Genomic DNA, 144,179 nt, shown 5'->3' on the forward strand with positions numbered 1-144,179 from the left:
TTTGTTTCGGTTTTCAGTTTGAGTCTGTGGTGTTGAAGAGCCAGGTTTTTAGTGATTTTCTGAATTTTAGGTGATCTTCTGCGTTTCTTATTTCTTTTGGGATGTTGTTCCAGGTTTTTGCGGCTAAGTGGTAGAAGGAGGTGCCTCCAAGTTTTTTATTAAGATATGGTTTAAGTTCCAGGCAGATTTTGTTGCTTTATCTGAGGGTTCTCGTTGGTTTGTAGATTGTTATTTTCTTTTGTAGGAATTCTGCTCCTTGTCCGCTGACTGCTCTTTGCGTTATGCACATTGTTTTGAAGGTGATGCAATGTTTTACTGGGAGCCAGTGTAGTGTTTTTAGGGCAGGAGTGATGTGGTCTCTTCTAGATAGTTTGAGGAGTAGTCTTGCTGCTGCATTTTGGATCCGTTGTAGTTTCTTCTGGAGGTATTCTGGTATTCCGAGGTAGAGGATGTTTGCATAGTCGATTCTTGACATGATGAGGGTGAGGATAGTGAGTGTTTTGTGCGTGAAGGAGAGGAAAGGTAGTATTGTTCTTGCCGTGTGGAGGAGGAAAAAACATTTCTTCACTGTTGCATTTATTTTTGGTTCTATGTTGAAGGTGTTGTCCATTAGGACTCCTAGACTTTTTACTACCTTAGATGGTGTCGTGCATTTCCCATTTCCGTAGGCCACGGGTTGGTGGTTTCATTCTCTTGGTCTTTGGATATGATCATGATTTCTGTCTTTCCTGGGTTGATTTTCAGGTTGTTGGCATTCATCCAGTTGAAGAATTCTTTTAGACAGTCAATTAGGTTTGAATGATCGGCATCAGCGTCTTTGATTTTGTAGATGATTTGAGTATCATCTGCATAGTTGTAGCATGTAATGTTGTATTTTTTGAAGATTCTGATGACCGGAGTCTGGCAGATGTTGAAATATAGTGGAGATAGTGAGGATCCTTGTGGCACTCCACAGTCGTTAACTCGTGGAGTGGATTTGAATGGTTTAATCCATACGGTTTCTGTTCTGTCTGCTAGGAATGATTTGGTCTAGAGTAGTGCTTTGTCTGTTATGCCTATGTCTTCTAGTTTTTGGTCAGGGTGTCGTGGCTAACTGTGTCAAAGGCTGCGGAGAGGTCGAGCAGAATAAGGGCTGAGGTAGTGTTTGAGTCTGCGTTAGTTTTGAGGTCGTCCCAGATGGATAGTAGTGCTGTTTCTGTTCCTCTTGCTGGTCTGAAACTGACTTGGGCTTGGCCTAGAGTATGGTGTTTTTCTATGTGTTCCTGGGTTAGTTTATATACGTAGGTTTCTAGGAGTTTTGCCGGGTAGGGGATGTTAGAGATCGGCCTGTAGTTGGAGAGGTCTTCTATGTCTCCACTTGTGTTTTTCAGGAGTGCCTTTATATATGCTGATTTGAAGATCTTCGGTACAGTCCCTGTTGTTAGTTATAGGTTTAGAAGGTTTCTGTAGTGTTATGCTGGTGTTCCTTGCACAAGGATTGATTTGAAGATGTCTGGGGGACAGGGGACCATGGATGACCCGCTTTCTTGCTTTGTTTTACCAGCATTGTGAATGCATCTGCTGAAATTTCCGGAAAGTTTCGGAGTTTGTGCTGTGGTTCCGTGTTAGGTTTGTTAGGTTGTATGTTGTGGTTGGTTGGTCTCTTTTGTATGGTTTGTCGGATGTCGTTGATTTTTTTCTTGAAGTGGTCTGCCAGGTCGTTGCATAGTTTCTCTGAGGGGGTTGGGGTGTTATCGCAGCCTGCTGGGTTTCTCATTTATTTAATGATGCTGTACATTTCTTTTTGAGTGTTGGTGGCATTGGTGATTCTGTCATCGTAATGTCTTCTCTTTGCCTTTTGAATTTCCTTCTTGTATGCGCAGATTTATTTCTGGAACAGTGTTTTTTTGTTTGGGTTGTATTATTTCTTCCATTCCAGTTTCATCTTTTTGTTTTCCTTTCTCATGGCGTTCAACAAAGGGGTGAACCATTTTGCCATTGCTCTTTTTTTTGATGGGGTGAATGGTTTTTCTGGGGCAATTCTGTCTATTGTGTAGTATCTCCGCTTTTCCATCTAGGTCAGCTAGCTCTAGTTCTGTAGTTGAGGGTTTGGTTAATTCCAGTTGTTTCGAATAGGTTGCTTTCTTTGACGTGTTTCCAGTTTCTTTTTGTGGTGGTTGTGAGTTTCGGGGGTCGGATGCAGACTTGAGTAGGCAGAGTGATCACGAATGGGATGATGAGGTGGTCGCTCCACAGTATTTGTGTTGGTGGTGCTGTGGTGATGAGTTTTTCTTTGCCGAAAATTGCGTCAAGGGTGTGTCCTGCTGAGTGTGTTGCCCCTTTGACTAGTTGTCGTAGTTTCATGGTGGTGAGTTGTTCAATCAGTGAGTTTTGGGAATTGGCGTGACTGTCTTCAAACCAGATGTTGAAGTCCCCCAGGATGATTAGGTGTTTGTGGTAAATGGCTAAATTGGTGATGGCTTCTATTGAGTTGTCAACTAAGGTTGCATCTTATGTCGGCGGTCTGTACACCAGGATGAATGTGATGTTGGTCTTTGGGCTCACTGTTAGGTATATTACCGTGGTTTTGCAGTTGAGGATGTTGAGGGGTTTGTCTGTTTTTATTTTGAGGTGTTGTTTGAATGCTATTGCGATTCCTTCTCCTTTTTTGTTTTTCCTGTTTGTTTGCAGGCATTTGAAGTTGGTTGGAAGGCAGCTTTGGAGTGTGATTTTGTAGTTGTCGTCCAGCCATGTTTCTGTGATGCATATAATGTCAATGACTTTGTCATCAATAACAGTGATGTACAAAGTCCAATAAATATTTCAAGAAAGAATATCGACATGCCTTTTACATTGCCCATAGGAAAAATACCTTTTTTTGGGGGTGGGACACTCCGATCCCCCTTACCTCTCCTACTCCTAAACTGTCCTTTTTCCCTCCCCTTATCCCAATTTTAACCTAACCCTTTTTTTCTTTTACACCTAAAACTCACCCCTATCATTACACTTTCTTGCTTTTATTTCAATCTTTTTTCTGCTGGTTGGTATTTTTACCCTCTCTATTAATTCTAGTATGTTATTTTACATCTTTGTGAATTCAGTCGTTATTATTTCCTGCAATATTATCACTGGATACGTGTAACATCAGCTAGAGTGAAGAATGTCTTCTGTGCATCAAGCAGTGGATGCTCAGTTTGAAGATAAACCTTAGCAAGACTGAGGTATCATCTGGCAATGCCTTCATGATCCCTGGAACTCTTCATTGTGGCTTGACTTTTTCCCCTGTCCTTACCCCAACACTGAAGGTAAAAAACCTGAGTCTTGTTCTCAAGTGAAACCTTACAATAAGAAAACAGGTAGGTATGGTTTCCAAATCCTCCTTCTTCCACTTGAGTAAATTAAAAAACGTAATTCCACTGCTAACCTTTCCTCGACATGAGATGTCTGTTAATGCCTTTGTTGCTTCCTGTTGGAGTTAACCAATAGTATCAAATGTGGACTATTAATACTAGCTGTTTTTCTTATACAAAGAGATCAGAATAATGATGGCATGGGCACTGCTCAAACTGAACACGTATGATGACATGTCATCTGGACTTCATCTGCCCCCAGTAAAACACAATGTAATCTTTACAGCAATGCAACCGTACATAAACTCTGAACGTTCCGACTCTTCCTTTCTTGGAGATAAGATGCAACTTCATTGTCCATCAAGACTATTATGGCCCCAGGCCAACACTATAATGGCAGCAAAAAAGTGGAACTCTGTGTGTCTATTTTTCCAGAAAGGAATTTTTCACTTTCATGAAATGGCTTATGACATATCTTTTTAACTCAATTTGGTTCATTCTACACCTGTCTTTGTGTGACCAATGTACTCTATCTCTACAGAGATATGATGTGTGTGAGTGAACATAAACACTTTATAAAACCATCACTACCAATCCCAATAACTTATGTTTGAGTGGAAAAAACATTACAAATCTTGATTTTTCAGAAAAACAAGTTCTTGTACAGTATGTCTAGTCACTCTTAAAATTTGCCACACATCAAATGTATTTTTTAATTAAACAATCTCGGGATTAAAGCAGCTATGGCTTAGTGTTTGGTTCTAATTATGCTCCCATGTGTCTGTTAAGTAGACTTTATTCAAGGGGAACGTTTTAACATGGCATGATACTGCCATGCCTTGCTCTCTTTGGGGTACCTACACAGTTCTCTCCAAAGGCGTAGAAACCGTAATGCATTTGGCAACCCGATTTGAATTGCAACTTACATGTCAATGAAAGTGTCAAATCAGTGTATGGTCATCTCAGGTTGTTGAAGCCTCTACTACCTTTTATTGCAGAAAATGACAGCCAAATAGATGCGGGAGCACTTGCCAAGGCTAGATCATTGCAATGCCCTACAATCCAAAATACCAACTACAGCAACTTCAGGCCGCTCACAAATCTGCTGTTAGGTTGTTTTTTCACTGCCCAGGAAATCAGCTGTCTCGTAGTTTTGTAGGGTTTTTCACTGGCTCCCAGTGCAGCGTAGGGGTCTTGTTCAAGACCCTTTGATTGGTTTTCAAGTGTATCCATGGCCTAGCACCAGCTTACTTATCCTAAAAATGCACGACCTACTGACCTAAACAGTCACTTCGATTCACTGGGAAATGTCTGTTGGTGGTTCCTCCACCCAGGTCAGCCACCTGGTGCAACAGACGTTTCTCCAATTTCGGAATCTACTGCCACTTGACCTGCACAGTACTGACTCCCTATCCATCTTTAGGAAAAAACTGAAGACATATCGTTTTGCATAAATTCACTTTAACGAACGCTATCAACATTTGTCTACTGCCTGTGTCCAGATGCAGAGTCAGCTTGGATCCATGTGATATGCACTATATATAAATTCAAAAATCTAAATCATTGCTGATATACTCATTGATGGCCCAATAGCTGACTCAGGACTAAGACAAAAATACTAGCTGTACCCAGAATCTGATATAGCTAGCACTCACTCCCTCTCTGTACTTCACTATATGTCTCTGCCACTCTCTGTGTGGGAGGCAGTTGTGTTGTCAGATATGTGTTTGCTGGAGACGCCCAAGCCATTGCTGGCAGCAAAGCGACCAGTGCAAATCATAGATATCTTAAAGGGGTTGCAATGTTTTTATGGTTAAAATGGGAATGATGGCAGCAGTGTCAGAGGCAATCCTGGAGTTGGGGACTAGTCACATATTTGTATAGATAGATTGTCATTGCATGTGTCCTGTAGGGATTTTACCATCACACAGAGGGCACATTGATGGGGAGGGGGAAGATAATGTGGATGTGCTCTGTTGTGGGCAATCAAGTACATCAAGACACTTTTAGGGACCAGACGACGAGGCTGCAGGGTGTACAACTGTGTTTGTAATTTTCTATTGTTTGTTAATTGTAACAAATACATAGTTGCAGTAGCACTAACAAACCATCGTTGGCCAGCACACAAGATTAAACATTGCCTTCACTCTCAAAGAAGAGAAAAATGTTTTGTTCAGGTTCTTTTAAAGAAGGAAGGACATACTAGTAGACAGAATGGTGTGTATTCTCTGACAAATTATCAATGTATAAATGACATTTTTTAATTGAACTGACATTGCGAACTAGCACCTTTAATAATGTATATTACCTTACTGAGTAAAGCATATTGTCAAAACCTAGAATAACCAGATACATTATTTTTTGACAGAGGATTATACGTCCAAGGTAGACAAGCCTGGTAACACTCTTATTGCAATGTTTTGGAATGCCACTTTAAGAAAAGAGGAGGGAAAAGCAGCACCAATTAGGGTTATTGGTTGTGTTTCATAATATCAAAGAGCATTTTGGAACATAAGAATGACAACAGAACTTTTTAATTGAGAAATATATCAGGGAGCAAAGTGCTGGATGCAGAATCGCTATGTGAGTAATGCACACATGGTTCAGAGCTATTCCATTTCACGCAAGATCACTCTAAAATTAAAACAATTGAACAATGAATGATAATATTCACTAGTACAAGCTCGCAATTTGGATGAGAGAATAAGATGGCTATGACATCTGCCATGCCACTGGGTTTGAGAGCATCTCCAAATTGTAGAATAGGAGGGGTCTGAGCGGGGAAGCTGGTGACTGATATCATTAGATAATGATATAATACTTATAAATATAGGTGGTCACATGGTAAATACCAATAGAGAATGCTCTTGTGCTGAGTCATCCTTTTTGCTAGAGTCAAACTTTGTTATGTGATCTTCTCTAGTGTGTGTTGTGGTGTCATATAGAATTAGCTCACCCAAGCGCACAAGTGGTATGTGCAGAAACAAATGTTTTGTGAAAGTCTTCATTAAACAAGTCCATAGAGGTCTTTTCAGCTTAAGCAAGATAATTTCTTAATTTCAATTTCTCTGCACTTAATGCTGCGAATGATATTTCTATGTGTGACAATTTGTATTTTAAGTGTGTTCATTTTCTGGGTATTTTCCAGGCTCATGAACGCTGAAATGGTCAATATGACAGCAACATGCTTAAACCTATTTCAATTATTTCTGGATATTTTGAAGTCTCTTAAGATTGAGGTCCTTTTTGTCATACTAAATGCTCTACTTGCCAGATCAGAATGTAGCTTCTGTGGAATCTGACAAAAGCTTACATATTGATAATTGAGCAGATCTTTGTATACATATATTTCTGTAATTTTTGACTTTTTGAGCAGAGTGAACTAAAGTGCCATACCTCAAGTGTTCTTCTGAAATAGTATGTCTACCAACAAGAACTATTTATTTTACCAAGAAGAGTCATTAAAATATGTTTTTTACCATTGGCATATGCAGCATTACTGTGAGGAACCGTACAATACAAATCTCCCAATTCATTCACGAACCACCTCATCCATAATGAAACTAATCTTCAAGACCAGTTGCTTCCCTGATGGATGGCTCACATTGGCAATCTCATTCAATATTTGTCTGCTGCAATGCACCTTTTGATAGAACATGATGGTGAAAAAAGACATTGAAGTGGGAGTTGATGTGAGTTGCATTGGAAGGCACCATTTAAGGAATGCTTATGGTTGACACTCACATTTTTGTAGCTTTGAGAAAAACAACATGTTATTTTGAAATCCATAAATGCGAGGATGGAGTATGTATTTCGATCATCAATTATAATGAGCTACAATAGTCCTCTTTTTAGGGGCTGTGTGGGTGAGGACAATGAAATGTTGGCACAGCCTTTTGCCCGTAGAAAGCAGGGAGGGCATCAGTAACAGTGGTGGTCAAAATATAAAAATACCCCATAGTTAGGCATAGGAAAGGTTTTTGAAGTGTCAGCTTCTATGCCATTTGTAGAAGTTGTGGAATATGCATACACAGAGATACGTGGTTCAGAATGTGTTCGGATCACTCTGTTGTGTTGTTTTTAAGAAAAATGTATTGTGAATGTGATGTGTTTTTGATAAACATTAAAATATGTATATTTTTGATAATTACATGGTTATTCGCCCGTTTTTTGGTTAAGGGGCATACATGAGCAAGTTTATATGCATCTAGGGTAACTCACTCTGAACAGCAAGGGAAGGAAACTGGTTTGTGGGATTCTTTAGATTTTGTATGTATTTCGATTACAGACAGATTCCCTAAAAGGCATGGATGGTTTGATGAGGACCTCAGTATCATAGTTATCTACTACCGCACAGAAAGTCTTTAACACAAACACCCAAACTTAAGAGGAAAACTGACTAGCATGGGAAGATGGGCGTGAGACATGGACGGACAAATTACTCATTTATTGAAGATGAATAATTTGCCACCATAACTTGTTGCACAGCATCTCACTAATACAAGTGAAAATAAACGTGATAGTTGCAAATAGATCACACTCATCCTCCATGTACTTCACTATTATATTTAGCAATGCCCAAATTAGTAAGGCCTTTAAATTAAGACATGAATAATGTGTCAATATTAATGGGATGCACACAGCGAAGAACATCAGAAACCAGTTCACTGGGCATAGGCCAGATTTCCTAGCTTCTAATCCCGATGCTAAAATAACATTTTGCATTGAAATGTCTAAGCAAATATCGAACAAATATAATTCTTGTAAAAATAAATGTTTAGCAATTTCCACTGTATCCAGAATATATGGGCCAATTTCTCATTGGCATTGAGGATAATGGCTCAATTGAATATGCATCAGTATTTTCCAATAACAAATTAAGCTGTGCTACCAAGGGTACACAGCATTAAAGGTAGCAGGCACACTACTGGTAGTGGCAGGCGATCAAGTCCCTTTCAACCCAAGGCAATGACGCATTGTGGGCGCAAGTAGAAGAAAAGGTTCTGAACATTCTTTAATGCACCACATCCTTCATGCACTGAATAAGCCTACAATCTACCTAGAAGATCTGGCAAACTAGCGACAATTTCATATGAAAGATCATCTAGAGTGATACATTTGATTATGAACTACATGGATTACAAGAAGGTCTCCATCAAGATTAGCAACAATGCCATGAGCATCAAGGATAAAAATGACCCCGGACTACTTGTGCTGCTCGACCTGTCTGCTGCATTTGATACTATTGACCACACAGCACTTCACAAAATACTTGCCACCCAAATGGGGTTCAAAGATTCGTTACAACAAGGGTTCACCTACAATCTCCTGGAAAGATGCCAGCTCATCCAGAGGTATAGGACGATTTTACCGTTCAAAAATGGTCGCAATGACCAAACGTCCTAAAAATGCTACCACCAAAGGTTTGAACACCAAAAGTTCAAACCTTTGGTGGTAGCATTGAAAAATAGAAACAGGGCTGCAGGGGTGTCCTCCGCATCACCCCGCTCACTACACTTCATGGTATAGTGAGCGGTGGTTGTGGGGGACACCCCTGCAGCCTTCCGTTTAAAAAAAACCAAAACAAAAAACTGGGGTTGTGGGGGTGTCCCTGCATCGCCCCGCTCACTATACTTTATTGTGCCCCTGCAGCCTTCTGTTAAAAAAAATTAAATGAAAAGAAAAGGACCCTGTAGCACTGGTTCCCGATCACGGAAGTGAAAGGGAACTGGCGCTGCAGGAACCCAGCGTGAAGATGAAGGTAAGTGGGGTTTATGTTGGGGGTGTTGGTGGGGGTGTGCTGAGGGTGTGGGTTGGGGGGTGTTGTGGGTGTGTTGTGTGTGTGGGTGTGAGTGTTCATATGAGAAAGGTGCAAACCTTTGGTAGTTCGCACCTTTCTCATGAAAACGTTTTTCCTGTGGTAGTTTCAGCCGCAGGCAAATCACTTGGATTCCATCCAGAGGGGCACAAACAGATCTCAATGATAACGAATAACCTACAGAGTCCCACAAGGGTAATTCTATACCCTGACTGTATCATCATCTACATATAGCAACTCTGGAAACCCCTCAGTAACCTTGATATTTAAATCCAACAATATGCTAACAACTAGCTTTAGTTAAAGGTCAACCCCTTCCAACATATATTTCAGACTTTGCCCTAATCTCGGGGCCTACCAAACACATAGTTTGAGAACTGAATGTTTCAAGGAAAATCTCATTCATCCCCAGATATACTTCTCATTCTTCTCTCCCCATCCTTTTTATTTCCATGCATTGATCTCCCCATCCTTTCTATTTCCATGCACTGGTCCCCCATTTTTGCACAGTAGTCAGTTCTTTTTGATTAAGGATCACTCTATACAAACACCATACACAAATCCAAGATGTACTTGTGTGCAAATGACAATTTGTTCTAATGTATTCAACAGAGCCTTGTTAAATCCCACAGACGAATGCACAGATAGGCCCACTCAGCATTGCAGTTGGATGGCAATGAAATGTATGTATCACTCCATATGTGGCACTCTGTGTAATACCTGTAATGTTTGCAAAGTAACGTCTTGTAAATACCGTTCGGGATTGCTAAGAAAGTCATAGTGAGAAGTGTTCGAATTAATAATGACATATCTTCCTTGGCAACCTCAGCACTGCTTCTGTTTCCAATGTTTGTAGTGCATCAACGGGACAAGCGAGCTTTGTATCCCAATAATACTGAGAGGCCACACAAACTTAATCCACATATTCTGGTTGACACTTCAAAGACATGTTGTTACCAAAATAGGAATCTATAGCAAGTTCTGTTCTGCAAATCCAAGGCTGATGTGAAGTTTAAAATTAAATTGCTAAGTGGAGTTGGCATATATCCAGTGATCTGTAGCACCAAATGAACATTTGATTATCATGGAGGCAACAGGCTTTAAAAGGGAGTGGCCTCGAACTTTGACTGGACAAGCTGCTCAAAGATCTCTAAGTAATGCTAAACAACTGGATCGCTAGGTAACACTAAACAACTGGCAACACAGAGGACACCAACGTATTCCTTTGCACATGTTGGTATTCAATCTTCAGAATTTGCAATGACGTTAGTATACAAAGAAAACAGCATTTCTATTGGATGGGGCTCCTATAACCTTTCAGAGAAAGACACATTGGGAAGACTTGCACAGAAGACATTGGCAAACACACTTTCAATTATGGAAAAATAAATTAAAAGTCACCAGCTTTAATATTTTTCCAGTGAGACTCAAAATTCTGTTGACATGAATGTAAAGGTAAACTTTACTTTGTCTATATGAATAACTTGCTTCTAATAATAGAACAGTTACTGTAATTACATTTTAAACCATGAAAAAATATTATCATAGACACAGATAATATTGAAGTGTTTAATAATGTGCCATGTTGCTAAGCTGAAACTTCCTCTGTGTAAAAAAAAAATGGATTGGAAAACATTATACCTTATGATCTCTCCACTATCAAAAACATTTCTAGCCAGGATTAGAAGATATATTTATATATTTAAGTTTCCACAAAACTATGCTAACGAAAGGTACGGTTAAGTTATATGTTCTGGGGATTTTTCTTAAAATAGTCATCTTCAGTTATATATTTTACATTGCAAACTGTACAGATACCCAGTGTTGTTCTGAACAACATAAACAGGTGAGTTCATAGATCCTTTTATAAAAACGTGGATGCCACCGTAAACTAAAAGCTGCAGAAAAAGTCGAAATAATGGAAAATGAAAAATAACTTGACAGTTAATAGTGCTAAATCTGGTAGTATTGAGAGCTGCATCTTTGGCATTGATAATTCTGTACAACTTTTACACAAATTGGTGTAGTTCATACAGCTTTGACTTCCTGTTTTCTTCTAATACAAGGACAAATACAAATCTGACCCAATGTGGAAAACGGGCATACTGTAAATGGCGTTCTTTTTTTGCCAAGGACATCCAGGGAACTCCGGTTTATTTTGTTACTCGGCTGTGTAGTGTGTGATTTTGTACGCATCAATATATAAAATCAACTAAGTTGTACAACGTTTCGGAAAATTATATATAATATATAATATATATATATTTATATTTATTTAGAAGCTTTGAAATAGTACAGTAAACACTTTGCAACACGGTGTATAAACTACAGAATGTCTTTGATATTTTGTGGGTCTGTCGAGTAACAACATGGTTATGACCCACAGGTGAACAGAAAATGACCACAATCTCTTGTAAAGTTTGAATAGTCTGGGAAACACTTGATCACACAAAAAATCATATAAAAACAGTCAAGTTTAAAACAGTGATATTGCATTCAGAATGCACATAGTTCTTCCATCTGAACGGTTGGCTTCTTGTGGTGAGTATAAACATCGAAAGGGCTCAGTGACATTTTGGAGAACGATATATAGTGCTGTAAACAGGCACACACTGATCAGAGAGGCACCCTGAGTGGCCTCTGTAGTTTCCATAGTCCCACACATTTCAACTCATTTCTCAGGCCTGCTGAGAGCAACGAGGTCCAATCATTGGCCATGATGTCTCCAACAGAACACTAATCCTCCAGGTTAGAGAAAACTGGATGGCCAAGATAATGAAGTTGAAAAGTTGATGCTTTTGTTGGTCGCCTTTTGTGCAAATCATGCTGCTTTCTTTAAGTCCTGTTCATTTGACTAGCATATCCTTTTCCGCGCTGTAGAAAGAAAACAATAGAAAGTATTCAGAACAATGAAAACACCATACAAGGAGAGATTACAGTTTAAATACAATAGTACATTTAGAGATATACACACTTTGCGAGTAGTTTTAATGAATGTGCACAACTTACTTAAAATATGTGCTACCCACGGTATTCTTCCAAGTTCATAAATATCAGAACTATGTATTAGTATTATTGTTCTGTAGAATCCCAAAAAATAATTCTAGGCTTTGAGTCAAAAAGATTTTGTTCTACTGCTAAGTAGACTAACTCCAGAAAAATACGTTATAGAAATGTAAATTACTCATCGTGATTAATATTCTTGATAAAAGGTGTTGTTGACGTGAACATACAGTGTACTAACAATTAATACAATACATACATGTAAACCACAAATGGGTTTGAAATAGTGGTTTAACCAGGTGTGTTTAAGGGAAGTGGACACGGTCAAAATGAAAACAGGGGATTACACTCAGAGACGCAAATACAACACACTGATCCAGAGACCAGAAGCTTATACATTCATCCTGTGTTCCCTGATGATAGAATACGTTTGGCTAAACCAAGAGTAAATCTGATGTTTTCCTTGGCAAGTGGAGGTCAACTGATGTGGATTCTTGTAATAGTTTGTAATGAGAAGGGACCCTTACTCCATTGATAAAGGAACCTTTTGTAATTGAATGGCAAGACATTAAAGATTAAGGGCCCGTTCATGGACATTTTTGCATGGTTTAAAGTGACTTTGTACTGCTGAAAAGTGACTTTTCACTGACTTTGCACTACAAAAATATACTTTGCACAGTTCCATGAATCAGGGTTTGTGTCGGCAGTGCAAAGTCACTTTTCAGCAGTGCAAAGGCACTTTGAACCGTGCAAATAAATTCCAGGAATCCGGCCCTAAATTTATCCAGCAAAATAAGCCTTATTGGCGGATTCTCACACGATGTTGGATTATACTCTGGAATTGATTTTACTCACGCGTATTAACCTTTTGAGTGCCCATCCCTCCATGCCCCTGGGGTCCAGAGTGCCAAAAAAAGCTTTCTGGGACTTTGGTGGCACAGGGCTTAGTTTCCCAACCCCCAAACTAGGAGTTATATGTACATACAAACAAAATAGGTACAAGTGTTGGGTTTACATATACATCTTCACGACACTCAAAGTGTTAAAGGACCCCTCGAGACTTTCTGACTTGCAGCAGTGCCCATCTCTATCGGCTAAGCCCTTAATAAAAACCTTTCATAAAAGCAGTACGAATAATTTCTCACTTAAACCAACATATACTCAATACCTTGTGCCAACTTCCCCACCATATCCAAGGACTTAAACACCATTCTGGTTGCCTAATCACAAACACTCCTCGAGACACTTAGGGCCCGATTCATGGAACCCTTAGCATGGTGCAAAGTCATTTTGAACTGCCAAAAAACACTGTGATAGAAAGAGCGGTGTAAAGTATTTTTTGCAGTGCAAAGTGAGTTTGCACCACTTTTGCACCAGTGCAAAGTCACTTGTCACCGCGCTAAAGAGCAACTACAGCCATGTTCCCCACATTCACAGAAACACTATGCTGAAAATGCCAGACACCCTCAAAACAGCTGATGAGGGAAACACTTTCCTTTTGACACTTCAGTATCTAAGCCCAGCCCCTGAAAAGTACATTCTGGCGTGTTTACATGCAAGTCATTTCGTCTATATATAGTGTGGACATAGAGTGTCGACATAGTGAAAACCTGACTGTATTTTCAGAAAAGTTGCTCAGCGAGTCAACCACTCACAGACAGGTGGGCAAACCACAGACCCATGTTGGAAACCTGGAAGAGCCGATTCAGACTTTCATCATCCTCAGGTTGATACATTGTGTTCCATTGAATTGGGTAATAATGACACCTATTATTACATAAGCCATAAGCATTACTCGCGAAGCGCTATGTAAACAAAGGTGTAATAATAATAATCTATGCAATATGTCAAGCATAGCCATCCTGTGCACTGCCTTGGAAACAATAGATGATTGGTATATTAATGATTATTTCACCAATAATAAAGCACAAAGTTCCCAATTTCAACATCATGCAGGTTGAAATATTGCGTGGCATTAAGTTGCGTAACAGTAAACACTGTTTTTTTATTGTGGACTACCACAACAACCCAGAAGTTGTACGTGCTACATTACAATTACTTTGTTTTCCTTCTCAAGAACGAGAAGCATGCTTGCTCCTCAAGATTCTGAATGAACCATGCCAGGCAAGCTATTGCAGTCTCAATCACACAAGCCACTCTTTCTCAGATCTCAAAACGCAGAACCAAGCATCTCAGAAATGATAGTTAAGATTTTAATTAAGCCACATAGGATCATTGGCGTGTGTGCCAGACACACGAATAACAATGTTTACCTCTGTTACTAGGTGGTTAACATGTGTATCTTTGTATAATGCACATGCTTTTTTAATAATTATAACCTGACATCCGTAATGAACCCCCCTCAATTTAACTTGCAGGGTGTGCCAGATGTGTAGACGTACGAGAGACTCCCTCGGCCCATGCCATAACCCATCCCAGATGGCGCATGGGTCATTGCGTTTATGGTAATGGGGTACACATCTTTGAAACATAAGAAAACGATAACCGTCAATGTGCCAATCACATGAAGAAAGACCAAGGCAGCATTAGTGACAATCCAGAAGACAGGAAAGGCCTTGTAGATGAGTACTAGTGAAAAAAAGAATGTACACAAGAACAGAGGAGTGAGGAGTGAGAGGATGGCCCTCAGGGCACTTCAGGAGGTGTCTACCCGAATATACTAGGACCCTGCCCTTCCCACCCAAACGAGTACTTTCTTCTGACTTTTTTGGGGTTTGCTATCAGGTTCTGTGAAGTTATATCACCACTACCGTAGTGACATTTTGGAAATATTGCACCTTGTCCATTATGTCTTCCCAAGTGATGTAATTGCTGAACTTTTCACTTTCATCAGCCATTGGTCAACTGCACTCCCTTATACTTTTTAACTTGCTGGGCCATCGTCTCCCGACATCCTTTCTTTACCTTAGGCGAAGTGAAACTCATTTGTATTCGTTAGCTTTACAGAACACAAATACACATAAAAAACAAATATTTACTGTGACAGATTAGAACCTGGATATGCAGCATGTGAGGCCTGAAGGGGAAGTAAGGCACTAAAATCACTATGGCATTTCTTGCAATGCAACCAGGGCATGGAATCATGTGACTGTCTTTCATTAAGCTCTTGGCTTCTGTGGGGAGTGAATCAGATTTATTCACTTGGCTAAGGTTAACCTCGCAGAGGTCTCCTTCGGACCAAAAAAACAACAACAAAAACACCCTTCTGTCCCTACCTATGTTCATCCGGGAAGTGAACATGTTGTACATGCCACAATCTTCCTGGTAAAGGTAGAAAATACACTTCTCAAAGAAATCTTGTTGGCCGGATTCCCTTTCACACAGGGAACGCATACCCTAAGCATTAAGTGTTTTGCACTGTTATACTGAAAATACCCCAAACTTCTAGATTACCTTTTAACATGACACACAGCCTGAATGTGTAATTTATAAGGTTTAAGCTCTCTTTGTACCGCATCTAATTTAAAGAAGCACAGTCCAACATCCTCTTTCCTACAGAAAATCTTGTTTTGCCCCCAGAGGAAGAACATAGACTGGCAATATGTAACAACAAGACTTGGTAATGCCAACGTTTGTGTAGCTATGGGAAAGGCACTTGCCAGGCATTGGCATAGTGGTATTAACTGGCCATCAATGGTAGCAAGCGCAAAAATGATGTGATTACCTGGGCATCTAATAGTAGTGTCTGGAAAATGCTTAATAATTATACCCAAGCAAATAAATATGTTGGCTTTGCCAATGCCCGTTTTTGACAGGACTTCAGTGAAGGTCATGCATAGTGCTTATAAATCGAATGGTTAAAGGCAGACCTGGTTGATACATGGTTCTTACATGAGTAGTGTGCGTATAACTCAAATTAAGTCATTCAATTTCAGAAGACTGCTTTGAAAAAAACACTGGCAAGCACTTCAGGCACAAAGTCTGATGGTAAAAGCTTGATTAGAAGGAGATCAAAGAGTTCCCAGGAGACGGTGTTTTGAACGGGGAGTGGTAGGAACTGGGTGGCAAAAGGCCATAGGGATTAGAATGGCCATGGGCAGTCAATGGGTGGGCAAAAACCAAACAACACCTTTAAGCTTTGTGTCCCACCTCATATGCCATCTCTAACTATCTGTACACCAATGCAGTAGTTTTACGCAACAGCATTACACAGATCCCCAGTTTCAGCGCTCGCCAATAGTGGAAGTCAACAAGACTCGTTCTTAAAGTGTAATGGACGTTAGTTGCCCGAGAGAGTGCAGACATGCAATTGTCCCCAGGCCTTATGAATGAGGGCCAAGAGGGGTGGGGGGGGTCATTGACACTGTATGTTACATTGCAAGGAGGTTGAGTGACTGCAGCGTTTAGGTTATGCCATTTATTGCAATCAGATTCAAGGGGTTAATTCGGGCACGTTATAATATGCCATGAAGCTCTACCAGCATTATTTTTTATTTCTTAAGGAAAAAAAGTGTTGGGAAAGGGCCTATCATTGAGGACAGTGTCTGGAAATGCAGCATACCAACATGTATGGCACAGGGTCAGGTACAGAGGAGGTTGTTAGGAAGACTGCCTGTGAATGAGGTGGAAGTAAAATGGTCTGCAGAGAGTAGAGGGGGACGAAATTAGGACTATATTACATGAACACTTTTCATGATAGTTGGTAATGGCTCAGGTCACTTTGGCTATGCTAAAATAACTCAATAGTGATATTGAGTCCTAAATAAGGCCCCTTGTTTTCTGTTTATACTGAGCTTTACACTTAGAGCTGGAAATCAATGTTTTCCATCTGTACTTATTTGTAAAAACAAAAGGAAAAAAAAATAACGAAAATGGGCCTGCCTGCTTGGATCACCATGCTGCCATGCATGTTTTGCAGACCAATATATTTGCAGTCTGCAAGCACAGCAAGTGCACAAAAGCAGGTGTTATTTCATTTGAAGCTGTTTAAATTGCTACCAAGATGCATGTCGGGTCAGCAACAGTCACATGAGTATACATTTGTTTTAAAGGTATGAATGGAGCTGGATTTGATGTGCGAGAACCCAGCTTAATTTGCATACCACAAGTGTGTGTGCGCGTGTGTGTTTTAAATAGGTTTGGATTTTGAACACGTCTTAAAAAAATGTGATTACATTTTTTTCTAAAAAATGAATAAAACATAAATGTAGAGAAATACATATAAAATGACCCCCAAATATTACGGACATGGCACTAAAATAAATACCATAAAATCTGGAGCCTTCGACATGTGGTCCACGAGGGCGTTCCAACTACAAGCGCATTGAGACTATAGTGATGGTAAAAGGCGCTATATAAATGAAAATTACAATTGCAATAAATAGATGGACAGGCAACAACTGCTCTAAATATTACATTGCCACACTACAAAGTGAGTGGTGGTGGATGAAAACACATGCAGCTATGAACCCTCAACCCACAATATTAACACATTGAACAGTGAAATCAGGAGATGGTTTGTGGAGTAAAGTTCGAGTTGCATTGTATTTGCTGGGTGAAAAGGTTTCCCGTCAGGCAAATGCCACTTGGAGAGGGTTTTACCGAGCCCTGGTGTATCAATAGGTTAGGAGACAGTTTTGTAAGGAAAGGTTAATTAAAGCATAGGCTATGTCACTAATGATCCAGGCTGGGCAGAGTGTCTGGTTACCTGAAGGATAGAGGAGAATAGAGAATGCAAGGATGCAGAAATTACAGAAAGCTCGGAAGTCAGATATAGGCGCTAAGGTTTGGAAAAGCGGACCCGGAGAACCACGAGGAAAGGTATTGCCAGTAGGTCTGAATGATTAAAGGTGGACAGGATGCCTGGTTTTTGAGGGGTCATAGGCAGTGTGAACTGTGTGGTTATTTAATATGTTTTACTTTGTGAAGGGTGGAACAATTGGTAGGAATTAGCATGAATGCTTTCACCATTTAGGAACAATATAGTTGGTAGAGTTATTCCCCCAAGGGTATGACTTTATGAGTTATGAACGGAAAATATTTTTTTTTTTTTTACAAAACATCCTTTCATGAACCTAAGCACAGATTCAGTGGTTCTTTTGACCACCCTCCCAAATTGTGCTAGACGAAATATACCTATGTGGCAGATGTGCATAAAGAAATATTCGGGCACATACAGATGCCACTTAATGTAGTATGGATAAAACACTAGTTTGAAATTCATACAGAATCTAGATTTGTGGCAAAGTATGAGCTGGCTCCTCATTCCCTAGCGGTAGCACCTGCTTTCTATGTGATGCCTTATAGCCAGGAGCTAATATTAGCTGCAGCTCATCCTGCATAGCGATATAAGGCTGGGGAAATTATTGCCCCACACCAATATGTAAAGATGTTTTGTTAGTTAGCCTCACACGCAAATGGCTGCTTGCTTCAAGTAAGCATGTGTATTGTTGGGTTTTCCAGTATTACTGCCAGGCTTAGAGGTAAGGCAGCCAGCCTCTAAATAAAATGGCTGGTGCCCTTATAGTTGCTAGGCAATGCAGTGCAGCAGTTTGATAGTCACCCTGTGTGACTAACCCATCGGTACGACCGCGTGTGTGTGTGTGCGCGCACACACGTAATCATGTGTGCATCTAGAATAATACGGTCGAAGACGTGTGAGCCTGGGAAAAGCCTGCATGGTCTTGGAACTGTCACCTCTGTTGTGAGGCTTCTCCTCATATCAGACTGAAGGATGAGATGTCCTCTGTCTCCTTGAGTGACAGGGACAAGAGTGTCACGCTACTGAACTTTGTCAACTAGAGTCAGAATGTACCATTACCCAGGGGCATATGGTTTATAGGGGTTGCAGCTGCCGCCTCGGTTATTAAAACAGTGAACGGACTTGACTGCTTCTGTTCCACCCACAGGGTTCTAATATCACGACCAAAGTGAACGTTAGTTTCTGCTACTAAAACTTCTTTGAAGCATTTGTGTGTATTGTTTCTTTTTTCTTCTTACACTTAACACTATGCTTGATGTTATGCACTTTATATTATAAAATAGATTCACAGACTCGCTATTTGCATAATAAAAGCCAGTTGACATGGTTGTTGCAGCTTCACTGGAGAGTTGTTACCAGTTTACAATATCCAAATTTCAGCTGCATAGTGACACAAGCGTATTTGCTCTTATTAAAATAATTTCCTATATTGGTATCAGATCCCCAAAAAAGGTAAGAGAGATTGAAGCAACATCAGGGCAGATAGGCTCATACAGTCCTTCACTCTCTACATTGACTACTACCTGATCCAGATTAATCGTCTGCTCTGATGTGCTCTTTACAGTGACTTTGTTGGGTCTGACCCAATATTTGAGATTTGTTTCTGATGTTGCCCGAGCAACAATGTTGAACTGCAGAACCATGCAGAACCTCCTTTTACCAACGTGTTCATTGTTTCATTTGTATTAGATTATTCTGCCATCTGTACATTGGAAAATATGTCACAACGAGTCTGTATTGTAACCCAGTGCTGTGTTTACAGCGCTCACATTACTGTTTGCTCTTATGTGCTACTACTCCCTTATTCCGCAAGGTCACCTTAAAGAATGTGCAGTGCCTAGTCATGAAGACAAAATAAGTGCTTACGTACCACTATTATCTTGCTATACAAATAAAAACAAATCACAAATATTTTACAAACCTTCTTTCGACATTTAAACCAGAAAAAAACACATTTGTGAAAAGATACACTGTGACGATGCTCTGCATCAAGTTGTTCAATTCATATGATCACGTGTAGTGTACAATGTGATCTCCATGCATGTAGTACGTCACATAAGACATTGTCAAAGCCTCAGTAGAGCGCATTAATATGGGGTTGCAATAATATGATGAGAGAATAGGTAAAGGGCCACTAAGGATCTCGATGTGGGAAGGACAGGAAGGGAGAGGCAGAACTGGGAAGGGTGTGAGAAGAAACTACAGCCAACTACCGTCATGTGTTTTACTTATATATAAGGGCATGACTAAAACGAGAACGTTATGATTAAAGAGATGTACATTGTGTAAATTACATGATATTTTACAGTATTGTGAATTGTGTCTTTTATTCTTCCATGATCAATAGCCAGTGGATAGGGGCGTATGTATATCATGATACATGGGTTCTGAGCTGTTGAAGTGCAATATGATATGATATGGCATTTATAATGCGCCTATACACACATGTTTCAGTAAATACAGTAAATTAGGATTGAATAGAATTGACTATAGATTGATACAGTCAATGTAAGCACAAACATCGTTTCCACTCATTGCTAAGTGAAGACAGTATGAGTAATCTGGGTAGCAATTAGAAACCATTCACATTATTAAAAAGGAAGTCGTGGATTAGGCAAATGGAATGGGATATGTGCTGGCCTGGGTGATTCAGGCTGTTAAAGCTGATATGTTGGATGGGGAATGCATTGTGATATTAAACAACTGCATATTTACTAAAAGAGATGGTGTTGGTAGTGAGTAAAGGGGGCTATTCAATAAGGGAAGCCACTCATTTCAGAGGAAGGGGGGATTGTTTATGAGAGACATGTTGGGGCATTAGAAGAGACAGCTGTGGCTAGTTGGTGTTAAAGAGGGACACTAAACGGGGCGATCAATTCAAGTTTTGAGGCAAAGTAAGGGACTAGATAAGGGAGCCCGGTAAGAAGTTATGGGTATTCATTGCAGAATAAGTGACATATGGAATATGCAGTGGCGAACTACACCTAATAAAAACAAGAAGGTGGTTAAATGTGTCAAACAATGATGCTGTGTATTTTGTGATGATGAGGCTGATCCAGGTAAATGTGTTTTCCTTTCTTTATGAGTGAATAAAAGGCAAATGTTTCGCCTTCGCACCTTGTGCGGGCTGCTGCGCCAATCGGGCTACTCTGAACATTGTCTGCATTCACTGGGACAAGCCTGTGTTCGGAGCAGTCTGAAAACTACACATCCCGTGGCTGCCACTGACGGCCACCGCTATAAGCATCTGTGAGTTCAAAACGGGGGTGCTTCATTAAAATGATATCAGTTTGATTCGACCCAAGGTCACGATATATTCAGTTCATACCTCCATTCACTATTGGTCAATCCATTGACCCTTGCTCTTTACATTAGAAAGGGTGTTGACGGAGCCGTTGCACACCTCAAGAATGCAGCTGCTTCAGACAATGACGGTTTGATTTACAAAAATGAGGCTTCATTTTCTGTATTGTGTTTATAAAATATACATTTTAGTATGAATGGTTACATGCATCAGCCCACCTTTGGTTAGGTGCCTCTCTTTGCTTAGAAGTCCGTGACATGGCAACCCTGGAATAGTTTTTCACTTTTATCCTCCAGTCAATGTCTATATAATACAGTAAAAAAGAAAATGTTTTGGGATTATAGCATCCTAGTGAAATATGTGGGTTTATATTAAGTATTCGCAAGTTAATCTATGCTATTATGAACTAAGTACATCCTAGGTATCGGCCAATTATTTGCTGGAAATGCACATTTCTTCCATTTAAACAATTCTATCACCCCTCTCTCCCACCGACTCACACTTTGCAAAACATGCATCCATACATTCCTCCTTTTCAACACTTTTCTTTCCCTGATTAATGTTCCTTTGTTAGTTTACAGAGACATAACACATGGAATGAGGAGGAGGATGAATAATTGAAGGCATCCTCATTTTATTTTTTAAAAGACAGAGGATTGCGAGAATGTCTGGAAACCATTTCCTATTGTGTAGTACTGTTATGGTAATCACCATTACATAAACATCTCACTGATGCAGAAAGTAGCATTCATAGAACAATCAGCTATTACCGTCCTCCTAATGTAAGTTCTGTAATCATATCAACTTGGCATGGGAACAATGACCCTCTGCATAGAGGAGAGCAAAATATTGGAAAGGGACATCTGCTCATAATGTCCTAAAAGAAAATCTTACATAGACCATGTCAATCCTGAAAACATTTTTGTATAATGTTAGCAGCTGTCAAAATGCTTGCCTCTGATCCACAGACTGCCTGGTCAACTCAAGGCACAACTTGAAAATGAGGGGGTTGGATGGTTGCTTGATGTTTGGGAGATTAACAAACAAAATAGCTGACACCAGCTTCCTCCAGGTTAACCGCACGATTTTGAAAACACACTCAAAACAAAGATTACAATTGTAATGCTAAAAATTCACTCATTTTTGATATCAAGGTTTTGGGGGAACTACATAAAACAATGAAAACATTAATTTCAATGAAAACGTATTGTATGAACACTGAATTGAGGCATTTCCAATTAATGTCTGGGAGGTGGATGAGCCATCAGAAACCTATACAAAATGGCATCACAAATTTACAACCAAAACGATTTCGGGAAATCTGTCTATTTTCGTATGAACTTGAATGGATGTTTAAGCAGCGAATGACTGTGGTGTTACATACTGGATATAGGGTTTTCAAAAGCACTATCGGCCTGCATCCGAGTTATGGCCCACATGCGAAGTGGAGGGTTCAAAACAAGTATTCTGAATGAGCATTCAGAAGGTACAATGTTGGCTAAGGGAAAAATTGATCCTTCACGTGAGAGGGTGGGATAGTAAGCACAGCAGTCCTGCCCATGTGGTTCCCAGAAAGCCAGATTAAATGGTCCAGAGCAAAATATGAGCCGTTAAGGAAAGCTAAGGCACACGTACTGTTCCCCACAGGAGCTAAGGCGTTTACTTGTGTGCGGGTCACCAGCCTGTGTTGTGTGTGCAGCCACAATTGAAATAAAAAAAGTATTGGCAATGGCAACTGTTTGGGCTTTGTGTAGCTATGGGAAAGGCACTAGCCAGGGACTGCCGTTGTGGTATTAACTGGTTATTGATAGTAGCAGGTGCAAAATGGTGCAAGTATCTGGGCATGTAATAGCAGTGCTTGGAAAATGCCAAATACGTATTCACAAGCCACAACTGTTGGCTATGTCAATGCTTGTTTTAGCAGTACTTCGGTGAAGGACACGCATTGTGCTTATTAACTTGTGTGGCTGAAGGCAGACCTGGTTAAGGCCTTTTTATTACACCAGTAGTGCTATTACAATTCCAATTAAGTCATTAACTACCAACAGACAGCTTTGAGAAAACAGTGGCAGGCACTTGCGAGTGTACATTTTGATGGTAAGGCTTGAGTAATGTGAGCTGAAACAGTTTCCACGAGGAGGAATTTTGGGTACGGAGGGCCAGGAACTGGGTGGGAATAGCCATAGTGATTAGCATGGCAATGAGCAGTGAATGGGTGCACAATTAACCAAACAACAACTACAAGCTCTGTGTCCCTCCTATGCCATTTCTCAGTTTCTGTACTCTAATGCAATAGTTTGTTTACAGGTGGCACTAGTAGCCCAAACTAAAAAGAGAAAAGAGAACATTTGTCATCTGGCTTCCAATGAGTACTGATTGCTATGACAACTGGAGCACAGCGTGTGAAGCCACACTAGAAAGAAGAGACATACCATGACAGACAGAGCATGTGGTGGGCCAGCTTGGGCGAGTTGAAGCTGGTCGAGCCATGTGACAGCATGCACTGGATACATACATGCCATGGGATGTGGGAACTGAGCGGGAGAGGCAAAGATTTGGTAGAGGGAGGTGGCACACAGGGAGACTGAGATGAGCCAGCGGGTGTGAGGAGAAATCGAATTTTGCTGGACTGTAATTCCTGCCTCCAGGCTTCCTGGAGGCAGGAATTACAGACACTACCAGAGATTATTAGTGCCAGGAATTCCTGCAGCCTGATTGGCTGGTACCACAGAAACATTCTAAAAGAGTGCTAACGTCAGCTGGATCCCACTTCTGATTCATTGTTCACAGTGGCCCACAAGTTATAATTTGTTGATGAACAAATTATGCAGTTGGGCGGTACTGCATGCATCAGTCACCTGTAATGACTCTCAGATGGTAACGATCCACGATCCAAACATTCATTTTGGCTGAACCAGGCTGGGTTCATATAATGGTTCCTTCAAAACTATTTACATCTATGGAGTGTTCATGAGGTAGTATGTATCTGCAGTGCTAAGGTTACCTTTTCATTGTAAAGCCTTAACTTCAATATGCGTGCAGAAATAAGAAGCACTGATAGACAAATAGCTCTGATGTTGCTAAAGGGAATGTTACAGCTTAGGTCTCCTCCCACACCCCAAGTAGAGAGACCTTGGCAGTTGACCTGGAAGTCTGAAGAAATGCTGCCATGGTGAATTAGAGCACCAACACTTCTTAGTCACACTTTCCTCCCCAGTGCCTTACAGCGTGCACAGTTTGTTGCCTGCAACAACCCATCTATACGATAATATTCCTGGCTATCTCTGTTTTTGGTGCTAACGCGCCCCTTGGAATGCAAAAGCTGATTGTGGCATACAAGCAGACAGTGTACTGGACGAAAGAAAATGAACGAAGGGGTGTTAAGAGATTGAAAAGTTGAAAATAAATGCTAGAAATTGAGGGGAGGGCGTAGCGGAGGAAGAATGTTTAGTAACGACAACATGGGTGCATGTCAGTCCACTTAGAACACCCACGCTTCTGCAAAAGAGAGGAGGAGGATGTGCCCTTTGGTGTTGTGATAATTGAGTTTGCGATAATTGTAGGTTAGCTCACAATGGATGCATGATGGAATCTGCAGTGTGCTCGTGAAGTCCTGGATGTTTGTTGGCATAAGTACCCGGGCAACTCTATATTCTGTACCCCATGTCAAACTCCAGAAAGTAAATTCTATGAGTGCCACGGCTAATTCAAGTGTCGCTAGTTAAGAAGAGACTGTGTGTTTTAGTGACTGGATGAAAGGGAATGGAGTGGTCAAAAAACCACCTGGCACTTTGATGTCAAAAAGGTTATTATTAAGAGCTTGCTCCAGGTCAAGGCATGCTAGACTTAATTTTAGCTCATGGAGAGACTTAGTGGTGCAAGCTATAAAGGTATAATGAAGAATACCATCTATAGTGAGAAAATATACCCTATGTTCCCTATGTAGGCTGTGTTCATTAGACTCTGAGAACGTTGGAGGTGGCTGTATGAAGAGCAGGAAAGTTAGTGGGAAGTCCATTTGTCTGGGCAGTGCTAGTCTGCACCCTTTTATGTGAAATTATAAAAGGAGTATGTCTCAGGGGTGGTCAGGCTTTTAAATCTTCCACAATGCTAGTGTGTGTCTTTGTGAGCAGGGGTGTGTTGAAACCATGCAAAAGAGAACACGAGAGCACATAGCGGACACAACCAGACATTTTACTCCTTTGCAGTACCATTTCTCTAACTACAAACTCTAAAGCAATATTTGGGCTGAGAGCCAAACACAAAAACATGGCTCCTCCATTGTTAAGCTCCCTTAAGCTAACATTTGAGATTCAGGTTGGCAGAGGGGAATTGACTGTACTATATAGATTCACAAAGACCCAGGCCTAGAAATGCACGTGTAGCGCTTTTATATCATCCTAGTCTTCCCTTATACGTGGCTTACATTGCCACCTAGAAAATCATTTAGCTGAAGAAAAACATGAGATTTGGAGCTTTAAATGCTGAGTAATTGTAATTGGTTATTTATAACATGCTTAATACTCAGATGTTTCTAACCACGGTTCCGGGGATCAAACCTGTGTTGCTCTGCATTGTCTTGCTTCCAAGGCGAGCCCGTTGCCCCTGAGCTATCCTCCCACGCCCAGTGTTTATCATGCTATGAAGGGGACTATGGGGAACCTGGAAAGAAGGCCCTACTGTTGTCATATTTAACATAGTTTATACCATTATCCATGATAGATAATGTTATATCTATTTACTCTTTGCCTCTGATACCTCCAAGGTTGCTCCACGGGATCAGGCCCATCTCTTTCCAGCAGCTGTTTAACCCGCAATGTTTGCATCATTTGTTTTATGGGGGATTCCCCCTATACTCCACTTCACGCCTCCCTTGATCCCCTGCTACCTATACAATCATTTTCTATATTATTCCTGAACCGTTCTGCCCCAATAAAAATGGCAAAAAATCTAAGGGAAATTCCAGTTTTGTCAAATGCAGTGAAACGACCAGAGCAAGGTGAGTAGGTCTGGTTCCATGAGAGCTGTTCAAAACTTCTATTTGCATTTATTTGAAGAACAGGGGTGTCAATTTCGACTGGAAATTACTTACGACACATTCATAGGCAGTGAAGTCATTCCCATGAATAGCACAAAGGTGAGAACACGTGGTGAGCCAGTATAAAATATAAATAAAAAAACAGGTGACTTACTGAGGTAACATTAATCAAAAGGGGCAAGTGCTTCAAACTGAAGAGAAGTATAATTCCAATATACAAAATTACATTATTAGGCATCAATGTAGACAGTGGTGGGTTCAGGTAGGGAGGATGGGGAAGAGAAAAGGAGGAGCTCCGTCTTTAGCAAGTAAGTGAGGTTCAAGTGAAGCTTTGAAGAGAGAGATCCATAGCTGTGATGGCTTTGATTGTTATGTGCAGTATGTTACAGTGGAGTGGGTGGGGTTGCGGTGAGTAGGGAAAAAGAGTAGAAGCAAGAGAAGGCAAAGGGAGAGTACGGGACAGTGAGGCTGAGTGCAGAGGAAGATTGGAGGGAACAAGATGTTGAGTAAACTGCGATACAATCATACAGGTACTTAGAAGCAACACTATTGATATCTTTGTAGGCTAGCATACACTTTAATAGATAGCAGTTGTGCATGAAGAGCCAATGAGAATTTTGTTGGTAGGTACAGCAGGGAAGAGTCTGGAAAGGATGTAGAGAGTGTAGGTAGCAATGTTGAGGACAGTGTCTAGAGTGCAGACTGAGTAGAGAGGAAGTCTAATGAGTAGGCTTGAGCAGTAGTCAAGCTTTCTGAGCACTAAATTGAAGATTACAGTTTTTGTAGAGTGGTTAGTAAGAAAGGGACACATTTAAAAATGTGAGGAGGTTAATACAAGCAATAGAGTTGATGGGAGTGATGAATTGTTGCAGTCGTAGGTCACTAGCAGAAAAGACCCACATAATGTGAGCCTTGCATGAGGGAGAAAGAAGGTCAGGTGGGAAGGAAAAAGGAGAGGGGAGGGGATGGTATTAGAAGCCTGGAGAAAGAGGACTTCCATTTTTGAAGAGTTCAGCATGAGGTAGCAGAGAGCCTTCCAGTGATAAATTTCAGTGAGAAAGTTTGGAATCTGTTCTGAAAAGGTGGAAGGAAAAGAAAAAAAATGTGATTAAGCAGTTTCAAGAATATGTTGAGAAAAACTTGCTGTAGGACACTCATCAATCATGTTTCCGTTCTGGGCATGGGATGGAGAATGCATTGGTGGTGGTCTGGGATGACTTATTAAAACTGTCAGACAATGGCGAACTATCCTTCTTGGTGATGTTGGATCTCTCTGCTGCATTTGATACGGGGCACATAGTATATTGCTATCACATCTGAGGGCAGTAGGGGGAGTTTCAGAGAATGCTCTTCAATGGTTCAACTCTTTCATATTCAACCATCTTCAACGTGTGCAATTTGGTGGACACTTCTCAGATATTCTACCTCAGACCTGTGGTGTCCCTCAGGGCCCTTCGCTTTCACTCTTATGTTTAATCTCTACATTCAAAAGCTTTTGAGCATCTTCAGGAAGCACAACCTTAGCTTTCACTCGTATGTGGCCAACACTCAGATTTACTTGAGAGTTGGTAACTCCAAGGAGTCTTTCCTTAAAGTAGGTCAATGCTTGTAGGAAGTTGGACTATGGATGTCCCAGAATCGGCTTCAGATCAATTCTAACAAAACAGAGGTGATACGCTTGGACCTAAACATCTTCTAGCAGAGGAAATTAAGCGCCATCCACATCCCTGCTTCATGGGATCGTGACTCACTTATGCCTTTAAAATCAAGAATTTGGGATGTATTTGTCATTTGTACCTTACAAGTGAAAAATCAGCTGACAAGGTGCAATCTGTGTTTTATTCTTTGCGCTTTCCTCTTTCTATCGTCCCACAGAAAGAACATGCTAATTTAGTGGGGCACTAATTAATTCCATACTTGATAACATCAACTGCATGTTAGCATTCCAAAAGGTCAACTGACCAGGTTTCAGAGAGCTCCGAATACTGCAGTTAGACAAGTTTATAGAGTCTCGAAATCAACTGCCACTTCACCATTGTGCAGATCTCTCCCTTGGCTCTCTGTTAAAGAGAGGATTTACCTCACGATTTTGGGCCTGGTTTTTAGTTGCCTACACAATCTTGCACCCATATACCTCACTGAGACCCTGGGGTGGTATAAACCAAGCTGATTGCTGCAGTCCTCAGACAAGCTGTTGTTGGTTATTCCACCTTTCCACTGTTTCTCCAGGGGGGGCAGGCGCTTTGTGGTCTATGGCTCCAGATTATGGAACACCCTGTCTTGGGAACTATGGAGCATGATGGAGCTAACACAATTCTGTAAATCCCTAGAAAATACATGTTTAATTAAATTATTAGGCAGTGGCAGTCATCCAGATCATAGTCAGGTAGCTCTGGTCATTAGATACATTTTTTCTTAACGTCACCTGCGCCCAAATGCAGTTTATTCTGTCATGCTGCGCAATATAAATACTTTAAAAAAATCCTCATTCAAATAGCGGGTAAAAGAGTCATGTGACAATTTCCTCTTAGCCACTAAAGAAGGCAGTTGAGAATTTAAAGGTAGAGGGACCAAAATGTTTAATTAAACCATGGCATCATCACAGGGAGAAGGATCAATGCAGGGTTCCATCCCCGCAAAAATATTGCAATACAAAAATATCACCATATTTTTGCGGTGATATTAAGCCATGGAACCTGCGGGGGACAACCCTGCAAACCCCATATTTTTTTAATGGAGAGGGGGACACCCCTGCATCCCCCTGGTCCCAATAACTTCATGAATGATCCCCACTAATAATATCGCCTACGGCCTTACCCCACAACCATATATTTAACAAAACTATTGGTGGGGATAAGATTAACTGAAACCCAATGCAGACGTCATAGGAGGAGAGTCCCCACCATAGGGGGCAGGCGGCTTGTGGAGGGAGTAAACAGAGTGGTCAGACAGGAGGGAGTTAAGTTCAAAATAGTTAATTGCAGACAGCTTGGGGAGGTTAAATCCCCAGCATCACAATGGGGATGTGGGTAGGATGTTATTCAGGAAAAAGGGTCAGACATTGGAAGAAGGAATTGAGAGGAACGGGGTTGATAGAGAGCCAGAACAGCAAGAGGAATAGGAGGGAGTAGTTCAATATTGGCCTATTCAGCAGAGGAAGAGTTGATGTTAGACAGGGGTATAGGGGGAATTGTTGAGGGCCTTAATGATAAATAACCACACACTGTTGCCCTTCCCAACTGGTCAAGGAGAGTGGGAGACGGTAGCAGAGTCAGTGTGAGAGGTGCTAGTCTAGCAGAGTCATGAGGGAGATCCAGGTTTCTGTGATAGCAAGACGTGAATGTTGAGGGTGATAAGATTCAAAGTGGTCAGTGATGTAGGAAGAGGGAGGGTGCATTCCATAGGCTAAGTCAAAGAGGGATAGGAGGAGGGGGAGCAGGTATTGTGTGTTAGGCAGGGGGTAAAGATCAGGTTGGAGATCATGGGAGCATCTTATTTGTGGGGCGCAGGTGGAAGATGGGGATGCCAAACTATGATGCCGAAGTTGAGGCTTTAGGCTATGATAGAAGGGAAGGAGAAGACTGAGTAGAAGGAGGAATGGAGTCAAGATGCAGGATGAAGGGTACAAGAAATAGGAAGACAATGAATAAAAATTGTGCAGCCAAAGAGAGAGAGATGGAAGGTGAGCGAGCAGAAAGGGAAGGGGAGAATGATTGGTTGAGAAGAGGCAGGTGTATGTTGGGCTAAAATGGGACTATAGGTAACTAAAAGACAGTTAACATGCCCAAAACAGCAACTTTCCTTGGTCCTGTGGGGGTAACATAATCTAACAGAACTTAGAAACTAATTAAAATGCAGCAGTACAGACCAGCAGCAACCATTTTCAAAATCTAAAAAACATGGACCTGTATATTTGAGAATTTGAGATTTGCGAAGTCTCTCTTATGCACTGTCCATACCTATGGGTCTTTTAATATCACCAAGTACACCCCAACCAGAGAGGTCAGATCTTCAGATTCGGGTATCGGTAATTCCCAAAACATTTTTCATTACTTTGGTTATGTGTTTGGAGCACCAGACATTAGAACTCTATCCTGCTTAATCTCAGATTTGAACAAAGCCATATTAGAATTCGATCTCTGCTTTAAACATTACCCTTCAATAGGCAAATGGAATTGTTTCTCTTACTCCCCCCTTGGAAGTGAGGCTCAGTACCAAGATGTGATTATATTGCAATGATAACACTCATGCTCTCAATTCACAAAAGAACACAATTACTTGGACAAATTCTTCATGGGAACTATCTGCCTGATCTTATTGTCAAAGAAGATGATTAAGTAAAATGTGCACCTGGGGACGGGTGCTCAGCCTATCAGGTGGCTGGAAATGTGGGCGAGAACACAGTGTACTGTCCGCATTTCTACAGCCACCCGAGGCCCTTCCCCGGGAGCCACTATCTTGATAGTAGGGATCCAACAAGTAGCACCTCTCTGTTGCCTCCCTACCCCATAATGCTCCAAGAAATCCTGCACCCTTCCCCTCCCCCTGCTCCCATTCCAGCTGATGGAACGTGGTCCTGGTACTCCCTCTGTCCTCGGCATCCACCACAGGAATAGAAAAGGGACTGAGTGAGTCCCTTTTCTATTTACTATGGTGGGCCACCTTTTTTTGTTTTCATGGGAGATTTGGCTTGTGCAATACATGCAGAGCCCAATTCAATACTTTTTCAACTATTTGCATGGTGGATGTAGCCCCGGAGTGTGAATAGCAATCACGCCCCCTTGTTGGGGGCATACATTGCCAGTAAAAGTCTGCAGACCTCACCTAGGCTAAGGCTGGTGTGCCTTTCATGGACATGTATGCCTTACGACATGTGGTGATTGCTATCTGCACTCCGGGCTACGTCTGGGGTGCATATCGTTTTATTTATTCTTTAAATAGTATAACAGTTTTGCTTTCTATGATGACTGGGATTCTGGGAGGCAATTTTTAGGAGCTAGAAGCCCTGCCAACTTTATAGAACATCCTTTCTAGAGTTGGTTTTCGTCTCCCATCCCAATATCATGCAAGGTTTCAAGACAGTGAAAGTCAAGTGATTCGTTGTGAAAGAACAAGAACTTTCTGTTCAATTTATATCTGGCTTCAAAAGAAAGCATTTTTTAGCACACAATTTCAATGTTTACAGTATTCAATACTAATTAAAATATGCCTTTAAATGTGTCAGTTTCTGTAATCTATTGCTCTACATTATCTTTGTTACATTTTGAATAGCTCTTTTAAACAATGCTGGATAATACTTTGCCAGTATGCTTTCCCTCATTATTGTAAAGAATATGTGAGCTGAAAAATATGCCGCCTGATTATCTGTAGTATTTAATAGTTGTTGTACTGATATTACCATTTCTGTGTCCATCTGGTTGCTCTTTTTCGGTGCCTGTTCAATATCTTTTTCATTTTTTTATTTGTGTTTTATGAAACTGAAGGTCGTCCCTTATGACGCTTTTTTTTAATGTTCCCTTTTTACTTCTCTAACCTCCTTTTCCAATCTGTTAATTCTTTGTATTTGTTATTATTGCACTGAGAAAAATGTGAGCGGAAATAAATTCTCAGAAAAAAATAATGTCACTATATTACTGTGACTACGCGATTCATGAGGAGAGGTGCTCTTTTCGCCAGAGCAAGTGTATGTGTTTGTGTTCCGCTGCCATAAAATTGGAGAATAAAAAAAGACAAATGGAAAAAAAAGCCTATTTCTGAATTCGTTTCTAGCTCTCAGAGATCAAGGTAATGCAGGTATTACTGACGCAAGAGCTAATATTACCAATGTGTCATCGGCAAATGCAGTTCTGCTTCGCTCCTTTAGACACTGCCTGCACTAAAAGGATCATTAAAATGTAAACCTTTAAAAATAGGTTCTTGCACACTGTGTCGATCCCGCGGTGCGCATGCACCGTGCTGCTTTTGTTTATTTCCGCCATTATTGACTCTATTGTCAAAAACAAAGTGACCAGAGTCTCATGAATGATTAACGAATGAAGACATCACCTGATTAGCTACAAAGGCGGTTGAATGTTCTCGGGGCTCTACAGCTGTACTTCAGGGCGCAGTGACCCCATTGCTCGCAAGAGGAAGAGGGGCTGCATGTACCCAGGAGGCTTCGGATAAGAGTTTTAAGATGCTGCTTATTTAGGTGTAGCTGTGTGGGGTTATTCAAGGGCTACGTTTGCCTCCACACCACAAATGCTGACATTATCAGCCATGCCACTCGGTTTTCATTACAGGATGTTTTCCACATTAGCATTTAACAAGAGAAACGTTCTGCCTCTTTAGCCATGCGACTCCTTAAAGTAACAAAAGAAACCCTACATGTTCTCCAAGCTCACCTATGTTTATAGAGCACTATATTAACCCGTACCTGTCACATGACCCACTTTCTTCTAGTCAAGTTGTTGTTCACCTGATTCATGGAATTATTTGCGTGTAAAACGGGGATTTACGTGCCATTCTGCCGCAAATCCCTGTTTGACGATGGGGGATTTGCGGGCAGAATGGCAGGCAAATCCCCATTCTACACGCAAATGATTCCATGCATCATCCTGCACCCTGTGCCGTTTTTCCACTTTGGGGGTTTGAAGCTCTACAGATAATTGGCCCCATGCCATGCCTGGAATAGCATGTTTCACTTTTTTAGCCTCTTCTCACAGAAATCGTAGAACTTGTGGCATAATCCATGCACCATTATGACAGACAGCTATGTCTGAGACCTGCTCTTAAACTCCTGGCAATTTATTCATCAGTCCCCAAACAACCTCATAATTGAAGCATAATTATTGGTCAGTCAAATGTTCACCAGCATACACTAACCAGCAGCTACAAAATGAGAATTGTATGTGATCTAGAACATTATTAAAACGCGGCTCTTGGGAAAAGACATCACCGTCAGCCCTCTGAGTTTAGGAGCGGCAGCGCATGCAGCAGGTCTGCATGGATGTTCCTGGCCTGTGATTGGTCGTTCAGGGGTCATATGATCAGACCCTATATAGCTGCATCTACAGGTAAGCAGTGAGTGGATTGGGCGCAAGGATTTAATAGTTAATTTGCGTGTGCACCTGATGGCTGCAATAGAAGAAGCAACTAAGTCAGCTATTGCTCTGATAAGAGTAGCTGTCAGGACTACCTGATGGCAGGTGAAGGGAATGGAGAAGATGTGAGAAGGTCTAGGAAATGGCAGCATGTGAGGGGATTGTGGGGGTGATAAGATGGGAGTAGCACAGACACCGGAAGATGATTTAAGCAATTGAACCCAAGGATGGGGCTTTACTAGTAGTGTAATGCCCCTGGGCGATTTTTAGAAGCTTGGGCAAATTGAGGGCTTTAATGTAGCCCTGGGGTCATTACCCAACCTGTAATTACCCCCCTTTGAGGGTTCCATTGCTATTAGTATCCCGGCACGTCATACCGGGGTACTAATAGCAATTTTTCCCGACTCGCCAAACAGCTGTGCAAACATTTCTCAACTTGAGAAAAAAGCAAAAAAAATGCCTGTCTGGGATCAGGGAGAAGGGACTGCATGCAGAGTTCCAGATGGTGGGGGCATTGACGGAGAAAGTTTAGCCTCCAATTCTGGTTCATTTGAAAGGAAGTATCACCAGTAGGAGAGCAGTGTCTTTTCGCAGATTTTTATTTGGGTGGTAGTGGGTGGTTTTCTTTTGCAGGTATTTAAGGCCTGTCTTGTGTAGGGTTCACTGAGCAATCCACATTTCTTTGCAAGTGACCAGTTGTACGATAGTGAGCCAGTGGCGGGTACAGAGAGCAGGGGTGATGTGCTTTTTGCGGCCAAGGGCGAGGAGTAGCCTGCCTGCAGAGTTCTGGATTCTTTGGAGCTTTTTGAGTTGGTTGGCAGTGGCACCCAGGTAGAGAGCGTTAGCATAGTCTAGTCTGGAGAGGGAAATGGACATGATAGACGTCACTCTCTGGGGGTAGCAAAGGTAAAGGCGGATGCATGGAATGCTGGGTTTTGTGCCTTATACTGCATCATGCAGTGACTAATAACAATCAAAAGGGACACCCCTGAGGGATTTTCTGTCTGATGTAAATGTATCATGTGGAAAGCCAGATAACAGCAGTCACTGACTACAGGACCATCTCTTTCTGAATGTGACTGTTTTTATGTGGCATTGTGGATCCTGATCATGAATGTATTACATTTATGTATTTATTGTTTAATGTTCCCTTTTTCTGCCATCTTGTTAGCCTATATGTATAGTGCTTATTACAAGGTAGTGGGCTTCCATTTAGCAATTCATATTTATAAGCATAAACTGTATTTTACTATGTCTCACGTTTACCACACGATATTTGAGGTGTTATTTTAGTAAATGGTATAGTATATCTCCAATAGAGATTTTGGTATTTCCTTTTGGCTGGAAGCCCGGTGCAACCTTTCAGTTGGATGGTTAAACATCCCTCATCAAAAACTCTCTGACATATACCTAGACCTTCATCCTTTTAACTAGCATGGTTTTTATTTATTTTATTTTACCAAACATGTGCAAATGCATGCATGCCACTTATCTCTTGTGCCATACTCTGGACATCACTTTTAGATCACCAATGATGATTTCAGATAATTTCGACATTAGCAACAGTAGCTAAATAGGGGATTACGCAGAATATTTGATTATAGTGGAAAGCCAAATGTTTTTGAGTCAATATAGACACATTTTGTATTATTGTTATTGAAATCTGGAGATCTTTTATAACAAACAATTAAGAAGGGAATATACCAGAGATGGAAACACCAGAGACACAAGTCAGGATCAAAGATACCAGGACAGCTTGCCCAAGCTGTGCATTAGACATGCATTACTTATCAAAAGAGTAATTCTCCAAAAAGACATCTACAATTGTGGCCCTCCAAACAATTTCTAATTAGGAACGTCATTGATGCAGTCTTCACTGAGGAGCAATGCCATGATTGCCTTCCAAAACAGAAGATCATTTCATTTGTGCAGGACAAGCTGGTGAAATGTTCTGTCAAGATAAAATGCGAAGGGCCCATTTCACATCCGGTTAGTGGAGTGGCCTTTTGTCTCTGCTGGAGGGGGGATTTGGAAAGTAGACAAAAATAACCATGACTTGATTGAGGTGGAAATCAGCGGTTATTTTCAGTATGAACAGTTTTAGCAGACTGCCAATCGTATTTCAGTAAAAGATGTAATGGATGCAATGTCAACTTCACAGTTAACCATGTTGCCATTTATGTGATATATACCATAGAAAAATCAAGGTTCATATGCCTCAGTGAAAGAGGCTCTCGAGAGGAGGAAACATGCGTCGGTCTGTTGGTATGACATGCATAGCCTTCTTAGAGATGGAAAATGTATCATCTGGTTGGACCTTGAAAGAGTTTAATCCATATTGCTTACCAACTTAACACTCATTCCTGTATCAGCCATTTAATGAACCTATGGTATGACATGTATAACAGATCACATCAAAGGGGTGATTTTAGTATCACAAATCTCAGTAAAAAACAAATGTTTAATTGCATAGTTTGTCCTGGTGAGATTCTTCCTAGATGAACACGTTATCTAGTTTCTGCTGGAAAACAATAATAACAAACAAAGCTAAGCACTTGGTGCCAAGCTCCAGTGCCAATCAATTAGAAACATTCTGTATGATATGGTATTCTCATTTAGCAAGATATTTTGCGCCAGTGTATGATCTTTGCCAGAAATTGGCAATTTGGGGAAAGAGTACTGAGGCAGCAATGCAGGGCTTGTCAGAAGAATGGAGCTGATCTATTGTGTCTACAAATACTTGTGTAATCTTTGGATGCCAGAAGCAAAAACACATCAAGGACATTCCCTAAACCTGATCATCGCTAACTAATGCCCAGACCAAAAAATGTATGGATGGTCCAGACAAGGGTTCAAAGTATCCTCTTTTTATTTTGTTTTAATAAGATTTTGTTGATCATAAATGTATTTATTAAGTTTTAGGAAGTGCAGACCAGGCCCAAAAGGGCATCAGTGGGCTGTCCATTGGGCAATAAATCACATTGCATAACAGAAAGTAGAGAAGTTGAATACACCCTTTTAAAAAATATAGCGAGGCAACAAAAGTGCTAATTGACAGAAACAAAAAGGAAAGTCACAGGAAATTGTGTTTTAAATATCATTGGAAACTGTCTGGCAAAGAAAGGAAGCATGTCTAGACAGGTAGGAGAGTAGCAAGTGAGAACAGGAATAATATGATTTCAGGACCGATTGAAGGAGGAAGAAGAAGGCTTGAGGAGGAGCAAACCTTGTTCCCAATAAAGTGGAAAAGGGAAGGAGAAGGCAGAAGTCAGGATTAAGAAGGTGGCCATTAAAGGGAATTCAAGCAAATAGGCTGACTGCAACCACTAGACCTCTAAGACCAGATGAGGTTAGGGAACATGATTGGACACTTCACAAAATCTGTGGATATGGAACAGGAGCAGCTGGGGGAGGGAGAAAGTAGTACTGAGGCCATTCTTGGTCGAGGATGATGGATGGAGGCTGATAATGCATTCAGTTGAGGACAAGAGAGGTAGTCAACAGCATTCAGTTGCAATGGGGAAGTCAACTGAATGCAATCACTAGCAACACTGCATCTGCAAAACGTCTAGTGAGGAGCCAAGTCCCAGTCTTCAGACTGAGGGGTTACAGTGATGAAAGAATCCATGCTAACTCATTCAAGGGGAAACACAGCAGGTTATGGCTGAAAGCAGATGCTGTAAAGTAAAGGAATTAATCATTTAATTTCATTCCCATTACACTTTATTTTTCGATCCATTTCACCACCGAGTCTTGGACATGTGGCTGAATAGGTGGTTTAAAAATAGTAATGCAATCAAAATAATATCCTAGGACAAAGCGTACATAAACTTGGATTTAAACTGGAGATGGAAAAGGATGAAGGAGGACAAGGTTAAGAAGGGGGTGAAATAAAGCAAGAGAGAATGTTGCACAGAGAGTGAGGAATATTTCACATTCTAGAGGCTAAGCAAAAGGTACGTTAAGTGGACTGTGCACTTAGGAACCACAGAACAGCAAGAAGACATTTTGAAGACTAACTGGAGAGTGAGCAGGACAGTAGTGGGGAAAAGGAGAGCACAGACAGGCAGGGCAAGACCACTGACCCATTTAAGGAATATAAAAAGGAATCCCAACGGGAGATGGGTGGGCACGGGGAGCCAATGAAGTGAGGTCAGTGCAGTGGGAATATGAGAATGTGTAAGTATCTTAAACAGGAAAAGAAACTGGTGAATTGACTATATATGGAAAAGAAATATCACAAGATGGGAAGACCAAACAAGAGTGATGAACAATAGTCAAGACAAAAGAGGACAAGTGTGAGAATGAGAGACTTGGAAGCTTGAAATGTAAGCTAAAGGATGAGAAAGGTTTAGGGTTGTGTGTAGAAGTTGAGAGTCAGTAATGTGGAAAATGTCAGCTTTTGTAGATTGTGCAGTGAAAGAGCCATATTAAGGAGAAGGCAATGCAGAATCAGAATCAAGATAGTGAAATAGCTGTGAGGAAACCACTTATTCAAGCAATTTAGAATGGAAAGCGAGAAGAAAAACAGGACAGAAATTGGATGAATGTGGTCTTTTTTAATTGAATATACCAGTGTCACTGCCAATAACATTTGATGGTGAAAAATGAGACGAAATAAGGAAGGAAGAATAATAATAAAAACATCCATGTGTGCATTACACACCAACCTAAACACTGAAGACCAAGAATAATCTTCAAGATCTTCTCTGTGTAATATTTTCGATGTTGATTGAAAACAGTTGTGACCGTTTATTTTACGCACCTGAGTTTACACTAAAATGTGGCTACAGACATACGCACTTATCATTAACAAGTGTACATAATTGTTAAAACACTCATTTTTATAAATGCTTTCACAAAGTTTCTGAGATATTTACAGGTTTGTAGATAAGATTATTTCTAGCTATAAAATTGAAGAAAGTTGCGCCAAATTACGAGAAGTTTCATGACATCATATACAATAAGTATGCAGGTGGTGCCCTGAGTGATGTCATTGATGTTTCGAGTTAAATAATGAAACCAGATATAGTCCGAATGCAAGCAGTTTATAATATATAATACAAAAACTCCAAAAATACGCATACACTCACAGTATTGTCTATTGTTGCAAAAAATGTGTTTTTCATACAACAGTGCATGTGATTTAACATGAGGTGTGTGAGTGTGGGATTTTAGTTAGAGATCCGAGTCATATCATAGCTTGGTTCCGTATATTAGCATCCCCTCACATCAGAAGCCCCTGGAGAGTTGTGTGACTTCAGATGGCTGTGATGTCACAGTATTTTGCAACCACTGCACTGTAATGTTGGGCTGAGATTAAAATATCAGAGCCTACTGTGAATCCACCACTAAAGTGGCGTTGGAGGTTGAAAGCGGCACAAATGCCAAATACCAGTCACTCTGTATTTTATATTGTTTTAGAAAATAGGTGAAAGGTAGGGATGGTGATAAGATACAACTTTCATGATTCCAATGTATTGTGGTTTTACTTCAACGGAGCTAACCTTAGGATAGCATTATAGTGATGTGTTTGATTATTTCAATACCTATAAAATGAAAAAAGGATACATGCATGCGATTATGAGGGTGCCTGTGTAATATTGTATGATAGCCATGTATGTATTGCACTAAAAATACAACACAACGGATAGTTTATCTTCCTAAATGTTCACTGAATGTAAAAGGTGTATGTTATAGTGAAGTACTTGTATGTATATCACATGGGGGCTCAACCAGTGAAGTGCTAGTTCATTACATTATACTGCTTTCCTCTCTATGGGCAATTGTAACAATATAACACTACTAGAGATGCAGCTGCTTAGTATTGGTCCTTGATGAAGGTGTTACATTTACAGACACCAATTGTACAGGAAAGCTTAAACATTTTTTAAAAAATCCCGGTTTTGGATTTAGCAAATTGAAAAATAATATTCCCTTGAAATATACATTGGTTTTTTGGGATCAAAGGAATCAAACTTGATTTAACTGAAGCCTAATATTACAATATTTTTCACATAACTGATCTTTAAATTATCGCACAATGAACTTTGGTATCTAAATGTAATTGTTCACATGGTATGATTAAGCTTGAAAGTGTGCTTACATTTGTGAGAAAAAGTCCCTATTGGTTTAATTATGCATAAAAAGGAATATAGCATACAAAATGGTGACAACAATATATATGTTTAGTTGTAGCTCATGGGTGGTACTCTAGCACACTAAACCAAGGAAGCCATGGATATGTTTATACATAGAGTGGCATGCTATAGACAATACAGGGTCATGGGGAAACAGCTCAAAACTGTCCCAGGCGTGCACTGATTTATCAAAGAATAATCTAATATTCAACTCATAGTACAAAATGTTTTTTAAAAAACTAATTTGATAGCAGTGTTATAGAATTATTCTACCAACCAATACAAAGATGAAAAAACATTCTTCATGCAAATTGATTATGTTAATTAATCCATGGTTCACCATACAAGTCCCATTCCCTGAATCTGTTGTTTGAGCGATACAAACATAAAACAATAAACAGTATACTGTAAAACATATTCATAAATCCCTAGACTACACAAAACTGTAACAACTCCTACCAACTTGGATTCTGCCATATTGATCCAATGAATGCTGGAAAAACACTACATTCACTATGGGGTTCCAAACAAGGAAGCATCATAACAAACGCCATAAAAAGACTGTACATTTGCATTGTCTATGTATTTCAACAAGATAAGCCAAGAAAAAGCCATACTCAAATAAAACATCAGCAACAGGTCGATTCATTTAAACAGCCACAGAGAGTGACACTATCTGATCGGGTGCACATACAAATTGACATCTGAGTTAACATCTGATTTTCTAGGTATGTATAAAAGCACCACTCCGGTGGACACTGGCTGAAGGCATAACTACCCACACACATTAAAATACAGCAATGACTGATAATTTCTATCTTGCTCGTCACATAATTGTTCCGCCTACTTACAGCAGACTACGCCTCAACACCTCTGGCATCAGTATGCAGCAAAGACCTATGACAAATTCAGGCCAGCTGGACACATAGCTAATCTCTAGCACACCATCTCCTGGCCCCTATTTGCACCCATCCACATGTCTGACCTTGTGGGTTGCTTTCTACTGGAGCCTGGCCATTCCTGCTAAACCTCATCATGGCCATATGCACAAACACATTCTAATCCTACTCTGTGGTCTCCAACACTCCGCAATTTGGTCCCCGAGGGGATTCCCACCACTAGGGCATTGAGACTATAACAACGGTAAAGGTGCTACATAAATGACTTCTACAATACAAAACAATACAATATGAAGATGATTAAAATTAACCTAGTAACATTCATTTTGCACAGGAGATCTCTACCTTGTATTAAAACGTATTGAAATGTCTATCAACTGATGACTTTGAAACATTTCTCCAGATGTATGGTCAATCACTCTTTTGCTTTGCATTCACACACACTTGCCACAAGGGCACTTTAGCATGTACATCACATAGGTAATTCAAGTAATGGTTCAAGGTTATAACAAGATTGTGGCCGAACACATTGCAGCCGAAAATAACAAAGTATGAAAAACGAAAAATGAAAGAAATGTAGTGAACACCATATGAGATAACCCTTAACAAATATAAATGATTCTTGTAAAATATGTATGATTAAAATACATTATTTTACTGAGTACCAGCAAGTTCGGTGTCAGGAGCAGATTTCGTCGAGATTTCCTATCTGAGAAATTTTGTTCTAAATCTCACGAGAAAATGAAAGCAGGAAGTACCACCCTAAATTTTAAACAATACTGTTGACTCATTCTCAATCTTCTTTTAAAAGAAACGGGGGGACACCCTTTTCCTACTACTACTACAACCCTAACACAAACTGTCCATTCCACTTTCTTCATGTTATTGTTAAAAAATATTATATTGTTCACTCCAAAAAGTTGGAATACCAGCATATGATGAAAGGTTTCTATATAGTTTAAATTTACCACAATGTTACAACAACAATTAGTACCCGTTGCCGGTTATTTTGAAGGAAACAAACACATCGATTGTCGCATTTGCAAGCCTCACCTCACAGTAAGCCTGCTCACGTCTGTGCTTGTCCCTCGCGCCGGTCTTGTTATTCTTTTTTTTTCTTTTAGGCCACCATGGAAAGAGCGAAGGGAACACACGCAGTAGTCCCTTCTCCCTGTTCCATGGTGGCCATTTTTGCTGTTTACTTTTTTTTAATGTAGGAGAATGGCCATCATGGGAGGGGAGAAGGGACTAGGGGAGAATGTAGTCCCTTCACCCCTTCCATGGTGGCCCTTTTCTTTGTTTACTATGGCCGCTGCAGAAAGAGAAAACAATGTTTTTCTGTCCGCTGCAGCCATTATTTATACTTTCTTCCAGCTGTGAAACGCAACGCGTCTCACAGCCAGCAAAAAAAAAAAAAAAACATTAGTACCCTGGTCTTACAGGCTGGGGTATTAATGGCAATATGCCCTTCGACTGCGGGGCATATTACCAAAATAATAATAAATATTCTTGTTTCTACTGTACATTTATATTCAACTCTGTGGTTTTTGTTGTGGACCATCCACTTTCGTTTCTAGGATTTACCATTAATAGCCGCTTACAGCAACACGTGAAACAGACAAATGCCGAAATGTAGTCTCTTACAGCACAGGCGGAAGCAAAGAGAGATGCGACACAGATGAAATAAAAGGGGGATAGGACACACACGAAGTTAAGTAGCAGGGAAATGCAGTCTATGGTAAATAGGAATGGGAAAAAGCATGCGCTAATTCGACATTTTAGAAACTGCTAAATTTGCAGCATAATACCATTCGAAAATAAAAAATAGATGTTTCCAACCTATTCCAAAAGAATCAAATAGTGCATCAAAATATTTCATTACTTCATTAGAGGATGGATGACAGTGGTACCAGTAATAATATTAGTGGTCAGAGAACAGGAAAAGCACAGGAAATTGCCCATATTTGAAGTCCCCAACTTTAACTATGTTTCAGCATTTTTCTGTGTTTTGTTGCTGCAAACAATACACACTGAAAGGCACAGGACCAGAAAGGAAAGAGGGACTGGAACATGATTGAGGTCAAGGATGAGCAACAATGTTGGCACTGCAGCCCCAATCTCTGGTCACTTCGCCCCAGACCTTGGAGGTGGCTTCTTCAGCCAGTTTTGTTGGCTTTAGATGACCTCACTCGTGTTCCTTCACCCAGCAGACTACGGTCTGGGTGTCCCTGGCAAGAGCACACTACTCCACTCCACAAGTTAGTTAAGCGACTGTGCATTTAGAAAATATTTTCAAGCATTCACCCCAAATTTGTGTTCTATGGATGTATATAGAGATACAAGATCCATTGTGGCCTCGATGTATTCAGGTTCCCATGGCAAATCATCTATCTTATATAGGAAGTCCTTTGTAAGATAAAACAGTAGAGAAGCGACAAATGGAAATAGCATCTCGTCAATGTATTTGGACATGTTCTCAAGTAACAAACCCAACACGGTAACGATGGATCTGAATAGTTTGGGGAGAAAGTATATTGTGGGAATAGTCGAATGGCGTTTGAATAGAGATTTCATCTTCCACGAGTATACCCTTAATTTGCCAATCTGATAGGACTATATGAACCTTACTTTCCAATTCTCTCATTGGGTTGTAGCCAAGTTTCTCATAACATATCTTGTCATTTAGTTGTCTTCCTGCCTCTCGTATGTAATCGCACATCTTCATGATTACAATGTTTTGTCCTTTTGGGGAAGGTTTGATGATACATTGTGAGAGTTGGCTGAGTTCTTTCAAAGCATTTTCTGTATTTTCGAGAAAGATTATCTGCATAGTTCTTAACTTAATTTCTCCTAATAGCTTTGAGATCCTCTATAACCACATTTTGGAAGGCTTCAATGATATTGCCAGACTTTACAGAGGGATTGAATTTAGATTTGGATTTCAGTTTACTCTTTTTGTGAGATTCGACTTTGATGCCTATCTCCTCAAAATAAATTGCTGCATCTTGTGTGGTCACATCACAGACCTTCTCTAGATGAACTAGGGAAGTTAGTGTGCCCAAATCTCTGACGGTCACATCAGTGAGGCCTTCTTGTGTAGGAGTAGGGACTTTAGAATAGGTATTTGTTGCAAAAATCTTTTTTAGCCATATCTTGCGTATATAATGATCGAAATCAATACGTGTTTGGACGTAATCAAACTTGGCCGTGGGGCAGAAATTGAGTCCCAAACTGAGTAGTTGGTGTTGATCATCGGTTAGTATATGATCTGAAAGATTTATAACTCTCACTGTCATGCTTTCTTGTATCGATTCAATGCCTATTTCCCAGAGTGCAGAGACCTCCATGAGGTATTGTTGGTTACATTGAGGTCCCTATATATATATATATGTGTGTGTGTGTGTGTGTGTGTGTGTGTGTGTGTGTTATGTAGTCGAATTAGCATTTCAATTGCTGTTTTTTTGTACCATGAAAGCATTTTTGTATCTATTACTGCACTACAGCACTTTCAATTCTTGACCACATTGAACTTGAATGTCCAGTTAGTCTGTTTGCACTTCATCTTCTTTGTGAAGAACTACTATATTGTTATTAGAATTGTGGATAATTTAGTATATACTGTTAGCACAAGAACATTAAATGGGAGTCCTTCCCTGATGTTCTTGAACCATGACTGAGCTACAGGAGCCAGCAAACCGTTGGTTGTTCTATTAATCGTTTCATTACATGAATTCATCATGAAGGTCTTGCAGTGTCCTGTTTCAATGGTTAATCTTTGCACACCCTGATTTCTTTGACTGTGAGGAGGAGCTGTAAGTGTGCACCCTTTGCACCATACGTTGTCGAGTTGATTGTGATTCCTTGGTAAGGTAATTTATAAAACATTTTATTTGTTATTTAGAAGTTCCAAAGCCAGCCCAGAAATAAAAAACCTGGGTCTCATTTACAATCAGGTTTCTCCTACTGAAAATAAGTGGAAAGGTACATTTAAAGGTTCATTACAAGGCAGCAATATAGCACACAAAATAAATAATCTGCACAGGCTTCCACTAACAAACCAGTCTACGAGCTATATAGGGTGCAAACGTTGGCAACCAGAATGTGCATTAACACAAACATGCAAAACCAGTTCTTGTGTTGTGAAGCATAGGCTAAGATTCCGAATAATGTGCATTATGCATAAGGAATTATAAGGCAATGTCTCGGTTTGCCTGCAGATCCAGGCTTTCTGTTATATCACCACAAAATACCTCTAATGTGTGCACTTACTTTCACAATCTTCTCATCAAAGTTCAAATTAATCAATAGCCGATCCTGATCGATAAAGGAGCAGGCTCCTCAAATCCGAAACACAAACCTGACCACCCAAGCCCGTCAGCTATTGATGGGTCCAAGGATGCTTTTGATGAGTACAATTATCGAGAGCATAGCTCAGGGGTAACGTGCTTGTCTTAGAAGCAAGACGATACAGAACAACACAGGTTCGGTCCCCTGTTCCTTGCTTAGAAAGAAACCTCTGGGTATTAGGCGCCTTATAAATAACCAATTACAATTGATAAATGGTAAACGTCAATGGGCTAGCACTCCGAGGTTCACTCACGCCTTCCCATCATTCTAATATCTGTTACAACGGCTTTCTGTATTCGAAACCCAATAACAGTACCACTGCCCGCTACTAAACGAACATTTGGACATGTTTTATTTGTCACAGAATGCGCATTAGAGGTCCTTTGGCAGCTGTGTTGGGAGTACATGAAAACATGTACTACAATTTACAAATCTGTGTATATCATTCTTTCTTGACACTGTGAAGCCGTCTCACATATGCATTGCACGCATGGTTTATACTAAACTACAAGACGTTGTGACAGAGTAAAATGCTATTGCAATATCAGTAAATCCGTGTTCTCCATGATGGTTACACCATTTAACTGCAGTTCAGTTTCAAAAGTGTCTTGTATTATTGAAAATATGTTGTGCTATAAGTCATTTGAAACATGTTGCTGGTTGATCCAATTAAACTTGTTTTAGCACCTCTTTCTCTCAACACGCTCACCCATGTAGTTGTGTGGTGTTGCATTAGGAGAGCAGAGGAAGACAGGAAAGCTTTCTCACACCTTAGGCTCGCACTCCACATCTAGTTTTATATGGTCACTGGTATAACGCCATTGCCTTGGGCCCAAGTGGTTGGAGGTGTCAGAGTGTATGCGCAATTTCTTTTCAAGGGGGAATGTAAAATGTAACTATGTTTAAAATACCCGTGGGTAACCGAGATCAGCCCCTTCGTGCAGCAAATTCTGGGGTATCTGGTTACAATCTATGGTCTGCTGCCCAGCGCCACAGAACCTGTTCGAACAGTATGGCTCCTGCTCAGCAGCATCTCCATCTTCTCACTTGCAAAGATCCAATAACAAACAGAACAGTGCTGCAGCGGTCTGGGACTGTGGACAGCATCCACATAGTGCTGGCAGTCGGCCCGGCCTTAGCTGCAGCAACGCCCTGGGTGAATTGATGCCCCCCCCCACTCCCACGTGCGCCCCTGGTCAACAGGGGGTGGGGGTTTACAGGATGCGCCACATTTTCTTCCTACCTCCTCACTCTGGCACCTTGCAGGTAGATAATCACTGGAATAGGGCGCTCATGCTAGTGCATGAGCGCCCTATTCCAATGCAAACTGCTTCGGTCCCACGTCGGAGTGGGGAGGTAATCATCTGAATAGGGTGCTGATGCAAAGCAAAAACACCCTATTGTTATTAAATGCGTCCCGCCGTCGCGGCTGCATTTGATAGCAAAAGGGTGCCTGTCGCGCCTTCTCCCTCTATGCCAGCTCGGGGAGCCCTTGAAAGACTCTCCCGAGCTCTTATGGTAGGGGGCTAATTGCGCCCTGGGGGGCATGGTGCCCCGGGCGGTTGCCGGTCTAGCCCTGCCCTAAGGCTGGCCCTGCTGGCAATAGTCCAGCTGGAATGCTGTGCCAAGTTTAGAATACTGGTGCAGGCATCCACCATAGGTGTAGCAGCATGCATTTGTTCTCCTGCGGGCACCATAGAGGGCTACTTATTTGTGCTTCATGATCATCAGAGGTGTGGCGGAGAAGAGAGGTTTTACTCCACAGGTTTCTTAAGTGACCAGCCCACAAACAGTTATGTGTGCGTGGAGTTCTGGTGTAAGGGGGCAGGAAACATAAGGACATTATGCTTTTCATTAAGGGAAGAAGTGGGGGCAGATTAAAGAATGGATATCCTCCAATTTTGGATTATATGTTCACTGTGTGTTATTTCTAATGAAAATGATCGACTGAATAGAATACAGATTGAATTCGTACGTTTTGAACGGATTATTCTGTCAGGCTAAACGAGAATGTTCGTCAGTGTTTAATGCCTTTTTAATTTTCTAGGAAATGTTAATATGTGTGACTCCCACTTCTCTTGCTTTTTCTGATAAAGTAATATTACGATGTACACATTTATTAATGCATTCTCTCACTTTGTGATGCTTTGTAATTACACATTGATTGTTTAATGCCTTGTGTGGGCAGGTGAATTATGTGTCCCAGTTATTCCTACTGCAGGGTTAAGTGGTATAAGTATTGCCCATTTTCCAAGTTCATTATTCTGCGTATTATTCATTAATTGCTTAGTTCGCCTTTGAAGTTAAGCGGCTGGTGGATAGACCCACCATGTTACTCTTTTTCAGATATGCCTAGAAACAGTGAAAAGACAGCAGGTGCCCCATCAGAGGACAGCCATACTGAACAAGGTAATGAAGCAGCAACTTCCTTTTACGGACATTAAGAGCAGGAAGACTAAAGCCAGAGAGCTAATAGTGGGCCTCCCTTAGAACCTTGAAGACGGGAGAGTGTGCAACCAAAGGTAGCATTTTCACATTTTCCCAAGATCCAGAGATTGCCCTAACGCTTGCAATCGTGTCCTTATGCAAGATGTACAAGCAACTCAGCAGCAACCTCCACTTGCTTGTCAGCAATTGGCTAAGGTAGAGTCCTCCACGTGGATGTATAAAGAAACCTCGTGCACATTATGGGGAGCACATTGGAGGAGAAATGGGGCATGAAGTTTGCAATGATATTCTGCAATGACCAATCACTATTTCTGAGAGTTCTGGGAATTTAGCTCCGAATTTTTATGCCATCTGACATTTTTTATGAATATAGATCTTCTCACAAATTATAAAAACATACTTTTGTTAATGACAGGCTCTGGCAGAATTACAACCGGAGGTGAAAATGATGACTGTATTAGCTGACAATGCAAAGAGACTTGTTGCTGTGGTTGGCCAAATTGCAGAGGAGGGCGTATACAGAACTACATTAGAGCACTAACTAAGAATTCACTAGTCACTCTGTTAGGATAGTAAAAAAATTATCTTTAATTCTAAGACATTACAATTACACAACATAGGTGTGGTAAAACATTCTAAGACAATATATAATACAAAATGAGGAGCAATATCAATAAAGCTCAAAGTGACCCAACATGTTTCTTTCCCTTATGTACATCATTGTTTAATATTGGTGGCCAATTCTTCAGGGATTTGGTTCTAAGTAGCAGAGTCTCTGCCATCATTCTGAGTGATACATATTAGTCTGTTCAAGTACGTGATGCTCTGCAATAGTGACAAAAAATAAAATGCGAGCAACAGGTTAGTGGTTGCTCGTAGGCTAATGGTGACTCATTGCCAATAGAGAAAAACAGAGAAAGTGTATTAATCGCTCACATTATTTCTTCACCAACTTACCAATGGTAACTATTAACACTGGTATTGGGAGCATAGGAGTGTCAATCCGCGAGACCTGCTTCACCCTACAAGGGTATAAATAAAGGGAGCAGTAATTAGCGACAAAAAGTCACTGTTCATTGCTTTTTAAAACAATGTTCCAACAGGTGATCAAATTACCCTGCAAGGCATTGGATTACTGAGACACCCGCAGAACAAAAAATCGAGTACTAAGTCAACTAACATAGAATTAGTAATTTCTCTTTATGTGGATGGGATGATCAGCCGGAATGTCAAGTGTTGTACAAAGGAAAATGTCTGCTGTCATTCCAGTCCCAACTGTGGACCTGGGTCCCGTGGGAGATCTATGGAATAACAGGAATACTTATCAACTTTTAGAGGTAGTCAAAAATGTCTCTAGCTATGTATCATTCACTGTCAATATACTCGATCTATGGACTTGAAAATTAATTGTCCTGCATCAAACTATACTATACTATACTAATCAGCATCAAAAGAGTTATCTGATAGCTACTCTCATTGGGTAAAGGTCTGATGTACTCAACATGGATATGTAGCATTACACATGATCTCAATACATCTGTTACATCCAGGTGAAATTGTGGTTCGCTACAAGTAACTGATAGGCATATATTAGTCCTCACGACCGCGTGTAAGCGATTTCATGGTCACCTGCACTTCTGTAAGAAGAACAGGGAAAAGCTGCGGTGAGTCTGTGTCATGTCCGAATAATAAAACTTTAATCAAGTGGTTTTAAACCTGATTAATAAGTACGTGCTACCACACGGGGCAGCCCGCTGGTACAGAGTACTTACTAAATCTGCATGCAGCCATGAGTGGTCAATGGTTCCGTGGGAGCCTTTGCGAAAATGCGTCCTGTTCATCAGCGTCCCTGCTAAACATGTAGTCTCGTGTTCGGGTGTAGTGTGGAGTAGGCATCTTGTGTTGGAAAATAGAACCTTGTCGTACATCTATGTATCGTGGTGTGTATACCAAGAGGTCTGTTTAGTAATAATATGCGTCTTAGAGGATATCCGATTTTAACCTTGTTTTTAATGAGGATTCTTTAGGATCAATTGAAAATCTAGAATATAGATCTGGGCTAAGTGGATACCATGATACAAATGTTAGGTAAAAACAAGGGGGCGTAGTGTGTTGCGACCCACCATTATCACTGCTAGGGCCACTAAGCCCTATAAAAATTGGATGGTAAAAAGAGAACAATAGAGAGTAAAAGCGGCTACTTAGCTAATTAAGTGTCAATCAATTTCTCATTTAGCCCCAGCAAATGGCTGTTGGTCAGGAAAATCATTTGTGCTTTCTCTCTTGTAAGACTTTGTTTGTCTAGTTATGTATTCCCACTCTGATGAAGTTTGATTAATATTGACCACCTCATTCTGTTGCATGAATGTCCTGCCATCTAGAAATGGCCAACCATCGGGGCTGTTAATACTTTGTTTCTTATGCTACTTTTGTGTCTGCCAATGCGTACTTTCACTGGTCTCTTTGTTTTACCAATATACATTTTATCACATGGACACCAAATTGCATAGATCACCCATGGAGTGTTGCAGTTGGTGAATTGTTTTTGTCACCATGGTTTATTTAAACCTGTCTAGGAGTGTTGTTTTCTTAGTCGAACTGCAGCATCTGCAATTCCCACATACACTGTGGCCTGTCAGTTTATTTAGACCCCATATCTCAGTTACGGTGGTCTGTTTGATCGTTGGTTTATACATATAATTTTTTATGATCATTTCTTTCAGGTTCCTGCTCCTTTTAAATGCGCATTTCGGGGGTGCAATTGGATTGGTTCCCTTTGACAACAAATGCCAGTTCTTACTCACTATTTGTTTGATTTGATTGGACATTGCATTGAATGTACTTGCAAAAACAATGCGGTCACCAACATCATTTCCCAGTCTATTTTCCTACACACCTTCTCTATATTGTGGGATGCTCTTTTGAAGGCCTTTTTAACAATTTTGCATGGGTAACCTCTATTTGGAAATTGGTACTAAGTAAATTAACTTTTTTAATAAACTCCTCTGCGTTTGTACTATTATGTTTCAGCTTTCAAGAATTGTCTGACTGGAAGATTACCTCGAACATGCCTTGGATGAAAACTATTGTAAAAGAACAGAGAGTTTTTGTCTGTAGGTTTATGGAAAGTTTGACCATAAGACTCCTTCAATATTGTCGGCATAGATGGTTGTGTCCAGAAAGTTAAGATGGACATTACTGTTGGTCATCATAAATTGTAAGTATGGGTTTTGTGTGTTCAGCCATTCAAAAGAATTTAACATACTTGTCCCGTCACCATGCCAAATCACAAACACATAATCGATATATATTTTCCACTCGATGATGTGGGCATAGTAGGGGTTAGTGTCATTCACACTGTTGTTGCTTTCTAACAATTCAACATAGAGGTTGGCCAAAGCATGACTGCTGACTTCATGGCTGTGCCATGTATTTGTTTATATTTGTTTATAAACAATTGTTATTGAATTGAAAGTCGTTTTTTTTCTCGGTCCAAGCCATCTCGGTGCACCTGAAGATAAACAGGTTGGAGGTGGTACCATCTTGTCTTTTAGAAAAATAAGAGTTCTTCAATCATGCCAAGTGTTGCCACTTGTGGAATTCTAGTTTATAAAGGTACAATTTCAAAGGTCAGCAAGATATCTGTCTGGCTATTGAATTAATTACCCTCAAAAATATTTGATGATGCTGGTAGTGTCTTGTACATATGATGGCATCTCTGTGACATAGCCTTTCAGAATAAAATCAGCGAACATGGCTAATGGTTCCAGTAACGAGCCTGTGCCTGACACTATGGGTCTGCCTGGAGGGTTGATAAGTGTCTTATGAATTTTAGGTAGAATATAAAACTTTGGTATGCTTGGATGTTTTACCATAAGAGAGTCTGCTTCTTTCTTTGTTATCCAATTCCATTCTTTGGCTTTTTCTACCTTTGCGGAGATCAAAGAAAGTAGATGTGAGGTCAGGTCTAGCATAATTTCCTTATAGAAGGAGACATCACTCAACTGGCTGTTACATTCATTGATGTAGTCAGATCTATTAAGGAGTAGTATCGTGCCCCGCCCACCTTGTCTGCTTTTCTGATCATTAGTTTCTGGTTTGATCTTAAAGAATTGATTGCTTGTTGTTCCCTTTGGCTCAAGTTGTGAAACACCTTTTTATGGGTTATGTTGGATTCTAAACTTGCCAATTCTTTTAATACACGTTGTTCAAAAACAATGGATTCTGGACTATGACTGGTAGTGGGAGGGCTAAAAGTTGAGGCATTATGCAGACCACTATAAGATCAGAGTCACTTGTAGGTTTCTCTTGGATGTATTGATGTAGATGTATCTTCCTGAATAGTTTTTGGAACTCTAATCGAGTTGTACATTTGTCATAGCTGTTCGTAGTGACAAATCTGAACCCTTTGTTTAGCCCTCGAATTTCATCACGTGAAGGGTGATAGGAAGACACATTTATTAATAGGCCGTCCTGCTCCTCGTCTGGTGAGGTAGGTCGTTCTAGGGCATCTAATCCTTTTCCAAAAAAGGAACTGATGTGTCCCTGGTCCATAAATTACAACCCCTTTGTGGTATGCGTTGGTTGGTAAATCTACCTTCTCCTCTCGCTCTACCAGGGGTGATTTTGCTATTCCCTCTTTCGCTCATGCTGCCCTCATATTCTGAACTCCCTGAACTATAGGACGTATTGCTGAAACGTACATGTTTGGTGTTACCTTGATTCAGATCATGTGCGTAAGTTGGAACATAGTAATCTTTAGTATATATGTAGGCCTTCACATGTGTAAAATCTGTGAGGCCTTTTTTGAGGTGTCTGATGCGATCTTGCATCGTTTGTTCTTTGAAGTCAACCATTTCTTTCAATATCTCATACTCCTTTTTTTGAAAGCCTCTAAATTAACTAATTTCTTAATTTCTTCTTCAAGGGTAGTGAGATAAATTGCACATTTTTTTGTCATTTACTTGGCTGTATCGATTATTAGAATCAGCCAATCACATCTGCACTTGTTTGCTATATAACTCAATTGTATCCAGAATTGTTTGTTCTCCAAGAAATGCTGTATTAGTTGAACATCAATTGTACTGACTCCACAATTCAAACATTCCATCAAGAAACTGGAGCAAGAGCCACATAGGCTTCTCTGCCCACAGTCAGCCTCATAAAACCTGTGCTGTAGCCAAGAATCATTTATATCTGCTCCACTGTCCAAATGTGGTGATTGTACAACTGAAGCCAGTGAGAGAATTCTCAACCTGAGCTTGTGAGTTTCAGTGAGCCATCTCCCAAACCTGCCAGTGAGGAATCCCCATCAATTCTGTGGATGAGTAATCTCACCAAACGTGTGATTGGGGAATTACTCTAGCCAATGAGTGAGAAATGAGCCCAACCAGTGAGTGGGGAATCTTCCCACGTTTAACCCGTGATTGAGGACTTCTGCCAAACCTATGAGGAATCCCCCAAGAGGTTAAGTAAGGAATCTCCCAAGCCCGTGAGTATTTCCCCAGCCTGTGGGGGAGGAATCCATCTAGCCTAGTCATTAAGTGAGGAATTCCCCCAAGTCTGTGAGTGAGGAAGCCAGGAATCTCTATGGCCTCTAATGCGGAATCCCCTATCATGTAAGTGGCCAAAACCACTCAAGCCAGTCAACAAGGAATCTTCCACCCAAACCCACACAATCGTGTGCTTTGTTGTTTTGCTATGCTAGCTTACATGAATGTGTGCTATTCTATTCCAGAAGTGTGATTTGAGACTGTATTAAAGTGCATGCAGGTTGTCTTTCAGTTGGTACATAAGTTGGTATGTATTGGAAATGCCTTTTGGGTATCTGACCCCCTGCCAGGGCCACACATGAGGAGCTCACAAAACTGACACCTCAGAGTCATGTAGGTACAACCCCCCCCCCCCATAACCTCCTCCACTTGTGCCAACTGCCCAACCCCCAATATCATCTCTTAAGGCTGTGGAAACTACAAAGCTGTTTCCTCAAGAAGCCGCCCAAGGCCAATCCAATTCAAAGAACTGTCTCACCTACAGATACCACTGGCAGTGACAAGATACCATTTACATTATGAGCTCTGCATTATAGAAACATGGCTAAACTCATGGACTGCACCCTACCAGCTGGCAGTCTAGCCACTGCTGTGCTATAGCCAAGAATAATTTAAATGTGTTTTACTGTCTGCATATTTGCAAGCAAAGATATAGAAAAAGGAAATCACTGAAGGGCATCTTGGTCTGTTCTCAGCAAGTGGCATAGTATGTCAAATGAAGCATAGCTGGTTATTGCCCCACCCTCTGAGGTCTACTGGCATAGTACTGTCACCTTCTAGCCACCCATCAACAAAGACAGTAATCTTGTCTCAGCTTCCTGCAAAGTTCATTCTCATCACATAAGGAGTAAATGAAGACCCCTACTCACACTCCAGCACTGGGCTCTGTAACGTATGATTCGCCAGATGTTTTGGACTACAAGTACTATCAGCCCTAGCCACCTGAATCAATGGTAAGGGATCATGGAGTCATTGTCCAAAATAGCTGGCGAACTGCAGGTTGCAGACCCCAGCTCTAGCACCAGACAGGCAGCATGTAGTGGCCATTGCAATTTGTGAGGTTGAAGATGTGGTATGTATTCTTGGGCATTAAACACCAGATTATTCTTTTGAAGACATTCTCAAAAAAGGTCACAGAATCACTAGGTTCAAACACACCTGTAGTTTTAGAAGTAGGTCAGGGCTTATCCCATTTTACCTTTCGGCTCAAAGGTGTAGGTGCAACTGTAATATTAGGAAGAAAATCGGGGTGATCTTTGGTCAGCTGTAGCATGGCCAAAGTTGCCAGTGACCATTTCAGAAGTGGCACAAAATGGGAGACTTTGCTAGCTCAATTTAGAACAGTCTCGATATTTTGTGTGTACTCATGGCATAGAAATGCTCCCGGTTCTTCTACTGACCAGCAACGTTCAGCACACAATGTAAAGGTGTGAAAATGCAGTATACAAGCAATAGCACGAGAAACTTCAAAAGTGTTGCTGAAGGTTGGTGGGGTTTTGAGAGAAATTCCAAGGGGTTTGGGGGGAAGCTGCATATGCCCTAAGGTTGCAGGCCCTCGGGCAATTGAGAAATGGCATTCTGTTCACTGTTAGTCTGGGATTTGTCTGCCTCCAATAGTGAATACGTCCCCAACGCTTCTAATTCACAATTTGTATATCTGTATTGTCTAATGCAATGTTGAGCTGCTTGGGGCAACCATATAAAACCAATTCCGGTTTCAGTACACTGAGCTGTTACAAATGGTATGTCCTAGGTGAAATTCGTCGAGCGTCAGTTACACTGTTAAAGATGTAAGGTCAGATTATTGCAATACTACTGGAGGTGCTGCTGAGGCCTACAGTGAACAACTGACTGACGGCAGCTGTCGGCTATGGCTCAGAACAAGAATGCATTGTTGGACTGGAATTAGTTCCACTTCTAGGCTTCACAGGAAAAGAAAACATTGACCCTTCTCAAAGTTCACAAACCTTCTGTTGGTTATTGCGCTACACATCTGTAGGAATGATTAACACGCAAACTAACAGCCTGGCACATTGAACATAGGTCTGCTTGATGTGCTAAGCAGGGCTCAAGTCGAGGGTACATGCCGGTGTATGGAGTCCCTGTGCTTTTTTCAGAAGTCCCTGTGCTTTTTTCATAGGGCACCTTGAGTCCCGGGAGGATAGCTCAGTGGCAATGTGCTCGCCTTGGAAACAAGATGACACAAAGCAACACATGTTCGATCCCCGGGTCCGCGATTAGAAACCTCTGGATATTTAAGCATGTTATAAATATGCAACTAAGACAACAACAACAAATTCTCTAACAACGCCTCGAAGCCCCCGGGCTGTGTGAGCGCTTTAAAAATGCAAATAAAAAATAAATATGATGATGTTTGGTGACACCACATTCAATTGGTATGTTAATGAGTCCCCCCATTTGTTTGTTTAGGACTTGACCCCTGGTTCTAAGGTTTGTTTTTGCAGATGTGCGGAGTGGGAACCAGACCACAGAGAACATCAGAGGTCTGAGCATACGAGGTGGACACGAGCAGCACATTTGTTCACAAGTATAGTTATCTGAGGGGAGTTCATAATCTATGGGCTCTGGCCATTCCCTTTGACCACCACTATCCCAATTGTACCTTCACTCTTACTCAACAACACTGTTCGTGTTGGATCTCTCCACTTATCTGGCAGCTGCAAACAACACTGAGTTCAAATCCCACTGTCCTGAACTGCTTATCTTCTAATAAGGACTGCATGTACGACCGCACCACAGCCATTGCTTCTGATAAATCTAACTATAACACACATCTGATCTCGTCACTATGTCCCCACGCCTACAAGTGTTCTTCTACCCTCCAAGACATACTGGTCGCTCCTTACTCATGCTCAATCCCCCTCTACACTTTCTTTTCACTGTTTTACTCTACAGATTAGAATCCTTCACTTCCCTCCTAAATCTTGCTTCTCTGCACCCTCTCCCGCCGTTCTCCAATCCCTCTCCCTGATCTTACCTACTGAACTGGCTCCCATCGTCAAGGATTTAAAGCAGCATGCAATTTTGGTTCATTTTTGACATGTGGAAGGGACAAGGATTGGAAAACTGTTTCTGTGACTCCCCCATCTGCTCCGTGTTCCGAATGCGAAAGCACCTCTGCCTGCTCCTGGTTTTGATGCAGGAGTATATGCTTGGGATTCCTATGGACTCTGCATGTCTTTTGCAGCAGCAAAAGGCAGGAGGTTTCCTTTCCATGTAAATGCCCACAAGCCCCCAGTCCTGCTGGGAGGCAATTACAATTGTTTTTAAGTTGATGTGCAAACATACATTGACACCCAGGACTGCCTGTATTTCCATGCGTTATTAACATGTCAACTTCAAACAATCAGTATTCCATGGAGGCTGTTTAAATGAAAGTCTACACATCAGCAGTTCTCTCCATGAAGTACATGGGATCTACTAGTGGGCATCTATGAACCCCTTTAAAACATACAACCAAACACCTTTCACCCATAACCTTCTTTTAACTCGCCCCTATCTTCAACATCTCTCATGCAAGTGGGATATTTCTCTTCTTCAACAAAGTAGCAACTAACTTTACTAATCTCAGAAAGCTTTTTGCAGATCCCAACAACCAGTCAACTAGCTGCCTGACTCATTCTCCGGAACTTTTCCTATTCAAGGGAATCACTGACTACCTGGAGATGAACTACAATCTGCATTTTGACGCAGACACTTTTAAGAGATACTCCTGATGCACTTACCAAGCTTGTTAATTTCCGTTCAAGCATTCACTCTGTTCTGATACTGCTTGATCTATCTGAAGCCTTTGATACTCTCAACCACGGCTCCCTCTTCCTTGTCCACTTGATCATAGGCATCCAAGTCCTAGGGGTTAATTGGACTGCTTCCAATCTGTCAAACCAATAGATCTTTTTGTAGAACACTGACACCCCAACTCCCTGATGATGGGAGTTCTCAAAGACCCTATCTTTTGAGTATTCCTTCTCAGCCTACAGACCGCCTCACTAAGCAAACGTATTTGCTATTTCTCTGATCATCTATGTGTAGGGGAAACCCAAATCATCTTCTGTTTTCAACTGTTCACCCCTGAACTACTGTCACGCTATATCCAAATGTCTCTCTGCCATCCACCACAGGATGGCCTTTTGGTACCACATGTCCATTAACCTCCCTACCTAAACAGCACTGCCCTTTCTCCCATCCCCCATTTCTTTTCCCGGTGTTATCGTTATTCTACTCCGAAAGATATCCAACCACAGGGTCGTCTTTGACATCTATCTTACACTCAAACACTTCATCACCTCGAATGCATTGGATGCAAGGATAAAACTCCTAAATATATGTCTGTACCTTGCCTGCTCTCAGTCGATTAGGCTACTGCTCTAAACTCTTCCTTTGTCTACACCCTTACTCCTTCACTGTTCTAAAATAAAGTACTGAACTTTGTTACCCGTACCCTCTATAACATCTCAGAACGTCTGCTGCATTTTCTTATTCTCTTCTGGATGCTTGTCCATACACTTTCAATTCCTACTCCTGATCTTCAACAGAATTCACAGACTTTCCTTTCTATTCACAGACTTTCCTTTCTATTCACAGACTTTACTTTCTATTCACAGACTTTCATTTCTATTCACAGACTTTCATTTCTATTCACAGACCTTCATTTCTATTCACAGACTGTCCTTTCTATTCACAGACTGTCCTCCCCACCCCTTCTAATACTAGCAAACAGTTGACCTCTTCGCTCCCAAGCACTGCTCAATCTACCTGTCCTCTGCCCACATTCTGCTGTTTCCCATTTCCATTTCTTTTCACTCCTGATGCACTTCCTGCAACACCCTTACCCCATAGATATTTATTCATTGGATATTTGTAAGGCGCCTATACAGAAAATGGTGTTCAGGGTGCCACAGAAACATGGCTACTGTTCAGAGGTAGAAATGAATTCTTAACACCACTCTGACCAGAAAGCTATACCATCAGTCAGCATCAATATCCAGCCTGATCCTCCCTGATTGCATTGTATATTCATATTTGTTTCATCACCGCTTAATACCAGAGACCAGTCTCTAAGTGCAGGACTGAGATACGAACCTGTGTTGCTGTCTTGTTTTGTTTCTGTGACAAATGTGTTGCCACTGAGCTCCCCTACCGTATATTGGTTATTCTGTATCGTCCCAAGTCTATGTATCAATGTATCTTCCCCCTCAACAGTTTTTTTACCATATCAATATTTACTACAATCAATTTAAAGGACCCCATTATGGGAATTGTATTTTCTCTATGCTGAAATGCTGCACTTACTTCTGATACAAGTACCATACATAATAAGTACAAATAATACAATTAATCTATAAAACATGTGAACACAATTCAGAAATGTATCCATAGGGGGGGTTAAAGATATGCAAGCACAAGTATCAACTAGACTGAAAATTCTCATACAAGTATAATAATTATGAGCCCAATTCCGTACCGCTGCTCACTAAGCAGTCACTCTGGTAGGGGTCAAAGGGTGGAATGATGTAATTGTCTGTCATCCCTGTCTGGCAGTCTTGACTGTTCATAACGTGCGCTATGGGGACAGTCATTTCATGGGGAGGGGTGTGCTAACACGTGAATGGTCAAAGTTGGTCGAAAGCCAGAAATGATATACACATTTTATTTAGTTTGACTTTGTGTATAGACGTTTCTTATAAGCCAAACTATAGAAAAGAAAAATAACAAACATAAAAAAGAGTCCCAGTTATGGTGGACAGAGCTGTTTAAAGCAATCCATCTAAAGGTGTAGGTTATAAAACAAGAGGGGATCGGGAGTACCAAGGAAGGTATAGGCGGTGTGTGATTTGACAATGCACAAAGACAGTGTTCACATATCATCAAGCAATGGCATATGCCGTCACACAGGACCCTGGTCTGGTGGGGAAAAATATCATCAAAGACCTCAAGAAATTTCGATTTGGCCGCAACAGAAGTCTTATCTATGAATGGCAACTGCTTCAATTACAACAGGTGATGGAACAACCCTTTACTTGACTCATGCGGTTTTGAATAACAGAAAAAACTGCTGAGAAATCGAGTGTCACCATAATGGAAAGACTGCAAGAACCGGAAAAGAATAATTAAGCACAATTTACTGTAGAAATTAGTTCAGTCCTGCTACCAATATGACAAGTCATTCAACAAATCAGCCATTCTCATTTTCATAAGTACAATTTTGATTACCAACATCATTTTTGATGTTCAAACTATAAAAAGGCAGGATGGCAATAGACCTTTGACAAAACATTTATAGACATAAACAGCACTCAGGCATAAAAAAGGAAAAGACATTTTGCGAGAGAAAAATGCTGTAGTACATTAATGTGAGGATGGTGAATTTATTTACTGAAAACATTGATAGGGGTATAGCCAATGTCACTTGATTGTTATATGACATCTGAGAACATTTTCAGGGGACGATGACATAGAATATATATAATTTCCATTGAATTTATATACACCATAGAATATATGTGAATAGATATGTTGCAAGATTCAGTTTAAAGAAAATAAAAACAAATATACACTGGCAAATTTGGATGATGGCTCTAATAGAGGTGAACGGAAGAAGCTTTGCTGCCTGCAAGCAGGAATACTTGCTACGCAACTGACCTGACCATTCCATGGTGTTGGGGAGATGGCTGAGTGGCCCAGAATAAAAGGTCCATCCATCCTTTTGGCTAAATGTTTATGTTTAAGCACCACAGTTGTTGGGGAACTTAGATGTCAACCAGGGATTAGTACATTTCACACAAAACGCCTCACTCCACCAATGAAATTCCCACTGGAACCACCTCACCCCCTAAACCCCAGACTCCCACTACACAGCCACATACAACTGAGCACTCACTTTCTCTATGGGTTGAAATTTGAATAAGTCGATGTTAGCAAACAAAAAAGGTGCTACTGATTCTAAAAGTGGACCCCAAATCAGGCCATTGAAATATCCCTTGTGATGTTAGCTTGAAATTAAAGGGTGTATCCTCTTTGCCCATACCCATTAGTGATGAAATAATACGGGTGAGATTTTATCGAGTCATGAGCACTCCACTGCCACCATCCTGTCACAGAGTTCTGAATTCAGATTGGCATTTGAATCAGTGTGAGTAGTACTGTAAGTACCTGTCCTATGTCTGATTTTCCCCTGAAGAAATGTGTCCATAATTCACTTGCAAACCTTCTCCTCATTCTGCTTGCCCTGAAGAATGTCTAACTCGATTGCTGTCACAGTTACAGATGCGGGCAAGCAGCCCCATTCGCCCACATTTAAGAGTAACTCGCACCCTAAAGAAATGAAAACATCTTGCACATCATACGGCTTTGAATATTCTCCCTTCCGGTTTTTCCACAGAGTGATTTTTTTGTGTATCAACCTTTAATCCACTACGTTGCCTTACCATCCATGCTTGCATACTCAACAAAGACACTTCCAGGACAGACTCTCACTTCATTATACATAAAGTACCAGGTACTAACTCTAACTCTCCAATATCTCACAAATCAATTCTCCCCCAGAACAAACAGTTCGTAGTGAGTTGGTTCATGTGACAAATCCAAGAGATGCTCATCCTGTTCTTTGGTGATCAATTAATTTAGTGTGCAGTCGTACAGTTTAGGAAAACTAAATTATACGAGAATTGTACAACATAAAAGGTGTTTCCTGGTATCTACGAATTTTAATATTTCTCGATCAAACGCTGGATGTGGTGGCCAATAAGCAAGCACGCAAAAGCTATGCACATGCTGCTCCTTGCAGCATAGTGTTGAGTGAAAGCGGAAATGCAAATGGTGCAAAAGGTCTTGCTTTGTGTCCTGGCAATCATGACATTTTGTGACATTTGAAAAATACTCAAAAAGCATGTGAAGGCAAAAACATGTGTTGAAAATAAAGAAATGTTGAAAAGGAAGACATTAGGCGAAACATCTACTGTTAAAAAAAAGTATCCCTGCTAAATTAGTCATTCAAAACATCCATCTTTGGTGATTTATTTTATTACAATTAGAGTGAGAACAAGGCTCTCAAAGGGAAGCATCAAAATTCCCAAAGGAAGGAGGACCTTGAGGTTGCTACTGCATCCTTTGAGGATAAACATAACAGTAATAATGAGGAGTGCTGGAAAGGAATGTCCCCCAAATCGGCAGTGTCAGCAAGATTTTAGAATGTGCTTCTCACATCAGGTCAGCCTGGTTCAATCTAGTATTGCCCCTTGGAGAGACAAGATCATGAAGGAGGCAGTTTCCCTGAGCAGCACTATCTGGGCTCAAAAGGCTTCACCTCAAGCCAGACAGAAATATCTGTTCTGACTCCTCGTTCCATCGACTATATATATATATACCAGCTACACAACTGGTTCAGGATTTCGAGAGTTCCCCTACTAGTTGCTCAAGCTTTGGAGCTCGCTGTGGACCACACACGCTGCATGGACAACCACTTCCAGGCATGAGGCAAACTATGCAGTTTAAAAATACAATCAATGTAAATAGTAATCGATTACGAGATAGTAAAAGCTAACAGTGTTTCCGTCCATTTGACAAGCATTCAAGGTTAGTCACTTGAGAATTAGTTAGGGGACAGCATGGAGGGTTAATACACAGATGGATTGACTGCATTGAATCTTTAGTAATAATCATTTGCATTTATAGAGCGCTACGAACCAGGCACCTGAGCGCTGCTTATAAACACGGTGTGTGGTGCTCATTTATCAACCTCGGATGGATAAAAGGTTGAGTTTGGCCCTTCCGGGATTCAAACCTGTGTCAGCAGGCACTGCACAGATGTCAAAGCAAGCACTCTACTCGCTGTGCTATCCATTGGCTGTAAAGAACTGAGACTCTGCTCTGCCTCATTGTATGCCCAGTATAATCTGCTTTTCAAAGGGAAATGAGAAGTTGATAAGACAAGGCAAATGGAATTATGATGTAAACACATTTTGGTTAAAAATAAAAAAACACAGGAGGATATTTAGAAAGATAAATGATCTGAAAGATATCACATGCGTGATAAATGCACAGACACTGCAAGGTAGAAGTGATCCATTTGGGAGGGATTGCCACATTCATAGGGTGACCATGCATCTGCATGTGACCTGCTTGGCTTCACAGTGCTCATAATTATCGAGCATTCTGGGGCAAAGGTCCACTTCCTCTTCTCCCTTGGATTTAGGAAACTAAGAGGCTGATAACAGTGTTCTACATTTGATGGGGATGAGGTTTGTAATGTATGTTGGCACTGTGGCCATCACATTCTATAAAGTGGTAATTGCATGAAGGGTTCCGTCGACATTAGTGTGCATGTACACTTGGGTGCCCTCCATGAAATGTTCCACATTTGCAAGACGTAGTGTAAAATAAAAGTTTTAAAACAAGCTAAATTGACATTTAGCCATGGCAGGCGAGGTCCACAAAGGATTCCTATGTAGAGATCCTTTGGTTTTATGCTCGCAGAAAGTTACATCCCGTTCTGTGCCCAATTCCAGATGCAAAAACAATGAAAATCCACTGGAGTGCAAAACAAGGTGCTAAGACGTAGAAGGACATTTGTGTCTTCCTGTTATGCTCGAGACTTGGAAAAAGAGACCCGATTCTTATGCAATCAATACCATATTTCTTTGAAAAGGCATGCAGCAGTAACCCTTGTCCTTATTCTTTGTAATACTTGCAGTAAATCCTCGATCAACCCTCTCGAAGAGTATTGAGGGGGTGTACATTCCCAAAATGTTCTTCTAAAATTGGCAAAAAGATTGCCATTTTCCTAATTAGAAGGATTGGAAAATGGATGGCAAATGAGGCAGTACTCTAGTACTGCCACTTTTTAAGATCTGCTAGTTTATATCATGTGGCAGACTGAGTTATAGACCGGGATGTATGCAACATGTCTGCCGTTTTGCTTTGTCTGCCACATCTGCCTTCATTACAGCCAGCATGTAGTTCTCACTATAACCAAAAAGTGATGGGTAGAAGGTTTTGAATTAATCTGAGCCATTGACACTGCTCTGGACAACCTTCCACACCACAATTTTTTTGCATGTCGGCGCCAATGCAAAATGGGTCCAGCCATATGAAAATCAGTCAGGTAGTGCCACCAATGAGAGCAGCCCAGCCCGAACTGCTAGGCCAGGTCCCCTCTGCACGGAAACGATTCATAACCTTCCAGCCACCACTCTTTTGTTTTACTTAAGCCTCTGTGGGACTGGTATGCCCAGCCGTTGGTCCTGAGCCTGCTGGGCCTAGTGACCCAAGCTACTCCTCACTGATTAGGCCTAACGAGGCTGTACCATCTCTGGAAATGCGTGTGGTCTTGTGCAGAGGGGATGTGATCTAGCAGTTCAGGCAGAACTGTCCCTTTTAGGGTGGGACCAAGCCTCAAGCCTGATTTGCATATGATCTGTCCCCATCTGCATTGGCTTGGCAGGCTGAAAAACAAATGCATGGAGTGGTGCCTAGAGCTGTGCCCAGGGGTATGATTAATTCAAAACCTTCCAGCAATCACCGTTTTGTTTAGCATGTCATTTTCATGCTGGTGGCAATTTAAATGGATTCCCCTTGAATCCACCTGCGTTTAGGACTAACTAAAAGGCAGTCTGATTTCATAAAATATAATTTAATTGCCTCCCACAATCATTAATTGCTGAAGGTATTTATTTACACTGTCAAACACATAGTGGAAAAGCAAGGTGTAAATGGAATTTTGCCTGTGTTTTACTATTTTCTTTATCACTATGGAGGTAATTTTGGAAATCCCTGTAAATCTCATTGAAGGGACCACCTATTTTTGCACTTAAACATGCAATGCTTGTAATTTGCCCTGTGCATAATCGCCTGTACACGTATGTTTATGCACTTCAGAGTGCAAACAGAGTAAATGACACCTGCCATTTATTCAAGGCAGGCAGCGTTTAGAATGAGTTATATGAGGCATATTCCATAGTAACCCACAGCATACATGCCAGCCTGAACATGTTCTACTGACGTAAATGCTGTCACATTTGTATGGTGGAGGGTGGGGAAGCAGGAATGGCTAATTTGTTGAGTGCCCCCTCTCCGCCATACAAATGAATGCAAATATGGCGTGGTACAAATTCCAGGCATAAGATGTTTACACACACATTTTACACATTAATTTTTGCTCTTACGCCATTACGAACATGACCCTTATGCCTTTTGAAAGGATTAAACTGCATGGAGGGGGTATTTTGTATGAAAGAGCAAATGCAATTAACAAATAAATACAAATTACTACTTATGAAATAAATGATAGAATTATACCATAGACCAAAAGGAGGACACATTTTGGTCTCAGCCACCGTAGAGGTTCTAAAGGAACACACCTTGTCCATGCAGAGGCAACTTGTGACCCGCCCAGTGTTTTCACCAGACCGTGGTTTGTAGGTGGAAAGGAAATTGAGACAAGGAGAACAGGGATGGGGAAGAGTGTGAAAAGTCAGGGAGACAAAAACGTACAGTCTTAACGTGTTTCTTATTTTTGATAACACTGAAGGCACATAGTGGGCTCTCACATTCTGGGAAGACTATTTGATGCTGAATCCGTAAGAAGAGTGCTTCTGTGGGGAATCTGAGGATTTATCGTAAAGGAATAAGGACTAACAAAGTGATACTCAAGGGTGCCCATTTACAATGAGCCAGAAATGCTTTGTAAATCGGGCCCCAACTCTACGGGCTACTGCTATTCAAGCAGATACCTAACGTCCAGGCACAAAGCTAACTCCCACCACAAAACAATGCACATAAACGGTCTAATGATGTTGGAAAAGTCCTCTGCTGCAAGGAGTCTTGCCAAAGACAAAATCAACTACGACATGCCTTACCATGAGGTTCACGAAATGGCTCAAAATTATTTGAGCTAAAATGCTCTAAATATAGGTATACATGAGGTGCAAATGTGTGTTTTGCATTTATGATCGTGAATTGCGTTAATATAATGCATGCGTGTATATGGCAGCCAAAATGTCTCGCTGCTGCCCAACACGATGTCATCAATTTTATCTAAACTAGATGAAAGGCTGATGAGGCTAGCACTAAAGGAGTTGATTTTACACTGATCCCTGCAGAAAGTGCATTGCCCCAATGAGCTACATCATCCACCGCTCAACGTTTATTTACTGATTAAGAGGAGCAGATGCTGCGACATTAAACAGCAAAAGAGATGTCTACGATCAGATGGAATACCACGATAAGTACAATTACTGAACGATGTCATGAGTGGTTCAGTTACGAACCTCACTCTGGAGGCTCAAATTGCCAAACATGATCATGTTTACAAAGGGACACATTCCGGTGTTCGCATTTCAAGGGTGCGGTGTACACCAGAAGGCTGGTTCAATGCATGCGTGAACTGTGCACACGTAAGGTTAGTAAAAGATGCGACTCGCTGCTTGCTTTAAAACGTGATGTTCCTGTCGTCCATGTTTACATGGAAGGGTTCACGCAGAGACGCAGCCGGAGTCTGAAGCGCCATTTTACCAAAATGCCTCTGCATCAGAACATAGCTGCAAGCAATGCCGGAGCTTGTTTTTGAGATGGAAGGACACTACACAAAGGTATATCCTAAGCAATGCAGATAAGCAGCCACCCTTAGCTATGAAGTGACACCAGGCCCTACAATTACTTTTCATCTTTTGTTCTGTCCATCGAATGCCCTTCCAGGACCTCATGGGGAAAGCAAGACCTTCACACCCCTAGAACTTTAAATATAATCTTCTGTGCTATTTAGACAGGTCTTTTGGTTGAACTAAATGGGCTTGTTAAGTGTTTTAAAGTGCTGCCAGAGTGCTTGGAACCTGAGCAGGAAAATGTGAAACAAAAACAAAATAAACACTAGTATCGGGTTGCTATATTGCACATCATACTGAATTCCTTCTGCTTGGCAAGTGGTGTAATTTTAGCCGTTCTCATCACCAAATTCCCTGCACTCACTTTTTCACCTTGGAAGGAAGAACTGAGGCGTCCCTGACTTGCACTTGCATAATGTGAGCCATAGTTGAGCGCACGTGAAGTATACATGCAGACTAAGGGCCCGATTCCTGAAATATTTGCCCTGTTCAAAGTGAATTTGCACTGCTGAAAATTGACTTTGCACTGCCAACACAAACCCTGGTTTATGGAACTGTGCAAAGTCCGGGCAAAGTAATTTTTACTGCAAAAATGACTATGCGCTGACTGCAATGCAAAAATACACTTTCGGCGGTGCAAAGTGACTTTTCAGCCGTGCAAATTCACTTTGAACTGGGCACACATTCCATGAATCGGATAAATGATTTAACTGTGATGTATGCGGAAAGGGTATGATCAACCCAGAAAATAGTGTGTGATGCCTGGCTACAATGAACAATGAATTTCAGTAAACCTCGTGAGCAAGTAAGCAGCCTTATTGAATGCACACATTTATTTTGTTAAAAATGACACGCGATTCTTGTATTATGTAATTGCAGATTGGATGCACGTGCAAAGTACGCACAATTTATTCAATCTCAAGAGTGTTTTGACAAATCTCTCAAACCCAAGGAAGAGCATCAGCTGACTGCCAGCAGACAATACTGGCAGAAATGGGTTAAAGGAACTGATGATGGATGTTATGTTACTTGTTCAAGACATTAAAAAAGCAAATGTTTTCTATCAAAATGGAGCACTCAAGAGCACAGAGAAGAGAGGGGAACTCGATGACATGCTGCTTCGAGGCATCATGAAAAAACAAACTTCATGGAGCTGTCCAATACTGGCCTGTGTTTACTAGGTGACAATATAGTGTTAAAAAAACTGCAGCAAGGCTCCTCCTCGCACTCTACCCAAGAGTACACATCACCCTTGCACTCAGGACACTCCACTGGCTGCCCATCAGGTGATGGGCATTTTCAAATTCATGTACATTACCCACCGCGCAAACCACAAGAAAGTCTTGGATCTCCTCCAAAACAATCTTACTTGCTGCCGCTATACCAGAATCCTCAGATCAGGCTCTGCACACTAACTGGTAGTCCCTCTTTTCAAGTTCTTCAGATTAAGAGGTGCCCGTTTCTCTGTCCGCGCACCCACTTTGTGGAACTCCATCCCCGTGGCGTTCCGCCTCATTCAGGAAAGCCCTCAAAACCTGGCTGTCCCCCTCATCCCCCGACTTCCCTGCTCCGCTCTGCACTAACCCTCCAGTCAGCTACTAGTCTTTGCTTTCAACCGCTTTGCTCTGCTACCCAACCTTCCTTGTGGGACGCCAAGCACACATGGAAGAATCAAGTAGTCACTCCATCAACTTGCACCTGGAACGAATACTGAATGTGGGCCAGGTATTGCACTCATATGACCTTGGAGGGTGGGAAATGCATTGCACTTAAAATGCACCTCTGGAAACTCACGCTGATCATCCCGTAGAAAGACAATCAGGCACCTTGGACCCCTCCCTCGTGATTGGCACTGCATGTAACTCTAAATCACAGGAGGGTGGGCCCTGCCACCATATGTAATCATGAAATGGGGACATTGCTTTCGCACTAGAAGGAACTAGGGATGGCAATCTCTCACTCATAGGGTATTATGTATTTATCTAGCACTTAGATCGTCTGTGAAACATAGCACTGCTCCTTGTACATAGAAGGAACCCAGGAAGAAGACATTGTTGTTTGTACAGCTAACATATTTCTCCTCTCGCACACCACACGTTAGTGGAAGGCACAGTCTCACGCCACACGCCATGCACTCACATATTACACATCACCTCTGACATAAAAATGAAGCTACTTTTAATAACAAAAATTTAAACTGTAGCTTCCCACATAACTACCTCCTTAACCACAATCCCCCCTTTAAGTCCATAGTATACCTTAGCTATGACCATTCTCAATCCATTTAGACATGGGTGACTAGCATGGTCGTTGCCATCCTTTCATAATTATAATGGATGAAATACACACATGCATATTAGCACCTCCTGAATTCTCCCAAATGTTTAGACTCTGGTCCCTCCAAGAGCGTTCAACTAAAAGCAAGTTGGGACCATAAATTATGGTGAAAGGCGCAATAACAGCATACATACTCAATTAATTAATTAATTAATGCAACTAGGGTGGAGGAAGCACTGTAGCATCTGATGTTTATTGCAAACAGGTACAACTACATTCACGCTGATTGAGGCAGCCATACACAGTAGGCATTGCCAAAACTAGTTGGTTCTTTGTGTCACAGCCTTAGAAAAGCCTGGAGGCCAGGATGCATGGCCTTGTATATTTCTACAGTTATTTAAAAACCTGAATGTTTGCAGCCATTTTATATCTATTGGTTCAAAATGTGTACACATTGGTGATGAAAGATGTACTGAATATAGCATTTAAGCCATGTAGCTCATCATGAAGTGTGAATGTTTTCAAATAATTATGTACATCAAATTTAGCCAGATACTTATAGACACTTCCATGTCTGAGCGATGATATGAGGTATGGTGACCTATGGAGAGGCACTGTGATACATTTGTGTTTGTCTGTATTACTATTTTCCCGAGAGTATTATTTATTGAGCAGGCCGAACAGAACTGATCATGGAGCATGGCTCCAAGAGGGGTGTATACTGCGTCATCGTAAGGAGGGGGTGTGCTCTGCTAACTCCATAAGTAATAAGCGGACACAAAGGAGCTGTAAAACATATCTCTTTTTGAAGGAACAGTGCAACAATCTTGACATGGTTATACTCTATAGCCAAAGGTTTCTGATACGACTCTGCCCAAGAATATCAAATATAAAGATGTTTACATTGCCATGTGACATCAGCGACACACACGCCCGTTTTAGTAAAGCAAGCCTAGCTTTCAGTACTCCCTCCACCCATCTCCACAAAAGCTAAAATGCCACAATGAGCCACACAATTGAAACAGATTGCAAATGGAAGATGTTTTTTTTAATATATATATATATGTAGTTGTTTTTTGTTTATATACATTTGCAACATGAACAACCTGAAGAACCCTCTTCAATGATGAATAAAATGTTAATTGGGACCGAGTTACATCTACTGTTATCATATGTATAAAGAAGGAAAGATGCCATCCTTCCAGTTTACTGCCGAATGGGCACCTTGTTTCTTTCAGTAAGTTGCATTATTTGTAGCCCTCTGAGAGTAGAAGGGAAAAGGGCCTTAGATAAAGCTGTCACATGGAAATAATGCAATGTGGCATTCCTTCACCCCAATTCTCCTCTCTCCAATGATTCCATTGTACAATGTCTTAAAATTCCCAAACCCATGACCCAGATCCCTAAGACTGCAGAGAAATCATGACACTGAAATGAGGGAACCACAGGGCATTGCCATGCTGTGGGAACACGTATCTGGCTTGCAATTGCAATCACCAATCACACCACAGAATGGTTCCACAGTAAATTCAGAGGCATCACAGGTGTATAAACACACATCAAACCAACTCATTACAATTCAAGAAAATATGAGTGAGCTCTTATATGCCAAAGATGCCTCCACTACGGACAGAACAGCAGCCATTTCATTTAATAACAGGGGAAATGCATTATCCTTTAAAGCCACTCAAACAACGAGAGGGTTCTAAGATTGATTTTACAAGTACTATCTGAAGAACCACAAAAACAAGGCCATTAACTATGCTGTCAGTAAGGGGTGCAGTCTACTGCTCAAGAGCCATTTGGAAGCTCTCCAATTATCCAACCTTCCAATAAGTAATGAACTCTTGCTTGCTTAGATACTTTGTTGGCACACTATGCATGCGTTGTCATGGCAGTTATATAGACTACTTACTCAAATATGGGGGTTTGTAAGGCGCTCTGGTGCCTGATAGCAGACCATCCAACTCCTTCCGCTCTTTCCTTTCAAGAGTGTTCCCGCCACCATTGACAACTCCAAGTAGGGCCTTTTCTTTGCCAAAGGTGGAGAAGGACCTCTCTCCCCCAGGCTGCACTTCAGGTGCTTCAAAAACCTCAGTGTCTGGAACTGAGTCCATGCCAGGCACGTGGAGGTTGGTGCGGTAATCTGCTGCCTGGCGTCCATCGGAAGGGACAAAAGAGGGCATCCAGCAGCGATCCGAATGGCCAAGGGCTTTGCATTCCTCCGTGCAGTTGGAAAAGAGATCTGTGCCTGCAAGCAGGAGAGAGAGGTATAAGCTTCAGACACCATCATCTGCTTTCAATATCAGATATTAAGGATCATGGGAATCCTGTGATACGCGACTATACTAATTTGCAAAGAGGACAAATACTGCTTTTAGTTACAAAATATGCGAACCTGCCAATGTTTTCAGATATGAGTTTGGGTTTGACGAGAGTATCTTCCTCATGTGTATAGGTGTTAAGGTGGCAGGACGGGTGGTGGACTCAGTATTCTCTTGAAGCGACGCATTTTAAAAACTATACACCCATGAACTAAAAAACAAAAAGGTACATATTAGCTAGTTTTGACTAAAACAGCTGTTGGGTATAAATGACTATTTTGGGGGATATTCCTAAAGAAAATGTCCCTTTTGAGCATATCTATTTATCTTGGTTTACCTTTTGACAGTGCAGCAAAATGTTCTAGACATGTCCTCGGAGTGCAAAAAAAGTGTGAGAGGAACACAAAAATGTAGGGTTTCAGCAAGAACAATTAGCCTCATCATTGCATAAAGGCAGGTGAGAGGGGTTTTCCGAAATAATGGATTCCCACTTTACAGAATAAACACCCGAATACACGGATGGTAATCAACATATCCTAAGAAGCCAAGATGTGTACTCAGCTCTTTACTTGCTACATGGTTTGCCATCCAAAAGCAATGCTTTCCCAGAACAACCTTATGAGAAGATTGTGTTGGATTCTGAAATCTAAGGAAAGGACAAAGATCGAGAAAAGAAAGCATAGATCTGCCTTGCTCAGGTGCCGACCCATATGTGACCAGTGGTTCATCAAATTCCTGAATCATTACTGTTAATGTCGATATATTATACCGTATTTAGTAACTACTTTGACTTATATGTACAGTTGCAATACCGGCCTCCAAATGATGTGTGGAAAGGGGGGGCATAGCTTGTGGAAAGTTCATCAGTTCAAGAGAAAGGAAGGGTACAGATGGTGGGCACCCGCCTGCAAATGTTCATCAGTGCCTTGGACAGCTGCTTCCATACTGATTCCAGCCACCCAGCCTATCATTGGAAGGGTAGAGGCAGACTTTGTGACACGCCTGCTGCCTATTAACAAAGCTGTAAATGCCTGGTCTGCCTGCAAAGTTCCTCTATGACATGCAGAGTGGAGACAAACGTGGCTCTCCACTGAATGCCTTTGGAGGGACACTTCAGACTGAAGATGTGTTTACTTCTGGCATAAGAAGAGAAGGCAATGACACTGATGAGAAAACGGCAGCATAATCATGCACACAGGCACAGCAATAGTTAGGAGTTTGTAAATACTACACAAATAAACGGTGCCGGGGTAGCAGAGCTGAGCTCCTCGGTACATATACAATGATTACACGCATGCATGAACGCCAAACCTAATTAGTGATTTCTCGTGCGAATATTACAGAACTGAAGATCAACCAAGTGATCAGGCTGCGCTTTTCCCAATGCATTTGCGGCTCCATCCTACAGAAAATGGGATTCGCGTGCCCACCAGCGCCATCCAGCAGAAGAATGTGCTTCGAAAAACGGCCATCACACATAAACTGACCCGATCATACACAGGTCATCTTCGCATAAATGATGAAAGTGGACATCTGCCACAGTACTAGCAATGGAAGCTGGGCCAAGGAGGGCCTGGCACGGCGCCTTGTGAGGCGTTATCGTGGCCTTTCTACTGAGCCTGGGGAGTACAGGAGTTCTCCTCACTGCCTCCCTCAATAGTGAATCGCGGTGCTGGAAGACGATCTTAAATAAAGGACTTAGGGATTAAGGATGGGTAAATAACGAACGAAAAGGACACACTGTACATTACAAAAAACATCCGTCGTGTTAATGTGAGAAACAACGTTAAGATTTCTAACAGGCGGAAAGGGTTTGCAAAGACGGGAAACTCGAAAAATAAAAGACGGGGAACATTTCAATGAGCACAAAAAGAAAAACAATAAGCAGAAGTGGCATATTTCCGCAATGAACGCAAACAAAAATGCGTGCTTAAATATCACTGTCTGCCAGCGCCTGCACTCCTTCTTAGCCCAAAAATGCAGAATGAAGGAGTTCACTCCACTGAACTGCACGCACACGGCAGACGTGACACCAGCCCGCCTTTTCTAGAGGAAGCTGATAACTGGAGACATATCAAGGGGGGAGTGAGAGGGGGCATGGTCTCCCCTCTGCAGCCAGGAAAGGAGCCAGCTCGAAGAGCAGACCTTCAGTTCTGCTCCCCTGGCATGGAGTAAAATGTAATTTATGTCCTATCATCTGGCGTGAATACTAATAACTTGTAATTAAATATTGCTCCGCTGAGCAAATGAATTTCGAACGCACGGAGCAGCCGACGTTTGCCACGGAAGGGAATTGGAAAGCGAGCCGTGGGTGACGGTGGCCCCGTGCAGTGCAGCGCGCGGTGAGGGGAGTGGGTGAAATGGCGCCCGGAAGGGGCGCGAGCGGGTGATGAGGCTGTCGCGAGCGGGCGCCCGGCCGCTGCTGAAGTAACGGTCGCGGGGCGCGCTGCCCGCTTCCGGCGCGCGTTTCTGTGCGCGCGCTCTCCCTCGGCGTCTGCGAAAAGAAGACAATGCAGCGCCGGGAAGGGCTCGTGCAGTCACCCTCAGCTGCGCGGCCGCCACTGTGCACAGCGCACGTGACTGCCCGCCTTCCCGGGGTCGCGAAGCTGCCGTTTGTGGGTTCGTTTCAGCAATAATCTAAGAGAACGAGACGTGAAAATATCTCGGAGGTTAATTCTCAACAGAAACATTTGGAGAATGTCCGTTGGTTAAAATGAAAACCAGCACTGTATCAAAAATTCGGCCTCCCATTTTTAACATGGGTATGCAAGCCTTTTTGGCGGTCTTTAAAGATAGGCCTTTGAGGAAGGCGCAGGCGTCTCTTCCCCTAAACACCTTCGTGGGTCCGCTGCCCAAACCCGCTCTCCCTTTGCGCCCTGTATTTCTCCACCGACCAGCTTCTCAGTCACCCCTCCAATCACCTACTGTGGCCTGACCATGCACTCCTAACCACACCGGCCATCCCCGTTTTACCTATTCTATTTCCAAATGTATATTCATGTCTATATTACGTACTCGAAATGTAACTGACGCTTAAAATGTTCGAATGGGCAGGGGCGTCTTGCATAAACTCCGTTAAATGACGTAGTAGCAGGCGAGCTACAATGCCTTCAGAAGTAACTCGTTTCTGTTCGGTAGAGGTGGTAAACACAACCCCTAACTCTGGAACAGAACATGGTGACATGCCAGGAGAAACACGGCAGAGCCGAGAAAAAAACGACCACGCGGCCTGCGGAAATGTATACTTCGTCACAAACGTGTTATTCGCCTTGAAAGCGCCGTCTATTGCTGACATATACCGCCAATGCTAAACGCCCCCAAAACATGTCAAGGTAGGGAGCACTGGGGCAGGAAACTGGTAAACCTTTGCTAGCTTTGCCCCCTGTAAGATGAAGTGCACAAAGGGGCTTCCTTGTTTAAACCTTACATTTGCTGACTGCAAATATAGCCTCCCCACATTTTAGAAAACATTGGGCATCAGATACTTCACAGGTTATGTCCCCCCCGCCCCTCTTCTACCCCTTCCGCACCCTCAAGCAGGGTGGCGACGAGCGGGTGTCTGCCTGGCAGCCGATCTACACCAAAGAGCCCAGGCTGTAAGTATGCGTGAGATCCGTGCGGACCGAGGGCAGCCGGCAGTGTCCACCGGCTTCCATTCTTTCGAAAGGAGAATGATAGATCCTGCGCTTGGCTCGCTTTGACTAAGAAACAGAACATCGAGATCGCAGTGGTGTTACTGCGGGTTTACTGCGCGTGCCACGAAGTCGTGCAAACATCAGAGGCGCGCTTCACAAGTCACACATAGCACTGCACTTGTGACTTGGAGGATTGCTCGGTGCATCCACTTGTGTTGCCATCAGTCTAGGAAAAGCCCGCCCTTCGTGCAAATGGTAATTACGTCCTGTTCGTTTCATTATTATGAATCATTATGTTGATGGCCTCGTCTGATTGAAATTCTCAATCAAGCTGAGAGCGCGGCCAGTGACACGGGGCCTTTAAGTAAATGAGATGCTTCCATAGAGGGAGAAAAGCTCCCCTCGAGTTACCAAAATACCCATTACCGTGTCAGCGCCTCTGCATACGCTCAGGTCGGGGAAAGGCTAAACGCAGGGATTCTCGAGACACAATAACCCACAGCCCCTAAAGGAGACCCTCAAATGGGGCGAAATGAATAAGTCTTGTGTGCGCAGAGGCAACGTTCGGGCGACTGCTGGACTGTCAGGTTCGCAGACAGAAAATAGACGCTCTGTTCACTCCAGCGCCGAGTCCCACGGGGCGCGACCTCAAGAGACCCTTAGCTCTCCCGAACTCTCATTATGGTCGCATATTAATGGCCCGGCGCAGTGAAAATGCGCCCTTGAGTATTGTGGGCATTCTTAAGCGGAATTCCCAACGCGAGGCACACAATGGCAGGGAGTCTTGCAGACGCACCCCTACTCTGGAGTATGTGAAGCAACGCCGCGGGTGCCCAGGCTGGCATGGGGGAAGGGTCACGTGGCACATGGGACGGAGAGGGAGGCCTCCGCGCGCGGCAGCTGCACCGCCGCTTGAGGCATGTAACGCCAGCCCGTGTGAACGTCCATCTCTTGCCATCTTCTGCCGACTCTGCGGCCGGGAAGCCGCCCTGGCAACACCCAGAAGGGTTTCCATTCTCTGCGCGTTGCTCTCACACAAAAAGGAGCTTGGTTGCCATTCCACGGGGCCTGACTTATAAACATGTTTTAACATGGGCAAGTCCCATTGAAAACATGTTTGTAAATCAGGCCCCGAGTGTCTGGCTTACAGGAAGTGTTAAACCCGTTGATATAGGTGCTTCAAAACTCCGCTGGCCTGATTTAGAAAGTGGGATTGCACCATTGTGAAAGGCTTTTGTAATGTAGGCTCCGCACGTTTTTACATGGCCAATTTGCCACTAGCAACATGTTTTATGTGGACACGGACAAAATGACAGAGCACCAGAAAGAAAAAGAGAAAACGCCACCATGGATTAGTGGTGCACGCACCACTGGCGAAAGAACCCCTCGCCTCGGTGCCATGTCAGTGCTAAGAAGCTGTAGACGGTAGGAGTCAGGTGAGACGCTATCCATCGACACTGCTTCCATGTTAAAACTACAGCGAAGCCCATCTCGGGTGCAAAACATAGAAGTCTTTTAAAACACGGGAATTGCTTGGGAGATACATCTGTTGTGGTTAATTATTATTACCACACACCGCGGGTAATAATAGGCAGCGCTCAGATGCTCGAGGATTCGTAGCGCTATTTTAAATTATTATTATTATTTGTGCAGCGCACATCTGCCACTGTATGTGAGGAGGGGAGCATTGGGGACATGTTATAACATTTCCTGAAAGCAATGTTGTAAAAGCAGCATTAATAAAAAAAGTAGAAGGGCAGAGTCAAGTTTGGGGGTGGGGAAAGGGCAGTCCGCCCTCGTCTTCTCTCACTAGGGTCAGTTCTAGAAATGTTGCTTTTGCTGAATCTATCCTGAGCGCCTTGGAGGATCGGTCAAAAAAAAAATGCAGGTGCTCACTGTGCAAGATATGTTCTGTATAGAAGCCTTGCAATACATTATTGATTCAGGTTTGCAGAAAGGACACGGGAGGGCTAATGGACTGCAAGTTTAAATTTGATAATGCAATGCACTAAATGATGTTTTAGTGGGTGTTGGTGTTGCTGATCCCAAAGAGCAACACATTAAAAATAAAACCGCCCGTGTGTAAGCATAGTTACAGCAAGCGGATGTCTTTCTGCTAGCCCCCCGTACTGCCCTGCACTCGGGAGCTCGAATTGAGTGGTCCCGCCTGTCTTGCAGGTATGCCCGGCCCTCGAGGTTGCCCAGGAGCTGACTGCTTGCTGCGTGCACCTTTGGATCAATACATTGTACTTGCAGCGATCCATTTCTCGAAGGCTTACCAGAGGATTGACCTCGATTAGTGGCGTCATGATCACTGTCTCCCTGCTCGCTGTCTCCATGACCACTGTCCTTTGAGCTCACTATGTCTGCTTCCTGGAATGCAGAGCTGCGGGGGATAAATATGGCAATATTAGAACCCACAGTATGAAAGACAGAGGCGCCCTCCCCTGACAAGACCATCTCCTGCCATCACGTGGCCGCGGCGGGTGCTGCACTCACAGGGACTCCACTCTGCCTTTCTCACTCACGCAACCCAGTGCAGAGGCACACGCATGCGGCAGGTTCCCAGTGCAGCGCCACACGCACCAGGTAATCAATGCAGTAACGCACGCACGAACGCGCACACACACCCACACAACCAGTCGCTGAATGTAGTGACACACACACACATCAGGGTTTCAACGCAGTGATGCGCACGCACACACAGGCACAACAGGCTCTCAGTGAAATTACACACACCAGGTAGTCAATGCAGGGACACAAACACAAGCACACACACCTCAATGCAGACACACACCCGCACACCAGGGACACAATGCAGTGGCACACACACACACCAGTCACTGTAGTGACACACACACACATCAGGGTTTCAACGAGGTGATGCGCCCGCACACACTGGCACACCAGGCTCTCAGTGAAATTGCACACACCAGGTATTCAATGCACGGACATAAATACAAGCACACACACCTCAATGCAGACACACACCTGCACACCAGGGACAAAATGCAGTGACACACACACACCAGTCACTGTAGTGACAGACACACATCAGGGTTTCGACGCAGTGAAGCGCGCGCACACACAGGAACACCAGGTTCTCAATGAAATTTCACACACCAGGTACTCAATGCAGTGACACACACACACCAGGTACTCAATGAGGTCACACCCACACACACAGTAGGTACTCAATGCAGGGACACAAACACAAGCACACACACACCTCAATGCAGACACCCCCGCACACCAGGGACACAATGCAGTGACTAACGGTACTCAGCGAAGTGCCACAGAACCCCCTTCCCCCCAATACACACACATATCCCTGGCAAGCACGGCAGGCACGCTCATATCACACCCTCTTTGGGGGAAGGGTGCGCGTGCCTTGAAACCACCCAACAACCGAATTTTCAAAACCACTTCAAGACCCATTTTCTGAAATCAATTTTAAACATATCTCGCACACACAGACCAATAAAATACACATCACTCCCAGGCAAGCTACCATTATAAGCACAGGTCTGTGCAAACGACCAGTATAAGGACCATTATGTGTCACATTTAATGTTACAGTTCTTTGCGATGGGGGCACGAGCAGCCACTGCCTATTGGCTGTGGGGAATTGTACAAAAAGACTTCAGAAGAGCATAGAATGCAGAGGGCATGCATACCTGTTTACCCGCCGCGGTCTGTCAACCAGATAACTGAGCTCTGTCCGCTGATGTTTGTTCTAGACATACAGAAAATGGAAAAAATAAAAAAAGATATATATGTGCTTTGCCTACAGCAATGTCAAACATCAACCTGGAAACGTCATGACCGCCATGTTAGATTTTCCCCGGCACACAGGCGGCATGGGGCTTGGTGGTTATAGTGGCCTTGCAACTCGAAAACCCGGGTTTTAATTTTAGCTGTCCCTCTAGAACATGCGATTCTGGGCACGTAGCTTTTCCCAGCCATTTCCACATGTGTAACATTGGAGATGTTGATGTGCAGGCTTAAGAACTACGCCCGGTGTACGGCTAAAGTAAACCCAGGCCATTCTGTTTAGCTTGGAAGTGCTTCGAGGTGGTTATGCGTGCATATGGGCGCTACACGACTCTTTCCATACATGTAGGTGATGGATAAGTGTATTGTGTTTTTATACAGAGCATTGTGCGGCAGTGCAGCAGCTAAACATTTTTTTTTGTCGTGAAGTTTTGTGTCAGGCGATTAGAAAAGGAAGGAGAGGGAACTAGGAACGCGTAAGATTGCCAGAATGGCCGGTGACACACTTTGCACCTATAGAATATCCGGTAGAATGCTGCTAGCATCTCCGAATCCATGCGGCTACTGGGTACGTGCGTATATGTGGAAAAGGAAAAGGCGCTCCGGAGAACCTTATAGAAGGACAGCCAATCATACCACGTTGCATACATGACTTCCCAAGGTCAAAACGGTCCCAGATTAAAAACACGTTACCCAGACATCGATGCACTCACTATTCCTGCTTTGCTTTCTGACAAGGGAAGGGGCGGGGTGGGGGCACTCTGCTGACTTGACCCGGGAGAGGAATGTGGGAAGGGTCGTTGGCTGGGGAGAGTCGACTGGACCCGCCGTGTGCTGTGATGGGGATGATGGCGTAGGGGAGAATGTATTCTCGACGGGGATTGCACCCCTCTGCCCCCACCCCCCATGTAAGAAGAACGATAATTGGAGGCTGGGGGGTCAGAGATGGATGCAAGAGACATACATGTTTAGAACCAAGGAGAGAGCGCGGGGTGGGGGCTGATTGGTCTCCGGGAATCGGGCACATGGATCTAAAGAAAGGTGCGTGTCGTCGTGCAGTTGATGGGAACTATGGACGATGGGGGGGGGGCAGGAGGCAGACAGACATGCACTGCATGGGTGTAGCGGGCTCACGGAAGCACGCGCCTTTCGCAGCCGCGCCACAGACGCTGGCGCCAGGCGAGGACCTTCATTTGCATGCACGCGGTGTAGGCGTTTAGCTGCAGATTTGTTTTTTTCCCCCATTTTTTTTTCTTCTCATCCTGCCACCAACTGCTGGTGCTGGTCCGTGAATGTTGCGCAAGTGCCCCGACGCCGGGGTCGGGCTGGCGCTGAAAGCAATGTCTCTGAAAGGGGTGCTGTGTGTTTGCATAGAGTGGCAGCTGTGGGCGAGCCCCGGGGAGGCGGCCGTGCTGGACAGCGGCGCCGGGCACGGGGCGGAGGCGGGGGAAGGCAGAGCCCGGGATGCGGTAAATAAGCGTGCGGTGGTTTAAAAGATAACCGGGGATCAGGGACATCTGCTTTCGGGAGGAAACAAACGTCAAGCGCTTAATTCATTTATAAAGACTTAGCAGCGAGATGAAGAGTGGGGGCGTATTTGCAATCAGTGTGTTGTGTGGACAGCGCGTGCTCCCACCCACTGCGAGGGGGCAATGCTCAGCACGGGGGAAGGCCAGACAGTAGTTACCTGCCCCGGTTGCTCTCTCAGGTCAGGGGGCCCCGACCCTCATCTTCCTGAAACCCATAACCCGCACAATACCACGCCCTTTACGCAAGCACCGAGAAGCCTCTCCCTCCACCCCCGCCAGTGAGAGTCATCTCCATGCACTAGAAGCCCCCCAAGCCAGCTACAGCAATGCAGCCGTGTCTTGCCTGCGCCCACGCCACTGTGCATCGTCTACAGTAGGTGTTCCTGCTCCCCCTCCCCCCACCAAGAGAAATACAGAAGGAACGGGGTCTGATCTCAACTGATTCCCAACCCTGTGCATGAACCAATATGAACAGCGCCCCTGACACACTAGAGGATCCCAATTCCATGCCTGACCCCAGGTACTGCGTCCACAGGGTGCAGACACGTCTATTACTCCCAGGATTATCCAGACAGAGGAGACTTCTGCATGTTCCTCCCAGCCACAGATGTGCATGTATGATCTTCCTTGGGGCACAGCTCTTTATAATTAACAACCCTTGCATGCCACACAATGCCCTGGCCTAAAGTTAATGGCCTCTCACCTCTCCAGACAGGATGCTGCCATTGGAGATTATGTCTGGCTGCTGGTCGCTGTAGCCGGTCACGAGAGCCCCTCCACAGGGGCTGAGTTCAGACTCCCCACCACGAGTAGGGCTGCACGGCTTGAGGAACATGAGGTCAGTCTTGGCGGACTCTGGGGTCAGGCAAACTTGATAGCAGTAGTTCTGGTTGTGGTGGTGGGAGCCAAATGAGCCAGTGTCTTCAGGGGGTGGGCCACCCGGAGGGGCGCTGGGCAGCGCTGAAGCCGAGCTCTGCACCAGCATGATGTCTGACTTGCTGAGCTTCTTCTTGCGGGCACGGGCCCTACGGCCAGGTGGGCAGCAGCAGCATGGGCAGCCATCAGCTGCAAGGCAGCTGTAGAGGTTCAGCTTCTTCTCCTTCTGGCAGCGCACAGCCAACAGAATCATGGCCAGCAGAAACACAAAGGACACTGAACCCAGCGCAATGATCAGAATCAGTGTCAGGTCCAGTGAGCTCTCAGCCACAGCACCACCGCGGCTAGGCCGCTCTTCCCCACCACCTGTCCTGGCCACCGAGCCATCCACCAGTGTCACGCGCAGCCAGGCAGTTGAATTTAGTGGTGGCTGCCCATGGTCTCGTACTTCCACTTGCAGCTCGTAAGCAGCAATGGATTTGGCCTGCGCGGGCACCCTGCGGGCAGTTCTCAGCTCGCCATTGCGCCAGTCCATGCGGAAGATGCTCTGCTCATTGCCACTGAGAATGCTGTAGGTAAGTCGTGCATTCTCACCTTCATCGGCGTCTGTGGCCTCAACTCGCGCCACTAGGTAGCCGGACTCTGCGGTGCGCGGCAGTAGTGCTTCGCGGGCCCACGAGCCATTTGCACGGGGGCCAGGGCCAGAGTGCTGGTGCTGTGCCGGGCCCTGGGATGGACCAGGTGGTGGGAAGGTGATTGCTGGGGCATTGTCATTCTGGTCCAACACTATGATGGAGACAGTGGCATTGGCGCTGAGTGGTGGGACTCCAGCATCACGTGCCTCCACAGCAAAGCTAAAGCGGCGTAGCTGCTCGTAGTCAAAGCTGCGAAGCGCATAGAGGAAACCGTTTTCGGGGTTAATGGACACATATGTAGACACAGACATGCCCTGGATGTCACACTCCAGTATAGCGTAGCTTAGCTCTGCATTTCGCTCCTCGTCTGCATCCACCGCACTCACGGCAAAGATGTAGGCTCCTGGCACGTTGTTCTCGGTCACATACACATCATAGGCCGCACGCGAGAAACGTGGAGCATTGTCATTCACATCGGCCACACGCACCCGGATGGAACGCGTGGCACTGAGAGGCGGGGAGCCTCGGTCGCGGGCCAGCACAGTCAGCGTGTATTCACGTGCTGCCTCGCGATCCAGTGCGCCATCAGTCACAATGGTGTAGTAATTCTTGAACGAGGACTTGAGGCGGAATGGTGCTGGCGGATCAGAGGGCAGCAGTTCACAGTGCACCTGTCCATTTTCGTCCGAGTCACGGTCGGATACGCTAAAGAGGGCCACCACGGTGCCCGGGGCGGCTGCTTCACTTACTGCCTCCTTTACCGTGCTGAAGGTCACCTCGGGTGCATTGTCATTGATGTCCACCAGGCGGACCAGCACCTTACAGTGCGCGGGCACAGCATTGGGTCCCAGATCACGCGCCTGCACGTAGACCTGTTGTGTGGCACTCTCCTCATAGTCCAGCTCGCCAGCCACCTCTAGCCTCCCAGTGGTCGCATCTAGGGTGAAGAGCTCTCGTGCACGTGCTGGTCCATGCCCACTGAAAGCGTACGCCACCTCACCATTGGGGCCCTCGTCAGGGTCTGAGGCGTTGAGTTGCAGCACCAGTGTGCCGGGCGGTGCGTTCTCGGGCAGAGACACTGCATAGACCGGCTGTGCAAAGGCGGGGGCATTGTCATTAGAGTCCAAAACACGAATGCTGAGCAGAGCGGTGCCTGTCCGCGGGGGCGTTCCTCCGTCCACAGCTGTCAACACGTAGCGGTGCAGGGCCTGTGCCTCGCGGTCCAGTGGTTGCACCAGCACAAGCTCCGCGAATTTCCCCCCTTCCGAAGCCCCGCCCCCGGGCACAGACGCCCCGCCCCCGCCTTGCGTCTGCACGTCCAGCGTGAAGTAGGCATTCGGGGTGAGTTCGTAGGTGCGCAGCGCGTTGGTCCCTGCATCGGGGTCCTGCGCGCTCTCGAGCGGGAAGCGGGCCCCGGGGGCGGCGCTCTCCGATATCTCGAGCTGCAGGTCGGCGCGCGGGAAGGCGGGCGCGTGGTCGTTCAGGTCCAGAACCTCCACCTCCACGCGGAAGAGCTCAAGCGGGCCCTCGAGGAAGACCTCGAGGTGGAGGAGGCAGGACGCGCTCTGGCGGCAGATGCGCTCGCGGTCCATGGGCTCGGCCACGTGCAGCACGCCCGTTTCCAGGTCCAGCGCCAGGTAGGGGGAGCGTGAGGCTGGCACCGCCTGGAAGCGCCGCGCGGACAGTTTGGTCACGTCCAGGCCCAGGTCCTCGGCGATGTTCCCCACGAAGGTGCCGGGCGCCTGCTCCTCCTGCACCGTGTAGTGCAGCTGCGGGCGCGCCGAGTCCACGAGCAGGAGCAGGAGAAAGAGGAGCGGCGGGAGGAGAGGCATCTCCGGGGAGGTCGGAACGCAGCCCTGGGCACAAGGGAGGAAGAGGTGGGAGCCGCAGGGTTCACGGCTGAGGGACCCGCATCACTTCACGGGGCGAAAGCAGGCAAAGAAAAGCAGGGTTCATCCTCCACACCCAGCGCCTCCAAATCCAGACTATTGGAAAATCAGCTTCACTTTTACATTCGATTTTTATGCTCAACTATGCAAAAGCCAGTCTGTAATTGTTAATCCATGTGTCAAATCCAGTTCCTTTTCAAGCCCAGAACATTTTGAAAATGTTTATTGTTCAAATCCATTTGCTTTAATCCAATACAGCGTGAGCCGTGGGCGCAGAAACAGAATATCCAAATCCGTTCTGTAGAGATAGATGCACGTGAGCGATTCCCGTGCCCGCTGTCAGGAGAGCACTCCCTGGCTGGAGGGCTGCTGAGCGGGAGTCCCGGTGCTACCCTCTGAGCGGCGCGGGACAGGCGGCGGCTGCGCTGGGTTTCTGGGGTTATGGCAGTGCTGGTAGACCATGCCCCACTCACAGTCCGCGTTGCTGCTGCTTCGGCTGGCACTGTGGAGCTTCCTCTGGCGGCTGCCGGGCGATCGGTGCGTCCTGCCAGGGCTACACGACTCCGACGGCGGCTGGCAGCTTGTGGGCTGTGGGAGCGCGGCTCAGTTGCTTTTGCGCAGCGCCCTCTTCTCGTCTGCCAATAGAAGCCGGCGCCGCCCTCGGGGGCGGGGCCATACGAAGGAGCCGCCAGTCATAGCACTACTCTGGGACGTCAGAGGGGGCGGGACTCGTCGCTGGCCGGGGTTCTGATTCAAGAAGTTGGCTTTGGGATTCCTCTCTGGAAGGCGAAGACGTTCTTCTGGGCCAGAGCAGCCTCAGTGGGCACAGCGAGAGATACGTGTCCCAGAAGCCTGTCTGCCGCTCCAGCCGACGGGGAAGCTGATCCTCAGCTCACAGTGACAGTCGCCATTGCCCTGGGCGACACGTACCCTTTGCGTGGCAGGGCGCTGGGTTTCATTTTTTGCCTAATAAAATTATGTTTTTTCTTATGGTGTGTTGACAATCGGATCTGCATTATTGTCGGTTTCGCTTCATACTCTACCTCTGCGTGACATGCTTCTGATCACGTTGCAGCGAAGAAGGTCTGTCGGCAGGGGTCTGTATGAGGGAGTGGCGGTCCCCTTCAATGACGGGTCTTCCATTTTAGCCCCCCACGGTTTCCAAACATTCCCCGCCGTCCCCGCGACACACAGTGCGCATGCATCCCGTGTACTATACGCCAGGGACCGCGGCGCTGCTTGCAGCCTGCGACTTGTCAGCCATTGACAGCCCAGCCCTCGCCGCCCTGGTCCTGCCGCGTAGCCCCGCGCTGGCGCTCACCCAGCCAGACAACTCGCAGACACCGGGGGCTGCGGTGACAGGTGTGGGAATATGAGCCCGGGGCTTGAAGCTGCGCAGGGGGTGGGCAGAGGCCGCCAGCGGCGTCTTCCTGCCTCTGGCCGGAGCTCTGCACTTTATCAAAACTCCATCCACCCATCTGTTCTGCGTGCCACTGTCTCGCACGCAGACAGTGGCACGCAGTCAGCACCTCTTCCCGATGGACGTGGAGGGCTCTACAGTCCGCAGCCCCACCTATGCACGCCCTTTCACCACCTAAAACCAAACACGTGATGAGAGAGGGTGGACCCGACTACTGAAAACCTGTGAGCTTTCTTCTCTTTTGAATATTTTATCATGAAATATGTAGATAGACATACCTCGGATCCAAACCATCACAACATGCTCTGCATGCGCAAACCGTTGCATGGAACAATACCACTAAAACATGCATGTGCGTTTTATAAACGCAAAATAACCTATTGAATTGATTGGACTTGACGCCCAGGCACGGCATGGTACTCCTTATGTTAGGTGTGCTATAAAACAATAATATGCAGAAATACCGCGGTAAGCGTCTACGGTTCCAAACGTTCATGCATACATGCTCGTATTGCGCGTGGGGTGCTTGGGCACCGGTGGCGCAGACCCCGGCTGCAAGGGTCAGAAGACGGATATGGTGGCTGAATGAGGTGGACGCACGGTCCTTCATGAGCTCTGCACGACCCTCATCGAGCGCCGGCATTATTTAGACTGGTGCTGGCTTCCAATTGTTGGCTGCAGGCTCCCTCTAGCGGCTGCGGTAGTGCATTTCACACCGTACCTACTTGTCTACATAATCCTTCCGCACTTTAGTTATTCCGCAGGAGACCCCGGGTGCCCCTTGGAATTTGTCTCTAATTCGAGAAATACACTCGGTGCTCCCTGGTCCATAAGGTGCATGTTGTGCGTTTAGGGCACTGACATGACAGGAGCTCTACACAGCAATAATAAACAAGCATAGCAACCTGAGATGACATTATATTTGAAATCTGCACGTCTGCGCGACTAGACACGCATCGCGCCCAAGGGTTCCCACTGAGCAGATTCCGTCAAAAGTGTCTAATTTAGCGCTCATAGAGGGTGAGCTTGTTTGCCCTTTTCTGCTGCGCCAGTTATGCGCTGTCTGTAGGAGGGCCGTGTAGGGGCGGTTGGTAGCTTAGTGAGGGACTAGCTTGCGTGCGTGTTGCTATGTATTCGTAGAGCACATGGGGATGTAGATCTATAGCTCCCCTGCCAGCAGAGGCAGGATTTGGTGGGGGGCGGAGGGGTGTCACCCCTGTGAGTGACAGCTGATGCACAGCACGAGGCGGACGCTGCGTGCACACCGTATGGCGGTCGCGCCCTCAGTGCGAGTCTCTGGAGCTTCGACCCCTGCGACCCGAGTGGTCTGTAAATCACACACGGAACGACCATTTTCCCATGTGGTGCCCGTCTACTGACACCCAGGCACGGTCCGCGACCTTGCAATTTCGTTGCTGCAGAGCAAAATCAAACAACGCAACGAAAGCGAATGTGTTATCACGCATACAACATACACCGAGGAAACGGCACGCGTGCACTCTCTTGCGTTTGCTTTGTTTTTATTGCTCGTGTGCTTCGGGGCAATAGATATACATTTGCCATGCCCACTAAGGGAGGAGGGACGGGTTGGGTACTGCGAACGGACCCGGTGTCCCTGTACTTTATGGCCTCCATAAATGGCACATTTCCGGGGTCTGCGGTTCGTCCTCGCGCCGTGTCCCCATCACCGAATGCGCTTGTGCCCGCCACTTATGCCAACATGAAAGGGACAGGGGAAGTGCCCCCCCCCCACTTACGCCCCCCCCCCCGCGCACTTGACCCTAGTCCTGCAGGATTGTGGAATGAACTGCTTCTTGCATCCGTATTCCTGCAAGTACCTCGCCGCGAGTGCTTTCAAGTAAGGCCAAAAGGCCCCTTATGCGCTGCACGATAGAAAGCACGTGGTAGCAAGCCAGCCGTTTTATCCCCGAGTCGCCCTCCGAGTGATTGCTTTTAATCCCGCATTTTGAGTAATTCCACTGTACACATTGGCCACTGCTGCCCTCTGCCTTGATCTCCATGTAATCTCCCTTTCTCAAAACAGCCGGTGGTTTGTTAGTGACCGCGGACATCCCTTTCCCGCTTCAATAAAGCAGGAGGACGCCAGCAGCTGCGCTGGTTGGGTGCACTGCACTGTTTATGGTGCGTGGTGGTCTCATGTCCACGCGGGCCGCTGTTTGCCAGGTGGTCTCCTATATTCCACGGCCATCCCGCCGTCCACATGCATTCAGAAAGGAAAGCCCACGTGACTCTGAGCGGGAAAGTACTCTGGTGTAAAGCCCGCAGTTTCCCATCACAGGCCTGCCAGGTGCATCCCGGCCTGCCCCCAGCGGGCTCTGCGCGGCCCTGGATGGGAGATCCGTAGCCAAGATGCCGCCAGATCGTGCGTATCCCGACGCGTATCCTCAACTGTCATCCCGAGCCAGCGTTTTGTTAAACTCAAACCAGCGAATTAAAAGCCCAGATGATCTGAAGCAGCCCTCTAATTCAACATGACAAATTGCACTTAGGCAATACAAGAACCAGAAAATGATTTATGGATTTTTGTCAATGGTCGGAGCAAATGAAAGCAACATGAATTAAACATCCTAATGCACACTATATCATTTCTAATATCCACGTTTCAGAAGCGAGGCTACACAGCACCAGGCGCGCTCTGACCCCGATTCATGAGATGCTCTTTAGTTTGGGGAGTGGGGGGCGGAGGGGGCGTCTTTCTGAACGTGCGCACTCAAACCCCTCTCGCCATCGAGAAACCCACACAGGGGCACCACGTGAAACACACGGAGAAACCCAGGCAGCCACACCGAGCTACTTCCGTGTTATCCCTCCGCGCGCAGACACGCAGACACAGAAGCAAAGCAGATGTGGACACACCCATACAGACGAACATAATGAAGCTTCGTCCGCACACTGACACGCACACACATGCAGATGCGCGTGCATTGACACCCCGCACATACAGAAATGCATACTGTGTTACACACTCTGACGCAAACGCACACCGGCTGGGCGGGCAGCACACTTCGATGCTACAAGCACACGTGCACCCGAAGAGCAAACGTTTGCCCATCCCCACAGCTTCATTCTGATTTAAGATTCAAACACGTGGGGATCCCGCGCCTGCATCATCATTGTCAAACCTAAATCCAGGCCACATGTGTTGCTTTTGCATAGTGTATAAGAAGGAGCCGAGCATGAGGGGTTACCTCTATGCGGCGGCACGTGCATAGCGCCAAGCTAAAACAGCGTCCATCCTCGCACGTTCAGTTGAGCAGAAGTCGTGACTCGCAAACACGTGCCATCGGTTTACCCATAAAGCACGGCCTCTCCGGGGGGACACCTTTGCATCCATGCCCTCTGAAAGTTTAGCGCGGACTTTGTGCGTCACGGAGAATCTCAAGAGGGGCATTACTGGCCTTAGTTTTAATTATCTATCTTAACAAAAAGGCGACCCTGCCTGGGAGAGGATTAATATCCACTCCCAGTGAAGGAAAGATTACGGGAATCAATGGCGTGATTAGGGTTGTAAATAGAGGCGCAGGGCGCCGCTGCAGGAGCCGGTCCAGCCCACGGGGGAGTGGGGAGGCGGGCGGGGGGGATGACCGACTGCGTACTGAGGTCGATACAGCAAGCTCCCCGCTGTTTAAGGTTATTCGGGTGGGAGTGGTGGGGGCATTCAGGCGGTGAATTGACGAGGATGCCAACATCCCATGCTTGGCAGCTCGCCTTAGTGCAAAGAGTCCAAGGTGTGGCCCCAAGACGAGTCCTCCCTTTGGCTCCCCGTGGCATTCCAGAACTCCCCTTCCCTGTAACCTGCTTTCTGATAGGTTGGAAGATGCGTGGCCCGCGGACGCCCTGACTACCGCACGCGGCTCTGAGTGCACTTTGAACCCTTGTCTTTTATTACACACCCCTCACATGCGCTCGCTCTTTAAAAAAATCGACACGTTTCAAAATCACATGAAAACTTTTCGTGAATTCAGGCCATGCCCCCATTATAGTCAACCCCTTTAAGTTCAACGGTTTGTTGGTTTGCTTTTGCCCTTCTCGTTGCTATTCGGGTGCTGTGGTCAGGCCGCCTTCTAACCATTTCTCATTTAACGAGACTGGTTTACCCCCCCCCCGGCCCCCCGCCGCCCCTAATGCCCCGACATGCACAGCCAGCTGCTCCCGCCTGAACCCCAGCCCAAGTTACTAGCCCCCACCCTCCTCCCAGCAACATGGGCACAGGCGCCAAATGCGCAGGCCCTTGCCTTATGGGGTGCCCTCTCCAGAGGACACAACATCAGCGGGTGGCATGTGTCATCTTTTGGCAGCAAATGGTACCCTCGCTCTTCCAGGAAGCACGCTGGCTTACTGGCGCCTTTCACCACAACATCTTGCCGACGTTCTCTGCAGCTTCGCAGTGCTTTCCCCACGACGCTTCACCCCAATTCCTTTATACCACCATGTTTCTGTATATGCCATGTTTTCTTTTTATGGCCCTTAAACCGGCCCCATCACAGTAAAAAAGAACATATGAATTCAGGCCCCTTCTTTTCTACCACAGACTTCCATTCCTAAAACCTCCCGCCGTCGCCCCCTTTCCCAGTCTCCCCCGTCCCCATTCACCCTAACTTCACTCTATTTCACCTTTCCTATTTCTTTTAGGTATTGCCCACCAGTACAAAAAAAAATAACTTCTCACATCACTGCATTGTTTTCGCCCATACCATCTGCTGCTGCTGCTTCCCGCCATATTTTTCCATGATTGAAGTTCCGTTTTCACAGCAGCCGAGGCCGGCATTCTGGAAGCAATGCGCAGCAGCACTGTGTTTGCACAGTGTGCGCGTTCGGTTACATAGGACACAGTACAACCATACCATGTGCCTTGCTAGCCTTCCATAATACTGCAGCTACCAGCAGAACACATTATAATATGCACCCAGATGATATGTTCCACTCTTCTTTATCTCGCTGGCTTTCTCTCTCTCTGTAGGATTGTCTTTAACTCTCGGTTTCTGCACGTCAGCTGTACTCCCATTGAGCATCCAATTGTATTTCTCTACTTCTGGATTTCTTGTGAACTGTTCCTTTAGGAATGTATCTCTCAAGTTCTCTTTCATCCGTTTCTCTATTGGTTTTCTGTTTTTTTCTTTATGCCCTGCTTTCACTCTCATACTTTCTCTCTCCATTCTTTAACTCATTGGCCCTCATTACAACTTTGCCGGAAAACGGTAAAAGTGCTGGTAAAACCTTTAACCAGCACATTTACTTGTCCTTGCCGGAACACATTTGCTGGAATTACTGGCGCAGATATCAGCTCACCTGAAATTACTGGTGCTGTTGATTCCTGTTAGGTAAGAATTTGTAGCGTCCAACTGGTGTGGGACTTTACCAGATGTATCTCTTGGTATTAGGTGTTAGGGAGGAGTCTCCAAAATGGCTCATTTCCCTTACCCACTGAGTCCCCCAGCAGCTTTGCTGGATTTCTAGGATTTATTTTTTCACCTGGTAAGTTTGAGCCTTTTTTCCCACTCTTACATGTGTTTTGTTGTGTGTTTAACATGTTTGTGTTCATAGACTGTGGAGCTTCAAGTACTCCATAGGCATCATCTTTTTACTGTGTGTCAAACAGCACCTGTGAAGACTGGAGGGGGTGTCTGTACTTCCGCTCTCTATATGGTAGAGGACGGGCACAGAGGACCCCAGCGAAGATTCTCTATTATTGGTACGTGCTTGAGAAATCAAGGCCTAGCTTCTCAGGAGGTGATGCAGGCTGGTTCTTAAGTACATTGTAGTCCCCAAGCCCCCACAAAGGAATGTCTGCACACTGTATCAGTGAAAAAACACAGTCTTTATATAATTAATATTCAAGGTTATGTACACTATCACAATAACTCACTTTGTGCTCAGAAAATCAACAATGGTAAATATATACAGTTCTACAGTTGTACCACAAATATTATCAGATCTCATCAAAGTGCATCAACTATACTGTCAAAATGTCACACAGATCAATAAAGAGGAAACCAGCAGTAGAGAGAGGAAGGAAAGCAAGACGGTTGAACAATTGTCAGGCCCTTATTGAGTGCCCTCCCTTTAAGGCAGGAGTCACGGGTCGTCGAACGTCTGACGGAGAACAGGGTGAACTATAGCAGTGAAGTGGCAGCTTCTTTCCTAGCGGTGCTCGTCGATGACGGAGCGTTGGGGTCATGAAAGGAGGCGGCGTGCAGGGCACCTCAGTGACGATAGTTCTGGACCGCAAAGAGATGATGAAGAACTGTGGGCCAGCAAGGGCATCGAGTCGTCGGTGTCTCTGCGGTCTTCAGGAGGCGTGAAAACCACCGTCGGATGCTCCTCGGCGCTTCAACGGTCGGGCCTTCTCCAGCGCGATAAAGCGGGCGGCAATGCAGACGAGAGCGTCCTTGGATCAAATTAAGTTCTTAGGCAAACGGGAGTTTGGCGGCTCCAGTCGCTGACGGCGGTCGTCGACAGTGGCGGACAACAGTCCGGGCGCTTCTCCTTGGGATTCCGCAGCAGTCCCCCTCTCGGGTCGGCAGCATGCCGAAAGTCTGTCTACAAGGGAGCTTTGGCAAAGATCAGCTGGTGCATGATGGTCCCTCGTAGCTCGGGAAGAGGACGCCTTACCAGGTCCTCTCTGGGTCAGTTCTTGGAGACACAGCAGCTTTCAGATTGATGAAGGAGAGCAACAGCACTTCTTCTCTTCCAGCAGGGCTTCAAGGTTGTATTGTATTGTATTGTCTATTTATTTATAGAGCGCACCAGGCTGTTAAGCAACTGGGGTGGGTGAAGCTTCAGTTTCAAGTCCAGTTTCTCTTCAGCTTCTGAACACGAATTCTAGCAGTGAGAGGCCCCCAGATATACTAGTTGATCGCCCATTCATTCTGCTGGGTCACACTCAGGCAACCAATCGGTCAGAAGGGCATTCATGCAGGCAGGCAGCCAATCAGGTGCATAGTGCATTCAGGCCATTCACTTCTCTCCAGACACTCACAACAAGTTATGTGTATTGGAACAAGTACCCAGCCATTCAACACTCCACACTGCATTCATAACAGTTTCAGGCAGGGCTGTCTCAGTCATTGTGTCAACCACCAGGTACTAGACACCCACAACACAGCATGTATATTCGTCACACACTCCATTCACCCAGGTCCCACCCAAAGGGTGTACTCACAACATACAGTCACTGGGAAGGCTCCAGCCAGTCTGGCCTGCACTTCACAACAACACCATATATGGAACTTCCACCCAACAGCCGGTCAGGGGGAAGGGACAGAGGCAGGGCTTCCCAGGACTTTGGGTAAACAAGGTAATAGGCAATAGAAAGCAAGAGGCCACAGGGGCCATCTTGTTTCCTATCAGGAATCAACTGATTCCAATGGGAGGGCCTGGGTATCCCAAAATGGAGGATACTCAGGGCACCTGTCAAATTCAGCATGGAGCTGCCACCAGCCCATACCCTGCTCTGTGGGACACACAGAGGGGCCCAAAACATACACTAGGGGCACAGGGTTGTACCCCCACCCATGGGTGCCATTATGGTATCCCATGGGTCTTTACACCAAACCAAAAGAGAGTGCTGCACCGCCGGAGTCCCACATGAACTCCTGCATGGAAAACATGACAGAACACACGATAAAAAGCAGTAAAGGGCAAGGATACAGAGGCCCTGTCCCTCCGATGCATTTCCAGCACACAGCAGTAGTGACACAGGGTTGTCTTTTTCAGACTTCCCACTTTAAACTCCATTTCTGGGACTGACTACTGTCTCCCAGAACATGTCAAGTTGCCATTGACTTTATTAGTCTTTTTAAATTCACAGACCCAGAACAAACTATCTTACATAAAGTACTGGGAAGGGTTAATAGTTATCCCTTTTTGTCTGTTTCTCATGGAACATTATTTTGTTCCCCTTTCTTTAAGATTTGGCTGGTGGCAGTGGTATCTACCATATTGTTCCTACCACGGTCTATGAAAATAGCCTTGGTACTGTTTTAGGCTAAGTTAGTAGCCTCGAACTTTAATCTGCTGGACGCCATTTACTTTTATTTGGTTCCGGCCGGGTTTATTCGCCATTTCTTTTTGTAAAGGTCTTTCTCGTGTTTTACTCCAGGTTTGGTTCCTTTGTACGCCATCCTTTGGCGGGCTTCTGCACAGAAGCCCTCCTTAGGCGCCTGAGAGGATGAGAGACAACCCTGCTGTGTGATTGACAGCTAGGCTGTGTGAATGGGGGAAAACTGCATAAAAAGTAGGTCTCTGGGACTAGGAAGGCAGAGTCACCACTGGATCGAGACACCCAAAGAGAAGCTGAAAGAAGAGAACCACTACCACGACTGAACCTCCCAGTGAAGCCCTGCTGCGGGTCCGAATCTCCAAACTGCGACAACAGAGAAGATCTGCAAGGAATCTTCTTCCCTTGAGCTAGTGGGACAAACCAGTTCACCAACCACCAAGCAAGGCCTCTCTCCTCTATTCGAATTTGCTATGCATCGCTGCAGTGAACCGGATAACCAGGAGGCTTGGACCCTGTTTGGGTTTTGAGGAGCGCACCTTTTATTCGTTGCTGTGCTCTGCTGCTGGTTTCTTCCCTGAGCAGTGCAAGACCCTCCAGTCTTCCTACTTTGTGTCAGTCCGGCAGTCACTTCAGCAACCGTGAGTCTGCAGGACCTGCCAGGAACATCTGCCTCAGTTACAGCCTTCTTCTTCATTTAAGGTAATGTTCAAACCCGGTTGTTCGTTCCGTCCGACGGTGATGAAAGTGTTTGAAATCTTTCACCAATCTGAGGGCTTGCCCTTCTCTACTCTTTTAAATAACTTTTCCTTCAACCAACTTCGTTTCGAACTCTTGGCAAAGACTTAACCGTGAACTACTCTGAACTGTGTGATCCTCTGCAAAGACTCTGTACCATTAACTTTGGACCAGGCCTATTGATTTGAACCCTCATTGTAGCAAGCCTTTTCTAGATTGCCCTGCCTACTTACTTGTTGGTGGTGCTTAATTTTGTATTACCTTGTCTTTCCCTCCCTTTTAAATTCCTGCAGTGCCATTTTGCTCACACTTCGTTTTGAGCTTAACCTGTCCAGAATTCATTGGGTGTTGTGTAGTATATTAAGAGTGTGATTTTTCTGCTGCTTTACTTAGTGAATTGTTTTACAACCGATGTGTAAATGCATGTATATTCTTTTACTCAGAAACCTTGAGTCTGTGTTTGTTTGAACCATAGTAATTGCTGTCCTTTGAGTAACTATTGATAATGCTCACTAGCTCTTAAGATAAGTCTGGCTGCTCACCCATCGCTACCACTTTACTGTGTAGTACAGGCTTGTACCAAAGGTGAATTTGTACTTGCACTTGTAGTCTTAATTTTGAATGGTGTTCCCAAAGGGTAGTGCATATGATTCTGCCTAACTTTAGGCAACCCAATAGGCCTGTGCTGCACAAGTTGGTAGAGTGAATGAGCAGCCAGGCTTATCTTAAGAGGGGTAATGTGAGCTGTTGAGCTGTAGCAATGAAATTAGTAAATACAGGTATCCAAGCAAACTCTTACAGACTTAAAGTAATAGTATACATATTTATTTATATAGGTACAAGAATAATTTAGACAAACGTTAAAACACAGCAACTAATATTAACATTAAATAAAAAGTTAGGATTCAGTTCAACAAGAGCAACAAAGTAGGTGAGCAAACCTTTCTTATGCTAAACATGTTGCAGCACACTGAGTGATGTCATCTGAGGTCAGTATTAGCACTTATTTGTGATCACCATTACAATATTGAGTTTCAAGGAGGTAAAGTTAAAGTTAAAATCAGATCAGAACATACTTTGAGAGTAGTAAAACAGTTAGATTTTCCCAGACGGATGTAGGCAGTTTTTTAAAATTTTTTATCCCAGCAATAATAGTGTTCAACAATTAAAACCTGTGAGGGAACAAGGACTGTCAAAACAAATAAGTTCAGAAGAGGAGCCTTTAGGGAGGCAGGACAGCCAAAGTCAATGTCCCAGTTCAAAATGATGATGCTCTATTCTTAGAACATGTTTTAAAATAGTAGCTCAGTAGACAAACCACAGAAGCTCAAGAGGAGCCACCTTGAAGAAGCACAAGCTGTGAGCCAGGTGCTGGTGAGTTGAGGTCAACTCAAAAGGGTTTAAAATAGTACTCCCCAAGTTAGGAGCACCACAAATGGCAAAAGGTAGATGTACCCCAAGCCCCACAGTACCTGAGAATTGAAGAATTGGTTCCAGCTGGATGCCTTCCTGTTGCAGTGTAGCAGACCCTTGTTGCTAGTCCTTGGTCGTGGAGACGAAAAAAGGGAGGATGTCTGGTGGGCTAATGCGGCAGCACTCAAGACAATACCTCTGCACGGTCACTTTTTGCAGCACTCCCCCATTGGGGGCTGTCAAATTTTGAAACACGCATGCACCAATCACATACAAAACATCTGCATTGCACACTGTAATTTCTATACACCACTCCATATTTACCATTACACACTCTCAGTACACATTCTGTTTGATTGGAAAGCCCCTCCACCAGAAACTTCTACTAAAGAATGCATGATTGCAGCATCCACAAACACCCTAAAACGCACCCAGCACACCTTTGGCCATGCACACAATATTGCAGCCCTTTCCACACCCACCACAACACTATTCATCCAAGCAAGCGAACATGTGGGCACCTAACATTATGCACAAACATAACATACGTAGAGGCACTTCTACACAACTCCCCCACACCTTAAAACACCCATTCACGAAAACATGTCACACTTAGCAGAAGCCACAAAAATACTGCAGCCTGCACCACCCCTATGCACTGCCATTCACAAACTATTGTGTCACTGCCAACCTATGCACAACATTGGGCCTACTTCAATAAATCTGCACACAGCAGAGTAACCAACCATATATAAGCTGCACTTCAACCATACCCACTTCCATACTCACATTATGTACACACTGCACCGTGTGGCCACACTACACAAAATCTCACTGCACCATCTCCTGCTGCACACCAAATACTGTAGTATGTTGCAACTATCACCACCACCATAGAATGCACAATACGCACTTTGCAACTCACTTGTGCTACTGTAGCACGTCGACAATGTGCTCCATACCCATTCTCCCAAGATCACCACCCTATGCCTCATGCACTGTCAAACCTGCATTGCTCCAGTGGGTGTGCTCCTTGCACACATGCCCCCCACCGTAATGCAACCATGCATGTCAGCATGTCACCAACTACCACTATGCACATACACACCACTGGCACCAGCACTCCTAACCAACTTCCACACTGCAATGGACATGCACAGCGTTACATGCAACAGTTACCATAATGTTTAAACATTACACTGTCTCCTGCACCCCTACGCCCTTTCATTCACATACTATTGTTTTACCCGCTTCCAGTCAGAAAGGATTGTGTCACTGGCAACTTAACCACACAATGTTTACAACATTGCCCATACTGCAAACATTGTGCACACAGCACACTATCCAAGGACATATAAGCTGCCCTTCAACCATACCCTCTACCATACTGAAAGTCTGCAAGCACTGTACCCAGTGCCAACACTGCATGACTTTTCATTTCAGCATCTCCAACGACAGCGCACTGCCATGGAGTTATGCAGCAATAAATTGCAACATTTACCATAATGTACAAACAAGACACTCTCTCCTTCATCCCTGTGCACTTTCAATCACAAACTATGGACGTACCCACTTCCATTCACAAAGTATTGTGCCACTGCCAACCTACCCACAGTCTGTTTGCAACACTGGCCTATAACGGCTGAAATATGCTCCACAACCATTCCTTATATGTCACCACCCTCTAAGTGATGCACATTCAAAAATGCATGTGGGTGTCCTCAAGGCCTAGGCTCTTGAGGGCATGGCCTGCCACCTATGGCCTTCGGCCATGCACCCAATAGTCTAGGCCTTGAACACATCCACAGCAACGTAATGCCACCATACATGTCTCCATGTCAGCAACTACGACAATCCACATACACACCACTACCACCAGCACTACTATCCAACCTGTACACCGCCATGGCGCTACGCAGCAACAAATTGCAACAGTTAACATAACTGCCATGTGGGCAGCTAACATTATGCACAAAAGTACCATATGTAGGTAGCAGAACGTCACCCCAACTCCCCCACACCATAAAACACCAATTCACGAAAACAGGTTGCAATTATCAGAATCCACAAACATACCACAGCTTCCACCACTCCTACCCACAGCCTTTCACAAAGTATTGCGTCACTAACCACAACATTTCCACAACATTGGGCCTACTTCAACAAATCTGCACACAGCATAGGCCTTGAACACACCCACAGCAATGTAATGCCACCATGCATGTCACAAACTATGACCATCCACATACACACCACTGCCACCAGCACTCCTACCCAACCTGCGCACCGCCATGCAGCTATGCAGCAACACATTGCAACAGTTAACATAATGTACAAACAAAACACTCTCTCCTGCATCCCTGTTCTATTGTCTTACCCGCTTCCACTCAGAAAGGATTGTGTCACTGCCAACTTAACCACAAAATGTTTACAACATTGCCCATACTGCAAGCATTGTGCACACAGCGTACTACCCAAGCACATAGCACAAATCTTGGAGATGCAGGTGAGTGGAGCCCCCCAGGACCCTCGTGGGACCTGGTCAGCAGCATTTTGCCAACAAAATTGTGTCCCACTGAACCCCATGCCTCCTCGCTTCCTCAGCCCTTCCACCCTTCCTGTGTCCCTGTTCCTGCCTCCCGAGCCCCGTCATTGGCCAATGGGAATCCATTGCCTAGACCCACTGGACCTCGCTGCACTGTGCATTCCAGTTCAAAATCTTGGAGATGAAGGTGAGTGGAGCCTACCTAGGACCCTTGTGAGACCTGGTCAGCATCATTTTCCCAACAAAATGATGTCCCCCTGCACCGCGTGCCTCCTTGCTTCACCAGCCCTTCCACACTTCTTGTATCCCTGTTCCCCTCTCCCGAGCCCCATGATTGGCCCATGGGAATCCATTGTCTAGACCCGCTGGGCCTCGCAGCACCGTGTATTCCAGTTAAAAATCTTGGAGATGAAGGTGAGTGGAGCCCCCTCAGGACTCTCATGGGACCCGGTCAGCAGCATTTTCCCAACAAAATAGTGTCCTCCTGCCCCGCGTGCCTCCTCGCTTTCTCAGCCCTTCCACCCTTCCTGTAGCTCTGTTGCCGCCTCCCGAGCCCCGTCATTGGCCAATGGGTATCCATTGCCTATACCAGGAGTGCACAACTGATTTTGACAGAGGGCCGAAAGTAACTTACATGATGGCTATAGTGGGCCGAAAAGTAAATGTGAGCGGGGCGGTAGGCGCAGCAGGCGTGGCGGGAGGCTTTTTCAACCCCCAATTTTTATTAAACACATGGAAAAAGAATACTTTTTTGAGGTGCAACGATTGTTATTTGTATTTCAAACATACATTTTGTACTACACATTTTCCATTGTTATCATTTATTTCTATTTAGCTATTGCATATTGTCTGTTTAATTAAATTATATATATTTTATTGACCCTTGATTGGACATTCCGTTATTTTGGTCTGCTATACTTTGCTATTTGGGATGCCCAAGAGGAGAAGGGCCTTTGTTGAGTCAGGTTTCCACAAAAAGTGTGCCTGTTTTAGCTTTATTATTGGGTTCACTCTTGGAGTGCAACACTATGCCCCATGGCCCCAACCACCAAACCAAACACTATGCCCCATGGCCCCCACCCCTCAACCAAAGACTATGCCCAATGGCCCATTACACCCACCTCCGAACCAAACACTATGCCCCATGGCGCCCACCACTCAAACACTATGCCCCATGGCCCCCACCCCTCAACCAAACACTATGCCTCATGGCTCCAACCCCTCAACCAAACACTATGCCACATGGCTCCCACCCTTCAACCAAACCCTATGCCCCATGGCCCCCAACCCCCAACCAAACACTATGACCCATGGCCCCATCCCTCAACCAAACACTATGCCCCATGGCCCCCACCCCTCAACCAAAGACTATGCCCAATAGCCCATTACACCCACCCCCGAACCAAACACTATGCCCCATGGCGCCCACCACTCAAACACTATGCCCCATGGTCCCCACCCCTCAACCAAACACTATGCCTCATGGCTCCAATCCCTCAACCAAACACTATGCTCCATGGCTCCCACCCTTCAACCAAACCCTATGCCCCATGGCCCCCAACCCCCAACCAAACACTATGACCCATGGCTCCCATCCCTCAACCAAACACTATGCCCCATGGCGCACAACCCTCAACCAAACACTATGCCCCATGGCCCCCACTTCCCAACCAAACACTATGCTCCATGGCACCCACCCCTCAACCAAACACTATGCCCCGTGGTGCCCACTCCCCAACCAAACACTATGCCCCATGACCCCCACCCAAACCAAATGCTATGCCCCATGGCACCCACCCCTCAACCAAACAATATGCCCCATGACCCCCACCCCAACCAAACGCTATGCCCCATTGCACCCACCCCTCAACCAAACAATATGCCCCATGACCCACACCCCCAACCAAACACTATGCCCCATGGCCCACACCCCGCAGCCAAATACTATGCCCCATGGCGCACACCCCACAACCAAACACTATGCCTCATGGCTCCCACCCCTCAAACAAACACTATGCCTCATGGCACCCACCCCTCAACCAAACACTATGCCCCATGGTGCCCACTCTCCAACCAAACACTATGCCCCATGACCCCCACCCCAACCAAATGCTATGCCCCAGGGCACCCACCCCTCAACCAAACACTATGCCCCATGGCTCCCAGCCCCAGCCAAACACTATGCTCCAAGACACCCACCCCTCATGAAAACACTATGCCCCAAGACACCCACCCCTCAAGCTAACACTATGCCCCAAGGCCCCCACCCCTCAACCAAACACCATAGCCCCCACCCCCCAACCAAACACTATGCCCCATGCCACCAAGCATGCACCATGCATACATACTCATACAGACCCGAATCCCCACCCCAACGCAGCACACAAACTCACAAGCATACACCAATACACTATGCACCCATATAGACCCGAACTCCCACCCCCCAACTCAGCACTCAAACTCACAAGCATACACCAATACACTATGCACCCATACAGACCCGAACCCCCACCCCCAACTCAGCACACAAACTCACAAGCATACACCAATACACTATTCACACATACAGACCCTAACTCCCACCCCCCAACTCAGCACTCAAACTCACAAGCATACACCAATACACTATGCACCCATACAGACCCGAACCCCCACCACCCAACTCAGCACACAAACTCACAAGCATACACCATGCACCCATACAAACCCGAGCCCCCCAACTCAGCACACAAACCCACAAGCATACACCAATACACTATGCACCCATACAGGCCCGAACTCCCACCGCCAAACTCAGCACACAAACCCACAAGCATACACCAATACACCATGCACCCATACAGACCCGAACCCCCACCCCCCAACTCAGCACACAAGCTCACATGCATACACCATGCACCCATACAAACCCCAGCCCCCCAACTCAGCACACAAACCCACAAGCATACACCAATACACTATGCACCCATACAGACAAGAACTTCCACCCCCAACTCAGCACACAAACCCACAAGCATACACCAATACACTATGCACCCACACAGACCCGTACCCCCACCCCCAACTCAGCACACAAACTCACAAGTATACACCAATACACTATGCACCCATACAGACCCGAACTCCCACTCCCCAACTCAGCACTCAAACTCACAAGCATACACCAATAAACTATGCACCCTTACAGACCCGAACCCCCCAACTCAGCACACAAACTCACAAGCATACACCATGCACCCATACAGACCCCCACCCCCAACTCACCATACAAACTCACAAGCATACACCATGCATCCATACATACCTGAATCCCTCACACCCCCAACTCACCAAACAAACTCACAAGCATGCACACATACAGACCCGGACCCTCTAACCCCACATCTCAACATACACTGAATGTGCACACAACAACAACAAACATTCAGGCAGACATGACCCTCCCCATTCACCCAGCATCTCAACATACACTGCACTTGCACACAAACACATGCAGGCAGACCTGACACTCACCCACCCTCGCATCTTAACATACACTGAACTTGCACACAAAAACAAACATTCAGGCAGACCCGACACACACACCACCCCTGCATCTCAACATACACTGAACTTGCACACAAACACATTCAAGCAGACCCGACACACCCCCCCCCTCCGCATCTCAACACACACTGCACTTGCACACAAACACATTCAGGCAGACCCGAGACACACCCCACACCCGCATCTCAACACACACTGCACTTGCACACAAACACATTCAGGCAGACCCGACACACACCCCACACCCACATCTCACCATACAATCAGCACAAAGATCAGACACACTCACACACACACACAAAAGAACAAACACCCTCCTCTCAAAAGAAATCTGTACTTACCGGACGACGTGTTGAAAGGCAGGCTAGCTGAAACGCTGGCGAGGTTGGGTACTATGGCTGGCGTGGGCGGGCAAGGCTGAAATGCCTTATGGCATCAAGCCTTACTGGCCATGCCAGCCGTAGTGCTGGCCGTCCATTGGTGCAGCACACACACACTACGTGGCTCGTAGGAGCTACGTGGTTCGTGTGCCCTGAGCCAATGAGGGCCAGTGTTTTTTCCAGCCCAGAAGACAACAAAGACTTTCCTATTGGAGGGCGGCCGATGCTGCTTGCGGGCCGCCCTCCATTAGGAAAGTGTTTGTTGCTGGTGGGCCAGACAAAATGGCATGGCAAGCCGCAACTGGCCCACGGCCGTATGTTGTGCACCCATGTCCTAGACCCATCGGGCCTCGCTGCACTGTGCATTCCAGTTCAAAATCTTGGTAGATGCAGGTGAGTGGAGCCCCCCTGGACCCTTGGGGGACCTGATCAGCAGCATTTTCCCAACAAAATTGTGTCCCCCCGCCCTGCGTGCCTCCTCACTTCACCAGCCCTTCCACACTTCCTGTATCCCTGTTCCCGCCTCCCGAGCCTCGTGATTGGCCAATGGGAATCCATTGCCTAGACCCACTGCGCCTCGCTGCACTGTGCATCCCAGTTCAAAATCTTGGAGATGCAGGTGAGTGGAGCCCCCTCAGGACCCTCGTAGGACCTGGACAGCAGCATTTTCCCAATGAAATTGTGTCCCCCTGCCCCGCATGCCTCCTTGCTTCCCCAGCCCTTCCACACTTCCTGTATCCCTGTTCCCATCTCCCGAGCCCACACCCGCCCTGTGATTGGTGCTAATGATGGTCTTAACTGACCTCACCAGGGCAGCCCCCTGCCCAGCAGCCACTGCGGCTAAGGGCCCCGAGGTAAAGGGTGGCTCCTACATTGGCGGCTCCAAGATGTGTCTGCAGGTGTCTGCAGGGGAAGCCAGTGAAGCCAGCAGCAAACAGACACCAACAAAAACTGTAAGTGTGGCATGGGTGGGGTGTTGAGCAATTACTCTACTCCAGAAAGCCCCCACCACTCTACCTTACCCTCCCATGATGCAAACTGCCAAAAACGTACACCATGCACACCTAGAGAGGTCGGACCACCAACATAATTCTAATGAAGGCTGGACTGTAAATTGTCCTGCATAACATACAAACATACTTTCCAATGTCAATTTGTGCCACTCCCAAAGAATATGGTACAAATTAGCCAGCCTCACATTGAGAAAGGTGTAACAATATTAGCATGCGCAACACTTAGATGAAACTGAGATTGTTACCAAGTGCCACTCTCTGATGGAATCATGATCACTAGCCTGCCTCACATCTACATAGAATATTGAAGATCAACCAACACCACACTTAGATGCAATTTTGAATGTTAACATGTGCCACACTTATATCGAACTACACAATTGGTTGCATATCCATCACTTAGATAGAACTATAAATGATAGCTTGTGCAGCATCTAGATGGAATTGTGAAGGATGGCATGTCCCACTCTTAGACAGAATTGCAAATGATAGCATATCCCTCTCTGAATTTATAAGGTATTGCCAACATCATTGAGTGTGCCTAATAGCACCACTATGTTAAAGTTGAATTTGGAAAGTGTGCCTAATAGCGTCACTGTGTAGAAAGTATGCCTAATAGCGTCACTGTGTTAAAGTTGAATTCAAAAGGTATTTCCAACATCATTGAGTGTGCCCTAATAGCGTCACTGTGTTAGAGTTGAATTTAGAAGGTATTCCCAACATCATTGAGTGTGCCCTAATAGCGTCACTGTGTTAAAGTTGAATTTAGATGGTATTCCCAACATCATTGAGTGTGCCCTAATAGCGTCACTGTGTTAAAGTTGAATTTAGAAGGTATTTCCAACATCATTGAGTGTTCCCTAATAGCGTCACTGTGTTAAAGTTGAATTTAGAAGGTATTCCGAACAACATTGCATGTGCCCCTATAGCGTCACTGTGTAAAGTTGAATTTAGAAAGTGTGTCTAATAGCGTCATTGTGTTAAAGTTGAATTTAAAAGGTATTTCCAACATCATTGAGTGTGCCCTAATAGCGTCACTGTGTTAAAGTTGAATTTAGAAGGTATTTCCAACATCATTGAGTGTTCCCTAATAGCGTCACTGTGTTAAAGTTGAATTTAGAAGGTTTCCCAACATCATTGAGTGTGCCTAATAGCGTCATTGTGTTAAAGTTGAATTTAGAAGGTATTCCGAACAACATTGCGTGTGCCCCTATACCGTCACTTTGTAAAGTTGCATTTAGAAAGTGTGTCTAATAGCGTCATTGTGTTAAAGTTGAATTTAAAAGGTATTTCCAACATCATTGAGTGTGCCCTAATAGCGTCACTGTGTTAAAGTTGAATTTAGATGGTATTTCCAACATCATTGAGTGTGCCCTAATAGCGTCACTGTGTTAAAGTTGAATTTAGAAGGTATTCCCAACATCATTGAGTGTGTCCAAATAGGGTCATTGTGTTAAAGTTGAATTTAGAAGGTATTTCCAACATCATTGAGTGTTCCCTAATAGCGTCACTGTGTTAAAGTTGAATTTAGAAGGTATTCCGAACAACATTGCATGTGCCCCTATAGCGTCACTGTGTAAAGTTGAATTTAGAAAGTGTGTCTAATAGCGTCATTGTGTTAAAGTTGAATTTAGAAGGTATTTCCAACATCATTGAGTGTTCCCTAATAGCGTCACTGTGTTAAAGTTGAATTTAGAAGGTTTCCCAACATCATTGAGTGTGCCTAATAGCGTCATTGTGTTAAAGTTGAATTTAGAAGGTATTCCGAACAACATTGCGTGTGCCCCTATAGCGTCACTGTGTAAAGTTGAATTTAGAAAGTGTGTCTAATAGCGTCATTGTGTTAAAGTTGAATTTAAAAGGTATTTCCAACATCATTGAGTGTGCCCTAATAGCGTCACTGTGTTAAAGTTGAATTTAGAAGGTATTTCCAACATCATTGAGTGTTCCCTAATAGTGTCACTGTGTTAAAGTTGAATTTAGAAGGTTTCCCAACATCATTGAGTGTGCCTAATAGCGTCATTGTGTTAAAGTTGAATTTAGAAGGTATTCCGAACAACATTGCGTGTGCCCCTATACCGTCACTTTGTAAAGTTGCATTTAGAAAGTGTGTCTAATAGCGTCATTGTGTTAAAGTTGAATTTAAAAGGTATTTCCAACATCATTGAGTGTGCCCTAATAGCGTCACTGTGTTAAAGTTGAATTTAGATGGTATTTCCAACATCATTGAGTGTGCCCTAATAGCGTCACTGTGTTAAAGTTGAATTTAGAAGGTATTCCCAACATCATTGAGTGTGCCCAAATAGGGTCATTGTGTTAAAGTTGAATTTAGAAGGTATTTCCAACATCATTGAGTGTTCCCTAATAGTGTCACTGTGTTAAAGTTGAATTTAGAAGGTATTCCGAACAACATTGCATGTGCCCCTATAGCGTCACTGTGTAAAGTTGAATTTAGAAAGTGTGTCTAATAGCGTCATTGTGTTAAAGTTGAATTTAGAAGGTATTTCCAACATCATTGAGTGTTCCCTAATAGCGTCACTGTGTTAAAGTTGAATTTAGAAGGTTTCCCAACATCATTGAGTGTGCCTAATAGCGTCATTGTGTTAAAGTTGAATTTAGAAGGTATTCCGAACAACATTGCGTGTGCCCCTATAGCGTCACTGTGTAAAGTTGAATTTAGAAAGTGTGTCTAATAGCGTCATTGTGTTAAAGTTGAATTTAAAAGGTATTTCCAACATCATTGAGTGTGCCCTAATAGCGTCACTGTTTTAGAGTTGAATTTAGAAGGTATTCCCAACATCATTGAGTGTGCCCTAATAGCGTCACTGTGTTAAAGTTGAATTTAGATGGTATTCCCAACATCATTGAGTGTCCCTAAAAGCGTCACTGTGTTAAAGTTGAATTTAGAAGGTATTTCCAACATCATTGAGTGTTCCCTAATAGTGTCACTGTGTTAAAATTGAATTTAGAAGGTATTCCGAACAACATTGAGTGTGCCCCAATAGCGTCACTATGTTAAAGTTGAATTTAGAAAGTGTGCCTAATAGCGTCACTGTGTTAAAGTTGAATCGAGAAAGTGTGCCTAATAGCGTCACTGTGTTAAAGTTGAATTTAGAAGGTATTCCCAACATCATTGAGTGTGCTTAATAGCGCCACTATGTTAAGGTTGAATTTAGAAAGTGTGCCTAATAGGGTCACTATGTTAAAGTTGAATCGAGAAAGTGTGCCTAATAGCGTCACTGTGTTAAAGTCGAATTTAGATAGTGTGCCCTAATAGCATCACTGTGTTAAAGTTGAATTTAGAAAGTGTGCCTAATAGTGCCACTATGTTAAGGTTGAATTTAGAAAGTGTGCCTAATAGCGTCACTGTGGTAAAGTTGAATTTAGATAGTGTGCCTAATAGCGTCAGTGTGTTAAAGTTGAATTAGAAAGTGTGCATAATAGCGTCATTGTGTTAGTGTTGAATTTAGAAGGTATTCCCAACATCATTGAGTGTGCCCTAATAGCGTCACTGTGTTAAAGCTGAATTTAGAAGGTATTCCCAACATCAGTGACTGTGCCATAATAGCGTCACTGTGTTAAAGTTGAACTTATAAGGTATTCCCAACATCATTGAGTGTGCTTAATAGCGCCACTATGTTAAGGTTGAATTTAGAAAGTGTGCCTAATAGCGTCACTGTGTTAAAGTCGAATTTAGATAGTGTGCCCTAATAGCATCACTGTGTTAAAGTTGAATTTAGAAAGTGTGTCTAATAGCATCATTGTGTTAAAGTTGAATTTTAAAGGTATTTCCAACATCATTGAGTGTGCCCTAATAGCGTCACTGTGTTAGAGTTGAATTTAGAAGGTATTCTCAACATCATTGAGTGTGCCCTAATAGCGTCACTGTGTTAAAGTTGAATTTAGATGGTATTCCCAACATCATTGAGTCTGCCCTAATAGCGTCACTGTGTTAAAGTTGAATTTAGAAGATATTTCCAACATCATTGAGTGTTCCCTAATAGCGTCACTGTGTTAAAGTTGAATTTAGAAGGTATTCCGAACAACATTGCATGTGCCCCTATAGCGTCACTGTGTAAAGTTGAATTTAGAAAGTGTGTCTAATAGCGTCATTGTGTTAAAGTTGAATTTTAAAGGTATTTCCAACATCATTGAGTGTTCCCTAATAGCGTCACTGTGTTAGAGTTGAATTTAGAAGGTATTCTCAACATCATTGAGTGTGCCCTAATAGTGTCACTGTGTTAAAGTTGAATTTAGATGGTATTCCCAACATCATTGAGTCTGCCCTAATAGCGTCACTGTGTTAAAGTTGAATTTAGAAGATATTTCCAACATCATTGAGTGTTCCCTAATAGCGTCACTGTGTTAAAGTTGAATTTAGAAGGTATTCCGAACAACATTGCATGTGCCCCTATAGCGTCACTGTGTTAAAGTTGAATTTAGAAGGTATTCCCAACATCATTGAATGTGCCCTAATTGCGTCACTGTGTTAAAATTGAATTTAGAAGGTAGTCCCAACATCATTGAGTGTGCCCTAAGAGCTTAAAGTTTAACTTAAAAGTGTGCCTAATACTGTCACTGTGTTAAAGCCGAATTTAGAAGGTATTCCCAACATCACTGAGTGTGCCCCAATCGCATCACTGTGTTAAAGATGAAATTAGAAGGTATTTCAAACACCATTGAAAAGATGGAAAAAGAAGGGAAAGGATGGAAAGGATGGAATGGATGGAACGGATGGAAGGGATGGAAGGGATGGGGTGGATAGAATGGATGGAAAGGATGGAAAGGATGGAGTGAATGGAGTGAATGGAAAGGATGGAGTGGATGGAGTGAATGCAAAGGAAGGCGTGGATGGAAAGGAAGGAGTGGATGGAAAGGAAGGAGTGCATGGAACGGATGGTACGGATGGAACGGACGGATTCGATGGAAAGGATGGAACGGATGGAACGGACGGAGTAGATGGAAAGGACAGAACGGATGGAACAGATGAAAAGGTGGATGGAGTGGATGGAAAGTACAGAGTGGATGGAGTGGATATATCTCTGTATATCTCTGTATCTCCTATTTATGCTATGTATATGCTATGTACCTGTATCCCCATGTTATCTGTATCACATGTTTACCCTTACCATCCTGTTATTTTATATACGTATGCCACTATGCACGCCCCCTGTCCTGCTCGTGCTTGGTCGCAAGTGCTTTACTGATAAGCACCATATCACACTACTACTGTGAGACAGTGATACAAATCTACCATTGGCCTAGCCCCTAGTGGGCGACCATGCATCAGTCTTAGACAACCTCCTAGGGGGGTGTGGATCACTATGCCCCACCTGCTCTTGTATCTCAGGGCCTTTGTGCACTGTGTTACTCCTAGATTACTCCTATCCTACTCCAATGGACACATTAACATAAGACACAAAGAAAACACATGAATCGATTCAACAATAGAAACACTTTTATTCATATATAGCAATGCATGATGCAAACACTACTATAATGCAAATCTCGAATTTGCACCTTTTATGCTTTTGGTGCAAATCTACCAGCAATGCAATGACTCTAAGCCTTACAGGCTACTAATGCAAGCAATCTAATAGCCACACTATTCCTCTCCATTCCACACCATACTTTACACTCTCTCTCTAAGACAAACCCTGTCTGATTACCCCATCTATCATGTCAGCCAAAGCTCTGTGTGAGAGTCTGTTCTAATTCCCCATGCACGTGTCTTATTCAGCAATACTCCCCATTTCTCTGTGTTTTTCTCTGTCTCTCCTCTCCCGCTAACTTCTGAAACTGCCCTGTCAGTCAGGGCCAGGCCTTTCTCTGCCAGATCTCTGCCAGATCTCATCAGCTCTGCTCAGAATGCTTCCCCAATGCTCCCTCGATCTCAGAGTCATCCAAACGTCTCTCCTATGCCACTGCCAAACATCTCTCTTCCATCTCAGTGTCAGCTCCTTCGATCTCAGAACTACATCTCCAACTTCATCTAGCATCACGAACTACCAACTCCCTCTCTCCTCAGAGAGCAGACCAGCAAAGAGCAGCTACTCAAATCTCAGAGAACAGCTCCATCCAAAACTCCATCTCCAACAACTAGCGATTCCCAAAGCCTCACCTCTCATTATACTGTTCAATGACGTATATATATCCATGGTTACACTCATTCTCTCTAAGCTAAAATGCCTCTCTTTCTATCTGTCAGCATTTCTAAATGTGAGCAGTGCCTAAATATCTGTGATGCATGTACTTGTACTTTTTCAATCACTGCGTATTCTAGTCAACGTGACATTTTCTACATATCTATACCATGGCTTTCTTCTGTCTGCCTGCACCAGCTCCTCATATTTCTCCATTGAAATCCCTCTATCCTGCTGCATGCAAAGCTCTCAGTGCAAAGCTCCTCTCCCTCACACTGCCTACCCCATCTTCTCTCTGCCTGTGAAGCACCAGGCCAGGGCCTGATAAGGCCTTCAATGCCTTCTCCACTCGGGCAAGGGTTGTGTTATCTCTGTCTGCCAAGCAACTGTTTACGCATACTTGTACACTGTAACTCATAACAATCTCTCAGCGCTCCGCGGCTCTTCTGTGTGTCTCATTCAGTGGAAAAGCTTCATGCTTTCTCTATTCTCGGATGTAGTGCCTAACACATTGATTCATACCAAGCACTATACTCAAAGCTCAATGCATATTCTAAGTGCACACTCAATGCATGTCTCTCTACATGCATACATAATACATAACAACATATCTCTACAAATATAACGTGTCTACATGCCTCTACATGGCACTTCAAATATAACAGGCCTCATTCTATATTCAAATTGCAAATGCATACAAAGTGGCAGAATAATATGGATAGTCTAATGTTACTATTTCATGTCACTACTAATCAGTATGAATGATGGATAACTAAACAGGATGCAATGATGGATAACTAATCCCTAAATGGGTAATGATTTGTAATAATGGGTAATGATTCTGTAATGATAACAAACCAGGCTTCTCCATACTATCAGGTTTCACACTACGCTTACTAGCTTCTATACACAATCATTCAACTAGAACAGAGCTATGCTATGACACATTCAGCCTAGCTGTTCTCATACTAACGTGACCCCACAAACATATCATCTTCCTATTAAAACACAGCTAGCTGAGCACATTCTGGCCAGCTTAGGCATCTCCTCAGGCCTAACGCAGCCAGAACTCAGCCTGGTTGTCCACCCTCCAGACTGAACACATCCAACTGATTTCCTCATGTGGAGACAGTGGGAGGCTTCTCGCTACATTCCTCATTTCAGCAATAGGGAAATCTACAAATCACTGGATCCAGCCTTAATGGTTGAGTCTTCACAACAATTTGTAATCGCTCAAATGAGAGTACCTTTTTAATTACGGCATACTAACCTTCAGTACTGGCCAGGAAAGCAACCATTGCCAAAGTACTGGTGGAGATTTGCCTCCACATTAGCTCTGTCTTTCTTTCTTTTTGTATAGTTACAAACATGAAAAGCCCACCTCTGGCACACCTGTCAATATTACAACCACTTATAAACAAACAAGCATTAAAGCAGTTAGAGATACAAGTACAACTAGATACAGAATACAAACAACGGAGAAACTGGAAACTGAGATATTTTTCTTTTTTTTCCTTACTCTAGCCACTATTAGATATGCGGCCCATCAGCACAGCCAAGGGGTAGTGGTATAGAGAGGCATGGGTAGTTAGAACTTTCTCTTTCCCCCTCTATCTCTTCTTTACTCACAACAGCTGAGTAGTCTTAATATATTTTCCGCAATCTAAATAATTTATGAGGGGCGGTAACCTGAACATGTATCCCAACATTCCCAACTTTAGTTAATACTCCATTAACTAACTCCTCTCATTCACTCTCTCTATCCGCTTCATCCTTAGAGACCCATTCCCTAGGCACATGATGCAATCTGCCCCAGCCCATGGATACTTCTCTGGGGTGCACATATGGTATATGCAATCCCCACCACCCACTAAGTCCACCCAGTGCTCAATGTAGTTTTCTGGATCTGGTGGGGATGTGGTTAATGTCCCTGGGGAGTAGATAGGTTGTTCAACCCTAACCATGCATGGTTTGTGTCCTCAGTGTGAGCCTGCACATCTATTGTACCTGGGAGAGCCATTCCTGCTCCAATAGTAACCATCATCCTTGAAGTGTTTGGGATTGTCTTAGCACAACATCAAAGCATCATCTGGCATGTGCAGAACATCACCAGCAGGAGCGCCACAATCAGAACCTGTATCTTCACCAGTGCCCCAAGCCAGGATGGTGCCCATGAAAACAAAATATAAAACCAATCTTCGGCCTGCACACCTGCTTCACTTTCCATGGCAGTCTTTAGCTTGTGTAAGGCCTCCATGACGTGCATCAGGGACCCATTCTCTTTGTCATTTGGCTGTATGTACATGCATCAAGACAACCCTATCTACTTGCACATGCCACTTCAATTGCCATCAGGAGATCCAGGACATACCAGTTTTGAAGCATCATCAACCGGATCGCCCTCAGCTCACTCTTGATAGCCTTAAGGCCTTGTTCAGTGTCATTCTCCAACTGGATCCCTTCCAACCAAACAATATGCAGCCACTTTGCATTCGCTGCAGCCTGAATCCCTGGTGTTAAAAGAGATGCAAAGAACAGCTCCATCTTGGTATACAACCAATATTTTTCTGGAATCGCTTTGAGCACCTTGGACAAATCTTCCGACAGATAATTTGATCTTCTTTTTCTCAGCTTCACCGATCGCTTCTTCTTCTTCATCCCGGGGGTTTGAATAGAGGCTGGGATCGATTGCGACACCCTATGCTTGGATGTCACTGTCAGGTGAGCTTTAGGCACGACTAGGATAGCTGAGTGCAATGTTGTTAATGCAAACATGCCTTGCCAGGAAGAAGGAAGATGCAGGCATGCTTGTTGACCACATACCTAATACAGGTCCATCAGTGCCGCTGTTCCTTTCACAAGATCTGGACTGAACATTGTCTTATTGCAGTTAGTTTTAGTGCCTACGGAACAGTCCCATTCCGTCGGAAGCAAACTGATATTCAGCTGCTTGTTGAAATTTTACTGGGGTTTCATGTGCTTCAATCCATGTTAGTTTAGGTATATATACAGTCCATATCGTGAAACCATTTTTATTAATGTTCCATATAACTTCTCCTCCAAGGGGGCGTGGCTAGAGTTCATGTAAAGAGGATGTGATTTGTCTGAGTTCTCACCCTGATCCTGTGAATGATCCTGCATGTGTGGGTGCTGAGGGGCTACAGGGTGTTGGCCCATCAGTATTGGCTCCTGATATCCGCTACTCTTTGTCTGTTCCAGCTCCAACTTGAATCGATGCCGGGAGAGCTGAGAAAATCCCTTGGTGATGAACAGAATGCTATTGTATAAGATGGTGGCTGCACTGGTAGTGAGAGAGCTCCTGCACCTGTTCGCTGCCTTGGACTGATGCTGCAGCCCTGGATTGAGCCAGCAAATTTCCTAGCTCTAGTGACAGGGGCTAGCCACACAGATGCTGTTTGCTTTGTGGGCTGTGAGCCCTGGTGGAAGCTGGGGATCGATGTGAAGGATGCTGGAGCTGGCACGGATGGGGTGGAAGAGCGCAGGCTCTTTGGTAATAAAGACCACGTTTCTGTAGCACACTGTGCGGCCTCGGGTGCTTCTCCCTCTGTCCTGGCAAGGTGGCCAGGGTGTATGAGAGCGCATCCATCTGCCTGCCCCTGTGATAGTTGCCTGGATTCTCCGGTGCAGAGCTGGGTCCCTCTGCTGAGATACGCAGGAGGTGTGTGAGGGAGGCATATTGTGGATTAAGGGATGGGCACAGGGGTGTATAGGTGGGCCCCAGGAGAGACACACAGGACTGGCTGGAGCAATTTTGAAGGTATGCTCATAGCTGTGTGCAATGCAGTTGGACACACATTGGATGGGGCATGAGCTAAGGTAATGCATTAGCTTTGCCGGAATGGGAGAATCAAATCACTGTGACCTGTGAGTTACATGTAGGCACGCATGGACAGGCACCAAGAGGTCTATGTATATTGGAAGTTTTGCCACTGATTGACAGGGACTCTGGCATCACCCGCACTGGTATGAGGGAGTGGCCTGAAGGGCTTGCAACCAGAATTGGAGATGGGTTCATAACAAGAAACCTACTGTTTTTAATACATGGACAGAATCCGTATTGGGCAATTGCCAACATGTCTACTCATCCATGAGCCCAGGGAAGTGTCTACACCAAGTTGAATAGAGGGACTGCGGGTGCGACCCTGGTAGGTGATTTCCTGGAAGTGAACAACACTGGAGACTGCTGAGGCTCCCCAACCACAGCACACGCTGTATGCCACCTTTCATATTTCCTGGAAGTTACCTATTTGAGCAACTGGGGCGGACACTGCTTGTGCATCCTACCCTTGTGTGACCCTGAGGGACTGTAGTTTGTGTCGGTATATGTGGCACCCTCTTGCAAGATAGCACTGGACTTTTTGTGATCGCTGTGACATCATCACTTTATACGCTACTGTTTGGGAGGGAGCAGACATTTCTTTGTGACAGTCTTCATTAGAAATACACTTGCCCCATCATCTACGACATTGATCTAGGAGTTGTGACCTACACCCAAGACACTCTCTGGCATGCCGTCCACCAAACAGAAAATCAAGGGCACGAACATGGACTCCTTTACAATCCTCTACCACAAATTGTCCTCTGAGGTTGCGGTGTGCCCGGAGGTGCATCCAGAAATTCAGGAGGGTAAAATCCTAACATCTATTGCTGCTTTGCAGACCTCGCTGGATAATAGGATTGATGAAGTGACGGTGGATGTATAACTCCTGTGGAAGGACGTACGCTCATTGGTGGATATAATCACAAGTGCAGAGACACTGTTTAAGGAGACCGCAACAGCTACCGTGGATTTGGAAGTAAGGCTGAAGACTCTAGAGGTGAAAAATGCTGCAATGGGATTGCATGCTGAGGATGCGGAGAGCAGGTCACACAGAAACAACATTTGCGTACTTGGCCAGCCGGAAGTTAATGAGGGTGCCGACCCAACCACTTACATTGATACCCTGATAATACAGGAAGTGGGCCCTGGGAAACTATCGCAGGGTTTTGCAATTGAGAGAGCTCATTAATCCCTTAAGAAGAGACCCCCTCTGGGGTTATATCTGTCCTGTTATTGCCAAGGTTTTGAATTTCAGGGACCAGGAGGAGGTGCTGCAGTTCTCAGGGATGGGGGGTATTCGGAGGGGTAACTCTCAGATTGCTGTGTATCCTGATTACACACCGATGGTGCAAAAGACTAGGAATACATTTGTCCCCACTAAGGCAAGGTTGCGTCAAATGGGCCTTAAATATATGCTTATGTACCCAGCTAGACTTAAAGTAATGCAGAATGGTAAAATACACTTTTTAGATAGCCCAGAGGCAGTGAACATGTGGACGGAACAACGGAATGCTGGCTGAAGGAGCTAATATACCTCAAACTGATAAAGATACAACTTGTTAGTCCCTTAGGCGACATAGGAACCATTCACCCTTTTGAAGGAACAGCTCTTGCTTACAAATGGAATGCTGATGGCCGCGATATGCACTGCAGCTCAAATTGACACTTTGATGTGATCCAGCTGTTGCACATGAGGGAGTTTGCTCTGCCCGGGAGATAGAGGTTTTTTTTGGTCACACATTAACAGTTGTATTTGAGGACACCAGGTATGGTATGGTTGCTTTGCTACCTGCAGACTATGGAAAGCAAGGAGGTGGGAGGTGGGCGTTGCTAACCGATGGGTGAGACTCTGGGACCCCTGATACGATTGGATTATTTGCACCGACCTGTTGCTGGTGCCCTGTTGCAGTGCCCAATGGACCCAAAAGGTTTTGGAGGTGCTGGTAGACCCGAATGTTGTACTATGGATGGGTCTAGTTTTGGCCCCTAGTTTGAGGGCTGTTTGTTATGGGTGATTATATTTGTTCTATATGGCTTGGGATGTACTGTTGCTTGAACGCTGGGTGTGCCCTAGTGAGGGGAATGAAAGTGCGGCACAGGTTCATGCTAGGGGGCGAATGTCTGTGGGAGTGGGTGCGGATAAGGGGGAGAGTACAGGGGGTGGCAGTGAAGTGGGACGTGCACTACACAGGCTGGCTGGGATCACTGGAGGGGCTACTGTATCCAATTTATGGCATCACTTAGAATTCTGACTTGGAATGTAAGGGGCTTGGGTTCGTACATGCGCAGAAATCGAGTATGGCCCACTACTTCGAAAGAAGGTGGCCATTGCTTTATTGCAGGAAACCCACTTTCTGCCTACAGAACAGAAGATGGTAGCAGGTAGATGGGGGGAGCTAGGGCGGTTTACGGCTCTACATATTCCAGGTTTGCTAGGGGAGTACTCGTATAGATAGAAAAGGGGTCCCATTCCAATTATTAGAGTTTAAGGTTGACACAGACGGAAGGTACGTAAGGGTGCAGAGTTATGTGGGTCATCATGAGCTGTTTATTGTGAATTCTTACTTTCCTAATCATTTGATCCCAACTCACGTCTGCTCGCTGTGTGGCCTGATGGCTTCATGACGTGATGCATTCTTCCTGTAGGGGTGGGGGGAACTGTAATTGTGTTAAGGATCCAAAACAAGATAGATCTGCCCTGCCACAAGTTGGGGTCTCAGCTGCTACTGTGGTGCTAAATGTGGCACTGTCCAAACTAACTTTAGTGGACATTTGGACCCCCCCCCCATGGGTTGCACACCAGAATATATTATTTGTTTGTTGGGGTTGAGCACCTTACAGAATTAATTGATGCAGAGTATACGGGCGATCAATATCTGACCATTCTCCACTACTGGCTACATGGACGAGCAGAGGGCCTAGGTCACCTATACCGAAGTGGTGCATGCCTGTCGATGCATCGACTGATGTTTCCTTTAGGGAAGAGGTGCAGGAATCCTTGAATCAGTTTCTTCAACGTAATGTGGGAAGCGTTGATGGATGGGGGACAATCTGGGAAGCCCTGAAGGTGGTTGTCAGAGGGGAAATGATACCAGGTGCAGGGAGTATTAAGAAAAAACTACAAAATGAGTTGGAATCTATGGAACGCAATGTGCATATTGGAATCTGCGCTCTCTGAGTGGCCTGGGACAGAAGCAGACCTTATTGGGATGCGATTACAATGCAACCACACCTGGGGAAGATGGTGTAAATGTGACCTCACAGCACTGGTGGCGAGGACACATGCCGAGGGTGATAGTTCATGGAGGATGTTTTCTTGGTTATGCAAGAGGGAGACACCTTGAACTGCTGTTGCACTACAGAACAATAAGTGTGGTGCCCCGTGGAAATCCCAGACAGAAATACATTATATATTTACTGCCTCTACACCGAGCTGTATAGACATGACACGTTGGTTGACCCAGAGGAGATCCATTCCGTATTCTCCTTGAGCCGGCTCTTGGGGCTCGCCGCTGATCTGGCCCTTTCTCTGGAGCAGTCCTTCATCGTAGAAGAGATGTGAGAAGCTATCGCCTCTCTCACCTCTGCTAAAACACTGGGTAGTGATGGACTCCTGGCTGAGTTCTATAAAGAATACTGTTCTGCGCTTGCCCCGGTGCTGCTGAAGGTATTTGAGGAATCTTATGAGAAGGGCTTGCTCCCACTTAGCATGAGGGAAACAATGGTGATTGCCATTGCTAAACCCGGGAAGCCTCCTGAAAGATGTGAGTCCTATTGCCCTTTAGCCATGCTAAATCGTGACGTCAAGTTGCTCACTACATTGCTGGCTGGACGACTACGTAAAGTAATAAATACTCTGATCCATGCGGTCCAGACAGGTTTTCTACCTGGTCTCAGCACTGCACTAAATTTAAGTTGGGTACAGCATATTATTGATCAAACTAACTCGAGGGATGCCCTACATGTTGTGGCTTCTCTCAATGCTATCAAGGCCTTTGACCCTGTCTTCTGGGAGTGGAGGTGGGCAGCACTGCAGGGCTTCAGGTTTGGAGAGGACTTTTTCCGCTGAGTCAAAATGTTATATACACAACCAGTTGCTAGATTAAAATCTGGCAGGCAGGTGTCTGAATTGTGGGATATACAAAGAGGGACATGGCAGGAGTGACCATTATCACCAATGCTGTACATATTAGCTTTGGATCCCCAGGTGGTGTATTTACGACAGGAATACCTTCAGGCTGGCATAGAGGCTTGAGGGGCTAGACACTTGGTGTCCCTCTATGCAGATGATGTGCTTTTTGTATCTATGTGATCCAGAGCACAACCATCCCATTGTCCTTGCCGTGTTAGACGACTTTGCAAAACTTTCAGGGATTTCTAGCAGGCAACAATAATGTCTTTTTCCACGAGAAGGATACCGGGAATAAGAGGCTGTGGAACTTCCTGATCTGGAAATGAAGTGGGAAAACACTCCTTTAGATATTTAGGCATGTGGATAGCACACGCCCCTAGGGATATGCATGCTGGTAACACACTCAAGGCATTGGATAGTGTTAAGGGATTTGAGAAGTTCTGGGACAAGCTGCCAATCTCCCTTATGTGTTGGGTAGCCATAGGTGAGATGATAATCCTCCCAAAGCTGCATTATGCCTTCACAAATGTGTATTACTATATAGATGCTGCATGTATCCTTAGATGCTGTGATCAGAGACTTTCAATGGGGACAGAACTGGCACCGGATTACACTTGATACCTTATGTTTACCCTATAGAGATGGGGGTGTAAAATTACCAAAAATTGAGCTTTATTATATGGCTGCTCAGATGGACCACTTGGCAATGTGGCTATCTGATGACCTCACCCCAGATGGTAGACTGCTCCAGTTGTTGTTGCGCCCTGCTTGGCAAAAAGAGGTACTGTGGATTTTGGATAGATGCACAGGTACCCAGGCCCTACTGATAAAATTGGGCAGACAGGTCTGGATTAGATTGCTGAAGTCACTACCTCTACAACATCCTTATTCAGCACATGTTCCCATAGTTGCTGATGTCTGTGATAGCACAGCTGAATTGAGTGCTGCTAGGATGTGGGAGGAACTTGGCCTGTTTACAATGGGAGATTTATATGAAAATGGGGTGATTAGGGACTTGGAGAGTCTGATGCGGAGGAAAGGAAAGGGCCAATTTCTCAGGTATCTGAAAATAATGAAGGTGGCTTAGAGAAAGTGAAAAGGGTGGCCTGCTGAGTCTGAAGCTTTGGCGCTTCTTACTTTACTTTATGAGCTGAAGACAGCTGGTGCCCTGTGTCCAGGTTGTAGGGATGTTTGCAAGGTTTGACAAGCAACATATATGTGCAATTGAAAGCGAGGTGGGAGATAGATGTTGGCCACAACATCACCGATCAACAGTGGGACTATGCACTGCTTTTTATTTCAAATGTGTCCAGAAATGCTGCTTTCAGTTCGTCCAGCTAAACATGCTCCACCACACCCACATGACCCGACATAGAGTGGCCAAATTCGATGGAAAGGAACCATCAAATTGTCCCTGATGCCACATGGAGTGGGTTGATCTGATCCACATGTTTCTGAAGTGCTGTAGGTTGGGCAATTTCCAGTCACAAGTGCAGAAATCCTGCATAACAGCTGGAATTTTAAGGTACACTTGGAGTCCACTTGAATGCCTGTTGGGCGCATATCCCAGACCAAATAAATATTGCCACATAACCACGTTTATGGGCCTTGTGTGTGTCTTGGCAAAAAGACACATAGCCATAACTTGGAAACTCATGCGGGGCCCCCAAAATACGGTATGGCGGAAGGAATTTGAGCAATGGTCCGTAGCTGAAACTACGACCTAGCTTTGATCTTTGAGCAATGACGCCAGTTTGACTTCCGATACCTTTGAGGCCTGCAGTCCCCTTGTTCTTGCAATGTTCAATCCATCGGATGATATGGCATCCTGAGCACTACAAACCACTGATGTTTAAGCTGTAGTTTTAAATTTGTATCTCGACCTGACTTGAAGTTTCGGGGCCAATCCGGACGCAAATGTTTTATTTGAAACCTGCTCACCACATTCCTGAATCACTGCCTAGCTATGTGGCTGCCCTCAGAATAAGTACACTGTCCAGGCCTTTTTTACTCCCTTTTGGAGTTGTTAATGTTTTGTTTTGTTAATAATTTGTGGCTGATCTTGTGAAACTGATTCAAATTCTGGTAAAATGCCAAATGTACTCGAATTTCCTTGTACTGAATGGTTGAAATATTTGGTTTATTTTGCATTATACTGTACTTTACTGTGTAAATTTGAAATAAATAACTTCTTCTCCAAACAGTGCCAACCCCCCTTCTGCACACCTCACCACTGCCATCTCCCACCTTTACAAAGCAAACAACATTCCATCCAATTTTAACCTGGCCCGTGGCTTGTATTAGGCGGAACTGCCATCGTTGGCATACTTCTTTCTCCACACTTCTATCCATCTTTGTCCATCAATGCAACTTGTACCTTGTGCCCCTGGAACAGACTGAAAACCCAACACAGTGCTAAATGCACCAAACACTGGACCTCCAAAGGCAATATCTCTTGTGGCACTAACATTTTGGGTGCCCCAGACATGTTTGGGATGAGGAGTAGACATAACATCTCCCGTTATACCTCTGTTTCCCTACAGAGTTCATATGGCTGTAACACATGTTAGACAATTCTGGGTGATGCGCATAGACATTGTATCGAATACTCCACCTTTATACTTATTGTATTTATTTTCTTGATGTAAAGCCCTTTTGCCTCGTAACTTTAAATTCCATATGATTGCATCTTGTATTCTCATCCACTTAAAATTCACTACTGTGGTCATATAAACATCACTTGGTGATGGAGCATCACGACATTGATTGTTGTAAAAAACTGATTGCCTTCATAGTATCCCTTTATATTACACCACCATCCCCATTTATATGACCTAACTATATAACTTCACTAGACAAGTATAAAATAAACCAAGAAAAATTCCACACCAAAAAAAAACTACTCTCCAACAAAACCTAAAATATCAGTAAAATATTCAACCAGTAAAACGTAACTATTCTTGAAAGGTAGATGCAGCAAATCGTTATTATCTAAAGAAAAATCCCTTCATTAAAAACACTCAGATAAAATGCTTGTGGTTGGTGGCAATGTTTGCGGTGCTTTCCCAGCATCAGACAAAATGTACCCAGTACTGTAATTCCTTAAAATGAACAGGGCCAGGGAAGGCAGTGCACCCAGTTTTTCTTCAGGGTAACACAGAGCTTATACGACTTTGTTTTCAGTAAAGCATTCATCCTTTGTACAACACTGTTGGCCTGCAGGTGATAAATAGAATACATCTTGTGTTTAATCCCTAAAAGAGCTGCAATTTCCTTGAAAAGCCTATTAAAGAAGTGGGTGCCATTGTCACTTTTAAGTGTTTTGCACACTCCCCATCGGGAGAACTTTTCTCTCACCAAAAACATGGCAGCTGATTTGGCATCAGAATGTGCACATGGACCAGCCTCACACCAATGGGAGAAAGGCCATACCACAAGTAGGAGGTAACCGAAGGAATTACATCTCTCACCCATATCTGCAAAGTCAATTTGGAGGTAACAGAATGGGCCAATTGGATGCAGCAGTGTGCCCATCAAAGTTTTGAATGTTTGCCAAGTGTTGTACATCTGGAAAACTGCACAATTTGACATGAACATAGACAACAATTCCTGAATATTGGGCACATACCAATTCTCTTGTATATCTGCGTCAATATGCTGTTTGGGCATGTGGACAGGGTAGGGAAGTTGATCGAATACCACTAAGGCCAAATCCTGGGGAATTACCACCTTCCGGGTACTGGTCTGTCTCCATACTAAGTGAGTTGGAGACAGTTCACACCCCCTTCTTTGCCACAACAACTTCTCACTTTGCGACACCTGATGTTGTATCTCAATTATTTCACTAACAGGAAGATCAGTATATGCAACCTTTAACTGCAACTGCATTTTTACAAACACTGGATTCTCAGGAATATCTGGTACTGGCAAATAAGTGACCTGTTTGGCTGCTGTGTCTGCTGCTTTGTTCCTGAGTTAGACGAAGTCTGCACTACGCGTGTGGTGGCATACTTGATGACTGTGGCAAGCATGGGATGCGACAGGGCATGAATCAACTGATCCAACACGGCCGTATGCTGCACTGGGGACCCATCTGCTCTAAGAAATTCTCTTCTCATCCATCTCGACAACCCCGAATTAACAATTGTTTTAGCATAGGTCGAGTCAGAATAAATTGTAACTCGGCACCCATGCGCTGCCTCAAGTGCTTCAATAAGAGCAATAATTTCCAATGTCTGTGCTGAATAATGACCTTGTAGTCTCCACTGCACAAAACTGTTATATTCGCCGTCAACTAGTCATACCACTGCTGCCCCAATATGTCACTGGCTGGTCTCCTGGTTAATAGTTGAGGACTCATCAACAAAGAATACTTCTCTCTGATCTAAAGCATAGTCACCTGTCTTGGGAATATCATCATTAGGACCATCGTATGTAATATAGTCTTGCACCTCATAATCATCAGTAATGGGTTCAGTCAAGAAAGTAGCTCGATATACTGTAATAAAATGAACAATATGAATAGATGAACTTGAGAGAATCAATTCATATGTGGAAGCACTTTGCGTGGTCAATGTGGATTTAGATCTCTCTAGTATTGCAAAGACAGCTCGTTCGACGTACCACATCAAAAGCTCACACCTTTCCTCTCTCTCTGTGCCTGCCCACTCTGAGCCCTCTTCCTGCTCCTTCCTGTGAGCTAAGAACCTTTATGTCACCTTCAACTCCACACACACCTTCTCTCCTCACATCTCTGACGTCTCTAAGAAGTCAAACTATCCACTGCACCTCCTCAGAGGTATTCATCCTTTTCTCACTTTCCTCCAGGAGCTTACTGTCTCCAGAGCCCTGGTTCTCTCTAGGCTGAACTACTGCAACAGCCTCTTTCAAAATCTGCCTGTCTCTACTCTTCGACCTTTACAGCTTATCCAGAACAGGACTGCGAGACTCAAGCCCAGGGATTGTATCTCTCGAGCTCTGAAATACAGCTCTGAAATCTCTTCAGTGGATGCCTGAGGCTTCAAGAATCAAGTTCAAAACCCTTTGCATCATCCGTGAGGCTTTCTGTGGCCTGGGACTGCACTACCTCCAATTTCCTCTTCCTAAACATCTTCCTTCTCGAGCTCTCTGCCCATCCACCTCCAACTCTCTTAAGGGTCAGACGCTTCTTCTAGCAGAGATTGGGGGGCCTCACTCTGAACAGCCTCCCTGCCTCTCTCAAACTTCTGCAGAACCACTTCTGGTTCCGGAAGCAACTCAAGACCTTCCTTTTCGCTACCACTTCCGCTTTCTATCTGCCTCTCCCCTGTTGATTTCCCTGACTGCTCCGTGCACTGGTCACCTGGCTACCCTCTGAACTTGGGCCAGGATCCTGCATGTGCAGTGGCCCTTGCACTGCCTCCGGGCTCCCCCAGCACTTATTGGTCTGTACTTACAACCCTTGTGCCTAGAAATACTTGTGTACAGGTGCATTAAGAATGTCATATCATACCATAATACCCCATGCCAAAAGTAGCAGATTTCTCAATGGCAAAAGCAGCAGCAACAAATGCTTGTTTGCATGGAAACTGCTCTTGCATGACAGAATCCAGCATGCCACTGTAACAGGCTAAGTAAGGGTTGTGGTCATCATCTGGCCATTAGAATGTGAGAAAAGATAGAACTCATTAGTATAATCAGGAATCGCCAGTACAGGAGCAGTATAAATACATTTTTTCAGTTCCTGGAAATATAGTAACCATTTAATCTGTCCATATAATAGTATTTTGTATCTGTTGTGCTTCCTTGAGGGCCTGAAGCAATGGTCTAGTATATGATGTGTAATCAAAAATCCATGCTCTACAGTAATAACACAGACTGAGAAACGTCTGCATGTCCTTAACCGTCACCAGCAGGGGGTGGCACACACTGCTTCTGTGCATTCTGGAGTCACTCTTTTACCATTCACTGAAATCAATTGACCCAAATACAACACCCCTTGCTGACAGTATTGCAACTTTGCTATGTCCACCTTGTACCGTTTGTCGACCAACAATTGCAACAAAGCAATAGAGTCTTCCTTGCACTGGTGTTCGGTAGTACTGGACACTAGTAAATCATCCACATATTGAATTATGATACTGAGAACATAATTCTTCCCAAATCCTCATGTAACAGTCTGTTAAAGGTACTCAAGTACTCACAGTACCCTTGAGGAAGTGTAATATGTTGGAATTGGCTCCCGGCAAACATAAACGATGTGAGGTATTGTGAAACTGGATGCAAGGGTACTGAGAAAAATGTGTTCTTCAAATCCACCTCAGTAAAATGGGTTGCATCAACAGGCATATTACACAATATTGTGGTGGGGTCAGGAACCACCAAGGAATCTACCAATACTACATCATTGAGGGGGCGCTAATCCTGAATCATCCTCCAACTGGCCCCCTTCAATGTTTTCACTGGGTAGATGGCTGTGCGACACAGTGAATTGGATGGCACTATAATACCCTGATGCAAGAGGGCCATTATCGTGTCATAGGTCCCTTCCTCTGCTGCTTTTGAAAAGGGATACTGTGTAACTCTAGGCAACATGGCGCCAGGTTTCAAGGTGATATGTGTTAGCGCAACACTCCGTAAAAGCCCCACGTCATGCAGATTTCTCATCCATAGCTTTTCAGGTACCTGAGACCAATGTTCTGAAGCAAAGGAGGGAGCATTCCCTACCAGTAACATAAAATAGGTCATGTGTCTGTAATGTATCATAATCTCACAAGGGACACACACTTAATATATTATTTCCCGCTTTTTTTCTTTATTCTCAAAAAGGTCCTCATCTGATAAATGTTTCATTGGTATCGTACGGTCAATACACAAAACTATGTGCCTATCTACTTTATCAGAATCAACTGCTGTCAACAAAATCCTGTACTCTGACACAAGAACCCCTTCTATGTCAAGTATGATGATTGTTCCTGAAACTACTTCCTGGGGTTTGGTAGGCCTGAACACTGGTATTCCTCTTGCTGCAGATTCAATGCCCAATGCATGCAAAGTCAACATTACCCTTACGGTACACATACTGGGTGTTAAGCATACCACGCCCCTTGCAGTAAACAAGATGATAATGTTGAGCTTACTCAAAATATCCCTTCCAAACAAATGAATCAGGGTCACAGTGGAGTACAACAAGGGGGCCCACACCTCTCTGCCCCAGACCTTGATAGGTAATATGTTCATAAAAGGAACTGATTGAATTGCCCCAGAGAAGACCTGCATATCCATGACTTTGCCTGATAAAGGGAATCCTGCCTCACTAATACATGATTTGGTTGCACCTGTGTCCACCATGAAAATGAATGGTTTATTTCCTATCTGCACTTCCACCATAGGGTCCTTTTCTGGGTCGGCGATGACTCATAGGATTGGGCACGCTAAGGCTCTCTGTGGGCTGTCCTAATCTGGATATGTGTTCGTCCCTTGGAAAACAAATGGTTTCTCTCCAACCACAGTGGCCCCCTGGTATTGTGTCACTGTGCCATTCAGCACAGTGTTACTATTTAGTATTTGATGACCCTGCTGTTGTTCTTGATGCACTGTATGTGGCGGCATGTTACTGGAGCCTGGAGCTTTCAATTGTGGGAAAGATTGTGGTGGAGTAGGCGGGCCAACGGGCAATGACACACCATAAGTGACTGATGTGGGTAATGGTCTGTACGACTGGGGTCATGGGGCCGGACCACCCTGGGGATAAGGATACATCTGTTGCTGGGGGTATGCAAATGTTTGCCCACTTCTGCATTCTCTTGAAAAATAACCCATTCACCCCCAAGTCCAACACTGACCAACTCCTCCTCCCTGAGGCCGCATTCCTACGAAACCTCCTCATCCCTCTGGGGGCCCTGAAAAGCCCCCTCTACCTCACTGAAATCCCCCAGAAACCCTACCTTGATACTGGTGCTGACATCCACCTGCCCAATCATGTTCACCTCTCCACACAGGTGCCATTTGCACATCGGCCTGAACCACCCTAAACTCTGCCGATCTTTCTGTCTGAACATTTGCTGCAGCCCCTTCCAATGCAAACTTTGCTAGCTTCTTTTGAACCAGTTGTGCTTCCTCCGGTTGCGCTTGCTGTGTGGTTTCCTTCTCCTTTCCTTTCAACCGTTTACACGGATGTATAATAATAGACTGAATTTCCACCCATCCCTTTGCCTCAATCCTCACTGTCTTGTTGAGTGCCTTCTGTACCTCCTTCAAAAGCCCTGGTTTTACCACGAAATAGAAAAATGGAATTGCTCAGTCCCAGGAATCTCCCGTTTCTGCCCTCCACATCTCTTGTATATGCAGTAAATACTGGGCAGGATCCTCATCATCTTGCATCGTCCTCTGCATGATCGACTGGAGGTCAGGAGTATCCGGATATGTGTACTGTAACACTGCCTACACTTGGGGACTAACGTAATGAAATGTTATGTTATGTTAGAAAATGTATAAGGCGCATCCATGGACCCTGGGGCTTGAGGGCGCAACAAGACATATACAACAGATAACGGATCAGCCCTACAGTTAGGTATCCGGGTTGAAATCTAGTTACTTAAGTCAACAGGTGGGTTTTCAATTTCTTTTTAAATGTTTCTGTGCATTCCAGGTCTCTTAGGTCTGGTGGTAATTCATTCCAGATTTTGGGGGCAATTGCGGAGAAGGGTCTATTGGACACTTTTATGGTTCTGCATTTGGGAATAACTAAGAGGTTCTGATTGGGGTCTACACTAAGGGGATACTGCACTTGATATCATTGTATGCGGATCATATGCTGCTATACCTGCGGTACCCAGAGGAAAACTTACAATACATCCTGGAGGTGATGGAGCGCTACACGACCCTTTCGGGCATAGCGGTGAATCCCAGAAATTCATGCATGTTCCCCCTGGGGAGGTACAGAAGAGTCCCACAGGAGAACTTACCCATGCTGCAGATAGCCTGGCAGACTAGAACATTTAGATACCTGAGGATTAATATATATCACATGTATCACATGATCGCAGACGAGCATAAATATAACACAGAGAGGGCAGTGGAAGGAATCAAGAATAGCATTAGGTTTTGGGCAAAGCTCCCCCGAGCCATGGTGTGAAGAGCGGCCTTGCTCAAGATGGTGGTCGCAGCTAGGCTACTACACTTCTTCGCCAACATCCCATACATGGTACCCAAACGCTTTTTTAGTAAACTCCAAAGCTTATGTAGAGGATTCTTGTGGCATAATTCCAGAAACAGAGTAGCCCTTTGGAAACTGCAGAATACAGAGGGGGCATAAACCTGCTGAACTTTGAGATATACAACTTGGCAGGGCAGCTACAATATGTTACTAGGTGGCTGTCAGAAGATGAGACAGCAGAGTCTAGACTGCTGAGGGGAGAATGTGACCCTTATTTCTTAAAAGGACTGATATGGCTACCCAAGTCAGAGCTGCATGGGAGATCAGGGTTGCCAGAGCTGGGCTGGAAGATATGGCGCAAGGCGTGCCGAGCTGTGGGAAACCCGACTCCATGCTATCCGCAGGTACCACTTGTGGCGCTATGCAGGGGGGATGAGCAACTGAGGAAAGGGATCTGCAAACACTGGGAGCCGGTAGACCTAGCGACCCTGGGAGATATATGGCAAGAGGGGAAGGCACTGGACTTCCAAAGGATGGTGGAAGAAAGTGGGGTACATACGGGGCAATATATCACACATACCAGAATAATCAAACGGGTGAAGGAAACGTGGTCCGAAATAGCACTAGCAGAACAACCTGACACTGCCATAGAAATGATGTACGATATCTCGGAAGGAGGGCATGAAATATCCCGGATATAGGAATTGTTGATGTCTATTGTAGGTAAGGAGTTGCTCCAATTGAGACGGGACTGGGAGGAGGAAGCAGGAGAACCCATGCAAGACGGGCAGTGGGCAGGAGCCCAGAGATATCATAAAAAAGGTGTCCAGGAATGCGAGACTGCAGCAGATTCAGCTGTATGTCACCCAGAGGGCATATATGACCCCCCAAAGGATCGCCAGACTTGAGAGTGCAGAAGTACAAAAATGTCCCAAGCGCAGGGAGGTGGACCCCGGGGTGATCCACATGTTCTGGGCATGCCCGGAGGTGGGCAAATTCTGGGAGGAAGTCAAGCTACGACTATCAGAAAAGGGAATTAAGCTGGATGTGGAATCTGTATGGGCATTCATGCTTGGGGGATTTACCAGACCACGTAACTTGAAACATGTTTGCAAACTCAAGGACCGGGCCTACATTCTGGCCAAAAGGAGAATAGCCATGGGCTGGAAATCAGCGCATAGACCCAGGCTAGAGGTATGGTGGAACAATCTCCTGAAATGGGCAGATGCCGAGACTGTAGCATGGTATGAGGCAGCCAGCAAAGGGGAGGATGATGAAGTGGGACCTCTGTTAGCATGGAGACAAATGGTAGCCACATTGTCGAGACCCTCCCATGACAATTCTAGTGAACTTGATACATCCGAGAATGGCAAAGGGGATTAACCCCAATAGGAGGAGGGAAAACTAAGGTAATGAGGTGGAAGCTTGAGTTAAAGGGGGGTTAGGGGGAAGACAGTAATTAAGAACATGCAACTGTACGCTAAGAATCTTGTGCTTAAAATGTCGGGTGTGATGGTTAAGTTTTGTTTGTTGTAAAAATCAATAAAATGTTTTAAAAAAACTAGGAGGTTCTGATTATTAGATCTCAGTGATCTACCATAGGATCTTGCGGCAAGAAGCTGCTGTAGATATTCAGGCAGCTTTCCCGATCTACACTTTTGTATGAAGATAAGGATCCGGAAGCGTATTCTCACTTTGATTGGTAGCCAATGTAGAGTGTGTCAGGTCATTGTAACATGGTCTCTGCGCTTAAGCCCCATTACTATTCTAAACACTCCGTTCTGATGGACCTGAAGTCTATTCTGACTAGTTTTATCAATGCCAATGAGTAGGCTAGAGCAACAGTCGATTTTTGCCCCAATGATTTCTCTGGCAATCGTTTCAGCATTCTTTTGGGAGATCAAAATTCTTAAATGAGCTAGTCATTTTGCATAATATGCACAGGATGATACCAGATTACTTATGTGGGATTTCATAGTAAGATGTTGATCAAGTATTACTCCAAGGGTTTTCACTTTCTTTAGCAGAGCAATCATTTCTGCACCTGTATGAAAACTGTTGTATGCTGTGCTCAATTTCTGTAGCATATGAGTAGATCCTATTATCATCAACTCTGTTTTGTCATTATTGAGTGCTAATTTATTTTAAATCATCCATGACTCAATGAGGTCAAATGTCTTGTTGATTTATGCTTCATCTACTTCCTGAATCCCCATGAGGAGGACGACATATTGGGTGTCGTCAGTGTAGTTTGTAAAAATCACACCTTCATGAGCCAACCTAGCAAACAAAGGGGCAGTGAAAATATTGTAGAAGCATGGTGAGGTACATGTGCCTTGGGGTACCCCGCAACTAACAATAATTGGATCAGACTCAGCTTCTCCAAGGAAAACTCTACTTTCGTGATTGCAAAGAAAGGAGGTGACCCATTGAGTGGCAAGGGACGAAAAGTATGTCACTTCCTTTAACCTCGTGGACATGATGGAATGGTCCACCAGGTCAAAGGTGGCCGATAGATCAAGCAGCATCAGCAATGATGCTTCATTCCTGTCCATGCGGGTTAGTAGCTTAGATTTAAGCTCAAGGAGCGCGGTCTCAGTGCAAAAACCTACTTGAAAACCAGACTGGTGGTCATTTATTATAGGGTGCGGTTTTAGGTCGGCTGAAATTTGTTTATAGGCCACACGATATAGAATCTTCACTAGAAAGGCAGTGTTGGTGATAGGTCAATAATTATTACGCAGGTCTGGTGATAGTCCTGGCTTTTTCAAAATGGTCATCACCCACACCTTTTTTCGATCCTGAAGAACCGTCCCGGTTTTCAATGAGGCATTGATAAATTTACATATGGCTCTTAGCAATGTAGGAGGGCATGATTTAATAATCATTGTTGAGTACACCTCACTTTTGCATTTGGTGGATTTGAGCTGTTTTATTATTGTGTCCAAGTCCTCATTGAAATTGCAGTAACATTACAAATGGGTATAGTAGGGGATTTTTCAAAAAACGATTTTGTTATTACAGTCTCTTGACTTAAGTTATTATTTTTCTTGGAGATAGTATTTATAATTTTCTTCAATTTATCCAGCAATGCTTGTTGCATCATATCACACCAAGCAGACCTATCTTTAATCAGTCCTTCAGGGACTGTAAGATTTCTTAGTTCTTGCTCCTTTAGGATGCTGAAAAGCTCCTTAGTGTTCAAATGGGCATTTCAAATCCTGGTATTAAAGAAGTTTTTCTTTGCTTCCAAAGTGGCCGATCTGTAATTTTTAGCCGCACTCATATAAGTTCAGAGGGACTCCATTGTTCTGTGGATTTTCCAAGCATGAACATACTTAAGAGTAAGGGATTTCATACTTTGTATTTCATGTGAGAACCATGCGTTCCGCTTACTCTCTACATTTGGTATCTTTTTCTTTAGCGGTGCTAAGGTTTTTGCAATATTAGTGAGGTTGAAGGAGCTCTAGATAATTCCTCCAAGGATTTTAGAACCGACAAATCCGATAACAGATGAAGTAAAGGTTCAAATTTATGAGATGTGATGTTTTTTAAGTTGCTAGCTAGGATTTCAGTAGCACTTCTTTGTTTTCTTTTCTTTGGGAACTCAGCAGTCATTGTGAATTTGACAAAGAAGTGGTGTGACCAAGGACAGGGGGAGACTAGGATATCCTTACTCTTCACCTTGTGACATGATGGCTGTCTAAAGTCTAAAGTATGCCCTAAATTATGGGTGGTTGCCGATATAATTTGTTCAAATCCTAACTCCTCCAACGCCAATAACATCTCAGACGCAGCATTGCCGTCTGTGTGGTTTAACCAAAGGTTAAAGTCTCCCATAATCAAGAAACCAGAATTGGTTTTCATATGGGAGAGAAGTAAGCTAGAAAGATTTGATGAAAAGCCCTCAGTTATACTTGGGGGTTTGTATATTAGTAACACATTTAAGGTAGATTCCGCATCCATCCCAATTTTCACACAGAGCGAGTCGACCCCATCCATGACTTGACCCTTGGTTTCCCATATTGTGAGGGACAGTTTATAGATAAAGGCGACACCCCCACCCCTACCCTTCAACCTATCACTCCTATATAACCATGAGGTATGGCCAAGAGGAGGGATGGCGCGGCCACAGTATGAGCCCAAGTCTCAGAGATTGCGCACACATCAATTTTATTTTCCTGTATTTGAGTAGCAACCTCAACTGCCTGTTTTACTAGCGATCTGGTGTTAAGCAGGAGGAATCTCAGATTTGCAATAGAGGGGGCCGATGGTTTAGGTATGTGCCGCGTGCCACCATCCTCTTTCCCCTTATTAGGGTCAGAAACTACATCATCAGTGATATTAAAGTCTAAGTTTATGAGAGTGTTCTCTCAATAGGGCGGGGGTATTATAATGAGCTCATTTAGGTCAACGGGATTAGTTCCCTGAGTCGTGTGAATAGCATCTGTAGGCTGAGATACATCCCACTGACGGTAAATCGGCACATGCGCTATTCTGTTAGAGTCTGTCAGCTCCTTCGTGAGCTGAGCATTATGTGTACTGTGCAAGTCAGTACTCACATAGGGGTCGGTGCGGTTAGTGTTATTTGTAATGAGGGCACTTAATGTATTTATAGATCGATGTTTATCAAGTATACCTCTGGGGACTTCAATTGCAGACAACACTTCAGCGATACACATGGTCCCGGAAGATAATCTTCCTGTCTTCCCGTCGTGCACGGACCTGCACTTACTTGCTTGCCCCGTCCGCGCTGGCTCGTTCGCGCCGAGTTTCTGGGGAAATATGCGCCAAAAACTACTACTGCTTCTAGGTAGTGTAGTTTTTGGTGAGTAAAGTGCATTCAGAGGGAGATGTACACTCGGATTTAACTCGCACTTGTGTACAGATGCAAAAAATATTAAATAAAAAAACATATAGAAACGTGAGTTAGCAGCAAAGCAGATAAAAACAAGTTAAGCAGCAAAGCAGATAAAAGCAGGTTAATCTGCGTAAAATGCCTTCACCACTAATGTTATCATAAAAGTGGCAATATGAGGACAAAAGTGCACAAATGATGCTGCACAGAACCATGCAAACTGCTAACTGCTTTGGATGTACCCTAAATTGTCCTTGAAACTATTTTGTGAAGTTGCCCACCCACTGTCCCATTGTGTTTTGATTGTAGTGAACCTTGCAGCATTTGTTCCCACCTCCTGTGATGATGTGGGGGTCAAACACAAGGTGATGTCTGTGAAAGGGGCTGGCAAAGTTCACTAACATGCAGGGCTTCCTCAAGGGGCCTGGGGGAACTCGGATGAACTGAGATAACCCACTTCATCTGATGGGCCAATGTGCTCCATCGTGACTATTGTCACCCAACTTCACACCCAAGTACTGAGCTTTAACCCATATGTCATCAGCCTGATCTCCCAGTATCGACACAAACAGGCTTTTCAAATCCCCTACAGCCAAGATGGTACCAGCTGTTTGCTTATCAAAAGCATATATCCACTTACCCGCTCCAGCGGTGAGTGACTGAGTGCCTTTATGAGATTGTTTTCATCAGAACGGTCACATGGTATGTACTGCGCTCTCCCCTGTCCCTAATAATGGAAACTGGGCTCCTATCATCTTCCACACTTTCCTTTTTCCCGTCACTGACCTCTTATCCACTGCTATATGCCCATATGTATTTCGTAATCTAGGTCACCACAATTTTTCTACTCGTGGGAAAATCACAGGTGGCTACTCCACCTCTTCCAACTCATCCACAGTATCCCACTCCTCTCCACCCCCTTGTGTACAGTCATATTCACCCTCTGACCGTACCATAACATAGTCCACACTTTCCTCTTGCCTCCTCCTTTCCTCTCTTTCGTTCTCTATGTGCACATCGTTATTGGCTGTACTATCTATCTGAAACAAAATATCCCCCTCTCTGCATTCATCTGTTCCTACAGATGTACGCTGTCCATCTCACCTTTCTAGTTTTAATCGTGCCAGTTCACCTTCCACCTTCCTTAGTGCATCTACCAATTCCTTCTGTGGTTTCGTATCAGTTTCCTCTGGTGCCTTAGCCCTCACAGAGGCAGACACTGTGGAGTTCCACCATTTACCATAGTTCATATACTTCCTTTCTGTTTTTCAATTTTTCCCTTTATATTTAGCTGCCAAAAATGGGTACATATCACTTACTATGTCTCTAGTATTTGTCCCCTGCTCCGGCCATGACTTAAACTTCCATCTCTTTGTTTCAGCTAGCCATTCCTTATGCTACTTGAGAATTGTATCTTGATACAAAGGAAGGGCCTTGCACATATATTCCAACAGGGTTGCAGTTTCATTAAATCCACCCCTGTATCACTGTTTTACAATGTTACTAACACCCTCAACCCAACAAACTCTTTGCCACACTCCCCCATCAACACAACCTCACCCCTCAATACTCACTCCCTTCCACATTTCCCTCTCATGCATTCACACACTTGTCACAACCTTCCTATTGCACAACACAATAGGCCCTTCCTTGGCCTCCAGAAAAACCAACAACAACAGAAAATCAAAATAAAATCTACTTTTCATTCCAACACCCCCTTTACATAGGGCAAGGAGATCCCAGGCCGACAGAGGCCTCTATTACAGCTAGTTCCCATTCTCACCCCCCCCTCTTATATTGGACAGAGAGATCCCAGACTCACTAAATATAAATGGTCTCTATCCGTGTCCCTTTTCCTCCTTTACACAGCACTGTCTTCCTCCCTAATACCATATGAAAGAGTCCCGTTACACCAAAATCATCTATGTAAGAAATTGCTTAAAGTATATACAACACCACATGGGTTTCCAAAATATCAATTCAATCCTCTCACGCTACACACATACACACTCTTCATTGTACACTCAAACAGTCACACTCCCTTCCCATACCCTACTTGTTTTTCTCCGAAGAAGGTACAATTACGTCTGCATGCTCACCCAAACTCCTCTGGGATCTCGTTAATGACCTACACAATCCTGGGATAGTGCCTCACTCCAAAGAACAGACAGGAATTCTGATAACACAGCTCCTGTAAACCTCTCAAAGCTGCGCACAAAGAGGACTGGTCGCTGCAGGTAGGCGCAACCCCTTCGGATGTGCAGCCAGAAATCCTCCATTTTAGCGTGGGAGTTTGGGATCATGTGCACTTTTTTTTTTAGAAGAACAAGAGCTTTATTTAGTATACCAAAAGGAATCTTGACAGGGTATTACGAATCCACTGCTACAGAGCTCTCTATCGTCTTCAAAATGGTGTGTCTTATAAACATACAACTCGTCATTCATGACATACTCGATATACAGTATTCATCCCCCTCACTCATTGGCTGTCGCCAATTGACATGCTAATAGTTACATATATCCCTTTTTCCAAATGGTCACGTTGTCTTCTCCATCTTCACCACATGTGGGTAATGGCCTCTTCCATCTTGAAACACTACAAAGCAATTGATAAGACTCAAATGACACCACCCTATCTTTACCCCTAACCACATGATGTGCACCTGGTCATCAACATGAACTCGGCAGAAAACTTTGAGATCAGCATGCTCCTTGCAAACAAAGCAACTCTTTTCTCATCCCAGACATGATACATTTATATGTGGGTACATATGCGTGTTCCTTGCTGTGCATGATACTTGGAATGTGACAATCAAACAAGAGTTGAGGCCTTGGTGTTCTGTGTCCCCACCATAGCCTGTGAGGACTCAGGCCTACTCTTAAATGCAGCATTAGTTCATGTTATACCTATTGTGCACATGATATGTATTCTACACAACACTACCGCAAAGCAAATGGTTAGTTCCCCCTATATAACTTCCCACTCCCATCAGTCGCTTCCCCCGTAATGACCCCCACCCTCTACACTGCGTTTTACAAATTCTGCATGTTTTAATATATTTTCTGCAGTTTTAATTGTTTAGGAGGGGCGGTAATCAGAGTTTTCAAACTCTGCACGCTTTGTTTTCGCTTTGAATTACACTCCCCAGCAGGAGTTGTAGCTCCCGGAAGCAAACTTCACCTGAAACCCGGCGCGAATGCGCGGGTGCAGGCGGGCTCTACATACAAAGGTATAAATAGTTCAGTATTACCAGCTCATTATAGATGCTCTGTAATTCTCTACATTAATAATTGTCTTTAAAATAGTGTTTTTAGATTCTGTAGACATTTGTGTTTTCAACTGTGTAATAGCAGGTTGCCAGTTTTCTGTCCTGCTCCAGGCGAATTTTGTCCTGGCTTAGCAAACAAAGCGATTTGAATCAGTGTTTTCAAACTCTGCACGCTTCGTTTTTGCTTGGAACTACACTCCCCAGCAGGAGTTGTAGTTCCCGGAAGTGAACTTCACCTGAAAACCGGCACGAACGTCAGCGTACACACGACAAGCAGTCTTTGTGAGTCTGTGCGTGGACGTGCAGACGTAGTGCTGCGGTTTCCTTAGATGGCTGCTGCTCATGTCCTGGAGGCCATAACCAAAGCCCGAAGGGAGTCCATTCACTGCACCATACTTCTTGAGAAAGCACTTAAAATGACCCCAGTGGCTGAATACCCTATCAATACTGCCGACACCTCCAGTATTACCGCTGAGAATAGCGTAGCGTCCCATACATCTGTTCTCAAGCCGACCAGTACGGACAAGGTAGGAATCCATCCATCAGTAGATACCGGCGCTACAGTGGAAGACTATCATATGCCTAATGTTACACTAGGAAAGTTTTTTTTTTCCTGCAAAATGTACAGTGGCTCTATTGAACACCCAGTTTTTGGTGTGGCACATGATAGAGGTTCACAACTATATTCTTGAACACAGCGTGGACATTATGTGCATCACAGAGACCTGGCTTACTGAGGCGCATGGCCCCACCATCACACAAGTGACCCCCCCTGGCTATGTGTTTTTTGGGAAGCACAGAGAGGGGAGCTTCTGAGGGTGTGTAGCTATTGTATGCAAAAAGGAGCTTGGCCCGTGAGACTAAGATTAAGTGCGAGGCTGCGACATTGTACATATTAAATTGATCCCTAATTTTAATCACAGCATAAACCTGGTGTTGCTCCATCAGCTGCCAGGGGAATCCCTCAAGATTAATGAGGACTTTGTTAACACTATGTTAACAGCTAACTCTGTGTTAGTCATACTGGGAGATTTTAATCTCTTGAAAGGAGACGCCAAGGATAAAAAAGCTTTGGAACTTGAAAAAATCTTAAAAAGTCACCAAATAATAGTTCATAATTAGGAACCAACACATTCCAAAGGCCATACCCTCGATTGGATTGGTAGTGGGAACATCCCAATTGAAAATATTATTACTATGCCTTGTATATGGTCAAATCATTCTATTGTTTCATGTCAAATGAAACTCCCAGCCCCTACACAAAGAGTACACAAACCTGTACGAAAAATATTAAATAGGAATTTCAAGGCCGTCACTACCCCTATTCTGGCCGAATGCATGAAGGGTCTGATGACGAAATCCAATGACTCTGATGGTCCTGAGGCCTTTATTTGTACCTATAATGAGGAAACTTTAGATATGCTAGACCAGACTGCCCCCTTAAAAGTTAGAACTGTCAGAGACATGCCTAACCACCAGAAATGGTTTTCCCCTGCCTTAATGGACCTTAAAGCAAACAAAAGCCAGGCAGAGCATGTCTGGTTGAGAGAAAATTCTTTGGAAAATCTCACTGCCTGCAAACAGAAAGATAAAGAATATAAGATAAAGACCTTAGAAGCTAAACGTAGCTTCTATAACAACCAAATGAACCATGCCAGGGATCAAATGAAGGAACTCTTTGAATTATTTAGGTCTTGGGAAAAACCTGCAGTTACTAGTCCTGCTATTAAACCAACTAATGAAGACTGCAACAGAGTGCAGAAAGCCTTCTCTGACAAACTGAAAAAGGCCCAAAAAAAGATCATGGAGGAATCCACTAAGAAAGCCCCCCCCCCACTTAGCTACCAGACTATGGGGGAAGAGGATATTGCTAATATTAAAACAGGCCCTCCACACCTGGAACAACAAACCCAATTCCAGCCGAAACTTTGCATTGGTTTAAGGTTTAAAGAGCTAACCATGGTAGCGATATACAATGTCCTTAAAACCATGCACCCCACTAATTGACCAGGAGAATTATTCCCATCTAAAAATATATTTGAGCATAAGGACATTTTTGCCCCATTTTTCTGTAGGTTTGTAAATTCTTCGTTTTGAACCGGTATTATCCCACAGTCCATAAAAAATGTAGCAGTCACCCCTCTATTAAAAAAGGTGGGTTTAGAACCTAATTATGCAACCAGTCTTAGGCCCATCACAAAACTCTTTTTTTCCTTAACTTAATTGATAAGGTCGCCACCTTACAGCTCCAGTCTTATGTCTTGGGAGCTTTTATCCTACACAAAAAACAGTCTGGCTTTCGGAGCTTTCATGGCACTGAAAGCGTGCTGCTCGACTTACAGACTCATATGCTCTCTATGTTGGAACAAAGCAAGTAAAAGCTTCTGATATTCTTGGACTTATCAGCAGCTTTTGACTTGCTAGACCATGGAATTCTCCTGGATCGGATAGCTACCGTGGGGGGCCTCTCTTTGGAGGCGCTAAATTGGCTGGAGTCTTTCCTGTAGGGCTGTCGTTCACGCGTTCACTGGGGCGATAGTGCGTCTGATGCAGAAACCATCACCTGCAGTGTGCCCCAGGGGGCCTGCCTTTCTCCTTTGTTGTTCAATATTTATATTTTCCCATTATGTTTGGACCTAGAATCTTTGGCTCTATTCTTCTGCAACTATGCTGATGACTTTCAGTTAACAGTGGTGATCAGTAGGGATTATGTAAAGGATCAACTGATGCTGGACTCAGTGTACCAGACAATTAAGAACTGGATGTCAACAAACTTGCTCTGCCTGAACGCAGCAAAGACCAGACCTATGTTGTTCGGCCCATGGCAAAACAGAGAAAGACTGGATCTTTTAAATTCCAGCTTTGAAATCAATGGCAGCCAGAATATGGTCCTGCATAAGGTAAAGACCTTAGGTACTTACCTGGAAGACAGTTGTGGACAGCGACGCCCATGTAGTAGCTATCACCAAAAGCACTAATTACCACCTCAAGGTGCTACGGCAAGTCGCTCCACTAGTTTCTATAGAAAACCACGTAAAAGTGGTTAGAGCAGTGATACTCCCTCGTGTAGACTATTGGCGCTAACAAGACAGACATTCAAGAATTGCAAAAGATCAAAATGCTGTGGTCTGCATTATATACTAGATGAAGCGCTCTGAACCAACATCGGTGGCACAAAAGAAGCTTCACTGGTTGCCAGTATCGGAGCGGATCCAGTTTAGGCTGCTGTACATCTGCCATTAGTGTGTCTTTGGTAGTGCCCCAGCCTACCTTAAGGATAGATTAAAGGTTTACCAAACTAAAAGAAATCTTTGTTCCTCTAAGGCCTGTCTGTTGGAAGTAGATGACATAAAGCGAGCTTGTGGACATGGCCGTGCTTTTCATGTGCAGGCATCACAGACCTGGAATGCCCTGCCGGAACACTTACACAAAATGGAAAATCACCTGGCTTTTAGAAAGCAGCTGAAAAGCGCGCTGTTTCAGAAAAATGAAAAACAATTCTGCTATCACCTAGTGCTTCTTCCCACCCAGTCTCAGGCTCCTGGAGACCCTCAGGATTTGGCACATTACAAATATACTAACATAACATTACATAACATAACAATCTGAACGTGCATCCTAACAGATCATAGAAAACATTGCTTTCATGGCCACTTGACTGCAGAAGCGGTTAACAGTTCTTTAAACTCTAGCTGTCTTAAGACTTAAAAAAGTGTTTCCCCTCTCTTGAATAAACCTTCTGATGTCCCATCAATCCTAGCCAACTTCCTCCCTATAATGGCCAAGCTATTTCTGGATAAAATTCAGAGAATATGACCATTCAACAATTGCATAGCTACATTTAGTCTGTCAACTTGTTCATGGTCACCAGCCAGGGTTTTGATCTTCTTGGTCTACAATCATTTTAGGACTGCCCCCATGAGCAAGATGTGGGCAGGCTGGGCCCCAAACAAATGCCACATGGACAGTAAGTCCAAATGGCTATGAACTATTGTGCACCGTCACCACACCCTACTCCAAGTATAGTCCCTTGGTTCCCATCACAGATTCTGGGCTCCTTCATCCCATTCTTACCCAGGGGTCGATTCATGGAAATAATGTGCGCCGAAAATTCCCACGCAGAGGTGCCAAAACGTGCGAATCGCAGTAAAAGTGAGAAAATCGCAGTGTAAGTGCGAAAATCGCAGGGAAACCAGCGCACATCGATTCATGGAAGTCCGTGCGCGAGAAAAACATTGGATGTGCGCTAAAAATGTGCACCGCGCACGCCGGCGCACAGGTCATCCAACAGCGTGCGCCACGGCCACTGCGAAATCGCACATAGCGCGGCGCACATCACAAAAGTAGGCGGAACACGGGGCGTAACACTCGGAATGGGGAACAACGCGTGAAAATATGGGCGTCACGGGGGAAGTACAGGAGGCAAGTGCGCGGAACGCCCACACGCTCGCCTACAACCCGCATTCATGGAATCGAATAGGGCAAACCAGCGCACGGTCAAAGAGGCGCACAGGGCCAAACAAGTACGCCACAAGAAAGCAGGCGGTAGCGCCCCTGCGCCTGAAAAAAATGTGCGCCAAAATGTGCGCTAACAAAAAGCACCCATATACAGCCATGATGAATGGGCCATACAGTGGCCCTGTAGGACAAATGAGGTGCAAAGGGGTACCGACAAACACGGACACCCGCTGTGTGAAAAATAGCGTGTGCGTGTGTTCCTGGGTGCGCGGGAAGTTCCACATGCGATTGGCCTGGGTACGTGTACTTCGGGGTGCGCGGGAAGTTCCACACGCGATTAGCCTGGGTACGTGTACTACGGGGTGCGTGGGAAGTTCCACACGCGATTAGCCTGGGTACGTGTACTACGGGGTGCGCGGGAAGTTCCACACGCGATTTCAGCAGGGTGCGTGCATTTCGGTGGTGCCGGGCAATGCTACACGTGATTTGGCCATGTGGGTCCTCCCAGGTGTTCCCTCTACACCCTCCACGGCCCCAGCAGGCGGCCCACACCACAGGGGACTACCCTGCACCCCTGCTCATGTCCCACAGGCAACCCATCCACCATGGCCATGGCCACCAGCCAACCCACATGTCACCTTGCACTACTGATCACCAACACATGTCTCCCAGCATCCCCACCCCCCAGCAGTGCAGAGGCACCCTCCACCAGGCCCCCAAACATGTCTACCACCACCCCCACCCCCCAGCAGTGCAGGGGCAGCCTCCACCAGGCCCCCACTCATGTCTCTCACCACCCCCACCCCCAAGCAGTGCAGTGGCAGCCTCCACCAGGCCCACACTCATGTCCCCCTGCACCCCCACCCCCCAGCAGTGCAGGGGCAGCCTCCACCAGGCCCCCACACATGTCCCGCTGCACCCCCACCCCCCAGCAGTGCAGGGGCAGCCTCCACCAGGCCCCCACTCATGTCCCCCTGCACCCCCACTCCCCAGCAGTGCAGGGGCAGCCTCCACCAGGCCCCCACACATGTCCCCCTGCACCCCCACCCCCCAGCAGTGCAGGGGCAGCCTCCACCAGGCCCCCACTCATTTCCCGCTTATGTCTCCCACCACCCCCACCCCCCAGCTACCAGGGGCAGCCTCCACCAGGCCCCCACACATGTCCCCCTGCACCCCACCCCCCAGCCACCAGGGGCACCCTCCACCAGGCCCCCACTCATGTCTCCCATCACCCCCACCCCCAGCAGTGCAGGGGCAGCTTCCACCAGGCCCCCACTCATGTCCCCCTGCACCCCCACCCCCCAGCAGTGCAGGGGCAGCCTCCACCAGGCCCCCACACATGTCTACCACCACCCCCACCTCCCAGCAGTGCAGGGGCATCCTCCACCAGGCCCCCACTCATGTCTCCCATCACCCCCACCCCCCAGCAGTGCAGGGGCAGCCTCCACCAGGCCCCTACTCCTGTCCCCCTGCACCCCCCCCAGCAGTGCAGGGGCAGCCTCCACCAGGCCCCCACTCATGTCCAACTCATGTCTCCCTGCACCCCCACCCCCCAGCCACCAGGGGCAGCCTCCACCAGGACCCCACACATGTCTACCACCACCCCCACCCCCCAGCAGTGCAGGGGCACCCTCCACCAGGCCTCCACTCATGTCTCCCATCACCCCATACCCCAGCAATGCAGGGGCAGCCTCCACCAGGCCCCCACTCATGTCCCCCTGCACCCCCACCCCCAGCAGTGCAGGGGCAGCCTCCACCAGGCCCCCACTTATGTCCCCCTGCACCCCCACCCCCAGCAGTGCAGGGGCAGCCTTCACCAGGCCCCCACACATGTCTACAACCACCCCCAGCAGTGCAGGGGCACCCTCCACCAGGCCCCCACTCATGTCTCCCATCACCCCCACCCCCCAGCAGTGCAGGGGCAGCCTCCACCAGGCCCCCACTCATGTCTCCCACCACCCCCACCCCCCAGCAGTGCAGGGGCAGCCTCCACCAGGCCCCCACTCATGTCCAACTCATGTCTCCCATCACCCCCACCCCCCAGCCACCAGGGGCAGCCTCCACCAGGCCCCCACTCATGTCTCCCACCACCCCCACCCTCCAGCCACCAGGGGCAGCCTCCACCAGGCCCCCATTCATGTCTCCCACCACCCCCACCCCCCAGCCACCAGGGGCAGCCTCCACCAGGCCCCCATTCATGTCCCCTATCACCCCCAGCCACCAGGGGCAGCCTCCACCAGGCCCCCACTCATGTCTCCCATCACCCCCACCCCACAGCAGTGCAGGGGCAGCCTCCACCAGGCCCCCACTCATGTCCCCTATCACCCCCACCCCCCAGTAGTGCAGGGGCAGCCTCCACCGGGCCCCCACTCATGTCCCCTATCACCCCCACCCCCCAGCAGTGCAGGGGCACCCTCCACCAGGCCCCCACTCATGTCTCCCATCACCCCCACCCCCCAGCAGTGCAGGGGCAGCCTCCACCAGGCCCCCACTCATGTCTCCCACCACCCCCACCCCCCAGCAGTGCAGGGGCAGCCTCCACCAGGCCCCCACTCATGTCCAACTCATGTCTCCCATCACCCCCACCCCCCAGCCACCAGGGGCAGCCTCCACCAGGCCCCCACTCATGTCTCCCACCACCCCCACCCTCCAGCCACCAGGGGCAGCCTCCACCAGGCCCCCATTCATGTCTCCCACCACCCCCACCCCCCAGCCACCAGGGGCAGCCTCCACCAGGCCCCCATTCATGTCCCCTATCACCCCCAGCCACCAGGGGCAGCCTCCACCAGGCCCCCACTCATGTCTCCCATCACCCCCACCCCACAGCAGTGCAGGGGCAGCCTCCACCAGGCCCCCACTCATGTCCCCTATCACCCCCACCCCCCAGTAGTGCAGGGGCAGCCTCCACCGGGCCCCCACTCATGTCCCCTATCACCCCCACCCCCCAGCAGTGCAGGGGCAGCCTCCACCAGGCCCCCACTCATGTCTCGCACCACCCCCACCCCCCAGCAGTGCAGGGGCAGCCTCCACCAGGCCCCCACTCATGTCTCCCATCACTCCCACCCCCCAGCCACCAGGGGCACCCTCCACCAGGCCCACACTCATGTCCCCCAGCCAACATGTCAACACAATCTAGATCCCTGGCCCTTATGGTCAGCCTCCAAATGCCAAACACCCACCTGAGTATTGCATCCACCCACTTAGAAATGGCAAAAACATGATATAACCACAATTGCAAGTTTGGAAATGAACACATGTCCCTCACATACACCCAATGGATGTCAGTGAATGTCAAAACACATATCATGATATGCATGAAACCAATGAGATGATACTACGCATTGAAGTTTGAAGAAAAATATGTATTAAACGCAACATAAATTGAACCAAAAATGAACAAACAATAATGGAAATTATTTTTTAAAAAACAAGCAGGTACGTGAAATAATGCAAAATCCACAAATCATAATGCAAACGAAAGGTGTCCAAAGTCACAGTCCACAAAAGTAAATCCAATGGAAAATTACAATCGAAAACCATTGCTCCATGGGGAAATCATTAAAAAAAATGAAAATCCAAAAGTCAACTATATACAGATAAACAATCCAGGGTCCATGATCCCAACAGAAGAAATTAAACCTATCTAATAACACTACCTAAAAAAAAAATAATATATACAAAAATGTGGCCCATTGTCCAAAAGGTCCAAAAAAAATGCTAAACCAAAGGAAACCTAACACTAACTACAGAACTATTTACAAGGGCAGCGGGCTAGTCCGACGGCTCACTTCGGGATGTTCCGGGCCAGGGCATCATCGAACTCCTGGTCAATGTCCCGGAGACGCTCCTCCTCCATGGCCCCGAGGGTCCGCAGGGCTGTCCACATGTTCCCCCCAAACTCCCTGCGGATTGCCTCGAGGCACTCGGGCCGCCTCAGGGCCCTCCGCATGGAGTTCTCCGCCCTGACCATCGTGAGCCGTGCCTCCTCCGCCCGCTGCCGCTCCGCATCTATGGCGTGGCCCAACCGCTACCACACGGAAGACACTTCCCGTCCTGGGTCCTCCTGCCCTCCGGCCGATGCCTGCCCCTCCGATGTCGAAGGCCCCGAGCCATCATGGCTCCCACCACGTTGCTGCTGCTGCTGCGCCTCTGCCCGTGCACTGCCTCCTGCTGCCTGCACATCCTCCGCTGGCTGGGCTGCAGTCGTTGAGGTGGCCCCCCCTGCTGGACGTCCGACTCCCGACTGTGGCAGGGATGCCTCCTCCACCAACCTGGCCGCACCGTCAGAGGCAGCTCCACAGGGCACCCAGGTGACTGATGGGTGGGAAGATGGCACAGAGGACGATTGGCGCATAGGGGGTTCAGTTGAGGAGGGGGTCTGAGCAAGCCCCATCAAACGGAGGAATCCGGCCTAGGTGACCTGTCCCAGTAGGCCGACGCGGTCAACGAGCCATTCGAGATGACGTGCAGTCTCCTCATGAAAAGACTGCAGGTCACCTCGCATGGCCCGTTGACGCAACGCCACACCTGTCAGGACAGGATCAACCCGGACCCGGATAGCCACGTCCGCAGGCAGAGGAAGGCCAGTTGTCGTGAGCTCATCCCCTGCCTGAAAACGGGTCTGGACGTAGGCATCCCTGCTGGTGCAAGATGATGCAGTGATAGGATCAGGGACAGGATTGCACACAGGCACCTCCGCGGCGACCTGTGCTGCCTCCTGTCCCTGGTCCTGCACTGCACCACTAGCACCAGTGGAATACCCACCTGCAGACCCCGTCTCTGTTGCTTGCACGGCCTCCTCCTCCACCAAACCCCCCACCAACCTGGATGACTCCGTGCCATCTTCCCCCGTTGGGCCCTGTGGGGTCCCAGCTGCCCCTTCTGCTGCCGAGGAGTCCAACTCCGACCTCCGCCTCTTGGACCTCCCCCCGGCAGCTGCGGCCTGGGACGCGGCACTGGACTCCTCACTCCCCGACGAGATCACAACCTGGGAGGGGAGCCGGGCCTTGCGTCTCCGGCTGGCGGTGCGATCCACGCCACTGTGCTCCACAGCACCTTCTCCGTCCTCTTCATCAGTTGACGCTGCAGACAGGGAGAAATAAAACACAGTCATCAGGGCACTGTACAATGGACACATACACACATGACAGTTGCACATGAGTGGCATTGGCAAACCTCAGACATGGCATCACAATTGGCAACACACATGTCATTTCTACATGCACACATGAGCCATACCACAGCCACATCGCAACTGCGAGCACCATCCATACACATACAACAGCATGAGCAGGCAAAGGTGAGCCAGACATCACATGCAACACAGGGAGTGCACCACACATGCACGCACACAACCACACTTGCATGCATGTGTACACCTCAGCCAACTGTCGCAGTGTTCCGATGGGCATCCATGTCACATCTGCCAATCAGGCTTCCGCATCCCGCTGTCATATGCATCCATGTTGCATCACTGTTGCACCCTTGTCAAATACACACACATGCACATGTACACAGTGCTGATACATGCAGCTGAAAACAACATACATGCATGACATCGCGAACATGCCTACTTACATACACATTCATACAAACATGTGTGCCCAAACAACTGCATTTGGCATGCAGCCCAAACACACACAAGCACCATCCATGTCTCACACATGACAGCGCTCGCATGTGTTAGCCTCACGGTCCTGTACACCCCCACCCATACTCGGCCCCATACAAACAGATGTGCAACCGGCACACTACTGGCACATCACCACACGCCCAGCTTACAATCATGATGCATGTACACGTACCGCTCGACTCCAGACGGGTCTGCCTCTCAAGGACCTGGATGTGGAGCGCTGGGGATATGCGTTCCAGGACCCTCATCTGATCTTCAGACAAGTGGCCCCTTAGCATCCGCTGCCTTCAAGAGGCGCCGGGCCTTGTTCAGGGTCCTGGACATGAAGTCCTCCCAGCGCTTCTTGACATGTTGGAAGTCGCGGACTGCCACCCCCTCCGCATTGATGGCAGTCACGATGTCCGTCCAGATCCCAGTCCGTCCTTCCTTGTCGGCGCGCAAACTTCCGTAGAGGGCATCATACTGCCCCAGGACTTGCTCCACCAGGACACCAACTTCCCTGGCACTGAAGCTGGTGCCCCTCTGCCTCTCTGGCCGGGGGTTGTCAGTGGTGCCAGATGTTGCTGTGCCCAACATGACAACCCCAGAGGCAGGAGTGGGTGGGCAACTGGGTCCTGGGGCTGGGCTGTGGAGCGATGGAATCCCAGTCGCGAGTCTTCGGTTCCAGCAGGGGTGGTCACAGCAACAGCACCCCTGGCTGATGTGCAGGCAGCAAATGGCAGGGCACGTGGGCAGCAGGCAGTCAGGCAGCAGCAGATGGCAGGTGGGAGCGTGCTCAAGGGTCTGGGGGGCAGTAAATCGGCTTTCTGGGCAGGAGCGTGGTCTTCCGTGTGCTTATGCGTTGCCAGCTTGATACGGAGTGATTTGGCACGTGAAAAGTCCTGCACGTCTGCGTGTAATTCGAGGAAAGGCCCTTAGCGCGTAAGCGCGTCTGCACGCATACGCGATTTCATTGGCCCAAAGGCCCCCATGCGCAGCTGTGACATCATGCGCATGGCCGTAGAGAATGGCACGTGTAAAAAAAAGAGATACACGTCCGAGTGTCAAAGCATGTAATTGGTGGAAATAGCCTCATCGCGTATGCGCGTCTGTGACGTGTGTATAAAAGGTACGTGTAGAACGCCATTTCCTTGTACGTGCTTTTCGTGGAGAGCGAGTGGGTGAAATCTGTTCTTCTTGTCGGTTCACACGCGATTTACTTCACAGCGTTTCCAGTTCTTACTCCCTGTTACCTCTGACAGCTTTTTCTCTTTTCCACTTTTTCCTGGGCCTGTTACCTCAAACAGCGTTCCCTTCTACTGTTGTCCTGTCTCCTCAGACAGCGTAAAATTCTTCTTTTGGCGGGGTGTTGCCAACGCGCACACGCGCATATTTTTCACGCTTTTGTTCCTGGC

At 45.0% G+C, this 144,179-nt stretch overlaps 1 protein-coding gene across 4 annotated transcripts; it reads right to left on the bottom strand.

Moving 5' to 3' along the window:
* Window positions 1–10,591: 10,591 nt before the first annotated feature.
* Window positions 10,592–83,385, bottom strand: PCDH10 (protocadherin 10). Of its 4 annotated transcripts, XM_069631052.1 has the most exons (6): window positions 79,545–83,378; window positions 77,216–77,274; window positions 75,818–75,924; window positions 69,495–69,830; window positions 21,395–21,479; window positions 10,592–12,021 (listed from the first exon to the last, which is right to left on the bottom strand). In XM_069631052.1, exons 1-6 carry the CDS (start codon window positions 82,182–82,184, stop codon window positions 11,994–11,996), a joined length of 3,255 nt encoding a protein of 1,084 aa, XP_069487153.1. In that variant the 5' UTR covers window positions 82,185–83,378; the 3' UTR covers window positions 10,592–11,993. The 4 variants fall into 4 exon arrangements, 3 of the variants coding, with proteins under 3 accessions (XP_069487153.1, XP_069487154.1, XP_069487155.1); XM_069631053.1 differs by lacking the exon at window positions 21,395–21,479 and having other exon boundaries at window positions 79,545–83,370; XR_011282237.1 differs by lacking the exons at window positions 75,818–75,924; window positions 77,216–77,274 and having other exon boundaries at window positions 79,545–83,385.
* Between the last annotated feature and the right edge of the window lie 60,794 nt (window positions 83,386–144,179).

Source organism: Ambystoma mexicanum, chromosome 6q, assembly GCF_040938575.1.
Source record: "Ambystoma mexicanum isolate Mex_15411 chromosome 6q, UKY_AmexF1_1, whole genome shotgun sequence".
NCBI classification, from domain to species: Eukaryota; Metazoa; Chordata; class Amphibia; order Caudata; family Ambystomatidae; genus Ambystoma; species Ambystoma mexicanum.

What these genes read in the sequence shown, in the direction of transcription:
- PCDH10 (XM_069631052.1), bottom strand. Translation starts at nt 82,184, where the DNA reads ATGCCTCTCCTCCCGCCGCTCCTCTTTCTCCTGCTCCTGCTCGTGGAC. An exon ending in TTACAAACCCCCATATTTGA is followed by an intron (nt 21,480 to 69,494) that starts GTAAGTAGTCTA and finishes TGTATTATATAG; the next exon opens with ACATTGACTGGAGGATAAAA. An exon ending in AGAGAGGCACCTAACCAAAG is followed by an intron (nt 12,022 to 21,394) that starts GTGGGCTGATGC and finishes TTCTTTCTACAG; the next exon opens with CGCGGAAAAGGATATGCTAG.